This window comes from Sciurus carolinensis, chromosome 17 (genome assembly GCF_902686445.1).
Source record: "Sciurus carolinensis chromosome 17, mSciCar1.2, whole genome shotgun sequence".
Classification (NCBI taxonomy): domain Eukaryota; kingdom Metazoa; phylum Chordata; class Mammalia; order Rodentia; family Sciuridae; genus Sciurus; species Sciurus carolinensis.
Window position 1 is genome coordinate 14,511,266 of NC_062229.1, and position 140,049 is coordinate 14,651,314.

At 50.1% G+C, this 140,049-nt stretch overlaps 5 protein-coding genes across 11 annotated transcripts; 2 read left to right on the forward strand and 3 right to left on the reverse strand.

The window, feature by feature from the left end:
* Window positions 1-17,042: 17,042 nt before the first annotated feature.
* LOC124968710 (zinc finger protein 709-like) lies at window positions 17,043-26,919 on the reverse strand. Its single transcript, XM_047531429.1, has 4 exons — window positions 26,771-26,919; window positions 21,714-21,840; window positions 21,226-21,286; window positions 17,043-20,562 (listed from the first exon to the last, which is right to left on the reverse strand). Exons 1-4 carry the CDS (start codon window positions 26,771-26,773, stop codon window positions 19,323-19,325), a joined length of 1,431 nt encoding a protein of 476 aa, XP_047387385.1. The 5' UTR covers window positions 26,774-26,919; the 3' UTR covers window positions 17,043-19,322.
* An 18,525-nt stretch (window positions 26,920-45,444) lies between these two features.
* LOC124968082 (zinc finger protein 791-like) lies at window positions 45,445-57,297 on the forward strand. The gene is made up of 5 exons (XM_047530447.1): window positions 45,445-45,610; window positions 46,528-46,649; window positions 54,721-54,847; window positions 55,048-55,108; window positions 56,496-57,297. The coding sequence occupies exons 1-5, from the start codon at window positions 45,445-45,447 to the stop codon at window positions 57,295-57,297; spliced, it is 1,278 nt and encodes a 425-aa protein (XP_047386403.1).
* A 3,608-nt stretch (window positions 57,298-60,905) lies between these two features.
* Window positions 60,906-77,960, reverse strand: Man2b1 (mannosidase alpha class 2B member 1). 2 transcript variants are annotated; one of them, XM_047531988.1, is made up of 24 exons: window positions 77,755-77,960; window positions 76,950-77,052; window positions 76,646-76,819; window positions 75,395-75,588; window positions 74,433-74,565; window positions 74,052-74,197; window positions 73,341-73,457; window positions 69,324-69,406; window positions 69,110-69,230; window positions 68,958-69,036; window positions 68,696-68,805; window positions 68,424-68,531; window positions 67,959-68,075; window positions 67,181-67,366; window positions 65,597-65,694; window positions 65,402-65,519; window positions 63,827-63,945; window positions 63,636-63,737; window positions 63,397-63,484; window positions 63,199-63,279; window positions 62,639-62,866; window positions 61,972-62,127; window positions 61,764-61,830; window positions 60,906-61,324 (listed from the first exon to the last, which is right to left on the reverse strand). In XM_047531988.1, exons 1-24 carry the CDS (start codon window positions 77,914-77,916, stop codon window positions 61,188-61,190), a joined length of 3,027 nt encoding a protein of 1,008 aa, XP_047387944.1. In that variant the 5' UTR covers window positions 77,917-77,960; the 3' UTR covers window positions 60,906-61,187. The 2 variants fall into 2 exon arrangements, with proteins under 2 accessions (XP_047387944.1, XP_047387943.1); XM_047531987.1 differs by having other exon boundaries at window positions 61,764-61,866.
* A 768-nt stretch (window positions 77,961-78,728) lies between these two features.
* Wdr83os (WD repeat domain 83 opposite strand) lies at window positions 78,729-80,145 on the reverse strand. 2 transcript variants are annotated; one of them, XM_047532042.1, is made up of 4 exons: window positions 79,988-80,145; window positions 79,762-79,867; window positions 79,212-79,303; window positions 78,729-79,118 (listed from the first exon to the last, which is right to left on the reverse strand). In XM_047532042.1, exons 1-4 carry the CDS (start codon window positions 80,035-80,037, stop codon window positions 79,052-79,054), a joined length of 315 nt encoding a protein of 104 aa, XP_047387998.1. In that variant the 5' UTR covers window positions 80,038-80,145; the 3' UTR covers window positions 78,729-79,051. The 2 variants fall into 2 exon arrangements, with proteins under 2 accessions (XP_047387998.1, XP_047387997.1); XM_047532041.1 differs by having other exon boundaries at window positions 79,212-79,309; window positions 79,988-80,143.
* Window positions 80,146-80,172: 27 nt separating this feature from the next.
* Wdr83 (WD repeat domain 83) lies at window positions 80,173-89,836 on the forward strand. 5 transcript variants are annotated; one of them, XR_007105927.1, is made up of 10 exons: window positions 80,223-80,511; window positions 80,589-80,709; window positions 80,790-80,895; window positions 81,167-81,215; window positions 81,294-81,420; window positions 83,974-84,041; window positions 84,125-84,233; window positions 84,303-84,417; window positions 86,058-86,470; window positions 86,797-89,836. XR_007105927.1 is itself a non-coding variant. In XM_047532015.1 (9 exons), exons 1-9 carry the CDS (start codon window positions 80,409-80,411, stop codon window positions 86,205-86,207), a joined length of 948 nt encoding a protein of 315 aa, XP_047387971.1. In that variant the 5' UTR covers window positions 80,223-80,408; the 3' UTR covers window positions 86,208-86,773. The 5 variants fall into 5 exon arrangements, 4 of the variants coding, with proteins under 4 accessions (XP_047387970.1, XP_047387971.1, XP_047387973.1 ...); XM_047532015.1 differs by lacking the exon at window positions 86,797-89,836 and having other exon boundaries at window positions 86,058-86,773; XM_047532014.1 differs by lacking the exons at window positions 86,058-86,470; window positions 86,797-89,836 and having other exon boundaries at window positions 80,173-80,511; window positions 84,303-85,103.
* The last annotated feature ends 50,213 nt before the right edge of the window (window positions 89,837-140,049 follow it).

Below are 140,049 nucleotides of genomic sequence, written 5' to 3' on the forward strand. Positions count from 1 at the left end.
ACCTGGATTTTCTCTCCTCTGTACATTGACTGACCTGAAATCCTACATGCGTATGCAATTATGTCATCCAGAAGCAGTGGCAATTTTACAACCTGGGTGCCCTTTCTTTCTGTTGCCTGACTGCACTGGATAACGTCAGTACTGCGCTGGGTAAAGGTGGCGAGAAGGGAACGTCCTCATCTTGAGGCAGATGTCAGAGAGAAAGCTTCGCCTTCTGTGTCCGTGTGTTAGCCACTGGCTTATTACGCATGGCCTTTATTGTTGAGGTATGCTCTTGTACCTAATTTATTCAGTTTTTAGTAAATGTTGGAGTTGTCAAGTGCCTTTCCAGCATCTGTTGTGATCACAGCTCGTTCATCCAGCTGCTGCATCATGGTTTTTGGTTTGCATGTGCAGAACTCCACTTGCAACCCTGGAATGAACCCTGGTGAAGACTCTTTTAATTAAAAAAAGTTTTTTTTTATACTGGGGATTGAACTCAGGGGCTCAACCACTGAGCCACATCCCCAGCCTTTTTTACATTTTATTTAGTGATAGGGTGTCACTGAGTTGCTTAGTGCCTCGCTAAGTTGCTAAGATTGGCTTTGAACTTGACACCCTCCTGCCTTAGTCTCTGGGATTACAGTCGTGCACCACCATGCCCAGCTGACTAATCTTTTGACTGTGTTATGGCTTTGTCTGCTAGTATTATGTGGAGCATTTTTGCATCTTTAACTGACAAGCATAATGTCTGTACTTCTTTTCTTTTTGTTGTGTCCCTGTCTGATGTAGGTGTCAGAGTAATGCTGGCCTTATAGAATGGATTGGAAAAATTTCCTGCGGGGGCGTCCGGAATTCCATCCAGTGCTTGACAAAGATCCTCTGGAGGATGATTGCAAAGGCTCATCCTAAAAGGAATTGCCAGATGTTTTGCTCCGAAGCATGGTGTTTTCTCTGATAATATATTACTCATTTCAGTCTGAATGGATTGCTTAAGGGGATGAAGGGAATACAACAAAAATTCCAGAAAATATTACCTACAATCTGAAAAACAATGGGTCTTTACCACTAACAAAATTAAAAATAATTTTGCAACCGTACAATGAGTCCCTGAAAGCCTCTGGAGAAAATAGTTGTAGATCTGCCTTTGTCTCCAACAGGCTGGTTAAATTTTAATAATGGTTTTGTTTATGTGTGGTGGTGAGGTAAGAGAATAAGGTTCCACAACATTCCTTCCTTCCTACAAAGAATATGTCACCCCTATAATAAATGTTGGCACACAATAACATTGGGACTGCTGCCCTCCTGTAACCCTTAACTCAGCAATTTAGATATTAACCAGAGGGACCTAATAGAAATGATCACATGAGATTACTTGTCTCTCGCTTTAACCGCAAGAATAATAAGAATAGTCTTAGGTCACATCGAGTTTAGATATTAAAGAAATAAACATTGTATTAGCTCATCGATGTAGTTAGATATTCTTAAAACAATTGTGATTAGGTAAGGATAACCTGTAAGGTTACTGTTTTCTCATAATTTTCTGTTCCTTGTTAAAAACAATTTCTGCCTATGCTTTGGAAACTTCTTTAATATTAACCACAAGACTGCCATTATAGCCTGAAGAAAAATGTATATAAACCCAGCCCTCCCCAGAATAAAGTGGGATTGATTGCACCAGAACTAGAGTCTGTGTCTTTCATTCTCCATCCATCGCCGACGCTGTCTCCCTGTGCCCCGTTTACCGGTGTGGAACCCATGGACTCCTGCTAGGGCTGGACCCCGGCAATTTCCTCTTCCATTTTTTGAAATAACTTAAGAATTGGCATTGGTTCTATCATTATTATTATTTTGGTGATGAGGATGTAATCCAGGGCTCAGGAATGCAAGGGGAGCCCTCTACCATTGAGCTATACCCAGCACTGAAGAGAGAGGGAAGGAAGAGGGAGAGAGGTGGTAAGGGAGGAGGACATCTGTGTCAATACCATCTACGGTCATTACATGCGCACACTGGGTGATCACGTTTCAGAAGGCTTAATACTGTTAAGACCAATACCACCCCAAATTATGTACTAGTCCAATGCATCCCCGACAAGATGCTACTGATGAGTTTTGAGAAATAACTCATTTGAATCTCAATAGAGTCCAAAAAGGCAAAATAATCTTGCAAAACAAGAGCCAAGTTGGATGTCAAAAATTTCCCAAAGGTATTATAAACAAAACACTACTGGGAAAAAACATGCAGGGTCCTGGAACAGAGAACCCATAAGTAACCTCACTAGCATCCTGTATAGAGGAACTTCGCGACTGGTCCAGTGGGGATTCCCAAACAGTGCCCAGCAAGAAGGTGAAGGGGCGTGTACAAGACATGGCCACGAGTCTGGCTCTGCAAACGTGTTGACGCTCAGCAGTTCCAGTGCCAACGTGGCTCTTCTGTCTCAGGGTACATTGACTGCTGAGTCCTTTGAGTTCCAGTATGAATCTGAGGAGGGGTATTTCTTTTTTTTGAGCAGGGGATACCGGGGATTGAACTCAGGGACACTAGACCACTGAGCCACATCCCCAGCCCTATTTTGTATTTTATTTAGAGACAGGGCCTCATTGAGTTGCTAAGTGCCTCACCATTGCTAAGGCTGGCTTTGAACTTGTGATCCTCCTGCCTCAGCCTCCCAAGCCCCTGGGATTACAGGCATGCACTACCGCACCCAGCCAGATGGGTATTTCTCTCTCTACAAAAAGCACTGTGATTTCTATGAGCGGCACTAAATCTGTGCTTTCTTTGGGTAGTACTGACACCTTACCCAAAGCATCTCCCCTGGGGAGAACCATGGACAGTGCCTCAGGATTAGCAAGCTCTGACCCGAGACGCCTAGCACACACTCAGAATCAAGGCTTCAGGATTGCTGCACGTCCAGCCAGCTGTTCATGAGATGAAGGCAGATGTGGCCATAAAAGAAGTTTCCTGCCAGGTGTAGTGGTGCACACCTGTGATCCAAGCATTCCAAAGCTAAGACAGGAGGGTCGCAAGTTCAAGATTGGCCTCAGCAACTCGGCAAGGCCCTAACAACTTAATGAGACCCTGTCTGAAAATAAAACACAAAAGGGGCCGGGACGTGGCTCAGTGGTAAAGCACTGCTGGGTTCAATCCCCAGAACTCAAAACCTAAAAGTAAGTATCACCTGGCAGCAGAAAACAGACGACAGGGAGGCCAACACTACGTCATTGCATGGATACACACCGTCATGACTGCGGCGGGTTGGTGAGGCCCTGTGCTCCATGGAGTAACTAGGGGACGGCAGGGAAGGAGGATCAGATGACACATTCATCACCATTATACAGGATATTCAGTACAGTGCAAAGAAAATGCTAGAATGAAAAATGGACAAAGACAAACTTCCTTTCCTTTTAAAGAAAACACAAAGCTGTTACATTTCCCCCCCCCTTTCATGAAGGGGGGTACCTGTCTTGGAATCCTAAGCACAGGGCAGTGGTACCTGCACACAGTAAAATGGAGATGGGAGAGTGGGGGCGTCTCTGCGACCTAAAGGTTAAGAAACTTTTGCAGAATTTCCTAGCTTTACAGCAGAGTGCAGTGGCACATGGCTATAATCCCACGTGGGAGACTGTGGCAAGAGGACTGTGATGCCAAGGTCAGCCTAGGCAACTTAGTGAGACCCCGTCTCAAAACAATTTTTATAAAAGAACTGGGTACTGGCCAGGCACATGCTTATAATCTCAGCAGCTCAGGAGGCTGAGGCAGGAGGATCCCAAGTTGGAGGACAGCCTCAGCAACTTAGGCCCTCAGCAACTCAGTGAGACCCTGTCTCTAAATAAAATACCAAAAGGGCTGGGATGTGGCTCAGTGGTAAGTGACCCTGGGTTCAATCCCCAGTACCAAACCAAACAAAACAAAAAAATCCTACACTTTGTAGGCAATAAAGACTTGATATGAAAAGTGAGCTTCTTCCCTGACCCTTGTTGGTTTGTATTCTGATAATTTAGTTAAATATATTTGCCTTATGCAACCCCCATGGAAGATTTTTTTTAATGCCTTTTTTATTTTTATGTGGTGTTGAGGATGGAACCCAGTGCCTCACATGTGCTAGGCAAGTGCTCCACTACTGAGCCACGCAGCCCCACAATGGAAGATTCCTTTTAAAACTATTATATAGTTTTTAATGGAGTAACTGAGTCTACATATTTTAATGAACAGAATTCATGGAAAACAACGTACAATATAATAGTAAAAAGGATGAAAATAACAAGTTTCATGAGACTATATGATACACATTACATAGAAGAGGAAGAAAACAATTTATTAGCAAGGAAAATAAATCTTTTTCTCTTTCTTAACTACAGTTTTTCCCAGGAAAAATGTGATATCCAGGTCCTGTCATACAGACCAGTAAGAAAATCACAGCAATGGGGGCTGGGGAGATAGCTCAGTTGGTAGAGTGCTTGCCTTGCAAACACAAGCTCTTGGGTTCAATCCCCAGCACAAAGAAAATCACATCAATGGGGAAAAAATCCTTTTTCAATAACCTATTAATGACATGCCAATTAAACAGTGTAAAATTGAATATTACAATTCACCTACCCATGTATCAAAATAGAAAGATAACGTTATTAACTTAAGAAAAACATCCTATTAAGTCAATGTAAATTGCTGAACAGAAACGTTTCATTTTACATGTTGTTTTGGTACCAGGGATTGAACCCAGGGTTGCTTAACCACTGAGCCACAATCCCAGCCCTTTTTTATATTTTATTTAGAGACAGGGTCTCACTGAATTACTTAGGGCCTCACTAAATTGCTGAGGTTGGCTTTGAACTCATGATCCACCTGCCTCAGCCTCTGGAGCCACTGTGATTACAAGTGTGTACCACCACACCCAGCTGAAACATTCCATTTAATGCTTCCTATTACTGTACATCCCAGTTAAAAGCGAGACAGTGAAGAACACACTATACTCACTTGTACACTGAAAGCTTTCCCACATGGCTCACACTTATATTTTCTCTTCAGTGTAAGTCCTTTCACAGACTCAAAACAAACTACATCTGAAGGCTTTCTCACATTCCTCACATACACAGGGTTTCTCTCCAGTGTGAATCCTTTTATGCAAATGAAAAGAATAAAAGCGATTTTTTTTGTTTGGTTTGGTTTGGTTTGGTACTGGGGATTGAACCCAGGGTCACTTACCACTGAGTCACATCCCAGCCCTTTTGGTATTTTATTTAGAGACAGGGTCTCACTGAGTTGCTGAGGGCCTAAGTTGCTGAGGCTGTCCTCCAACTTGGGATCCTCCTGCCTCAGAATAAAAGAATAAAAGTAGTTTTCTGTGCTGCTTATACACAAGGGGTGGCTCTCCAGTGTGGCTCCTTTTATGTAGCTGAAAAGAACCAAGACAGGCGCAAGTTTTCCCACATTGCTTACATTCATAGGGTTTCTCTCAGTGTGAGGCCTTTTGTGAACTCAAAAAGACCAAGAATCCTCGAAGGCTTTCCCACATTCATTACAGTCACAGGGTTTCTCTCCAGTGTGTCTTTTCATGAACACGGAAAGACCAAGAATCACTGTAAGCTTTCCCGCACTGCTTACATTCCTAGGGTTTCTCTCCACTGTGAGTCCTCTCATGCAATCGTAAAGAACTAAAATTACAAAAGGTTTTCCCATATTGCTTACATTCCTAGGGTTTCTCTCCAGTGTGAGTCCTTCCATGGATCCGAAAAGAACTAGCACTTCTGAAGGCCTTCCCACATTCCTCATACTGGTAAGGTTTCTCTCCAGTGTGCATCCTTTCATGCAATCATAAAGAACTAAAATTACGAAAGGCTTTCCCACATTGCTTATATTTGGAGGGTTTTTCATCGGTGTGAGTCCTTTCACGGATTCGAAAGGAACTAGACCTTCTGAAGGCTTTCCCACATTCCTTACACTGATAAGGTTTCTCTCCAGTGTGAATCCTTTCATGCACTTGAACATACCTCACATCTCTGAAGGCTTTCCCACACTGTTTACATTTGTATGGTTTCTCTCCAGTGTGAGTCCTTTCATGGACTTGAAAAGAACTACAACTTCTGAAGGATTTTCCACATTCCTTACACTGATAAATTTTCTCTCTCATATGAATCCTTTCATGACTCAGAACTGATCTGGAAAATTTAAAAGCTTCCCCATAATATTTACATTTATAAGGTCTATCAGCAGTATGCTCTGACCTGAATCTCCCAACCTTTGCATGGGAAGTGAAGGCTTTCCTACAGTCTTTACATTCATAGGTCTTCTCTCCAGTGTTAGTCTTTTCATGACTCAGAACTGACCTACGATAGTAAAAGGCTTTCCCACAAAATTCCCATTTGTTAGGTCCATCTCCAATGTGCAATATCATGTATCTTCTTTGACTTTTATAAGAAGCAAATGATTTCCCATATTCCTTACAATCACACAGCTTCTCTGCAGTTTGAGTTTTTTCATGTCTTTGAAAGGAGTAGTGGTCAGTAAGAGTTTTCTCATAGAGCTTGTAATTATACTGTTTCCCCCCATATTCCTGAATCTCATGCAGTTTGTATCTGGTGTCATGAACAATGTGTCTATTAAGGGATGAAAGACATGAAGACTTCCAGGCATACTATGGTCATAAGGCTTTACTCCATTAAAGCTTTTGTTCAGATCAGGATTTAGGACATGGCTAAAGACTTCTCCACAGTGAAGATGCTCTTTACTTTCACAGACTCTCTCTTCATTATTGTTGCTATAAAAGAGGAGAACTACATTATTGTTGGTTTGTATATTAACGATACTACTTCACTACTATAGATTGGATATTTTTACTATTACTAGAGGAAGTGCAGGTTTTCTGCACTGTCCAAATTCTGTGAGAGTGAAAGGACTGCCTGCTCTTTAAGAGACTTTGGCCAAATTATTCAACAACAGCGTGTTTCTCAAGTAGGGAATTCCTATTACTGTTTCTGATGTGCAAATACACTGACGCCACATTTAAATACACATTTTGATAAAATTTCTTTATTGGTAAGTTCAAAGCTGAACTTTTTGTTTAGTTTTTAAATTTATTGACATACTATGCTTCTCTCATGGGACATCTCCTGCGACCACAATGCTATGAAACTAGAAATCAGTTACAGGAGGAATCCTAGAAATTTTACAAATACACAGTAAATAAATAACACACTCTTGAACACTTCATGGATCAAGGAAAAATTAAAAGGGAAATGAAAAGATCTTGAGACAAAAATGGAAACATAATATACTGAAAACCATGGAATGAAGCCCAAGTGGATCTACAATGGATGTGGAACAATAAATGCCTACTTGAAAAACTAAGAAAAAGCCCATGATAGTCAAATATCACACATCAAAGAACTAGAAAGAGAAGAGCAAGGTAAATGCAAAAAGAGCAGAAGGCAGGACACAATAAAGACCTGGATAATAAATCAAAATCAAACAAAGAGCAGAAAAGACAGAGAAAGAATCAGTAATGTAAGAGTTGACTTTATTAAAAAAAAAAAAAAAAAAAAGACCCTGAGCTACTCTGAGAAAATGAGAAGATTCACGTAAATAAAATAATAAAGTGAAACCCATCCAATAGACATCTCAGAAATTTTTTTTTAAAGTTTATGTGGAACTCTTAGGAATAATTACATGCCAACCAACTGGACATCCCAGAGGAAATGAATAAATCCCAAGAAATGTACAACCTGCCAAGAATGAGTCAGGAAAAACTAGAAAGCCTGACAGACCAAATAAAACTACAGATACTGAAGAAGTAACCAAAAATCTACTAAAAGAAAAAAAGAAAAGCCCGAAACTAGGTGGTTTCCAGGCTGAATTTAAACAATCACTCCAAGAATTGACATCAAAACTCTTCTCAAAAGTAGCACTAGAAGTAGTATTTCCAAAACCATGTTAGGAGGTCAGCATCCAATGATAGCAATGTCAAAGATATGACGCGATAAGAAAACCGCAGGACAAGGTGAGGAACGCAAGTACAAAGAAAGTACATGAGCAGGGGTGGACACCTATAATCCCAGTCACTGGGGAGGCTGAGCAGAAGGTTGGCAATTTCCAGCCAGCTGCAGCAGCTCAGCAAGACCCTGTCTCAAAATAAAAAAATAAAATAAAAACTGTGAATCTAGCTCAATGGTAAAGGTCCCTGGGATTAAAACTCTGAGGAAAAAAAATTACACATAAATAAAAACCTAACCTGTATTCATGGATCAGGAAAATGAATATTAAAATGTCACACCATCCGAAACAATACAGATTCAATTCAATCCTGATAAAAATCACAAATTCTACAGAGAAATGGGAAATACAATCTAAAAAGTATTCAGGATCACAGAACACCCCAAACAACACGAACAATTCTGAGATGAATAAATAAAGTAGAAAATACCACATTCCTGACAAAAGCATTTTACCAAGCTATAATAATCAAAATGGTATTATACTGGTTTAAATAGAGGGGATGGGAATATACCTCAGTTGGTAGAGTGCTTGCCTCACATGCACAAGGCCCTGGGTTCAATCCACAGCACCAAAAATAAAAAATAAAATAAAATAAAAAACACACAGTTCATTGGGACACAATAGAGGGTCCAGGAACAGATCAGAACAGAACTGGCAACCAATGATCAGAAGACACAGCACCAGCTAATGTTTGACCACACCACCAAGACACAAAGATAGCCTCCTAAATGAAGGGTACAGGAAAACTGCCTTCTCACAAGCCAAAGAATGAAACTGAACCCCTGTCCTACACAGTACACAAAATGAATTGAAAATGGACAAAGTGGAAACTATAAAGCACCCAGAAGAGAGGACACAGGAGAGGTCCCTAGACATTGACTTGCATTGATTTTGTAGACACATCAAAAGCTCGGGTCAAAAGAGCAAACAAATAAAAGGAATCATGTTAAACTGAATACCTTCTGCCTCTGTCAAGCAACTACATGAAAACAGCAGCCACCAGGTCATGAAGAACCATTTGAAGCCACGTGTCCAGGAACGAGTTATGTCTCGGTCTATTTTCTCTTACTGCCACAAAGTACAGAAGCCGGTGGTTTAGAAAAAGAGGTTTATCTTAGCTCGGGGTTTTGGAGGCTCGGAAGTCCAAACACCACTGTGCCACTGATCTGATGAGGGTCGCTGACTCGGTCATCACATATCAAAGGTTGTCACGCGGCGGGAGAGCAAGAGGTGAAAAGTGTGGGCGAGAGGCATGAAAGAAGCCAGGGGCCTCCGCAACAGGGCACGCCTGTGATCCCTGAGGCTCCAGAGGCTGAGGCGGGAGGATCAAGTCCAAGGCCAGTTATGAAAAGGTGCTCCACGTCACAAATCATCACGGAAATGGAAAGCAAACCCACTGTGAGATAACAGCTCACACCGTGAGAACGGCTGTTGTTACAAGCTGCAGATAACAAGGTTGGGGACGTTGACCGAAGGAAACCTCGTTGCCGCTCTCAGACATGCGCGCAGGTGCAGCCCCATGGAACGCAGCAGGAAGTTTGTACAGAAAACAAACTGTCATCTAACTCGGCAACGCCTTTCTAAGGCTTAAGACCAAAGGAAACAGACTCACTGCACGTCCCCAGGCACGGCGGCAGCGTCACCGTGGCCAGGCTACCGATGCAAGTCCGCGGGCCTCCCTGCAGAGAGCCTTCCGTTTGCCACTACAGGGATGAAATGACAGCAGTGTGCTCAGTGAAATGACAGATACGACGGACGCGGCCTGATCTCACTTTCTTTTTCTTCTGTGTCCTTTTAGACTAGCTGCCCTGCAACCTGGATCTTCTGCTAAAGGAGCAAATCCTCAGAACTGAGATGATGAGCAACAAACCACTACTGAGGATACTGCCACAAAGTTCAAGAGAAACTCAGGTCACTGGTAGGGGCAGGAAATTAACCCAGAGAAGGAATTAACTTTATTATTGCGCCAGTATCTTCCAGGAAACTGAGAGAACCACGGAGTGTTCATCATATTACTTACATAAAAAAGGAAGGGACAGGTGGGTATAAAAAGTATGTACAACTAAGGACCAATGACCATCTGTCAGACACAGGGACACTTGGATTCTGAACTTGATTCCTATTTCTGAAAAGTCATATACATAAGGTTTTAATTTGCAAATATACAAGTGGCAAAACAGAGACACTCCTATACTCAGGACTCTACCGCTAACTCCAACACAGGAGCCATACTATGCAAAATGTATGCATTCAACTCACAAAAACATTCCATGACATTTGTGTTTCCCAGTTGTTTTTATTAAGCATTAAAATAGTAAATATAAGTTGAAACCATTTTAAGGACCAAAATCAAGATTTTATAGGTATCCAACATAATTTCAAATTCCATTTTTTCAACTGTAAGGGGGAAAGCTACACAACCAAATATCATTCATTTCAGTGTGAAAATTTCAATGAGAAGCTTCACCAGAAGACTGAAGAGGAGGGAGGAGGTGACCTTGGCACTGTGAAAATGCCACGTAATAGTTTTCCAAAGGAGATGGAACTTGGGATGATTCTCTGAAGAAAAGCAGAAAACAACTCAGTATGAAAGGCATGTATTTATCTGGTAAATCCATTCTTTCTCCTCCTTGCCCTGTGCACCAAATACCAGTCCTGTTAGACCTTGTCTCAAAATAAAAAATAAAAAGGGCTGGGGGCGTGGCTCGGTGGTTAAGTGCCCCTGGGTTCAATCCCTGGTGCCAAAATTAAAAATAAAAAAAGAAAAGGAATTTCCCTGCAGCCCTGCCTGCCGTAGGTCAACAGGATATGTTACATTCTTCAGCAAACAACCTGTTATCTGCAGGAGAAACGCAGACCGGAAATATCAATCCGAACACAAATCACCTGGACCTTTACACAGATCAGATCACAGAACTCAGGAGAATAAGGATAATCCCCCTAACCACAAAATCCGTAAGAACAAGTCCCAATTAGAACAGGTCAACATGGGCCAAAGTGACCTAGAGTTTTCATTCCACTGGGGACTTGAAAGCCTGACGTCATTTTGCTCTCAAGTCAGGAGGTGGACCTGGGCAGTGCTCTGGAAACTTCCCTGGGACCCCCAATAAAACTGGAGAGCCTAAGGGGAGCGCCCTCCTCTCGGAGAGGACCCACTCTCTCCCTCACGAGGGTCCCTTTGCTCATCCTTCTAATAAACTCATGCTTGCTTCTGAGGGCGACAGGTCTGAAATCCTTCTGCTCTGATGCAAGAACCGGTGGAGAAAGGCCTGCCGTGCTGCCTCAGCTTGCGGCAGGCCCCGGCCCTGTACCAGGACTGGAGCCCCACACGGAACCTCTCCTCCCAGGCGCGAACCCCACAAGCGAGTTGGGTCTCCCCACAACCCTCCCGCCACCAGTCTGAGGAGACGCCGGGCTGCCGAGCTGAACAGCCCACAGAGGAGGATCCCGGAGTTCCAACCGGCCACCGCTCCCTGGTCCCAAAGGCCCGCCAGCACTCACCGCCTCCTGCTCCCCGGTGTCCGGGTCTCCCCAGGCTCTCACCACCATGGCGGTCATCACTCCACCCGCAGAACCAGCCCGGGTACCACGGCGAACCGTGATGCGCTAACAAAGGACCTGTGAAGAGAAGGTCCGGTCTCCCCGGCCGACGAGCCCCGCCCACTTCCGGCGGCTCCTGATTGGACAGGCCGATGCCCCTCCCCCTCCGGGCCTCGAGGCAGATAGCGGAAGTCACGTGTCCGCCTTCAGCCGGGTCCGCCCCCACCAGGCGCACCTGTATGTAAGCGCAACCAAGGCCCCAGCTGGAGGGCAGCAGGGGAGTCCGAGTCCCGCAAGAGTCAGGCTACGAGTGGGCTGTTAGCTTTCGAAGTGGCGCCACGTATGTGATACAGATCCAGCCTCCGGTTTGTTAGTTGACTCAACCATCACAAGGCCTCTACCCATGACTTTCTCAACATTGGGATTCACCTATAGTCTAACTAGCATGAAATTTGGAAGCAGAAATGAAGGCGTTGATCAGGTTTTGTAGCGTATACGCAGGAAGAAGCTAGATTCATAGAGGGTTCATGACACTTGCTTCCAGCCCACTTGTGGTTCAGATCTTGAATGTCCCCTCGAAAGCTCAAGTTTTGAAAACATGACCCCCAATTCAGTAAGGTTCAGAGGTGGGGGCTGCAAGCAACGCTTTGGGCTCTGGTTTCATCAGTGGATTACTCCGGAAAATGAATTAATCCATGGATAGCTGAATGCACTATGGGATGGTAACTGTAGGCCGATGGGGCACGGCTGGAGGAAGTATCTCTGGGGGCTATACCCTGTCCGGGTCCTCCCCCCACCCCTCTCTCTCTCCTTCCTAGCGGTCTTGTGTTGAGAAGCTTTCCTGCACCACACTCTTCCACCATGATATCCTGCCTCCTCAGACCCAGGGCAACGGAGATGGCTGTTTTAGTCAGTTTTTCACTGCTAAGACCACAAGACCTGACAAGGACAGTTTTAGGAGGAAAAGTTTGTTGGGGGCTGGCAGTTTCATTGGTTATTAGTCCAAAAGTGGCTCAGGACATGATCAGCAAGCAGAGGGAAAGAGCCCTGCTAAACAAGGAGAAAATATAAGCCCCCAAAGACACGCCCCTCCAGCCACACCCTCCCTGCTTACGGTCAGGACTCAGTTAATTCTTATACTGGGATTAATGCACTGATTGGGTCAAGGAACTCATCACCCAATCATTTCACCTCTAAACCTTGCATTGTCTCACACATGAGCTTTGGGGGGACACCTAATATCTAAACCATAACGTTGGTCACCCATGCACTGAATCTGTGAAACCATGAATCTGAATAAACGTTTCCTCCTGCAAGTTGTTCTTGTCAAGTATTTTGGTCACAGCAATCAAAAGCTAACTAACCCACCATGAAAGTCAAGAGTGTCCTCAAAATACAATGAACTGCTTGGTTACATTTTCTCAGGGGTATGGGTTTCCACAGATTTCTGCAGCACTTGCACATTGAAGATCTATTTCAATTTGCATTTTGTTGCAGCCCACATGCACCCCTGGCAACTAAGCAGGAGAGTCTGTAAGAACTCACGATCTCCATCCATGCCCTTAGACTTTTTTGTGTGTGTGTGTGTGTGTGTGTGTGTGTGTGTGTGTGTATGTGTGTGTGGCAGGGAGATAACAGGGGATTGCACTCAGGGGCTCAACCACTGAGCCACATCCCCAGCCCCATTTTGTATTTTATTTAGAGACAGGTTCCACTGAGTTGCATAGCACCTCTGGTTGTTGAGGCTGGTTTGAATTCATAATCCTTCTGTCTAAGCCTCCCAAACTGCTGGGATTACAGGCGTGTGCCACCACACCCGACGCCCTTAAACTTTTAACCATGGCAAAAACAAACATTACACCTTATCTTTATGGGGAGTCATTACTGTTAATTCCAGAAACATAATGTATTGCTGCCCATTGTGACTACAACTGACCAGGTTCTGAAAAGTGTTTAATGCTCTGAGTCCTCTATTCTATGGTTTGTATTCATAAAATTCAAATTTTACAGTTAACACTCTGTTCTGAAATGCTTCCAGTGATTGTGTTCCCACGTCCACCACGACTGATAAAATGATGCCACTGAAAAGAACCACAGGTGACTTCTCTCCTTCGTGTGAGGGAATCCCTTACCCAGACATCCTATGTGAAAATAAGCTCCTTCGTTCCCGTTGGGGGGTTTCCAGTTACTCATAGGTGAACATGATCCTTTAGGATGTTCTCAGTTGTGATTAAAAAAAATGTTATTAAAAAAAGAGCTTTTGGGGGCTGGGGAGATAGCTCAGTCGGTAGAGTGCTTCCCTTGTAAGCACAAGGCCCTGGTTCGATCCCCAGCACCCAAAAAAAAAAAAAAAAAAGCTTTTGTAGTTGTTTCTTAGAAATAACAACTTTTCAAATAATGTATATATTAAATATGATTTTCATTTCTAAAAGGAATTACTAAAATTTTGTATTGCAGGGTTGGGGTTCTAGCTCTGCAGTAGAGCAGTTACCAAGCAGACATGAGACACTGGGATTGACCCCCAGTACTGCAAAAACAGAAATTGCAATTATGGATTTTCCGATCAATTTAGTAATTTTTCCAGGAATCTGTCAAACATTCTATGTCAATATTATCATGTGAATATAAGTTCAAATTTTTCTTCAAATTTTATTTATTATTTTTATATGGTAAGTTTTTCTTATGAAACTAATTTCGTACTCATGAACTAAAAACATGGCTTTGTCAGCCAATGCTGTCTTGCCACAGTCCACCAGGACAACAGCTGACATCAAAGTTGGAAGTCTAATGAATTATAGTAATAAAGGAGGCCTACTGTGTGGTTAATGGTAAAGATGTTTCTCAAAAGGCTTCTTATAGGATTTGGGCTCATGATATGTGATTTCATTTTAAAAGGTAACATGTTGCCCTGTTTCATGCTGTGAGGAGGTGAGCCTAATCCCATTGTGGTAAGTTATTTAGAAGGCAAGAAGAATGGGGTTCAGAACATGAAGGAGTAGACAAGTTGGAGTGTATGTTTATCTTCTTGAGGGAGCACACAGGCTCCAGGGACAGAGCATATCATCATTGGTGATACTTATTTCCACCCTTTTGGGGCACCAGTGGGGAACCAAACCCCACACTTGCTCATGCTAGGGAAGCACTCTATTTCAGATCTACATCCCAGTTCTTTTTCTCCCTTCTCAAATGCATCTGAATGTGTCTTAAAATATGTTAAACACTTTTCAGGACCTGGTTAGGTGTGGTCATAAACAATGGGCAGCAATTATAATGTTCAATGTTTCTGGAATTAACAGTAATGATTCCCCATAAAGATAAGGTGTACACAAGGTTCATCTTTGCTTCTGCCATGGTTAAAAGTTTACGGGCATGTAGAATGTGATCATGAGTTTGTACATGAAGATATGGGACAGGAGATTTTTCATTGATTTAGGCCCTGGGTTACTTACTGTGGTGTTAATGTTTTTGTTGAATGTCATTTGAAAGGATTTAAATCTTGTATTTGAGCTGGCTGTGTTAGCATGCCTGTAGTCCCAGTTAACCAGGAGGCAGAGGAAGGAAAATCTCTTGAGTCAGGAGATTACCCAACCTGGGCAAGAAAGGGAGAACCCCAAGTTGGAAAAAAAAAAAATACTTTGAAAGATGAACTTTCAAAGAGTTTGGAATTTTTTTGGGGGGGGGGTACTGGGGATTGAACTCAAGGGCACTCAACCGCTGAGCCACCTCCCCAGCCCTTTTTTGTGTTTTATTTAGACACAGGGTCTCATTGAGTTGCTTAGCACCTCACCAAGTTGCTTAAGCTGGCTTTGACCTCGAGAGCCCCCTGCCTCAGCCTCCCAAGCCACTGGGATTAAAGGTGTGTGTGACTGCACCTGGCTGGAAAAAGAAATTTTAAAATTCGAATTAACTTGGAAAAGAAATTTTTAATTTGGCATCATCCATGTGTTATATACAGGAAGTGATGTGATATGGATCTTATTAAACCATGGACTTCCTCTTTGTTGGTTCAATTCCTAGGCTCATTTCTGAAGTGCTAGCACATCTTAGGTTGTTCCTGTGGGTAAAGTAGTATCTATGCATGTCCACTGGGATTTCCCACAGGAAATACCAAGCAGGGTTAAGGATTTTACAGGGTAATAAGTCAAGGAGTACTGAAATGAGCACAGACAGAAGATACCATTTTGACAAATATCATAATTTAGAACAAATGGAGGTATATTTGATATCCTCAAGCTGAAAAATCCTTAATACTTTTTCATAAGAGGACCATGGTACAGTACCAAAAATTCTACTGTTAATCTTTCTTGCACCCTTCCCCAAAGGGCTGGGACATAGCTCTACCATAGAGCACTTGTGTAACCTATACCAAGACCTGGGTTCAACCACAGGAATTTTTTTAAAAATCAAGTCTCTAGGAGTACGTAAGTTAGATAACATGTTTGAAGTAGAAAGAAATGTAGAAACACACAGCCAAGACTCAATCATGAAGAAACAGAAAATCTGAACAAACCTTTGACTAATAAGATTGATAGTTAAATTTCTCAACAAATAAAGCCAGGGACCAAGAGTCTTAAGGAATGAACAGCAATACTCCTCACACTTCAAAATTTTTAAAAAATCAAACAGGGAGAAACACATGATGCAGATTTATACTGTCCCTCAAAAGCTTATGTTAAAGTATGGTCCCAGCCAGGGGTGGTGGCGTATACCTGCAATCCCAGTGTCTTGGGAGGCTTAGGCAGGAGGACAGCAAATACCAAGCCAGTCTCAGAAACTTAATGAGACTCTGTCTCAAAAAATAAAAAGGACTGGGGATATAGTGGTAAAGCATCCCTGGGTTCAATTCCCAGTACCAAAAAGATAAAAATATGGTCTCCAGTGTAGCAAGGTTCAGAGGTCAAGCATGAGGGTTCTGACCTTATAAATGGATTAATCCACTGATAGCTGAATGTACTTCTGGGAGGCAGGACCTGCTTGGAGGAAGCAGGTCACCTGGGTGTGCCCTGGAAGGGTTTATCTTCTCCTGGCCCATTTCCTCTTCCCTCTCACTCTCCTTCCCAGCTGCCATGAGCTGAGCAGCGCTCCTGCTCCATGCCCTTCCGCCATGATGTTTCTGCCTTGGGGCCAGCTAACCTTAGATTAAATCCTCTGAAACCATTATTCAAAATAAATCTTTTTTTTCTCCTCTAAACTGTTCTTGAAAGGAATTTTGGTCACAGCAATGAAAAGTTGATTAACATAACATGCAACTTCATTCTATGTGAGCTGGATATGGTGGCACATGCCAATAAAGCCAGCAACTTGGGAGGCTGAGGCAGGAGGATCACAAGTCTGAAGCCTATCTAGGCAACTTAGCAAGACCCCATGTCAAAATAGGAAGGGAGAGGGGGCTGGAGTTATAACTCAGTGGTGGAGCACTTCCCTGGGTTCAATCCCACCTATTGTAAAAGAAAAAAAATTAATCTATGTGGCCTGGGTAACCCTGACACAGAAGGTAGAAAAAGAAACTCCAAGGACAACTGGAGACGAATATCTCTTTTGAATATTATTCAAAAATTCTTACATAAGCATGAGTACAGCATATCAAGAAGCATATTTAAAAGATTACACAACATAACAGCGAGACTTATCCCTGGAACGTAAGGATGATTCAAGATTTCTGGAGCGTTCCAACTGGATTTGGTCCAGCCTTGTGTGAAAACCTCTTGGGAACAAGATTGATGGAGCCGTTGCTTTATGTGCATCTCTGAACCTGAAAGGACACTTGTGCCAGAAAGTGAGCTTGTTATCGGTGGCAAGCCCACGTCTATGCTTGGCGTCAGCTTTGATGTGATCAGCACAACAGCTCCATCCCCCAGGGAGGCAGAGATGCCATCCAGTTTTGTCATGTGGTATTAACACACCAGCACCAAGAGACATCACGTGACCATAACTGCCCCGGGCTGGGCGTCGTCAGTCAGTTCCAGCTCACAGAAACAGCACGAAGGGAAACCGAAGCTCTCTGACCGCAGACCTTAGAGCTTTCTTGGCAGGAATCAGAGGAAGGGTCGGAAGTGCGTCAGCGGTTGGACTGACAAGCGTCTCAGGAGTTTTGACAGCCCGGGCATGGTAATGCACACCTCCAGTTGCAACAACTTAAGAAGCTGAGACAGGAGAAGGCCAAGTTTGAGGCCAGCCTGTGCAACTTAGCAAGACCGTCTCTAAATTAAAAGGGCTGGGAATGTAGCTCAGTGATAGAATGCCCAGGTTCTATTCCCAGTATTGAAAACAATTTTCAGTAGGACAAAAAAAACAAGATCACCCACTTCTAAGTAATCAGATTCCTGTTCTCCAGATCCTCAGTTCATTTTCTATCCTAGAAGACTTACTTCCAGGCTCAACGGTAGAATGTGTGAGTCCTATTACAGAAGGCATTTCACGTGGTAGGATCTGATCCAGTCCCGGCCTCCACTCCAGCCAGTCAGCGCTCTTGGACAGCAGCACAGAGTACAGCGATTACCAGGATGTGCCCAAATATAAAAACTCCCAGGCCATTCCGTAGGCACCACTGGAGGATTGATTTCTGCAAGTACCCTTCCTAAGGCTACGTTAACATGGGGCAGGGAGGCTGCATCTCTTTCATGCAAACTGGACACTTGAAAAACCAGGCGAGAGTACAGGAAAGCAGAGCACCCAGCCTGAGGTTTGTCTAAGATATTCATGACCCACTTAAAGAACTGCATGTCTCCAGTGCCAGTTAAGCTAAGGATGTGACTAGGAAATCGAAGACAACACTACCAAATCATGCTTACAAAGCCGTGATAACATTACCTTCTCTTTTTTGGCAGATTTTAATAATTAATCATGGTAAAAAGAATGAGCCACAAATAAAGACAGTGTATTGAAACATTTATGAGACTAACCGTGCTGTGAACTTTCTGAAGCATTATATATGAAATGAGTTGCATTGGGCTTTCCATAATTCATTTACTGCACTTTTGTCCAGTTGGACTTATTGAATGACTGGAAATAATTGTTAAAGTTGAAAACTTTCAGTCAGGTGTGATGGTGCACACCTGTAGCTCCAGCAACTCAGGAGGCTGAGGCAAGTCAATCAGAAGTTCAAGATCACCTGGGCAATATAGTGACACCACCCCCAAAATTTAAAATTTTAAAAAGGCTGGAGATAGTGACAGAGCACCCTGGGGGACAATTCCCAGTACCAGAAAGAAAAAGAAAAAAGAAAACCATGATGATTGAAGAAGTTTCAACATTTTCTTTAAGGGTTCCTCTCTAACATGCATGCTCATGTGTCTTCCAAAGGTTGTGTGGATTTTCCAGATTCCTCATATTTCAGAGTTTCTTTCCATGATAAATTTGTTTGTGCAACTGAACAAACCTGAAGTACTTAGATATTCCATGTTGTTTATATGCATAAGGTTTTCCTTTATTCTTTTATGTTGGGGGTGGGGAATACTGGGGATTAACCCCTGGGTGTTACACATGCTCTATAACCACTCTACCTGTCTGCACTATATTTCCAGTCCATTTTTTATTTCATGATAGGGTCTCCCTAAATCGCCCAGGCCAGCCTTGAACTTGGAATTCTCCTGCCTCAATCTCCCATGTAGCTGAGATTACAGGCATGTGCCATAACCACCAGCTTACATGCACTAGTTTCTGTCCTGTGATTTCGTGTTCTCCAATGTCACTAGAATAAATGAAGGCCTTCCTACGTTGTTAACATCCACAGGGTTTTTCCTCTGCTGTGACTTCTCTCATGTACTCAAATATAACTGCAACATCTGCAGTGGCCATACCACACGGTTCACATTCAGAGGGCTTCTATACAGCCTGAGTTTTTATGCAGTTTAAGACAGTTGGAATACGTGAAGACTTTCCCACACTGCTTACATTCATAAGGTTTCTCTCCAGTATGAGTTCTTTCATGCACTCGAAGAGTGTACGGGTTGGTGAAAGCCTTGCCACACTGCTTACACTCGTAGGGCTTCTCTCTAGTGTGGGTTTTCTCATGTGCCCGAATTCCATTTGAACTGCTGCAGGTTTTACCACACAGTTGACACTGATAGGGCTTCTCCCCACTGTGGATCCTTTCATGTACCCTAAAGGAGCTGGAGTACCTGAAGGCTTTCCCACACTGTTGGCACTTATAGGGTTTCTCTCCGGTATGAATTCTTTCATGCACGCGACACTGACTTTTCGTCAGGAAGCCCTTTCCACATTCCTTACATTCATATGGTCGCTCTCCAGTGTGTGTTCTCCTGTGTACTTGAAGGGCTGCGAGACTAACAAAGGACTTCTCACATTCCTGGCATTTGTGAAGATTCTTTCCAGTATGAGTTTTCTTATGCAATCGAAAGCTCTGTGGATATTTGTACTCTTTACCACACTCTGAACATTTGTAGGGTTTTTCTGTAGTATGACTCTTTTCATGGCACCTGAAGTCTATGGAAATACTGAAGGACTTACCACACTGCTTACACTGATACGGTTTCTCTCCAGTGTGACTCCTTTCATGTCTCTTAAATTTTGCGTAATATGAGAAGTGTTTCCCACAGTGCTTACACTGGTGGCGCTTCCCTCCAGTGTGGATGTTCCTGTGTCCCCGATAGGCTCCAATGCTACCGAAGCCTTTCCCACATTCCTTACATTTAAAAGATTTCCTTCCAGTGTGAACGTACATGTGTCCCTGAAAAGTTTCGTAATACAGGAAGGCTTTCCCACATTCATTACATTTATAGGGTTTCTCTCCAGTATGAGTTCTTTCATGCGTTCGAAAGAAAGCCAGTAATCTGAAAGTTTTGCCACACTGTTTACACTCATATGGTTTCTCTCCAGTATGAATACTTTCATGGTTCTGAAGACAATGGCGATAACTGTAGGCTTTGCCACACTGTTTACACTCAAAGGCTTTCTTTGCAGTATGAGTCCTTGCATGGCCCCGAAAGAACTTGCGACAACTGAAACCTTTACCACACTCTTTACATTTATATGGCTTCTCTCCATGTTCCTGATATTCATAGGGTCTGTGCCCAGCCTGAGATCGGACGTGCCTATGAAGGAATGACAGATGCGTGAACTTTTCCACACAGACTACATTTACATGGATTTACATTTACATGCACAAGTCACAGCTTCTTTGGTGAGACTGAGTTGAAATCTAGCTGAAATTTTTTCTACTTCATTACCCTCTTTCCTTTTCATGGAGTCTACCACATAACTTTCATAAAAAAATGAGTATTACATTTTTCAAAAGCCATTTTATTAATAATTATGCATATATTTTAACAGGTGTTAAATTCTTATTTGAATCACTTTCAGAGAAAAATATCCATTTCCTGCGCTGTCTAGACTGAGAGTGAAGGGACAAGGACAGAGTGTGGCTCAGTGGCACAGTGGCACAGCACTTACCTACCATCTCCAAATCCCTATGTTCAGTCTCTAGTACTGAAAAAAAATTACTTTAATGTAATTTTTAAATGCATTAAAAAGTACTCCATCACCTCTACATCAAAACAGGAATCTTTGCACATGGGGTTTCCTAACACTGTTTGGAAGTGAACTACATTTCACACCCTGAACATCTGACATTTTTACAAAGACATTGTAGGTAAAATCTTCTGACGATAAAGTAGAACCTGGGCTTTTGTTTCTGCCTGCTTGTTTCTGAAGTGCTGTAGCACTAGAAGACTGTCTTCTTTGTGAATACAACTCACCTTGGATTTCTTCCCTGTCTTTTGTCATCATCTTCAATGTTTAGGTCTTTCCATTTCTTCCCTAAAATTCACACCCAGAAAAATCATCATAAATTGCTGAAAAATCATGAGGCTCTAGGTGCATGATTAGCTGTGACCCAGTCTGATATTTTTACCAAAGTAATCCCTTTTCCACCCTTCACATCTTGGAAATCTTTCTTGCTCAGCTGATGATCAAGAAACTCTTAGCCAGGAGCAGTGGCACATGCCCATGATCCCAGCAACTCAGGAGGCTAAGGCAGGAGGATTACAAGTTTGAGGTCAGCCTCAGCAACTTAGTGAGGCTGTAAGCAACTCAGCAAGACCTTGCCTCAAAATAACAAAATGAAAAGGGCTGGGGGCAGCGTAGCTGAGAGATAGGGCGCCCCTGGGTTCAATCCCTAGTACCAACAAACAAACCACCCTCTTGCTCTCTTCTTGACTTAATCAAGGAATGATATGATTCATACCTACAAAGACCAGATTCCTGAAGGTTTCCCACATCACATCTCGGTAGAGTCTCTTCTGTGAGGAATCCAGCAAAGCCCACTCCTTCTGGGTGAACTTGACAGCCACATCCTCAAAGGCCACGGAGTCCTAAAACATCCCACATGTGTGCAAAAGGATGGGTGAGAACAGCAGCACCGAGGACCCACCCTCAGTCCCTATGACATTCGCACATGGCTCTGTGGTCTGCAAACATTTACTGATTTTAACCAGTTGTCAGAACACCAACTGTCAATTCCTCATAAAATTTAGCAGAATGGGGGCTGGGGCTGTAGCTCAGTGGTAGAGCGCTTGCCTAGCACAAGGGAGGTATTGGGTTTGATCCTCAGCACCCCATAAAAATAAATAAATAAAAATAAAGGTACTGTGGTCCATCTACAAACTAAAAATATAAAAATAAAATAAAAGCCAATTTGGAAAAAAAAAAAAAAAAAAACTATTCTTGCCAAGAAATATGAGAGAGCAGAAGACCTGTGAGAATCCAAGCTGTAGTAAGCCGGGTCGTTTGAGGTACTCCATGCCACTGTGAGACTCCCAGCAATTTATACGACACCTGGGGCGCTGGGTGTCAGTCAGTGGCAGAGCACTTGCCTAGTTTCAGGAGGCCCTGGGTTTGAACCTCTGAGCACGTTTTCACATCTTGCTACTATGTCATTAGGCTCTCCCTTTAATGACTGTGGAATACAATGAAAAAATATTGTACCATTTCTGTCTGCATCTTTCAGGTTTTAGAACATCTTTATCAAAATTTAGAAATGGTAGGAGAGAGAAAAGCAAAGCAAAAACAGGAACCTGTGTACTCTGACACTGCCGCCAACAGCACCACAGGCCAGGCACGGTGGTACAGGCCTGTAATCCCAGCCACTCAGCAAAGTGAGGACCACAAATTCAAGACCAGTCTGGGCAACGTATACTCTTGTCTCAAAATAAAAAATAAAAAGGCCTGGGGATGTAGCTCAGTGGGCGAGGACCTGTGGGTTCCACAGAAAGAAGAAAAAAATAACACAGCTAAACCCAGAAGGATAAACCTAAAACCTCATATTGAAGGTGTGAAATTCTTCCGTTCCTTTTCTCAAGTACAGGAGATCCAGTATTCAACAAAAAGACTTTCAAAACCCAGTTTGAAGAGCTAAGACAAGCACCAGAACCAAGTTCAGATATAGAAGAGATCTGGGGACTATTAGACCAGAAATTTAAAATAAGCTTAACAGAATTAATATGGTGAGGTGTGTGTGCAGGGGATGGGGGCAGTTACTGGGGATTGACCCCAAGGCATCACACATGCTAGGCAACTATCCCCCACCGTTTTTTTCTCCCCATGTAGTGACCATTGAACCCAGGGTGCCTCACTGAGCTACATCCCCAGACCACTTTATTTTATTTAAAGGCAGGGTCTCAATAAGTTGAGGAGGCTGCCTGACCACCTCCTATTTTTGAAGGCACTGTGCGTACTGGGGATTGAACCCAGGGGCATTAAGCCACATCACCAGCACTTTTTGTATTTTATTTTGAGACAGGGTCTCACTAAGTTGCTGAGGCAGGCCTTGAACTTGCAATCCTCCTGTCTCAGCCTCCAGAGTCCCTGGGATCACAGGCATGTACCACTATGTCCAGCTGCCCAACCCATTTAAAATTTTGGGGCAGGGTCTCACCAAGATGCCCAGGCTGGCCTCTAACTTGGGATCCACTTGCCTCAGCTTTCCACTTAGCTAGGAAGCATGCCCACTGCACAGGTGTGCACCACTTATCCTGGAAATACATTGAGGTTTCCAACAGAAACACTCATCAATTTTGCAAGAATACCTGGATAATTTCAGTAGACACATGAAAATTCTAAGAATCAAAAGGTTAATAGCCAGGCACATTGGCACATGCCTGTCATCCCAGCAACTCAGGAGGGTGAGGCAGGAGGATCGCAGGTTCAAAGCCAGCCTCAGCAACTTTGTGAGGCCCTGAGCAACTTGGCAAGACCCTATCTCAAAATAAAAAATTAAAAAAGGCTGGGATGTGCTCAGTGGTTAAGTGTCTCTGGGTTCAATCCCTGGTACCAAAAATAAAATAAAATAAAATAATAAAAGCAATAAAAGGCACTCCAATAGAAACGAAAAATACCCTTTTAGGGGCTCATGAAAACTATGCAAATGTGTAAAGAAACAATCAATGATCTCAAGGAAATGCCAATATGACCTTCCAAAAGTCATATGAAAAAAAAAAAAAAGGCAGACAGGATATCCAAAAACACTGGGAAATAAAAATAGTAATTAACATAATTCCTAAAATGCCACAAAAGCAGTGCCCAGAGTGAAATTATGCTGTTGAACACATACAGTGAAGAAACCTATTACAACAACATCTGTGTCTACCTTAGAAAACTAAAAACAGGAGCAAATTAAACCCAGAGTAAAGCACAAGAACATAGTAAGTTAGAGAAGAAATGAACAAATTTGGAGAAAAATTTCATTTAGATGGTGAACAAAACCAAAACTAATTTTATGAAAACACCAATAAAAAACAAATATCTTACTCAAACTAATTTAAAGCGGGGGGGGGGGGGGGGGGGGGGGGGGGGGGGGGTGGGGGGGGGGGGGCGGTCAGGGCAGGCTCGGAGGGAGCCTATAGTCTAAGTTACTCTGGAGACTAGGGAAGGAGAATCACCTGCATCCAGGAGTTTATTTTTTGAGTTAAGAGTCTCACTATGTTGCTAACATTGGCCTAGAACTTTCTATCCTCCTGTCTCAGCCATGCCAGTAGATAGGGCTCACAAGAGTGCACCGTAGCCCCTGGCTTGTCTGTATTGTTTATGTAAAATAAATAATTTATATAAGCCACATCCTGCTTTCATACTATTTTGATTAACTTACTTTTCCTTTTTCTTTTGGTGGTATTCAGCCTGAACCCCCAGTGTTCCTCATTTTAGACAAGCTCTCTGCTACTGAGCTACACCCTCAGCCCTTTTATTTTATTTATTTATTTATTTATTTATTTATTTTTTTTTGGGTGCTGGGGATCGAACCCAGGGCCTTGTGCTTACAAGGCAAGCACTCTACCAACTGAGCTATCTCCCCAGCCCCAGCCCTTTTTATTTTTGAGACGAGGGCCACACTTATTTACACAGACGGACCTCAAACTTGTAATCCTCCTGCCTCAGTCTCAGGAGTAACTGGGATTATAGGCATGCAGCACCATGTCTGGATCCTGTGACTTTTGAAAATTCAACTTTTTTGCACAGGAAACAATTCTAAGATTTAATCTTCAAAACAGTTATAGGCTGGGTGCAGTGGCACACACATGTGATCCCAGCCACTCAGGAGGCTGAGGCAGGAGGACTGCAAGTTCCAGCCCAGTCTCAGCAATTTAGGGAGACCCTAAGCAACTTAGTGAAACACTGCCTCAAAAATAAAAAATAAAAAGGGCTGGGAATGTGGCTCAGTGGGTTCAATCTCCAATACCAAATATTTTTTAAAAGTATGGAACTGCAAACTTTTCAAGTTTTTCCCAAATACACTGGCACACACCTGCAATCCCAGCCACTCAGGGGGCTGAGGCAGGAGGATGGTATCAGGAAGAGGTAACAAACTATACATTAGAGCTTGGAAATCAACCCTTTAGATATACTAGAATTCTCAAAGGTACACACTGATTTTAGTAGCTTTCATCATATCATTTAAATAGCAGTTCAGAGCTGGGGACACAACTCAGTAGTACAGTAGTTGCCTAGCATGGGCACACACACATCTGCAGCACATAGAAAAAAATTAATTACTTAAAACAGGAATGCAGTATGTCTGAGATCCTGTATTCCATCTCCAACACTGCAAAAAAGTAAATAAATAAATAAAGAGATTCAGTAGCCTTATGAATAGCACACTTTTAAAAATAAAAATCTGAACATGTTCTAGGGCTGGGGTTGTGACTCAGGGGTAGAGCACTTGACTAGCATGTGTGAGGCACTGAGTTTGATTTCCAGCACCACATATAAATAATAAAATTAAAAAAGTCCATCAACAAAAGAATGAATTATACCCCTTAAAAAATAAAGGGCTGGGAATATAGCTCAGTTGGTAGAGTGCTTGCCTTACAAGCACAAGGCCCTGGGTTCAATCCCCAGCACCGCAACAAAAATTAAAATTAAAAAAAAAAAATTTTGACATGCACACGCAAAAAGTGATTTAATTTTTTTTTAAGTGCCATGTTCCATCTGCAGCACGGGAAAGAGGAAGAATAAAATAAAATAAAACGTTGAGAGAGAACTTAAATGCCCTGATCTCACATGCAGGCCTGAGCATCACTAGGCAAGCCACCCACCACTCAGCTTGATTCCCAACCTTGATCTCACATCTTGAGATTCTTTTTCTAAAATGAACAAAGTTTCGGCTTCAGAATTTTCTTGCTTTCTGGCACATTATCTGTCAATCAGCTCGAATCTTCCCACACAAAACTAAAAATTGCACACAAACACACAACTGAATAAAACTTCCAAGTGCAAAGGACAACTAGAAAAGGGTGATGGTAGTTAGTTAATCAAGGAACCCAAAGAAAGAAATGAAAAAGTTCTGAGTTGCGACAGGGTCCTGCTTCTCCACAATTCCAATGCGGAGCAAAAGGCATCCACACGCTTGACAGATGGAAGCCAGACGGGGGCCTCCCTGGGGATGGAGACCGCGGGCCGGGGGCAACGACTGTGGGAACGCCACAGTTTCCTCCCGGGGCAGCAAAGAACGCCCCCTCCCCAGGCATAAGTCCCCGGGGAGGAAACGCCGCCTGGGTGCACTGTAGCGTCCCACCCAGATGAATTCTCAAAGGCCGGACCCCGGATCCGTCCCCGCACGTCCTGGAGACGCGGGCGGCGGGCGGAGTTCCAGCGAGGGCTCCGGCCGGCGGTCACCGCGGCTCGAGCAGTCACCGCGGCGGACTCGGCCACGCTCCCGAGCGGACGCGAGGAGGCTGCGGCGCGCCAAGGCCGGTTCCTGGCGTTCCAACCGCCGTCCTCCCTCGTCCCGGCCCCCAACCCTGCACTCACCATTTCTATTTTCCCGCCTTTCGGATCTCCCAAGTCTTCCCTTCGGGTCCCTCAACAGCTGTGGGTCACAGCGCGACAAAAGAGCACAGCTCAGAAACCAAGTGAAAATTCCGTGCGTGGCCAGAACCAGGAGCTAAGTGCCCCGGCGCATGCGCACCCGCCCCCGCACAGCTTTCTAGCCACAGTACTGAGTGGCGGTCTCCGGGGCCCCGCCCCTTAGACTTTGACTGAAAGCTGGGAATGAGGTCACGTGGTTGACTTGCATTGGTTGCTATGAGAGCTTGCTGTTGCTGTGCCAGCTTACCGTGTGTGTGTGTGTGTGTGTGTGTGTGTGTGTGTGTGTGTGGTGTGTGGTATGTGTGTGTGTGTGTGTGGGTGTGTGTGTGTGTTGTGTGTGTGTTCCTGAACTCTTCACCTTCCAAAACTGAAACTCCATACTTAATTTACATAACTCCCCACTCCTGGGCTGGGGTTTTGGCTCAGTGATAGAGCACTTGCTTAGCATGCCAGGGGCCTTGAGTTCAATCCCTGGGTCACTCTACCAGCAAAAGAAAAAGTTTGGCACTCTGATCACCTCTTGAAACCACAGTGTTTTTTCCTGACTCTGAATTAGACCCTGGGTACTTCATACAAAGGGAATACAGTATTTGTCCTTATCTGATTGGCACATTTTGTTTAATATCCTCAAGCTTCGCCATGATGTACTAGGTGTCAGAACATACTTTTTTTTCCCCATTATTTAGAGACTACCTTATTAGTGTCTGTAAATCAAACCCACGTAGATAAGACCTTACACATTTAATAGTTACCCCTGTACAAATGGAAAAAAATTAAGTTTAACGTTTCTAGATCGATATGGCTATTAATTTCTGTACAATGCCAACTCACACCATAAACTGGGTTACTTTTCCAAAGTTGACAGCACAGCTAAAGTTTCCAAAAATTCAAATTGTGTATATTTATACTTACATAAAAAGACCAATAATACCGTATGTTTTGCATCAATAGCAGCACAGCTTTTCCAGGTTCTGCAGTCATCTGAACAAAATTATAGAGACATTCAGCACATGCCATTAAAAAGGGGGAGAGGGGTTAAAAAAAACAAAGACATACTTCTTTTTAAAGATGAATAATATACCATTCTATATATACCATATTTGTGGATCCATTATCCCTTGTTGGATGTTTAGATGAGTTTTCACCTTTTGGCTAGTGTGACTAATGCTACTATAAATGACAAGTGAAGAGTTATTGAAAATAATATTCCTGCAAAACAGACCCCAGGAAAAAGAAAAAGAAAGAGTGTGGTTCGGGAGGAGGGAGGGAAATTAGCCAACATTAAACCTCTCCCAGTTAATCCTTCCCAGGAAAAATGGGCCCTGAAGGAAGGAAGCAAATACTGAGTGCTGGGCTCTGACTTTGACCTTGCCCCATTGCATATTAGTCCTGAAGGAGGCACAGTAAGTAGCGAGCCTCTGGGAAACAGTGAATCCCAGAGGGAAGAATAAAAAGCAATGGATTTGAGTTTTCATCTTTCAGGGTCTGAGTTTCTATCTCTCCCGGTAACAATGAGTGTCAACTTTTTACAACTGCCTTCCTGAGCCAAAATTTTAACCTGCAGGACTAGTTCCCTGACTGTCCAATTGGCACGTCGCAGTTTCCAATGATTATTTCACCCTCATTGTAAACTACAAAACTCAAGACTCTTCTATAACCGTGGGCCATCTTTGTACCCAGAAAATGAGCCCTTCCCATGCCTGATCGATCGACTCCACTGCGGAATAAAGGAAAGCTTGCAGATCCGTTTGAGGTCTGCTTCTGTCCCGGCTATTTGTGTTTTCATAATGGTGCCGAAATCATTTTGGTTACTTGGTTACAGTAAGGGACAGACAAGCGAGAATGGTGGGAACACGAGTTTTAAGGTGTGTCTCGAGCAGAAAGAGAGGAATCGAGTTTGGTTCCAACAAGTGGATTTTATTCATGCGTGCACACTCAACATTCCCAATAATAGAAAGTCACAAATACATTAAAGATTCACCCTCCTATTCACCTAGAGTCAGTCCCCATGGACTTACTCAATGCAACATCTCTTACCCAGAGGTCAGTCAATAAGACAGAGGGGATTCTTTTCAGCCAAAGCCTCTCTCAGCTCCTCGGATATCCTTGATGTCCTCGGATGTCCCATGAGTTGGAGGCTGGATGTTTGGGATGGCAGTCATCATCACTGGAGCGGTGGTTAGGTCATCCAGGCTCAGTGACAACGGTTGATTGCGATGGTGTGGACAGCGGCTGGGGCAGTCAAGTGACAGAGCGACGTGGGGTCCTCTGGTTGCGGTGCTGCTGACCATTTGCTCCAAAAGTCCAGTGGTTTAAGTAGTGATTTAGTTCAGTCATGTTCTGGTCTCATAGATAAGGTTCATATCCACATTGGTCAGGAGTATCAGCCTGCCACACACCCGCCATACTTGACAACTTATTATCACGACAGAACACACAACTATAGCAATTCCTATTATTTTTCTTGCCTTGTTACCAGGGGATAATTCTATAAGATGGGCTCACTGGGCTGACCCCCTCATCCTTTCCAAGAAACAATTTACCTGCAACCCTCCCTGGCTTAAGTGGACAGGATAGGGTCACCATTTCTCAGCAAACTACATATTATTTGCAGGGGAAATGCAGGCCTGAAATCAAAAGTTGATAAGAAGAACCCAGTTGTCTTGAAGGGGGAGACTTTGTGACCCTTTTCACAGCCCAGATCCCCAAATCCAGGGAGATAAGAATAATTCTTCCTGGTCATAAATCTGTAAGAAAGTATGGTTAAGAATCCAATTAGATTGGTCAGCGTGATCAAGGTGACCTAGAGTTGTCCTGACGGTGGGAACTTGAAAGTCTGATGATGAATAAGAACAGTCAAATCAGAAGTGATGGGCCCCCACTGAGGTCTTGTGCAATGCCACACCTGGAGCCTGGCCCCGTAGAAATATTCATGAGCACCATCAAGGCCCTTTCAAAGATAAGAAGCTTTGAGGCTAGAGCGCCTACACCCTAGTCCTTTGTCCAGAGGTGGGAAAATGAAAGGTGAAGTTATTGGAAGGTGATAGCCTTGGTGCTGTTTTCAAGGACTGCTTTTCGTAGATTGTGCTCCATGCTCTGCCCAGAACCACACAGAAGCTCCTAAGCTAGAACACCAAAATAGGTTTCCTGCTGTCCCACGTGGTGGGAGTCCTCTCTCCATCACTTAATAAATCCTGCTCCCTTTATTCTTCCCTTTCGTTATTGTCTATGGATTTCAACCTTTGAATTTTTCGAGGCAAGAACCAGAAGAATGGGTTGGTGAGATAGCTCAGTTGGTAGAGTGCTTGCCTCATAAGCAGAAGGCCATGGGTTCAATCCCCAGCACCTGCAAAAAGAAGAAGAAGAAGAAATGGCAAGGGGGCAGGGGGTGGATCTAGGTTTTCATCTCAAAGCTCCAGTTTCAATGTCATCCTGCTGTCAGTCAAAAGTCAAGAGGTGGACCTGGGTGGACTCTGGAAACTTCTCTGAGATCCGCAATAAAACAAGAGTGCAGGAGAGCACACTATCCTCCTCTCTGAGAGACCCACTCTCTCCCTTGAGAGTGCCCCCCTTTCCCTTTTCCTGTCCCTTCAGTAACTCATGCCTGTGCTCTGAGGGACACGTCTGAAATCTTTCTGGATTAATCACAAGAATGGGGGTTGGGGGGCTGGGGAGATAGCTCAGTCGGTAAAGGTGCTTGCCTTGTAAGCACAAGGCCCTGGGTTCAATCCCCAGCACCCCAAAAAAAAAAAAAAAAAAAAAAAAGAATGGGGTTGGGGGTGTGTTCTTTGGGCTGCTTCAGTCTCCCGAAGGCCCCAGCCCTGTAACCTTTGGTGTTTCCACCTGGTTATCTTTGGAATTGGCTGTAATTGGCTGTTGGTTATCTTACCCCAAGTTGTTTTCTAGTCGCTTTCCTCCATTCATCCTTCTCTGAAGCTCTATTCTGCACCTCTGATTCTTGGTGACTATAGAAGAAAAATCTTGAGATAATTAATGGTTTTTCAACTAGTACACAGTCTTATAAGATCAAAAGTTCTCTTAATTGGAATTGGATGATGCAGCCCTTAGGGACCAAGGGAACATTGTGGGACCTCACTCAAGGCTCCTAATCCATGTCTAAGGTAAAGGATAATCTCCATCTCTTTGGGTCAGGATTCCCTACTTAGTGCTCTTTGCCTCTCATACTGAAAAAAGGCAACTTTCCTTATTCTTTAGCTTTCTGCTGGATATCTATCTCTCCAAGACTTGCATCTGGAATGTAAGTTGCATGAACAATTGTCCAAACTGGTTTAAGACCAGAGGAGAAGTGTCACTTTTAAATCCAGGCTGCTATGGACATAAATGGCTATTTTATCTGTTCTTGTACTCTGGGATTCTGCTCTCAGTAAGTTCCTCCCTAAATGCTGAAGAACAGGAGAGACAGATGAGAGATCTGGAAAGGCCAGCTGCACCAGGTCCTGAACCTTTGAGGATCTTAGAGGTCTACATTCTGTTGGGGAATAATGCAACAGATATTACCCCAAAGCATGGAGACTCAGCTTCAGGAAGCTGACAGATAGGCCAGGGAATGTCAGGGACACCCCACTTTCCCTTGATTTCCCTTCTCTCCAGATGAGCACAGGGAAGGAAAATGGAAAGATTTCAAATGTACAAGTCTTCTTTACCTTGAGAATTTTTTTCCTGAGGCACTCATGTGCTCCCGCATTCTTAAATATCTGTGTTAGGTAGGAATTCAGGGACACCACAATGGTGGAGTAAGGTATAAGGAGGATGCCTCTGGAGGACAAGAACAAGGCAGGAAGACAAGTTGGGTCCCATTACCCTGGCAACTTGGGCCAAGTAGGACTCATCACCATGACAAATCCCATCACAGGCTTGGAATTTTAAAACGCCAGTGGGGTTAAGTGGGCAGTATTCTAATTAGGTTTTCTAATGTAACCAATGGGAGAAATTGGACAATATTCTATTCAGATATTATAAGATAACCAAGAGGAGCAAATGGGGCAAGGTCTTCAATCAGGTCCGTATAGGGAAAAGACGTCTCACAGCTCAGCATATTAAACACCAATTTCCAGACATTCAGGCCTTGGGGCTCTCTGTTGCTCGACCCGCTCTACCTAACAGAGTGTTCCTTCCACCTCACCTTCAATAAATCTGTTTTGCCTGTTACCTGTGTGTTTTGCTCAGTTCTTTGTTCGGGACACCAAGGACCTGGACCCCACCTGGACACCCTGATGAAAACATCTGCAAGGACTCTAATCTGATCCCAAAGTGCACTCCGATCTGATGTTCCACGTTCTCCTTTACTGGTATAATTATGGCTGCATCATTTTTTTTTTTTTTTTAAAGAACTTCTGTCTTTTTTGAGTTCTTAGTCTTTGGGGTGAATTTGCTTTTGGTCCTGTGTGACTAAATTAATATATTTTGTTCAGATTATTCTTCTTTTGTCTCATGTGAGTTTTGGCCCTCTCTCTGTTCTTTGTTTTAAGGTGTCAATGGACCTTTATTTTATTCATTTATTTGTGGTGCTGAGAATCAAACCCGATGCCCCACAAATACTAGATAAGTGCTCTACCACTGAGCCACAGCCCCAACCCTCTCTGTTCTTTCTGCTGTCTTTATTCAGAGGTCAATTATACAAGGAAAAGCTCTAAAATCTTTGTTTCCTGTCAGTTTCTATGCATATTCATGCACACCTGTGTATTACATGTTGGGTCTACATAGTTTGTTTTTAAAAAGGAAATGGATTCAGATACCTTAGTTCATGTGACTTACACCTTTAAGAAAAAAAGCTCAATTTAAATTAGTAAAACATATAAGAGTAAAGAAGTCTTTAAAATGACTAACCCACATGTTTTTCTAGGTGGGCAGGCAATCAACCAAGTGTTGGTTTCTTTTTTTTCTTTTTGGGGGGTAGTGCTGGGGAGAACCCAGGGCCTTGTGCATGCTAGGCAAGCACTCTACCAACTGAGCTATATCCCCAGCCCCTGAGAGTGTTGGTTTCCATAAAATAAAGTTTAAAGTGTAATTTCCATTGCTTCTAGGATTTTTATTCAGCAGGGAAAAGATGGTTTATACTGTTAAACGTGCTTGTCTGGTATCTTGGTTTTCTTTTTCTTTCCTTTTTTTTGGGGGAGGTGGAGGATACTGGGGATTGAACCCAGGGTTGCTTAGCCACTGAGCTACATTCTCAGACCTGTTTTGTATTTATTTAGAGAAAGAGTCTCACTGAGTTGCTTAGCATCTCACTTTTGCTGAGGCTGGCTTTGAACTTGCCATCCTCCTGCCTCAGCCTCCTAATCCACTGGGACTACCAGCGTGCACCACATGCCCAGCTGATATCTTGATTTCACATGTAACCTAAAGTTAACAGTCCAATTGCTTCTTGGAAGAAGAAAACATTTGGGGTCCACACAGTGGACCCATTTTATAGAATTATTCCCTTAACCTCATGTTCCCACCACTTACATCTGTCTGTCCCTTGTCACTCTTTTCCATAGTGGCTGCAGTGTATTCCATTCCCACCAATACAGCATAAGGATCCCAAAGGTGTTTTCATTTGCTTGATTATTTTCTTTGAAACACAAAAATTATTAATTTTGATGATATCCAAAATGTCTATTTTCTTTTCTTTTTCAGGGGTCTGTGGTTCCACAGTCAATTTAATCACAGTTCAATCCTGTGGGTTCCTGATGAGTGACAACATCACTGAGTCCCCAAGCCCCAAAAGAAAAGTTGGCTGGTGGTTAGTGTGTGTCATGGCTAGATGTTTTCTGGGAGCTTCCAAATGAGCTAAGCCCAATCCAATTCAAGAAACTAAATAAAAAGAAGAAGCCAACAAAATGGGAGATTTTAAAACAATGACCTCCCTTTCGATGGCAGGGCTCACGGCCTTCGGGGTGCGGAACTTCCAGAGCTCTGCAGGGTGATTGGGGAAGCTGAGGGAGACAGGGCAGCATCTAGGGGGCAGCCTTCCCTTCCCCACCACCTGGGGGAGCGGTCACAGCTGCTTTTTTCCCTAAATAGAGGACAGGCAGCCTATTCACAGTTTTACGAAACCAGAATCTCTTCTCTAATAGGAGAGAATATTTCTTTTCCTCCTCCTCTCCCTTGACTTGCTGTTGTGCTAAACAAAATTAGCAAGCCCCCACCCAGCAGGTTATTAACATAGTGACACCCAGAGGATGCGGGGTCTTTCAGCATCCCAAGAGAAAAGTACATCCCAGGATGTACATCCTGTCACGAGGAATCGGACACATACTCAGAAGAAGCTCAGTGAGGCAAAATTTCCTTCTGCAGAAGGGTGTGCTACCAAGGAAACCTGGCAAGCAAGCAGCCCTGGGGGGCAGTCGGCCTGCATTGATCCCCAGGGCAGCACTGCCCCTGGCTCTAATAGGAGGTGCCTTTCAGGCCCCTCAGGGACTGGGGCCCATTCTCCCCTCCTGTGTTCTGTGAACAGGATGTTCTGTGGTCTGTAAGACAATTCCTCTGTGTCTGTGAAACAATCATCTGTGTTCACACAGTTGTTTTTTCATTTGTTACCAACCTATATCTGCCAGATAGGCTGGAAACTGCTTAGACGAGGCTTGACCTTTGAGATGTATGGCTAGCCTAACTGCAAGCACATGTAAGACGGTGTCACGCGCAGTAAAGACGGAAGCAGCTTCCCTTGTAACAAGTGCTCCATCTCCCCCCAAATAAAGCGCTTCTCCTCAGACTCGGTTGAGCAGACTGAGTCCTTTTCTCCACTGTTGCCAGTGTCAGCCATGGGTCCCCTCCTTTGTCGCAGCCCCGTGAAGCATTGGGTTGCCTGCATCCCAATGCCTGTAAGAAGACTGTACCTAGGTTGCTATTTTTGTTTGTTTATTCATTCTGGAGATTTAACCCAGAGGGGCTTTTCTACTGAGTGGCATTCCCAGTCCTTTTTGGGTTTTATATTTATTTATTTATTAATTTTCAGCCATGGGTTGAACCCAGGGGCACTGAACTACTGAGCCACATCCCCAGCCCTTTTTTAAAAATATTTTATTGAGAAATAAGGTCTTCCAAAATTGCTTAGGGCTTTGCTAAATTGCTAAGGTTTGCCTTTGAACTTATGATCCTCCTGCCTCAGCCTCCTGAGCTGCTGGGATTATAAGCCTGTGCCACCACGTCTGGCTAAATTACTGCTTCTTAGCAGAGAGACTGCTCTCGCTGATGGTCAGGCCAACCCTTTCCCACCTCCTGGTTTCTCAAGGGTCTGTTCAGGTGCTTGGACTTTGGATCTATAGCCCATGGTGCTATCATGTAACTTTCCACCTAATGTGATTTTTTTGTTGTTGTTCCTTTTAGTTATACAGGACAACAGAGTGATTTTGACAAGTCATACATAGATGGCATACGACTCTCAATTCTTGTGGTTGTACACGTAGTGGAATTGCACCTGTCGCGTATTCATATGTGAAATATGGGAGAGTTATGTCCAATTCATTCTACTGTCCTCCTGTTCCCATCCCCACTTCCTTTCATTCCCCTTTGTCTAATCCACTGAAACCTCTAGTCTTCTTACCTGCGCCCTTACTGTGAGTTAGCATCCAAATATCAGAGAGACCTTTCAGATTTCGGTTTTTGGGGATTGACATTTCATTAGCATGTTAGTCTTTAGTTCCATCCATTACCAACAATGTCATAATTCATTTCTCCGTATGCCTGAGTAATATTCCATTGTGCATATGTACCACATTTCTTTATCTGTTCATCTGTTGAAGGTACCTAGGTTGGTCCCATAGCTTAGCTATTGTGAATTAAGCTGCTGTAAACATTGATGTGGTTGCATCACTGTAGTAAACTGATTTTAAGCCTTTTGGTATATGCGGAGGAGTGGGATAGCTGGGTCAAATGGTGGTTCCTTTCCAAGTTTTCTGAGGAAACTCCATAGTGCTTTCCAGAGTGGTTGCACCAATTTGCAGTCCACCAGCAATGTATGAGTGTACCACTTCCCCCCACATCCTCATCAGCATTTTTGTCACTTGTATTCTTGATAGGCCATTTTGACTGGAGTGAAATGGAATCTCAGTGTAGTTTTAGTTTGTATTTCTGTAATTGCTAGAGATGTTGAACATTTTTTATAGATTTGTTCACTGATGGGCTGGGGAGATAGCTCAGCTGGTAGAGTGCTTGCCTTGCAAGAACAAGGCCCTGAGTTCGATCCCCAGTACCAAAAAAAAAAAAAAAAAATTTGTCACTGATGGTATTTCCTCTTCTGTGAAGTGGCTGTTCAGTTCCTTAGCCCATTATTGTTTGGGTTATTTGTTTTTTTGGTGTTGTTGTTTGAGTTCTTTATATATCCTGGAGATTTTTTTTTCTTATTTTTTTGCAGTGCTGGGGATCGAACCCAGGGCTTTGTGCTTGCAAGGCAGCACTCTACCAACTGAGCTATCTCCCAGCCTTATCCTGGAGATTAATGCTCTGTCTGAAGTGCCAGCCCTATCCTGGAGATTAATGCTCTGTCTGAAGTGCCAGCCCTATCCTGGAGATTAATGCTCTGTCTGAAGTGCCAGTGGCAAAGATTTTCTCCCATTCTGTGGGCTCTCTCTTCACATTCTTTTTCTTTTTTTTTTTTTTTTTTCTTTCTTTTTTTTTTTTTTCTTTTTTTTTCTTTTTTTTTTTTTTTTTTTTTTTTTTTTATTTGGTACCAGGGATTGAACTCAGGGGCACTGAACCACTGAGTCACATCCCCATCCCTTTTTGTATTTTTTTTAGAGATAGAGTCTCACTGAGTACTTAGGGTCTCACAAAGTTGCTGAGGCTGGCTTTGAACTTGTGACCCCTCCTGCCTCAGCCTCCAGAGTCGCTGGAATTACAGGCGTGCACCACCATTCCGACTCTCTTCATTCTTGATTGTTTCCTTTGCTTAGAAGAAACTTTTTAGTTTGATATCATCCCACTAAATACTATATTCTGGAAATGGACCACAGGACTTTTTATTTCTCATACCTTCTTGCCAATTTTATTTTTCCTTGTCACAATCACTGCTACGCACCCCAGTTACTCACCTCCTGTTGACTTGGGGATCAAAAAAGTTGGAGTACAGTGGTTTTGCTCACCACAACAGCAGAGGCCCTTCCTACCCACCCTCCTTTTGGGGGAGCAGGGGGACAGAGAAGGTTGGCTTTTCAGAGGCTTCTGACACCCTCAGTTACAAAAGGGGACAGTGAAGACCCTGTCCCTCCTCCCCTCCTTCCTCTCTGCTTCTCTCCTCCTCAAGTCCTGAGATCCAAAGAGGGGGACAAAGTCAGTGTAGTCGCTTCTGTGGGCAGCAAGTGCCAGGGTCACCATTCACATTTAGTGAAACGCTAATAAGGACTGATTATAATTCCACCTAGAACCATCAGGGCCCTGCGGTATCATTCACATGAATCCTCCCATCAGCTGTTTTTCAAGCGTGGAGAAGAAGGAAGGCAGGAACGAGCTTCCTCCCCCGGCTCAGGCCTAGGAAAACAGAATGGCAAGACCCTTGGGTTTCAAGAGTTCCACCTAGAAGATGGAACTGGTGCGGGGGCCAGGAGCGAGCCAGCTGTGGGGGCCTTTGCTGGAAATCCATCCCCTACCGAGGGCTCCGCTGGCAGAGATGAGTCGGGGTGAGTGGGTGCCCAGCAGCTCCTCCAGACCCAGTACCAGTAGAGTCCCCGCTGTCTCAGCGTGTCCCAATTTCCTTAGAACCCTTTGCACAGCGTTTGAAAAGGGAGGTTTGAAGACTCAAACCTCTTTCCTTCTGAACAGGCGCAGCAGATTTCTGCCAGTCTAGAACCTTCTGCAGGCTCTTCTGTAACAGTGAAGCAAGACCAATGCCCCACGCCCCTGAGGTGAGCTGGGATGGCGGTGAGGAGCACATTGCTGACTTAGTGTGTGCTGCGTCACCTGCACAGCTCAGCACATCTGCACCCACGGCCAGGTGCCACCCAGCAGCTGAGGAAGAAGTCATCTCCATTGTTGATGTCACAAGTGTGCTCTGGGTCCCTTAGAGTTGATTGACTGGAGCTCCAGGCATTGTCAGATCCAGTCCCTCCTAGGTTCAATTCCCAGTCAAAAACAACAACAACAACAACAACAACAACAATAAAACCCTAATAGGCACAAGAAATTATCTTGATAGATAAGAATGGATCAATGTTTTAGACTTTGCTTCATACTAGTGCATTAAAATTTTTTAACTACAGTGATACAGGCCACAGCAGTGTTCATAGCTGCTCAATTCACAATAACTAGATTGTAGAACCAATCGAGATGCCCTTCATTTGATGAATGGATAAAGAAACTGTGGTATTTATATGCAATGGAATATTACTCAGCCATAAAGAGGAATAAAATTATGGCACTTGCTGGTAAATGGATGAAGTTGGGGAATATCATGCTAAGTGAAATAGGCCAAGTCCAAAAAAACCAAAGGTCAAATATTTTCTCTGATAAGTGGATGATGATGCATAATGAGGGGAGTTGGGGGCAGGGGGAAGAGAAGAATGAAGCAACTTTAGATGGTGTAGAGGAAAATGGGGCAGGAGGGGGTGGAGGAAGGAAAGATGGTAGAATGAGACAGTATTACCCTATGTATATGTATAATTACATGAATGGTGTGAAACTACATTGTGAGCAACCATAGAAATGAAAAGCTGTGCTCCATTTGTGTACAATGAATCCAAATGCAGTGTGTAAAAATAAAAATTTAAATAAAAAAAGAAATTTTAAAAATGTTTTGTTTCAGTTGTAGGTGGATAGAATACCTTTATTTTATTTATGTGGTGCTGAGGATCAAATGCATTGCCTCACATGTGCTAAGCGGGTGCATTACCACTGAGCCACAACTCCAGTCCCTGTTCTTTGATTTTTTTTTTTTGGTACCTGGGATTAAAGTACTCAGGGGCACTCCCACCACTGAGCCACAGACTGAGTCCTATTTTGTGTTTTATTTACACACAGGGTCTCACTGAGTTGCTTAGACCCTCACTTTTGCTGAAGCTGGCTTTGAACTTGTGATCCTCCTGCCTCAGCTTCCTGCGCCACTGGGATTCCAGGCGTGTGCCACCGTGCCCGACTCTGTCTTTAATCTTTGAGCTGTAGTGTTAGGTAGTTTATTTGTTGATTTTTTCTTCTTTTATTGATGTGCTCCATGAAATGAATTTTCCCCTAAGTACTGCTTTCATAGTGTCCCAGAGATTTTTGATATGAAGTAACTTTGTTCTCATTTACCTCTAAGAATTTTTAAATTTCCCCCTCATGTCTTCTGTTATCTATTCATCATTCAATAGCATATTATTTAATCTCCAGGTGTTGGAGTAGTTTCTGTTTTTTATTCTGTCATTTATTTCTAATTTCAATCCATTATGATCTGATAGAATACAAAGTAGTATCTCTATCTTTTTGTATTTGCTAACAGTAGCTTTGTGGCATAATATATGGTCCATTTAGAGAAGGATCCATGTGCTGCTGAGAAGAAAGTGTATTTGCTCTTTGTTGGATGGAATATTCTATATATGTCTGTTAAGTCTAAGTTATCAATTGTGTTATTGAGATCTATGGTTTCTTTGTTCAATTTTTGTTTGATCTGTCCAGTGGTGAGAGAGGTGTGTTAAAGTCACCTAGTATTATTGGTGTTGTGGTCTATGTGGTTCCTGGAATTGAGAGGATTTGTTTGGGGCATAAATATTTATGATTGTTATGTCTTGCTGATTTCTGCTCCCCTTAAGCGTATGAAATGTCCTTCTTTATCCCTTGTGACTAACTTTGTCTTGAAGTCCACTTTATCTGATATGAGAATGGATACTCTGCTTTTTGGCTGAGTTCATGTGCATGATATGTTTTTTCCCATCCTTTCACCTTTAGTCTCTGGGTATCTCGTTCTATGAATGAGTCTCTTGCTGGCAGCAAATTGTCAGATCTTTCTTTTAATCCAATCTGTCAGTCTGTGTCTTTTGTCATGAGTTGAGGTCATTAACATTCAAGGGTTATTATTGAGATACAATTTGTATTCCCGGTCATTTGGCTTATTTTTATTTTTTAACAAGACTTTGTTTCTCCTTTATTTGGCTATTCCTTTAGGCTAGTTCCTCCCTTTGCTGATTTACATCATTGTTTTTTCTTTCTTCTCATGGAATATTTTGCTGAGAATGTTCTGTAGTGCTGGCTTTCTATTTTTAAATTCTTTTAGCTTTTGTTTATCATGGAAGGATTTTATTTCATTGTCAAATCTGAAGGTAAGTTTTGCCGGGTATAAGATTTTTGGTTGGCATCCATTTTCTTTCAGAGTTTGAAAAATGCTATTCCACACCCTTTTAGCTTTTAGGGTCTGGGTTGAAAAATCTGCTGATATTCGTATTGGTTTCTTCCTGAATATAATTTGATTTTTTTCCCTCACAGCCTTTAAAATTCCATCTTTATTTTGTATGTTAGGAATTTTCATTATAATGTGCCTTGGTGTGGGTCTGTTGTGATTTTGTACATTTAGTCTCCTATATGCCTCTAGTACTTGATTTTCCATTTCATTCTTCGGATTTGGGAAATTTTCAGATATTATTTCATTGAATAGGTTGTTCATCCTTTGGTTTGTTTCTCTGTGCCTTCATCAATCCCAGTAATTCTTAAATTTGGCCTTTTCATGATATCCCATTGTTCTTGGAGATTCTGTTCATGATTTCTTATCATCTTCTCTGTTTGGTCAACTTTGTTTTCAAGATTAAATATTTTGTCTTCAATGTCTGAGGTTCTGTCTCCCAGGTGTTCTATCCTATTGGTTATGCTTTCTATATAGTTTTTAATTTGGTTTATTGTTTCCTTCATTTCAAGAATTTCTGTTTGTTCTTTTTCAGAATCTCTATCTCTTTACTGAAATGATCTTTGCTTCCTATATTTTCTCTTTTAACTGCTGATTGGTGCAATCATTCAATGCCTGCATTTATTCTTTCATCTCATCGTTTGCTTCTCTGATCACTTTAATTATGTACATTCTGAACTCCCTTTCTGACATTTCTTCTGCCATGCTGTCATTGGATTTTATTGATGTAGCATCTAGGTTGTTTTGGGACATTTTCTTCCCTTGTTTTCTCATATTGCTCAGGTATCTTCCCCTCTAGTAGTGAAAAGCTGAGATATTGCAGTTTCCCCTATAGACTTATAGTGTCCCTGTAGGTTTTCAATAACTCACCTCCTAGCCTTCAACAGCTTGAAGTCTTGGAGGAACTTGATAATGCAGTGATCCACAAGGAAGCTGCCCCTCTAGGCGTGGTGGCCTCCAGGTGTGGCGTCTAACCTGCTAGTGGGTAGAGGTGCCTCCACGTGTTGACCTACAGTCAGTCGAAGGGGCACTAGACTGTGGGCTGGGACTGGGTCTCTGGTTCTACCTCTCTGGCGGGGAAGCCTTGCCAGGCAACTCAGCTCCGTGAAGTTCCCTGCCATCCAAATCTGCTGCCCCAGTGGGCTAGCCTTGCCTGGAAGTCTCACCAGACAGCCCTGCCCCATGAAGTTCCCCATTGCCTCGGTGGGGAAGTCTCGTCCGGCGGCTCTGAGCTGGTCCCAAGTCTCTCAATACCTCCTCTTCTTGAATCTTGAGTCCTGGAGCAACATGGAATGCAGTCACCCTCTAGTCTACCATCTTGGATCCCTCTGTCTTTAATCTTAATACTGGTGGCCACGGACCCAGTAACGTAGAAATGACTTCAGTCTGTGAATGTCTGGGTTCTTCATTTAATGCCTTCAGTGCCTCAGACACAGGAGCATTCCACCCTGCAGAGAGTTATTTTCGGACTTTGAGGCCATTCACTGTTTCATCAAGCCAGGTCCTGTGTGGATTATATGGCAGATGGGAAATCCACATTATGTCCTGGTCTCAAGCCCTCTGTTGTCTGCCATGACCTGTGAACTGAGTTCCTGGGTCCCTCTTGATCCACCTGTGGCTTACCATGCAGCCCTTTGACTGGCTCTTTTGTGGGCAGGGCTGGCATCAAGCCTATACTTGTGTCCACCCAGCTCAAAGCAGATTTGGCCCCTTCTGATAACAGGAATGGGCCGATGTGGTCTCTCTGCTAGCATTGAAGAGGGACGTCACCTCATTTGACATGCCCTTTGATGGCATCCAGTCGTCAGGGGTTCATGCTGAGATTGGGCTGGATGGTTCTGGCATGCAGCTGCAACATTGGGCCTCTCTGGGGGCAGTCCCCAGCACGTCACAGCTGCCCACAGCCTTCTCACCTGCAGGCGTTAATCCACGAGGTCACCAAGTGGCGGCTTTTCTCTGCTGGGGGTTCCTTGTCATTTACCTGGAAGTCAGAGAGTCGATGGGCAGTCACATGGCACACTGAGAACTTTGGCTTGGACACAATGCCAAAGGTCTTCCAGAGCTGCCTTTCCCACCACTCATCCACTGTGGCTGCCCCCCGAGGCGGCCACCAAGCAAGTCCTCTGCGTGTGGCCTAGTGTCAGTGCAGAGATTCCTGGGTCCGTCTTCATGAACACCACCACTCACACCTCTCACACTTCTGCCCACCGGTTGTTGCGTCCTTGTCCTTCATTAATCCACAGAGTCTCTGTCGCTGGATGATAGTGTTATGGGGCGCAACTTAAGAACAGACCAATCGCCACTGAGAAGTCCAAATTTGAGAGTCTTTAATAAACCAGCCAGCAGACTGTCTCACACAATGCCCCAAAAATGGCTATTGGGAGAACAGCCCCGATCACAGGGTTGTAGGGGTTCTTATACCAAAAATCACATCAATCATAAGTGTCTGTTGCTATGATTCAAAATTGCAAACTAACATCATGAGATCATCAACAGAGGGGGAAGTGGGTCAAAATGACCCTTACCTAGGTACAAACTACAGAATGGTTACTAACATCCACACAATCACCGTTTACATGGTACATTGTTTAGGAGCAATAGGATCAAAAGAGAGCAATTTTCATTACATAAGAATTGTCATTTTGTATTGTTAAACATGTCACGCTAAGTAACTGATGATGGGTTCAGAGGTGGGGTGTTCCCATGGGAGAAGCTTATTTCCGACATAACATGGAGTCTCAGAGCAAAATGTTTCTTTCTTTTTTGTGTGTGTGTGTGGTGCTGGGGATGGAACTCAGGGCCTTGTGCATGGGAGGCAAGCACTCTACCAACTGAGCTATAACCCCAGGCCTCAGGCAAAATGGAGTCTGTCTGGCCTATAATATCAATGGAGCCAGATCTATCAGCCCATCACAATAGTCCCACGGCGCTCCACTCTCGGGGGACTTCCTTTTGCTGATTTGTCCGCGTACCTGGCCCTCTGCTGCTGGAGGTTGACCTTCTACAGGGGAGGGAAGCGAAGCCATGACTTCTGGCAGTTTGTCTTTTCCGCTATAGACGAAAGGGTCCCAGGAACTGTTGGAGCCCTAAGCTGGAGAGGCCACGTGCCGTCTCCGCCCTGTCGGAGGCACCGACCCACCTCTGCAGTGCTTGCCATCTGAGCCTCCCAACGACACGCCCTGGCCGTGGGTGGGCAGCCATCGACTGATAGGGTGTCTAGCTGGCGTGACCTGGACTGGTGCTCCCTGGTGATGCAGTCCATCATGTGACCAAAATCCAATTTGGGGGTCATATTTGATTTGCTGCCATGAGCCCAAATTATCCAAAGCCATCCCGAGTGGCGTGGATGATAAGCTCAGCAGGTCTCAGTGTGTCCAGGGTCCCAGGGGCTCGGGCCTGTTGAGCACACATTTGGACTGGTTTAAGTGCCTGAGTGTGCCCGTCCGTGCAGCCCCACACTGTACCCTCCACCAACTACATAGGGGCCATAATAACTGAGCCAGAGGAGGGTTGAGAGCCCTCCAATAACCCCGTAGGCCCCCAGAACTCTTGGCACTTGTTCACCGTGTCAGGGAGTGGAAATGCCTGAGCTCCATCTATTACACCTGACGAACAACCCTTTGTCTTACTTGATCAGAACCGATCGCACAACGCCCAGCGATTCCACCAAGAAGCCAGGACCCTGCACTTTGTTGGGGCCTTAAAGGTTCATATTCTTCCTTAAAAATGAGTCAGAAGCATGAGTGCTGCCTCGGTGAGGGCTGGAAAAGATTCCTAAGTCAGAAGTACATCATCAACACAGGGGGGTAGTTTTAAGGGCAGAGGTTGGGGCCGGGTTCTCGATCTTGCACTACCGTACCATGACACATGGGGGCGCTCTGGAGACACCCTTGAGCCAACACTAACACCATTGCCGGCCTTCCCGCCTGAAGGCAAGGGGTCTTGACTCTCAAGGGCTCTGTCTATGCTGAAGAAGGCATATCAGGTCTAGTGCACAATATGCTCCCAAGTGGGAGCTGAGGCTTCTTAAGTGGTGACCCTTCAGGGAATGGCCGCATCAGGAGGAGGGGTCACCTTAGCTAATTCCTGTAATCACACCCCCCATGCCAATTCACACGAAGTCTCCCTTTTGTCTTGATGGACACTAGGGAGCCAATATTGTTTGAAGGCAAAACAGCAGGGGCTTTTAGGATGCCCCCCAGTATCGGTATGGACTGCGAACAGCAGTTGGGGGAGGGCGGCAGATGTCCAGGCCACAGCCTGAGCGGTGCCACGCAAACTCCCCGCTTTCCCCCAGATCTGTCAAGAGCAGCCAACCTGCCTGAGAATCGGTCAGGATCACCACATATCAAGGCCCATTCAGTTCCCGTGTCCACCAGCACCGGACTCGGAACATTTTTTGAAACTAATGTATTATCTGTTCTACATGCAGGCTTCAGTCTGGGGACACGGACCCCTGAACCTCGACCTTCGCCAGTCCTCCCACAACCAAGGACCTAAGGTCTCAGAGGGAGCGGGGTTCTGCTTTCATCACATCTAATGGGAGAGCTTTGTCCTACCTCTCCTTGGATCAGGAGTCCAGTCTACCTTTTTTTTTTTTGGTAGTACTAGTGCAGGCAGTGGGGATTGAACCCAGGGGCACTTAACCACTGAGACACATCCCCAGACCTGTTTTGTGTTTTATTTAGAGACAGGGCCTCGCTAAGTTGCTTAGGGCCTTGCTGAGTTGCTGAGGCTGGCTTTGACCTTGCAGTCCTCCTGCCTCAGCCTCCCGAGCCCCTGATTGCAGGCGTGTGCCCCTGCACCCAGCCTACACTTTCATCAGCAGGGCTAAAATAAGGTGTTGGTTTAAAGCAGGTGAGCAGTTACTGAAGTCCACGCCATTCCATGCCCTTGGTCACCATCCCATCAACTCTGGTGTCCACAGCCGCACAGCCGTGCTGGTACACCTGAGCTCAGACGCCAGCTCCACCGGCTCCCAATGGCTGTAAGGTCTCATCTCAGCCACGTTCAGCATGGGCAAGGGAACAGGTACCCTTCAAAGGGATGGGCTGGTGCGAAATCAAACCGTGAAATTTGTACATCAGAAAAAAAAGACAAAAGGCAAGATTGTTAAAGCAGGGTCGTGGACCAGTCATCCAGAAGGCTCACTCTAACGAAGAGCAGCCCTGCAGGCTTGATTTAAAGTGCAGATCAAAGGGGTTCGGAGGTACAAGGGTTCAGTGTGGGAGGAGGCTCGCTTCGGTGCTTGCTTCCTGGTGTGGCGGGGGCCTTGCTGTAAGCAGGTTGCACCGGCTCTTGTAGGAAATCGATGACGTGTCTTAATCACTACAACATTGGCGGGTTTGAATTCTTGGCCTACACGACCAAACACCACGCACAGGGACTTCACCCTAAGCACTTCACGGGTGTGGAGAAGGCAGTAACACCTGCCAGTGATCGGAAGTGGCCTTCCCCACAGACAGCAGTGACTCAAGGTGACTTGAGTTTACCTCCCTGAGAGCTATTGTTCTAAGAACTGAGGGGGCTGGGGTTTGCAGCTCAGTGGGACAGCAGCAGGGTGAGGCGCTGGGTATGATCCTGGGCACCCCCTAAAAACAAATAAATAAGATTAAATTCCTAAAAAAGAACTAAGCCTAGGAGGTTAGACAGCAGTTAACTGGCATAGTAACCTATCATTTATACTAGCGGTCAAGTGCACCTGCATTCCTACCGAGTTCAGGGAGTTCCAAAGCACAGAGAAACAACTCTTCACAGGCACCTGTTGACTCTCTGGCCTTGAAAGCCTGTCACAGGGACATTTACAGCTATATAATCCAACAGGTAGGGACCCATGGTTAATCAGGTTCCAAAAGAAAGGCTGACAGAGGGTGACAGAGAGGAGGGGGAAAATCAACCCTTTCCCCAGGCATTGGTTCTTCATCATCATGTCCTTATAATTTCACTTCCTGGTCAGGTCTGGTTCCTCCACCACGGGAGCACATGACTTTACCTCACAACCAAGACGGTCCTGCTGTGGTCCCCACCTGAAGATTGGAGGAAAGGAAGTGGCTGGTCAGTTTCCCCTGTTGAACGATCCCCCACCCGGCATTCTTGAAAAGTCTTCTTAGTTCAGAAACATCAAGCCTTTTAGGCACTGGCTTGTGTCTACCCCTACATCTGGGGATGCGGTTCACCCCAACATCTGGGATGCGGTTCACCCCTACATCTGGGGATGCGGTTCAACCCCAACATCTGGGGATGGCGGGTTCACCCCTACATCTGGGGATGCGGTTCAGCTGTACAACTCATGCTTTTCATGTGCAAAAGCCTTGGGTTCAGGTCCGGGGCACTTCGAAGGAAAAAATAGTGTCCGTAGACGTTGAGTGTCTCAGTTCGTGTGCTACTCTACCAGTTAATCGAGCCTACAGAGGCGGGCCTGGGAACCCCAGTTCACAGCCAATCGGCCAGTCAGAAGTTCTGGAGGCCCAGGCTGTGACTGGCGTCTACAGTAAGAGAACAGAGCTGGCTGCTGGTGTACGCCTTTCATTACAGCTACTTGGGATCTGAGTTCAAGGCCAGCCTGGGCAACTGAACAAGACACTGTCTCAAAATAAAAGGACTGGGGATGTGGCTGAGTGGCAGAGTGCTTGCCTAGTATGTGCTAAACCCTATGTTCAATCTCCAGTAGTGGGAAAAAAAAAAAAAAAAAAACAACTATTTTTCTAGAAGGTCTCCGATCGCCCAGCATTATTTTGGCTTTTCACCTGCAACATTCCAGCCCTGCACAATCATGATATTTACTCAACCAAGGTCAAAAGTCTGTAGAATTGAAACCAAAATTATTAATGGGGTGGATTGGAGGACTGAAGGCCACTGAGTCTGGGAAGCTGGAGACCACCCCTGGGAGGCTGAACATCAGTGTTTCCAGGGCCCTTTTGATCACCCCTCCCAAAAGCTGCAGATAGGGAATCATTAATTAATGCCCCGGGGCCCCTACCTGCCTGAATGGCTCCATTTGACCCTCCCCTGCCCATCTGCTTCTCACCTTTTGCCACCTCACTGGCATCTCCTGGGCCTAATCCTGTAGGCAGGAAGGAGAGAGATAAGGGGGGAGAGAGCAGGAGAATAAAGGAGCCTCTAATCTATAAAAGGCGCAGGGTGCCTTCACTTCTGGAGATACCAGAACATCAGCCACAACCCCCTTTCCCCTCCCGGGAGAAGTCTGTGTTACTACCTTTAAATAAAACCTGCTCAATATGCTTTCTTTGGCGTGTTTCTCTGGTGTTATACTTCAACATCTGAGGAAGCAGAGCTGGTCACCCAGAAACGGTGGTATCAGAATCTTTAAGAGTTTCAAGCCCAGCGCGAGGTGCACACCTGTAATCCCAGAGGCTCCAGAGGCTGAGGTGGGATTGGGAGCTCAAAGCCAGCCTGAGCAACTCACTGAGATCCTCTCTCTAAATACAACACAAGAAGGGCTAGGGATGTGGCTCAGTGGCTAAGCACCCCTGGGTTCAATCCCGAGTTAAAAAAAAAAAAAAAAGCTCTGTTTTTTAATTTTGTCATTGATTTCTACTCTCATTCCATTATGATCTGATAGAACACAAGGTAGTATCTCTATTTTTTTTGCATTTACTAAGGGCTGCTTTGTGGCATAACATATGGTCTACATTACAGAAGGATCCATGTGCTGCTGAGAAGAAAGTGTAGTCACTTGTTGATGAATGGAATATTCTATATATGTCTGTTAAGTCTAAGTGATTGATTGTGGTATTGAGTTCTATGCTTTCTTTGTTTAGTTTTTGTTTGGAAGGTCTATCCAGTGGTGACAGTGGTGTGTTAAAGTCACCCAGAATTATTGTGTTGTGGTCTATTTGGTTCCTGGAATTGAGAAGGATTTGTTTGTACCTGGATGCGCTGTTGTTTGGGGTATAAATATTTATGATCATTATGTCTTCATGATTTATGGTTCCCTAAGCATTATGAAATGTCCTTCTTTATCCCTTCTAATTTCAGCTTGAAGCCCACTTTATCTGATATAATGATGGAAACCCCTGCTTGTTTACTGAGTCTGTGTGCGTGGTAGATTTTTTCCCCACCCTTTCACTTTTAGTCTGTGGATGTCCTTATCTATGAGATGAGTCTCTTGAAGGCAGCATGTGGTTGCGTCTTTCTTTTTAATCCAATCTGCCAGTCTATGTCTTTTGATTGATGAGTTTAGGCCATTGATGTTCAGGGTTATCATTGAGATATGATTTGTATTCCCAGTCATTTGGGCTTATTTTGGTTTTTAACTTGACTTGGTTTCTTCTTTGATTGGTTTTTCCTTTAAGATAGTTCTTCCCTTTGCTGACCGACATTGTTTTTCATTTCCTTCCTCATGGAATATTTTGCTGAGAATGTTCTGTAGCTCAGATTTTCTATTTGTAAATTCTTTTAACTTTTGTTAATCATGGAAGGATTTTATTTCATCTTCAAATTTGAAGGTTAGTTTTGCTGGGTATAGGATTCTTGGTTGGCAACCATGTTCTTTCAGAGCTTGAAATGTGTTGTTTCAGGCCCTTCTAGTTTTTAGGGTCTGGGCTGAGAAATCTGTTGATATCTGTATTGGTTTCCCCCTATATGTAATCTGATGCTTTTCTCTTGCAGCCTTCAAAATCCTATCTTTATTTTGTATGTTAGGCATTTTCATTATAGTGTGACTTGGTGTGGATCTGTTGTGATTTTATGCATTTGGTGTTCTGTAAGCCTCTTGTATTTGATTTTCCATTTCATTCTTCAGGTTTGGGAAGTTTTCTGATATTATTTCATTGAATAGGTTGTTTGTTCCTTTCGTTTGTTTCTCTGTGCCTTCCTTAATCCCGATAATTCTTAATTTGGTCTTTTCATGATGTTCTATAGTTCTTGGAGGTTCTGTTCATGATTTCTTATCATCTTCTCTGGGCAACTTTAGTTTCAAGATTAATATTTTGTCTTCCAAGTGATCTAGTCTGTTGGTGATGCTTTCCATTGAGTTTTTTATTTGGTTTATTGTTTCTTTCATTTCAAGGATTCTGTTTGATTTTTTTTTTGAGAATCTCTATTTCTTTGTTGAATGATCTTTTGCTTCCTGCAGTTGCTCTTTCAACTGCTTATTGGAGTGATCATTCATTGCCTGCATTTGCACTCTTATCTCATCCTTTGCTTCATGAATCATTTTAATGATGTATATACTGAATTCCTTTTCTGACATTCTTCTACCATGCTGTCACTAAATTCTATTAATATAGAATGTAGGTTTGTTGGATCATTTTCTTCCCTTGTTTTTTCATGTTGCTCATGTATGTTCCCCTCTAGCAGTACAGATCTGGAGTATTGCAGTTTCTCCCATATAGCTTATAGTGACCCTATAGGTTTCCAAAACCTCTTCTTTAAGGGGGAGATCAATATTAGCAGTGCCCAGTAGAGAAAATATGCAACCCTAAACCAAATAGCCCCTATGAAGATGTTAGGAATACTGTTATAATAAACAGAATGAGTTTAATTATTATCTACAGTATAACAAATAGATTTGCAATAAGGTCTGCAGTTTCTAATGGATGGGGAGAGTGTAGGATGTAACTTAGTGGGATAAAAAAAGAGTATATAGAAGTTCTAGATGATAGAAAGAGTGAAGTGTAATCAAAAGAAGTTTTATATCAAGAGAAAAGGGAGAAAGAGACTCTAAGGAACTAGTTAAACAAAAGGAAAATAGAGCAAGAAAAATAAAAAAATAAAAACCTAAAAATTTTCAAAAAGGAGAAAAAAAAATCTATACTATAATAGTCATATAATATTCAGATCTCCCAGTCTTCAGTAGCCCGATGCAAGAGAGGTACCTGACAATGAGCTTCCAGTCTCCAGCAGGCATCTCAGAATCTCTATCTCTTTGTTGAAATGATCTTTTGCTTCCTGCAGGTGCTCTTTCAGTTTATTGGTATTATCATTCATTGCCTGCATTTGCTCTCTTATCTCATCCTTTGCTTTGCGAATCATCTTAAGCATGTATAATCTGAAGTCTTTTTCTGACATTTCTTCTACCATAGTGTCATTGGATTCTATTAATATAGAATCTAGATTTGTTTGGATCATTTCTTCCCTTGTTTTTTCATGTTGTTCATGTATCTTCCCCTCTAGCAGTGCAGATCTGGGGTATTGCAGATTTCCCCCTATAGGCTTATAGTGGCCCTATAGGTTTCCAAAACCCTTTCTTTAAGGGGAGATCAATATTAGCAGTGCCCAAATCAGACACTATGCAATCCTAGACCAAATAACCCCTATGGGGACAATAACAAAATTGTCATAATAAACAGAATGAGTTCAAATATTATCTTTGGTAAAACAAACAGGTTTGCAATAAGGTCTACAGTTTCTAATGTAGGACAAAGAGGATGCAGAGGGATGTAGAATGTGGCTGTTAATGGGATAAGAAAAGAATATACAGAAGTTCTAGAAAATAGAAAGGGTGAGAGTGTAATCAAAAGAAATCGGATGTTAGCAGGCAAAAAAGGGAGAAAGAGACTCTGAGGGAACAGGTAAACAAAAAGAAAAGAGAGCAAGAAAAGTAAAGAAATAAAAACTTAAATTTTTTAAAAAGGAGAAAAAAGAAAATCTACAGTATAACAGTATATACTAATGAAACCTCCCAGTGTTCAGTAGCCTAATGCATGAGAGGTACCTGACAAAGAGCTTCAAGCCTCCCGCAGGTGTCTCAGGATGGGATTTGCCCTACCCAAAGATCGAAGCTAAGGCTTCCAGGATTATCCAAGATGGCCGCTCTGGCTTCGAAATGTGTTGGCAAATGGGGAGCTGCAGCTCAGGGTTGGACGTGGTCAGGGAGGTCCTGGAGGCAGGATGCAGTTGGTCTGGCAGGGGTCCTGGAGGTCCGGTGTGTTGGTGTGGTTGTGGGATCCTGGAGGCCTGGTGCAATCATTCGGTCTGGGGTCCCAGTGATAGGGCGCAGTCAGTTGGTCTGGAGGTCCTGGCGGCAGGGAGCAGTCAGTCGATGTGAGGGCCCCAGAGGCAGGGAGTGATCGGTCGGGCTGAGGGATCCTGGAGACAGGACTCAGTCAGTCCGGCCAGGGGCCTGGCTGTTGTCTCAAAATGGCGGCAGCCACGTGTAATCAAACCTGCAGGTACTGTAACAGTGAACTTTCCAGGCGACAGCAGGCAGCTGGTGCTCCATTGGTGGTCGGCGATCAGTTTGCTGACTGTTGTCGGAAGATCGGAAGGTGAACCTCATGCATTGGGTGATGGGTAGGTGTAAGGCAGGCGATGGACAGGCGAGAGGCAGGCAAATGGCGGATGATAGATGCCTGACAGTGAGCAATCTGCACTCAAAAAAGGCGTCGATATGCTGGCAGACTGCAGTTCATCACAGCAGACTAATGGGGTAAACACCAGGGGATCGATAAGCAGCAAAAACTGCCTTACCAAGAAACAGATATCCTCTGCTTGAAACTGGTGTTACGGAGCGACAAGGAACACAGCCTCCCTCTAGTCCGCCATCTTGGATCTGCCAGCAGGCATCTCAGGATGGGATTTGCCCCACACAAAGATGGGCGCTAACACTTCCAGGATAATCCAAGATGGCTGCTCTGACTTCCAAATGTGTTGGCAAATGGGGAGCTGCAGCTCAGGGTGTGGGTGTGGTCAGCCTGGAGGTGGGGTGCAGTTGGTCTGGTTGAAGGGTCCTGGAGGCTAGGTGTGGTCAGTTGGGCAGGGGTCCTGAAGGTCCTGGCTGTTGTCTCAAAATGGCAGCAGCCACGTGTAACCAAACCTGCAGGTACTGTGACATTGGACTTCCAGGCAACAGCAGGCAGCTGGCAATCCGTTGGCGGTCTGGGGTCGATCTGCAGGCTACCAGTGAATGATCAGCAGGTGGACCTTGAGCAGTGGGTGATGGGTAGGTGAAAGGCAGGCGATGGGCAGGCAAGAGGCAAATGGTAGGCGTTAGTCAGTGAGCAATCTGCAGTTGATGTGCTGGCAGACTGTGGGTGATCAAGGTGGACAAAAGGGGTGAACAGCAGGGGATCAATAAGCAGCAAGGACTGCCTCACAGAGAAACAGATTTCCTCTGCTTGAAACCCGAGTTACTGAGTGACAAGGAATGCAACCTCAGTCCGCCATCTTGGATCTCCATTTTAAATTTTTAGTTGCATTTTCCTTTGTTGTGTCTTTTGTTTTGTTTTTTGCTGTGCTAGGACTTATTGCTTCCAAGGCAAATGCTCTATACCCCCAGGCTCCCAAAACCAAATCTTTCGCACTTATAAATTGGCTTGAAAAAATGGGGCTACTCCTGCCTTATGCCTGGTTAAATTAGTTATCATGGCCCCATGTACGTTAAACAGGACCTTGAAAGATTAAAAACTATTATTAAAAAATATTTCATGAAGCCAGGCATGGTGGCCCATGCTTGTAATCCCAGCAGTTCTGGAGGCTGAGGCAGGAGGATCGAGAGTTCGAAGCCAACCTCAGCAAAAATCGAGGCACTAGGCAACTCAGTGAGACACTGTCTCTAAATAAAACACAAAATAGGGCTGAGGATGTGGCTCAGTAGTTGAGTGTCCCTGAGTTTAATCCCTGGTACATCCCCACAATTTTTTTTTAATGAAAATGTGATTATTCCTACTATTCCACTGTTTGTTTTGTTTTTATACTGGGATTTGAACCCCTGGGTGCTCTACCACTGAGCTACATCCGCATTTTTATTTAGAGACAGGGTCTCACTAAGTTGCTTAGGGGGCCTCGCTAAATTGCCTAGGATGACCTTGAACTTGCAGTCCTCCTGCCTCAGTCTCACAGACATTACAGGTGTGTTTCACCGTGCCCAGCATCTTTTTTTCAATTTTATTTTATTGGTTCTTCTCAGTTAATACATGACTAATCCATTTTGATAAAATTATGCAAGCACAGGATATATCTTATTCTAATTAGGACCCCATTCTTGTGACAGGTTCTGTGGTGGGGTTCACTTAGGTAATTTCATAGGTGTGTATAGGAAAATCATGTTAGATTTCTTCCGCCATTTTTCCTGTTCCTATCCCCCTCCCTTCCCTTCATTCTCCTTTGTCTGATCCACTGAACTTCTCTCCTCCCCCGCATCCTGCTTTAATGTGTTTAGCTTCCACATATCACAGAAAACATGTAGCCTTTGGGTTTGGGGACTGACTTATTTCCCTTAGCATGATATTCTCCAGATCCATCTGTGCCCAGCATCTGGATTAAACTCCTGGAACGTATCTGGTAAGGAAGGGTTGCTACTTCCAGGACTCCTGTCAAACACTAGTTGGGCCTCTGCTCCCACCTGCTTCCGAGCAGCAGCGGTATGTGCTCATTTTGCCTAAGGCCATTTATGCTGCTGCTTACAAGTGGGCTCTTCAGGAATGAGCAGCCCACCGCAAAAGGCCGTCAGCTGCGGGCGTGGCCTCCACGCAGACGCGAAGGTGTCTTCAGACTCCTTCCCTTTAGGAGCCCAGCACCCTCCTACACCTCCCGAAGCCACACTTGATGGCCATAAGTTGTCCACAGGCTTTGCAGGCAAGAAGCTGCCATGTTCAGGATGGATACCAGGGCCTTGTGAATGCCAGGCAAGCGCTCTACCCCTGAGCTGCCTCCACCCCTGCAGTTATGCTTAAGGGGTTTTTCGGTAGGTTTTCTTCTTTGGTATGTTTTGCGCATGCTAATACCCGAGTCCGTAGGCCGCTCATCTGCTCATCTGCTCATGCACTCATCCATGCCAATGGTGATGCTGTGGGGGTTTGTTTATTTTGTGCTTTGTGAAAAGTGCTGCTCTTATTTTAGTCTCCCTGTGCAAATGCACAGCAGATTCTCTGGAAATTCTATTTGAAACCGCTAGATTATGGTCAAGTTGAAATGCGTAGCAAAGGGCAGTGGAAGGTTTCAGTTGACTCTTCCTTCATTTCTGCATAAGAGTTCTGACAGTCATCAACGCAGTGACTTGGGAGGCTGAGGCAGGAGGATCCCAAGTTCAAAGCCAGCCTCAGCAACTGAGTGAGACCCTGTTTCAAAATGAAAAATAAAAAGGGCTGGATATGTGGTTCAGTGGTTAAGTGCCCCTGAGTTCAATTCCCAGTACCAAAAATAAGAAAAGGAAGAAGAATTGAGATGAAAAAATTTCTCACAAAAAAAAAAAAAAATTGATGAGAAGGGTTTCTTTCATTTTTCTAAGTTTTCCCTCACTCGTTGGTGCCAGGAATTGAACCCAGAGGCGCTTAACCACTGAGCCACATGCTCAGCCCTTTTTGTCTTTTGAGACAGGGCCTTGTTAAACTGCTGAGGCTGGCCTTGAACTTGGAATCCTCCTGCCTCAGCCTCCTGAGTCACTGGGATTACAGGCATGTGCCACCATGCCCAGCTTCTTCCAATAGGACCAATAGAACTTGCAGTGACCATAGTAAAACATAACTGCAAGTCCACTTGTCCCAGAAGTGAGTGTGGACAGAGATAAACTGATGACCAAGGCAAAAAATAGATGTTTGGAATTGTGTGTGAATTTAGGAATTTGAGTAGAGGCCTCCAGCCCTATGAATCTCACTCACCCTGTGCACATATGTGGGTGCTGTAGGACTCCGTGGTCTTTGAGGATGTGGCTGTGAACTTCACCCAGGAGGAGTGGGCTCTGCTGGATCCTTCCCAGAAGAAGCTCTACAGAGATGTGATGCAGGAAACCTTCCGGAACCTGGCCTCTGTGGGTAAGGGCGATGTCATCCCTTCACTTGGTTAATTATAGGGTGGGTGTATCTTGTTCATTCTTATTTTAAGATGAAGAAGATGAAAAGTAAATACACTGGTAAATAAACCAGTCACAATCAGTTCATTATGGACCTAAGATCTGGTAATGTTGCTGTAATTCCTAAAAACTTAAAATGATTTTTCTGGATCTGTATTTTAGGAGATATATGTGAAGACCAGAAGATCAAAGATGAGTACAAAATCCAGAGGAGAAATCTAAGGTGAGTTGTATGTACCAGAGAAAGGAATGTCCCTCAAAAGAGTCCCAGCATGGTGGGGTTGTGGCTCAGTGGTAGAGCGCTTGCCTGGCACGTGTGAGGCACTGGGTTCTATCCTCAGCACCACATAAAAATAAATAGGTAAAATAAGGTATTGTGTCCATCTACAACTCAAAAAAAAAAAAAAAGAAAGAAAGAAAGAAAAAAAAGTCCCAGTATATATGATATTTTAGAGTTTTTTTGGTTTATTTTGTTTGTTTGGTACCAGGGATTGAACTCAGAGGTGCTTAACCACTGAGCCACATCCCCAGCCCTATTTTCTGTTTTATGTAGAGACAGGGTCTCACTGAGTTGCTTAGGGCCTTGCTTTTGCTGAGGCTGGCTTTGAACTCTTAATCCCCATGCCTCAGCCTCCCAAAGCACTGGGATTATAGGTGTGCACCACTGTGCCCAGCTAGTATGACTTTTTTTAAAGCAAGCAAACAAATTCAGCCTCAAATTGATTTTTTTCTTAGAAATTTTCACAAAAAAAATTTTTTTTTTCTTTTGCAGTACTGGGCATTTAGCCAGGGACTCTACCACAAAGCTGCGCACGTGGCCCTTTTGTTGCTGTTGTTTTGGTTTTTGGTGGTACCGAGGATTGAACTTATTCCCCTACCACTGAGCTATCTTCCTCACCACCTAGCTCTTTTTCTTTCTTTCTCTTTTTAGTTGTAGATGAACGCAATATATTTACTATTTATTTATTTATTTTTATGAGGCTGACCTTGAACTTGCCAAGTCCAGACGTAAACATGTGGTTCTTCTGCCTCAGCCTCTGGAGTAGCTGGGATTACAGGCACACATGCCCCTGTGCCCGTCTCCAACCCTTTTTTATGTTTAGACAGGGCCTCACTAAGTTGCCCAGGCTGTCCTTGAATTTAAGATCCTCCTACCTCAGTTTCCCATGTGGTTGGGATTACAGGTGTGCACCACTGTGCACACTAGCCCAAAAACGTTTTCTTAAATGACATAGATGGTCCATGTTTGAAAAATATCTTACTTGGCAATAGCATATGATATGATGTTATAGAGAAGCCCATTGCAGAGTATTGAATATATTCACTTGTGTGTGGGGGGTTCTGGACTCAAACTCAGGACTTTACATATTCCAGTAACACTGTACCACTGAGCCTTATCCCCAGCTGTCGTATATTCACTTTCCAACAGTTCCGACAGGGCTGGGGTGTAGCTCAGTGAGAGAGTGCTTGCCTAAAATGCATGAGGCCCAGGGTTCAGCCCATCACTTAAGAAAAATTCAGACAGGGCAGAAAACCTGAAGTTTTTCTGGAAATAATAAAACTGGGATCTAATGTAAATATAACATTATTAATGTGCTAATGTTTTACAGAAGTCATATGGTACAGAGACTCTGTGATAGTAAAGGTGGTCAGTCTGGAGAAACCCTCAACCAGATTCCAAGTGTCAGTGTGACCAAGAAAACTTCTGGAGCAAAACCATATGAATGTAGTGTGTGTGGAAAAGTCTTCATGCTTCATTCATCCCTTACGAGGCACATCCGCTCTCACCCTGGACAGGAATTCTATGGCTGTAAGTATGGAGATAAGCCTTACAAATGTAAGGAGTGTGGGAACATCTTCAGTTATCTCAAATCCTTTCAAAGACACGAACAAAATCACACTGGAGAGAAACTCTACGAATGTAAGGAATGTGCAAAAGCTTTCATTTCTCTGGAAAACTTTCGAAGACACAAGATAACGCACACTGGAGACGGACCTTACAAGTGCAGGGACTGTGGGAAGGCATTTATTTTTCTCAGTGCATTTCAAACGCATGAGAGAACCCACACTGGAGAGAAACCTTATGAGTGCAAGCAGTGTGGGAAAGCCTTCAGTTGTTCCAGTTATGTTCAGATACATGAGCACACACACACAGGAAAGAGACCCTACGAGTGCAAGCAGTGTGGGAAAGCCTTCATTTACCCCACAAGCTTTCAGGGACACATGCGGATGCACACCGGCGAGAAACCCTACAAGTGTGAGGAATGTGGGAAAGCCTTTAGTCTTCGCAGTTCCTTTCAAAGACATGAAAGAACTCACAGTGGAGAGAAGCTTTTTGCATGTAAGCGTTGTGGGAAAGCCTTCACTCTGTCCACGTCCTTAAACAAACATGTGAGGGTGCACAGGAGATAGAAGCCCAGTGGATGTGACAGTGGATCTGCAGTTCCAGCAGATAACTTTCAGCCATGAAAATTCCCACTGGGAACAGTCCTGTGAATGAAAGTGATCTAGGAAGCTAGATCAAGGTCATTCGTGGTGACGGGTTGGAAGATTCAAAATGTGAACAAAACAATGAGTCAAAATATTTTTTAGGGCTGGGATTGTGGCTCGGTGGTAGAGCCCTTGCCTAGCACATGTGAAGCCTTGGGTTTGATCCTCAGCACCACATTAAAAAAAAAATAAGTAAATAAATAATATAAAGGTATTGTGTCCATCTACAGCAAAAAAAAAAAAAAAAAAAAATTTATAACCAGGTGTGGTGGCACACACCTGTAATCTTGGTCTGCCTGAGTCAGCATAATAAAGAAGTCCTCTCTGCTTTAACCTTTACAAATGAGTCCTCTGATGCTAACTGATTACTTGTTTGTTTTCCTACTGTCGTTTCCTTGTTTTCACCTTACAAAATTCACTGGGCTGGGCTGGGTTTGTAGCTCAATGGTAGAGCGCTTGCCTAGCACAGATGAAGCACTGGGTTTGATCCTCAGCACCTCATAAAAATCAATAAATAAAATAAAGGTATGCTGTCCATCTACAACTAAAAATATTTATATTTTTAAATTAATGGTCTGCCACTGCTGCCTGGCAATAAAAGGCAATTCCATTTACAATGTGTTGTAACTCGTGCGTGCGTGTGGTGCTGCAGATCCAGCCCAGGGCCTCGGGCATGCTGGGCGAGGGCCGTACTCCTGAGCTGCAACTGCTCTTGGCTTTGCCTTTGACAACAGGAAGTAGCTACTCGGTCTTTGTCTCAGGTTCCTGGCACAGAGTTCCCAGGGGTATTGGAAGCACCTTTGTTATTCATGACAAGTTCAAGGTTGAGGCTGGGGACATAATTCAGTGGTCAAGCTGCCCCTGGGTTCAGTCCTCAGTACCAAGGAAGTAAAGGGAGCAGACACAGGGACACAGACTGACACACAAAGAGCACCCCATGAAGATGAAGGCAGAGGCCGCTTCACGCTGCTGCAAGCCAAGGAAAACCACAGATTGCCAGAAAACCACCTATGCGAGGTGAAAGGTCTGGAAGGGATTCTCCCGACAGGTCCTGAGAGGGAACCAACCCTCCCACATCCCGAGCTTGGACTTCTAGACTCCAGAGAGGTTAGGACAATAAATTCCTACTGTTCAAAAGCTACACAGAGCTGGGCACAGTGGGGGTGTACACCTGTAATCCCAGCAATCAAGAAGCTAGGGCAGGAAGGACTGCAAGTTTGAAGCCAGCCTCAGGAACTTGGCGAGGCTGGAAGCAATGTGGTGAGACCCTGTCTTTAAAAGAAAGAAAAAGTCTGGGATGTGGTTCAGTGGTAAGTGCCTCTGGGTTCAATCCCCAGCACCAGAGAAACAGACAAAGCCCAAAGATCCCAAGAGCCTGGAGCAGTGGCCCAGTGCCTGGGGAGGCTGAGGCAGGAGAATCACAAGACGGAGGCCAAGCACGACCCTTTCTCTCGGTGAGAAGGAAGCCAGGGGTAGCAGAGAACACCTCGTATACGCAGCAGCTCAGGAGCAAAGCCAGGAGGATCCCGGGCATGAGGCCTGTCTCAAAATAAAAATGTGCGAGCCACGTTCCACCCTCAGTGTTGTCAAAAAGAGAAAAACATTTCAGGGATGTCCTCAATTAAGTTACGAGCCAGAAAATGGAGGGAGAAGGAGACAATTTTAACTCACAGCTTCAAGCTAAAGAAAATGGGGATGTGGGGATGTGCTCAGTGGTTAAGTGACTCTGGGTTTAATACCTGGTACCAAAAAAAAAAAAAAAAAAAGGAAAAGGGGAGGCATACCCCACGGAGTATGAGAGCTGGACGAGGGATCCTCTGTGGCCATCTTTGGAGGGATGACTGTCTCTTTAGAAGGTGACTGTCTCAATCCGTTCCAGCTGCTGTAACAGAACACTGCACAGTGGGCAGTTCTTAAGTGATAGGAAGCCATTTCTCACACTTCGAGAGGCTGGGAGTCCACAGGTGCCAGCAGATTCAGCGTCTGGCGAAGTCTCCTTTCTGCTTCACAGTCGGTGGGTCCTTGTTTCAGAAGAAAGCAGCGTGCCAGAAATGGCCCTCCCAGGTGCAAGGTGCTGAGGATGAAGGAGACGCAGGCGGCTGGGCTCGGCAGCCCACGCCTGCAGTCCCAGCTGCTCAGGCAGGAAGTGAGTCCAGGGCAGCAGGGGCGCTGAGTGAGACCCTGTCCCAAAATGAAATGTGGGCTGGGGTGGGGCTCGCCCAGCACTTGAGAGGCACTGAGTTCTATCCTCAGCACCACATTAAAAAATAAAGTCGTGTCCATCTACAACTAAATAATATCCTAAAAAAGCAAAATGTAAAAGGGGTTGGAGGTGCACTGCTCAGTAGTAAGGTGCTTTGCCTAGTATGCGTGAGGCCATGGATTCAATCCCCAGTATCACAAAATAAATAAATAAATGAAAAACATTATTTGGGGGCTTACCTTCAGTACCAGGCCTGATGGTCGACAAGCACACGGGTCCTCCTTGGACAGCACTAGCTGACCTGGCCTGGTCTCTCCTGAAGGGATACTTAGAAAAAAGAGGTACTGGGTGACCCAGGCCCATGTGCGGCCGTGGCAGAAGCCACCCACCTGGCATTCTGAGCTGACTTCTGCCAAACAGGCCCAGTGCGGGGATATTGGGAACACTACAAAGCCAAAATGATCCTGGCCTCTGCGTCCACCCTGAGCCAGTCCCTGTCAGCACAGGACTAAGGAACATTGACCGCTGGTGCTTGCAAAGACTTGCCCCTATGCAGGACCACAGCCCAGGGGTCCTTGGAGAGGGAGACTTCGGAAAGTTTTCCAGATCACTCCCAGCAACACACAGGCGTCCCCTCTTCCTCCCTCATCTCTCTGGGCCCCAGGACTCCCAGTTCCAAGGGTGACTACAAGCAGCTGAGAGGCACATCCAAACCCTGGTCTTCACATGGCCTGCAGGTGCGGTGTCCTCCTGGGCTCCTTGAGCTGCCAGTGGATTGGCACAAGGGTGGGGCCACTGGGAGCAAGTAACTTTGTTTCAACTGAACCAGGGGCTTAATCCCAACATCTTCCTAGGTAACAGAACCAGAACTCACTAGAAGCCCAGGGTGCACCAGGGTATTTGCCTGTCTGCATCCAGCTACCTGTTGAGCCTTAACCAAGAACTGGCCTCTAGTCCCATCGCCTGCTCTAGGACCTCCCAGATTCCTTGCTCTGAAGATCCAGCTCCCCCAAGGCCAGTCTGGGGCGGTCCCATGGTGTACCAGCTTCTCTGAGCCCATGTCCAGCACAGCTGCCCTCAGTGGCTTCTTGAGACAACTGCGCCAGGACCCGAGTGTGGGAGGAGGACCAGGGAGTGAGAGGAGGGAGAGCAAAGTAGAGTCTGATGAGGGATTCAGACAGTCATATGGCCTCCGTCTCAGTTCCGGGCAGAGCTAGATTTGCTGATCTTACTGGGTCATGCATTCTACGCCCCTGCCCACAAATAAAGCAACATACTCAACCATACCAGGACCCTTTTAAATCTTAGTACTGGCATTTCACTTTTGTTTAGGTGTGTATTTTTTGTATCACGGATTGAATGCGGGCACTTAATCACTGAGTTATATCCCGGGCCCAGTTTTTAAAACTTATTTTTATTTTGAAACAGGGTCTAAGTTGCTTAGGACCTTGCTAAGTTGCTAAGGATGGCTTTGAACTTGCAATCCTCCTGCCTTAGACTCCGGAGCTGCTGGGATTACTGGTGCCGGGCAGCAGTGGCATCTTAAGGGCAGCTGGAGGAGGCAGGAGCAGCATGAGAAGGGAGTCTGCCCTTCCCCCAGAGCTGGGGCTCAGCTACTGAAGCGGGCCTTGGAACGGGTCTTGCTGTCCTTCCATTGCACTGAGGCCACGAAGGTGCGGATTTCCATGGGCTGCAGCGTGATGGAGGATGGGTCCAGCGTGGAGGGGGCAGGGTGGGGAGTGGGACCTGTGGAGGGGCAGGGGAGGAGGAGTAAGGGGTGCAGATGTCCTTTGTCTCTCTGTGTTCCCTCCCCTGGCCTAGACACCCCTGAGTCTGTCCCCAGGACCTTACTTCCTGACCCTTGAACCACTTTCCCCTGCTGGAACAGAGCCTGAGATCCCCAAATCCTCTGCGTGTCTGGCCAACTGCCCTCGAGTCCTCAAGTTGACGCCCTTCCGGAACTAGACACTGATGGAGACTCTCAGATCTTGTTCTCAGGACTGAAAACCCCCAAAGTTAAGCAACATTGCTAGTTTCCCAGACCCACTTCTGGCCCTAAAGCCCCCAGCCTGCCTCTGATGCTGTACCGAACCTCAAACTCCACAGTGGGTCCTGGCAACATTCCCACATCTCACACACCACCCCCAGCAGCTGACTCCAGGCAGGACCCAAGGCAGGTCCTCACCGGTGTTGGGTGTCCACTGGAGCCTGGAGGCACTGGCACGGGGCTGGTTGGCCGCCAGCGTGGTCTCCTGCAGGTGGGTGATGGCGAAAGTGGAGAACAGATTCTGCGGGGAGTGGGCGGAACCGCCTGAGTTGCGGCGCAAAGCCGAGTTCGGCCTCTGCCCTTCTCTCTTGCCTCTCCTGTCCCTTCCCACCTCTGCCCTCCTCACCCGCAAGTCCACGGTCACAGGGGCGCTCAGGTTGCGGCTCGAGTCCTCCCACGCTGTGAACTGGTGCTCCAAGCGCAGCAGCAGCATGTCGGGGCCCCAGCGGGCCAGCGTGAGCAGGTGCACCGAGGGCGGCAGCTCGCGGCGCAGTCCCGAGAACTGCGGCAGTGGGGCGGGGCCGAGTCGCGGAGGGAAGGGTCTCGGACCGAGAGGGGCGGGGCGGGCTGCAGGGGCGGGGCTTCTCCGGGAGGGGAGGGGCTCAACCAAAAGGGACCGGCAGGTTCCTGACGGTGACAGCTGAGCCCAGGAGGAAATGGATGGGCCCAGGTTGCGGATGAGAGGGGCCCGCCATACCGGCCCCAGCCCGGAAAAGGCAGAACTGACCAAGGCAGAGACTGGGCATTGCTAGAGAGCTTGGTGGCCGGGCTGCCGGGGAGGAACTGGGGAGGGGGAGGCAAGCAGGCGGGAGGGCGGGGCCGGGGTGTGGTGGAGGAGGGGCGGGCGGGTCCTGCTGCCCCAGCGGGGGTTAGCGAGCTGGCACTGTCGGGGGCGGGGCGGGGGCTGAGCCTCCCCAGGGCTCAGGGGACCAGGCTTTGCCCAGGAAAACCTGCACGCAGCCTCTCCCCACAGGCTGCATTCCGTCCTTTCTGCCCTCTCCGCCGCCCCTCACCTGCTTGATTGGGGTGGCCCGGGGGCGGTAGCGGGCGCCGTCAGCTGGGGCCAGTACCACCTGCGGGGCTAGGACCTCTCTCTCCGCCAGCAGCCGGTGCTCGGCGGCTGCCGAATCCACCCTGTCCAGCAGCACGAGGTGGCGCCCTCGCACCACCTCTCCGGACCCCTTCTCCAGCAGGGGCTCCCCTACCCCACGGTCGTCATCTTTCAGCAGCTTTCGATGCACCTGCGGGGAGAGTGGCCAGGAGGGGGTGCGGTCTAGCAAAGCGTGTCTGGGCAGAAACCGCGTAAGGCGTTAGAGGAATGTCAAGACCAAAAAAATGGGGAAATGGGTAACGATGATGAGGGTCAGGCCAGGGTCTGGCCTGGGGCCTCGTTAAGGATCGGAGGGAAAACCGCACACAGCGGTAAGAGCTCTCCGCTTAGCGGGGCGCACAAGCAGAGACCTGGGACAGAAACAGCCTTCGTGGCCACGGGGCCATGGGAGAGTGCCGCGCAGGCGTCGGGTGGGGACTGGTGGCTGCAGCCTGGCTTGGATCGGGCTGGGACCTGGCTCACCATGAGCTCCAGTGAGCCGTCTGTCAGGCTGCTGCCCCCCTGGGAGCGGTCGGTCAGCACTGTCAGCTGCATGCGCCCATCCTGGAGGGGGGAGGGCGAGAACAAGGGGTGCTGTGAACCAGTCCCCCAAACGGACACTGGAAAAGAGGGTCATTCCACTGCCGCGGTGGGGAGGAGCAGCGTGGGGGAGGAATTTACCTTGATGTAAATTCGAGTGTTGACAGGGTAGTAGTTTCCCGCCACAGGCTCAGTCTGCTTCAGGGCCCAGGTGGGTCGATAATTCCGCCTGGGGTGGGGTGCGACTTGGTCACCTTCAATCCTGTTCCCTGCTCCTCCCTCCACCTTCACCCCTCCCTCCCACATGCATTTAATTGGCAAATACCCCTATTGCCCCGCCCCCCCCACACCTCGGCCAACCCGAGCCTCAGCCTCCTCACCTTCTCCTCAGGATCTCCCGGCCATTGCTGTCTGTATAGAAGTACTCGTTTGTCTTCATTGGTGTGTCAAAGCGACTGATGACCTCCTTCCCCCAGGCATCACTGTACCCAAAGGGACGGTGAGGTAGGAGGCCAGGCCTAAATTCCACTTTGCCCTTGTTCCCCCACCAGTCCCAGCCTGTGCCACTTACCCCACAGGTATCGGCCCCACTGTCCACTCCAGCTCCAGGTGACGCTGTCCCTGGTACAGGCGAACCACCTGGGAACACCAGGCTGAAAAACTCTGGTGTACCTCCTGCACCAAAGCTGTCTGTAGGCACATGGGTGTGGAGGACAGATGTCAGCTCACCTGAGCAGAGGTGCGCCCTCAGGTGCCTGCCTGCCTGGGGCGGGGATTCCTGCACAGTCTCTCTCCTGCCCAGGTGTGATACCCACACTGCCCCTCAGTCACGCCACCTCATTCTGCAGTGTGGTGCCCATGCTCGCTGCCTACCTTACCCTGTCTTTCCTCCTCAGAACAAGATTCTAATTTGGCAGGTGGCTGTCTGAAAAAAAAACTATACTGTTGAGTCTTCTGCGAGGCTGCCTGTAGCTCCATGATCATGGTCTGCCCCATGGACAGTGATCAGAGCAGTGTGAACAGTGTTCCTTGCCCCTTTCCCTTTCCTACCGGCTCAAATGCACATGCAATGGCTGGATCTCCAGCAGCCATCTTAGATCTGAGGTGGAAGCTGAATACTGAGGATGTTAGAGCAACAAGATAGGAGGGATCTGGGTGATTCCGGAACCATCCCACCTTCCCTAGATGGCCCGGCCAGACTTTCTGTTAGAAGGAAAGAACCTTCTATCTTGTAGATCAATTAATCTGAGTAACTCTGTTACAACAGTCCAGCCTGTATCCTAATACATGACCCAGGAATGCAAATGTTAACCTCAAGGGGAGTTCGCATGAGTCTTGCCATTATCTGTCCCTAAGAGAAAAAACATCAGTGAAATGTCATAGGAAACCACTGTTCCCAACCAGACACAGCCTCAGATGTCCACCCTGAGTGAGAGTCTTGCAAGCACTACATAAGTATATAAGTGTGAATTCTCTTTTTTACTTTGAGACAGGGTCTTTCTAAATTGCTTAGGGCCTTGCTAAGTTACTGAGGCTGGCTTTGAACTTTCAATCTTCCTGCCTCAGCCTTCCAAGTCCTCGGGATTACAGATGTGTGCCACCATGCCCAGCACAAGTGTGAATTCTCAAATATCCACTCCAGATATAAACTTTAAAAAAAAACTTTTTTAGTTGCAGATGGACATGATACCTTTATTTTACTTTTCTATTTTTCTGTGGTGCTGTGGATCGAACCCAGGCAAGCGCTCTACCACTGAGCTACAGCCCCAGCCTATGAACGTTTTCCTTTTGTGGTGCTGGGGAATGAACCTCAGGCCTTGTGCATGCTAAGCAAGCATTCTACCACTGAGCTACAGCCCCAGCCCCAAGATATAAAAGTGTCCCACAGACCTTAGTGACTCTTGCACCTGCTCCTGACTCTCCCCGTTCACCTCCAATTTCTAAAGCTAAGTATAACCCTGACTGCCACAGTAGATTGGAATGCGCTGGGAGAGACTCATAGAAGCAGCCTAAGTATCAGTCCTACGGGGGACCCTCAGGTCTCAGCCCCTATCTAAAGGAGATGTAAATGCTCCCTCCACCCTCCCCAGTTCCACACCCCCCACCTTCATCCCCAGCTCCCCACTCCTTATTCATGGTCCCAGACCTTCACCAGGCGGATCTGAGCCCAGCGGCTCACAGGAAATGGTTTCTGTTCTTCAGGTCTGAAGATGTAGGCCCCAGAGGACTGCCGGCTTTTATCATCACCTGCACTGGCAATGTACCTGGGACCAGAGCAAGTGAGAGTCACATGAGAGGCCTCTGCTCCATGCTGCCCCCAGCCCTAATGATCCTCTCTCACCAGAAGAAGGCTTGGCTCACGGGTAACAGGAGCTTCTTGTCCTTGTTACTGATCTCTTTCAAGAGCCCGGTGTCAGGGTCGAATGTGGCCCTAATGTACTAGGCAGTGAAGGGTGGAAAGAGATTAATGACCATCACCTCAGCCAATGGCAGCTCCATTCTTCCCAGAGCTGAGGACAAAACCCTGGAGTCACTTTTTCTTCCTCCTGCTTCTCACATGACCCTCCTGGCAAACCCTGCCAGCTCCTCCCGTCAATCTTCCTCTCAGCTGAGCCACCCCAGCAGCCTCACAGGACGATGCAGCTGGCTCCTTAGAGGTCCCCTTTCTTCTACACTCACCCCCACAATCTGCTCATGCCTGCATAGCTAGAGGGTACCTGTGACACCCTAAGCCTAATAATAGCCCTCATCTGCTCCAGTTAAGGCCCACGTGGACATCTAACGCAGCCACCATGCCGGGTCCCATGAGACACTCCGGGGCCCACAGAAATGTTCTTATTTCTTTGAGGAGAAGAAAACTTTGGCAGAAAAATAATCAACATATCATAATGAGACTTGCCTGGATTGTATTTATCTTTTATAGCAACATCATCATAAAATAGTGTTTTTTAAGCACTGAGGATTACACCCAGGCCCTTGCACATGCCAGGCAACCACTCTACTACTGAGACACATCCCAACTCACTTTTTATTTATTTAATTTTATTTTTCTGGTATCAGGGATTGAACCCAGGGTGCTTAACCACTGAGCCACATCCCCAGCCCTTCTGTGCATTTTATCTAGAGATAGGGTCACACTGAACTGTTTATTGCCTTGCTCAATTGCGGAGGCTGGCTTTGAACTCACAATCCTCCCGTCTCACCTCCTGAGTCGCTGGGATTAGACTTGTGCCTCCGCACCCAACCCAGGTCATTTTGGTTTTTGCGTTGAGATAGGTTCTTGCTAAATTGCCCAGCCTGGACCTGAACTTTTGAACCTCCTGCCTCAGCCTATTGAGCATCTAGGATTATAGGCATCTGCTGCATCTGCTTCCACTTCTGGCCACTCATGCCAGTCTTAAGGCAGCCTCATTGGGCCCATGGCCCCTTCAGAAGAGACAAAGTCTTCCTCTCCATCCCTGGTCCTCACGGTCTGAGGGCTTCTGTGTCTGCTACCTTCCGCCTGCCGGAACTCCTCTTTCCCCATATGCCACATGACTCCCTTCTCTGGGAATTTACTAATTTCAGTGCTGCGGACGGAAGCCAGAGTATGGTGCATGCTAGGCAAGAACTCCACCACCAAACTACAACTCCAGTCTAGGTCTCAATTTAAATGTCACATTCTTTGACACCTCTCCTCAAAAACTGCAAGCACCCAATGTCCATCAGTTGTGAAATACCTAACAAGAATCACCCACAATCCCACTGGATCCTCACAATAGCTCCACAATAGGACACTGAGGCTCAGATGAATGTTATTCACTCACTCAAGGACACAATCAGAGGAGTGAATGGTGATGCTAAACCAAGGTCACTGACCCAGCAGCTGACCATGACATTTCAACTTGTCACAGGGGCAGTGAAAGAAATTCAAATAGGGTCTCACCTCATTTTCAATTGCTAAGGAACGGTACTGGGACTTGTGGGGAGCAGAATTTGGAGGAGGGGCCTGGGGCATCATTTGATTCATCCTGGTTACTGAGTAGATGCTGAAGCCCAAGGCAGGCACTGAGGCTGAGAACAGCAGCTCCGGAGAGTGCTCCTGGGGGTCAGAGCTGGGAACTACCACCACCTGGGTAGGGAAGCAGGAACTTGAGTGAAGAGGTTGTAAATACACCTGGAGACCAATCATAGGGGAGGCATCGAACTCGAGGAAAGGAAAGAGTTTTGGGATGGGGAAATTAAATTTAGGTGTTGGAGGACGGGGGTGTTGGATTCCAACAAAAATGTTGCAGAGGTTGGGGTTTGGACCAGTGTTAGAGCCAGTGCTTAGCATGCATGCGATCCTGGGGTCCATCCCCAGCCTAGAGGTAGGGAGTGTTGCAGAGAAGATTCCCGAGGAGGAATAAAGAATCCAATGGGAGGGTGAAGAGATTGTGCGGGTCTTGGAGAAATGAGGGAGGAAGTAGGGGAAGAGATCCTGAAGCTGGGGAGCAAATTCTAGGGGAGAAATAGGCTCAAGGGAGAGGGCGTCCGGGATGAAAGGGCTATCTGTGAACAGGGAGAAAATTTCCAGGGGGGCATTAGAAAGGGGGAGCACTTATGGGAGGGAGGTATTTCCAAGCGGGGAGACGGCAACGTTAAGGGAAAGAGAGGCTCATGGGGGAAGTATCCATGAGAAGCGAGGAAGTATCAAGGGGGTAATACTCGTTAAATGGACTCACATCACTGAGCACAGTCTTGCCATTGGGATCCTTCACGAGGAAAACACCCTTGCTGACTGGCAGTCGCACCATTTGATCCACCTTCCGCCCCAGGGGGTTGTAAACGACGACGTGGAACTGGGGGAAAGGGTCAGGGAGGAAAAGGATCACTGCGGGCTTCCTACAAAACCACCTGTCGGGTGGGGCTGAGTCCCAGGGAGGCCAGGCACGATCTCTCAGAACGAGCCATCCCCTTGTGGTGCAATAGTCCCTGTCCTGACCTAGCTTCACTGTACCCCACGCAATCTCACCCAGGGATGGTCCTCCAACAGGGGGAAAAAAAATAAAACTAAAAAAACCCCACACGCAACCAAACCTTAAGGAGCGCCTCGGCCCAAGACCCGCCTTTCCTCGCCCCTCTGTTGGATTTCGCTTGCTAGGGTCCCACCCACCGGACCGCTTCCCGGCCTCGGCGCCCAGGCTCACACTCGCCGACTTCTGGCTGGGCGGGCAGATGCTCATGTTGAGTTCGCGGCAGAACGAGAAGGCCAGCTTGGAGCCGCTGAGCCATGCCAACGCGTTGCTCAGGAGAACCTAGGGAGGAGCTCAAAGGAACCGCTCGGCTCTGGACCCGCCTCACCTGGACCTCCACCGGCCCCGCCTGTCTCCGCCCCTCGCGCCGAGGCCCCGCCTCCCCGGAATCCGCCCAATGAACGCTGCTCGGCCCCACCCATTCCCCAAAGCCCCGCCCCACGCACCTCGCAGGGACCCCAGCCTTCCGCCAGCTGACGCGCATAGTCGTTCACCACGTGCTGCTTGGCTGTGCCGCTGACCGCGTCGTGGTGCTGGAGTACCGCCATTGCCTCATCTGCGTACAGGCGGTGAATTGGTGGGGTCTCCGCGGAATCCGGCGCCCACCGCAAGGGGACGCGAAAGGTCGGGTGAGGGCAGGCTCAGGAGGCGGCCCAAGGTGGTGTCTAACTCCAGCCGCGCCCCTCCCCTTGTTTGCTCGGCACCTACTAAGGAGCGCACTGTCTCCCCGGCCGTAGGGTCCTAGGGTGGCCTCACGGCCCGCCAGCGCCTCCAGCTGGTTGCACACCTGGGGAGAAAGGGGTGTGTTGGGGCCCTGGGCCTCCTTGAGTTTTGCCCCATCGAGCCCAGCACCCACTCACCTGCAGGAAGTTGTAACTGAGGCGCTCGTAGCGTTTGAGGGCCGGCCTGCTGGTGAAAAAGCCGGTCCAGAACATGTGCGGGCCGTCGGCGTACGGGAAGAAGTCGTCCTTTTTCACCGACCTGCGGCGGAAGAGCGGCTGGTCAGCGTCACAAGCCACGGAACCTGCCAGCAACCCCGCCTCGCCCCGCAGGCTCTCCAGTCCCTCCGAATACCAGGTGAGGTTGGCCTTGTGCAGCTCCCACAGGTAACAAGCAGGGCTGGAGTAGAGGACATGGACCCGGCTCCCGTTTGCCTGCTGCTGGGGGAGGCGTGCGTGAGCCCTCGGGAGTCCGCACCTCCCCGGGGCCCACAGGTGTGCACCTCCATGCCGCCAGTGGATTCGGGCTCTGAATAGACGCGTGAAGTACACACCAGTGCTCATGTAGGAAAGGCCAAACGTTAACCTTTCTTGAACTTCAGGGATAATTGCCAAGAATAAACCTGAAATCATACTACTTTTTTTGGGGGGGGGGGGACGGAGCTCTTGAATTCGTGAGCTCAAAAGATTCTCTCCAAGTCACTTTACCCAATTGATTTACTAAAATTTTTTAATGATTTCAATTTTATTATGTAAATCATTAGAGAAGCTGCGAGTTTTAGCTCATGCCTGTGATCCCAGCTACTGGGGAGGCTGAGGCAGGAGGATCCCAAATTGAAGGCCAGCCTGGGCAACTTGCAAGATCCTGTATTAAAATAAAAAGGGAATGTAGCTCAGTGGTAGAGCACAATGGATTTCATTCCCCTGTATCAAAAATAAGTAAATAATGGGGCTGGGGATGTAGTTCAGTGGTAGAGTGTCCCTGGCTTCCATTCCCAGTAGGGGAGGGGGTCATTAGGGGGGAAACTGCATGACATTTTAGGACAGGAATAATAACCGTTTTCCAGCACTGTCAGATTGTTACCAAAAAATGCTTTTAACTTTTTTTTTTTTTTTTTCTGTTTTGATGGTAACTGAGTATGGAACTCAGGGCCTCCAGCATGTTAACTACACACTGTACCACTGAGCTATACCAGTGACATAGTCTTTATAATGAATGGAGGCTCATTTTCTACTGACCTTCATGAGGAAAAGGATGTTTGCTCACTCTGTTCCCGGTATGCACAGTAGGTGCTCAGTAACATTTGAGTGAATGAAGGGATTTACATGGAACTACATTTGTTTAATTGTGTACACACACGATATTTTTCCTCCAGGAACTGGTTCCAGGACCCTCCCCCAGGATACCAGTTCCTTGGATGCTCAAGTCCCTTATATAAAATGATGTTTGTATGTAAACAATGTACATCTTCACCTATATGCTAAATCCCCTCTAGATGACTTATAATACATGATACAATGTAAATGCTATGTGTATAGTTGTTATATTGTATTTGAGGGAATTGACAAAGAAAATGTTTATACATGTTTGGTACAGATACAAGTGTTTCCCCAAATATTTTCTGTCCAGGGTAGTTGAACCTGTGGACATGGAGCCCATGAACTGTATTTGCTTACATGTGGAATGTGCAAACACCTATGCATACTGTTTTTTGTTTCTTTTTTTTTCCCCCTTGGTACTAGGGATTAAACCCAGGAGTGTTGAATGACTGAGTCCCATTCCCAGCCCTTTTTATTTTTTATTTTGAGATAGGTTCTTGCTCAGTTGTTTAGGGCCTCACTAAATCGCAAAGGCTGGCTTTGAACTTGCCATCCTCCTGCCTCAGCCTCCCGAGCTGCTGGAATTCAGGTGTGCGCCACTGCACCCGGCAGCAAACCACCACTCAGTTCTTCAGTATGCTCGGGGACTGCAGGCACAGCCTAAATTAAGAGAGGCTAGACTTCACCGTCGTGGAATTCACAGACAGGTAAAGGAGATGTTGATGGAGATGGCCTCTTGGCTACAATCCACCTGGATGTGGCACCACAGGTGTTCGTGGGCGCTGATTTAAGCACAAGAGGAAAGGCTCTAACTGAAGTGTGGCTAAGGCTTTCTGGAGGAGATATTGCAGCTGTGTCTTAGAGGAACAGGTTTTCAGTTAGAAAAATAACAAACAGCTAGGGGTGGGGCATAGCTCAATCGTGCAGCTTGCCTAGCATGCTTGACACCCTGGGTCCCATCCCGGGCACTCCGAATCATCATCATCCACGAGATGCTTTGTGGGCCAGCCACCGAGGTACTGATGAGTGTAAATGAACTCTCAAGCTCTTGCTAGCAGCCTGATGAATTGGGGACCACTATTATGTCCATTTCAGAGGACATAAGGAGAAAACCAAGGTACTGATTATTTAAGTACATTTCTCAAAATCACACAGGAGTAAAATGGCAAAGCCAGGATTTAAACTTAGGGACTTCATTTCCAGAGTTTGTAATGTGGAGTCATCAAAGGAGCAGTCAGTGGTAAAAGAGCATGACATGGCAGCCCAGGGACATGGTATTTGCAGGAGGAAGTGGTCAAGGTACTGTAGGCTCTCTGGGAACCAGGAGCGGCGGGGGGAGTCTGATAAATGTCTTCTGGAAGACCCTCAGTGGTTCCTGAGAGCTATTCTGGTGAAACGGCAGTGCCGGGGTGACTGGATGATAACAGTGTAGGGAGGACACAGGTGGTGAGGACAGGACTGATGGGACAGGGCTTCTCAGAAGAAAGGTGACAAGTTCCTCTGCTGATGGGAAAGAATAACTGCTTGTGCACATAGTCTGGGCCACTTACAGGGACACATCAACGGATCTGTGTTGGTGCAAATGATGATGACCCGAAGATGTCTGAGTCCCGATCCCAGAACCTGCGACTACCATGGGTAATCTACAAAGGGGAATGAGGGTTACGATGGAATTAAGTGTGTTAATTCGAGGGCCTTAACAGATCATCCTGGATTACCTGCGAAGCCCAACATAATCACAAGGACCTTTAAAACTGGAAGAGGAAGGGACTGGGGTGTAGCTCAGTAGTAGAGTGCTTGCCTAGCAGTGTGAGGCACTGGGTTTGATCCTCAGCACCATATAAAAACAAATAAGGGCATTCTGTCCATCTACAACTAAATAAAAAGATTTAAATATATAAAAATAAATATAAAATATATATTTGTAAATTATATATAAATAAATATACTTTAAAAGGGAAGGAGGAAGCCAGGCATGGTGGTGCACACCCGTAATCCCAGCGGTTCAGGAGGCTGAGGCAGGATCGCAAGTTCAAAGCCAGCCTCAGCAGCTGAGCGAGGCCCTAAGCAACTCAACGAGACTGTGTCTCTAAATAAAATATAAAAAAGAGGGGATGCGGCTCAGTGGTTAACAGCCCCTGGGTTCAATCTCTGGTACCAAAAATGAAAGGAACACACCTGGAAGAGGGATGCAGAAGAGGCGACAATGAAAGCGAAGTGACTGCGGAAGCAGAGTTAGAGGCTATGTGACTGGCACTGGAGATGGAGGAAGCCTCTAGAAAAACGCAAACACCTTTCTCCTACACTGCCAAGACCTCACTTCTTGCTCAGTGAGACTGATGCTAGACTTCCGACCTGATAACTCTATGACCATGTATGTTTTTGTAGCTGAGCTTGTGTGTGTTTGTTATAGTAGCAACTGAAAAATAAGACAACACTCTAAACATGACCTGAGCCAAAGGGATACGAGCATGCCTGTTGCTATAGTTTGCATCGGCAGTGTCCCCAGAGCCCATGGTTGGGAGATGGTGAAAACTTTAAAAGGTGGATCGCATGAGGAGGTCTTGAGGTCACTGGGGGTGTGTCCTCAAAGGGATGAGTGGGACCCCAGCTCCTTCCTCTCTCTCTCTCTCTCTCTCTCTCTCTCTCTGGCCATGAGGTGAGTAGCTGCACCCTGTCACCTGCTCCTGCATGATGTGCTGCCTTACCGCAGACCCAAAGCAAGGGGCCAACCAATCAGGGATTGAAACCTCCAAAACTGGCCAAGTGACCCTTCTCCCTGCCTCATGGGACTGAGCCCAGGGCATCACACATGCTAGGCAAACAATATCCCCTGCCCTTTTTATTTCATGTTGAGACAGGGTCTCACCAAGTTGCCAGATTGGCTTTGAACTTGTGATCCTTCTGCCTCAGCCTCCAGAGTAACTTGGATTTCAGGCATGTGCCGCCATGCCTGGCTAATCCTTTTATCTTATTTGAGGTACGTGTTATAGTGACAGAAAGTGGATTAACACATGCCTGCCCACAACTACCACAGGGTGGGCACACTGACCTGAGCATTGACCAGTCGGATGAGCTTGTCAAGATTCTTGAACCACAGGTTGGCGTTCTCATACTGGAAGTCTGAGCCCATGGTCATCACAGTGTGGTTGGTGCGGTAGTGCTGGCCCTGCAGGAAGGAGGGAGTCCTCAAGCCAGGATGTCCTAGACACCCCTGTGTCTAGCTGTGTCTTGGTATATATATGGTCAAGAATGTATGTGCTACAGCTGGACAGGGGGGTGCACTCCTACAATCCCGGTGTTTCCGGAGGCTGAGGCAGGAGGACTGAGAGTTCAAAACCAGCCTCAGCAACTTAGCAAGGCCCTAAGCAACTCAACGAGACCCTGTCTTTAAATAAAATATAAAAAAGGGCTGTGGATGTGGCTTAGCATCCTTGGACACCCTAACACCAAAAAAAAAAAAAAAAAAAAAAAAAAAAAATGGTGCATGGGAGCATAGGGACACATATAAAGAGCCATTGACTGTCCTGTTCTCTTGGGCCTACTATGCAGATGAGGGCCGGAGGCACTGTGAGGCCTGACGCTACCTCGTGCATGCGTCTAATGAAGGGTGCACGGTAACCTGAGAGGAAGGACATGGTAGGGTGAATGGAATAGTAGCATTCAGTACATCTTCTCCTATCACCTTGGGTATCCCCCGAGCTGGGGAAAGGGCTCGGTGCATGGTATACGCTGGTCCTGCAGGGTCTGGACTCCGGATTACCTGGTTAGTGGCCACCTTCAGGAAGTATGTGACCAGTGTCTTGACATTGTACTCAGGGCTGCGGGGATCCTCCACCACAGGGTTGTCTCCACACAGCATATCCCAGCACAGGTTTTGCGGTGGGTTGTACATGTTGGGGAGTATACCTGTAGGCCACACCAGGCTCAGGGGGTGCCCAGTACTCCAGAGCTTCCCTGGGGTCCAAGCCTGCCCTGTGCCACCCAGAATGGGCTTCAGGATTTGTGAGACCCATTGCGAAAGGAAAATGCAGACACCTTGTTCCTAAATGATTAGGGATTTTAGGACCACAGATCACTGAATCGGGCCAGGGCCCTTGAGCAGGGCCCCTGGGTGACGGCCCTGTGCCCACTCCCTCCTCACCAGTGAAGAGATCAGCAGCGGGAGGCTCCAGGCTGGTGCTGCCCCTCCACACCTGCTCCATCTCCAGACTGTCCTCCCGCAACTGTTTATCTTGATAATCAATGCGCCCTAGGAAGAAGCCATCGAAGCCCATCTGGAGCGGGGAAAAGAGGGGACAGTGTGGATGAGCAGCCAGAGCCCTCACCCACAAGCTCTGCTCAGCTGGGGAAGGACTGGCCAGAGCACAAATACAAAGGAGGTGGGACAAAAACTAAGCAGGCCTCTGGTTTATCTCCCAGCCTGGGAAGGGCTGCACCACAGGCGGGCAACACACCACGGGAACCAGTCACCCAGACTTTGGGGATGGCACGAGAAGATCTCAGAAATGACTGTCTCCCAAATTAACCAGTGAATTGCAACTCCAACAGGAAACACGTGGAATACAGCCTTTGAACCACCTTTGAAAAGCCCCTGTTCCTGCTGATGGGCGGAATCACAGCCTCTGGGACGGAAGTCCCCTGTGTTTCTCCTTTGCTAACAAAGCAATAAAATTTCTTCCCCCCTCAACAAACAAACAAACAAACAAAAAACATCACAGGGCAGGAGGGAAGTGACAGGTCTAAACCAGACTCACTTCCCCTCCCCAGCTCGGTCAATGGCTCCTTCTGCAGCCTGAAGCTGGATGGATCCGCACACAGGAAATGAAACTGATTTTAAAGCAAGGCCAGAACCCAAAAGGAACAGAAGATTCCAGTTCACCCAAAATGGGATGAGGGACATAACTCGGTGGTAGAGCACTTGTCTAGCATGAGTGAGGTCCTGGGTTCAGCACCAAAAAACATATCAAGTTCACCCAAGGGGCGGCAGTAAGGGCTGTCCCAGCAGGCAGGGTCTGGGTCACTTGAGATCACAAGTGGGGCTGTAGTCGCTTCAGGAGGACACGATGCCAGGGAAGAGGGGTCCAGGAGAGGTCTGTACAGCACCTGGGCGAACAAGGAGGCCTGTTCTCGAGAGTGGCCAAAGGGGTCGATGTGCCAGGCCACACGGGGACGCCCATCCGTGCCAAAAGTGTCTTCCAGAAAGCGCAGCCCAAGTGTCATCTGGTCCACGATGGCCCCGTAGTGAGTGGTGGCCTCATCGTTCATCACCCAGCCACCATTGACAAACTCCAGGCGGCCTGTGCAAGGAGGGGCAAGGACGGGTGACTGGGAATCCGAAGACCTGCCTGCATGCTCAAGCCTAAAAGGAAAAGAAGGGGCACCCCCTGGCCAGGGTAGCAGGCTGGTAGAGAAGGCACTCGCGCCGCAGGCTTCCCTCCTCCACCCAGCCCTAGCCCTCCTTTTTAAAAAAATTTGGGGGTATTGGAGATTGCACCTAGAGACACTTTACCACTGAGCCACATCCTCAGCCCTTTTTAATTTTAAGACGGCCTCATTAAGTTGCTGAGGCTGGCTTCCAACTTACCATCCTCCTGCCTCAGTCTCCCAAGTGGCTGGGATTGTAACGGGTGCACTTGATGCTTTGACTGTATCCCTTGTCGCTTTGAAACTTACAAGGTTTTTCTTTTTTCCAGCCTTTCCCTGATCTTCTTTTCCCTAACTTCCTCCTCCCTGATCTCCTTCCTGATCTCTCCTCTCTAATATTCTCTCTGAATCACCTCTATAAATAAGCAGCCACCTGTTCCTGCTGATAGGCAGCATCGCAGCCTTTGGGACAGGAGTCCCCTGAGTTTCTCCTTTGCTAGCAAAGCAATCCCTCTCTCTCTCCTTTTTGTCAAAACCTCGTTATTGGATTGGTATCAGGGACAAGGACCGAGCTTTCGGCGACAAGATTGCAGGTGTGTATTACCCGCACCTGACGTGGCAGGCTTTTCAGAGCCACTGGAGGTGCGGCCTTGCAGGATGCTCTTCTCCAGTTAGCCTCGCACGGTCACAGTCTGTGACCCCAGCTACTCCAGAGGGTGGAAAGTTGGACGCCTGCCTGGGCAACTCAAGGAGACCCTATCTCAAAATTTAAAAAAAGGGCTGGGGATGTAGCTCAGTAGTACATGCCCCTGGGTTTAATTTCCAATACCACCAAAAGAAAAAAAAAAGTTTTCCAAGTAAAGGGATTCCCGGTCTGTGAGACCACATGCGTGCACAGCTTGCACGTGGCATGATAAAATCTCAGAAACCAGGTTTGCAAAAGCACATTGGGTTGGGCTTCCTCTTTTCACTTCCTTGGGGCAGGCTTACCCTGGCGCACCAGTTTCCTCACAATTTCCTGCGTAGCATTTGTCTGCTGGTTCCACCAACGGGAGAAGAAAGCAATTTCCACATAGATGAAGCGTCGGGTGGGCTCAGCCAGTAGAGCAGAGATAACTGAGTCTAGAATGTACTGCACACCCGCGTGCTGGATGCTATTCTTGACTGGATACAGGAAGGCAAGCAGGGCCAGCAGAGTCAGAGGGAACATTCCTTGACATAGGAGTCAAAGGCATCAGTTGTCCCACCATAAAGTCCAAGTACCAGAAGGCCAAATCCCAACCTCTATACTTACCGCCATAGAAATACTGGTCCACCGTCTTGAGCCAGCCCACGTCATCATGTGTGTGGGCCACTAGGTGTACGTTGAGCATGTTTGGCTGCACTCTGGGGCATGTCTACACAGGGACCCCAAACACACAGACATACACGGCCTGTCAATAACTTCGGGGTTAAGAGGCAAGGCTGAAAGGTAGGGAAGGGGGTGCGGGAGGCGCAAGATAAATCTTGATCTCAGAGTGGCTCAGGGAAGTAGAGAGGCTGTAACTGACCCTGACTATGTGCAGAGGAGGCCCTGCCCGCCGGGCAGGACACACACATAGTTGCTCACAGATACAACTCCCACTTTGCACAACCCCACAATGCAGCTCGCTCACACCCTGAGGAAATATTCACAGTAATGGCTATGTTTGTTAAACATTGGCAGGCAGACAGCGTGGGAAGTGGAGCTATATCATACCTTCTTTTCAGATGAGGGCACTGAAGCACAGAGAGGGAAAGGGACTCGCGCAAGGAGGCAGCCAGGAAGTGGAGTCCAGGCTGGAACTCCAGACCGCCAACTCCAGAGTCTCACTGTCCGCTAGCTGCTCTCCACCCGCGCCTGCCCCTCCATAGTTAAGTGCATGGGAAATCCAAGCAAAAGACCCGGAGACCGGGAGGGAGCACGATCAGAGGCAGCCCCGTTCTCGCACGCGTGCAGACAGACTCTGAATAACACAAAGTACTCGGGCCACAGTGTCTTATCAACAGGTATCCACACCGCGGGACAGTACTCGGGGCTTCTCTGGCTACTGTACATTTCCGCCGAGAGTCCCGCTCACCTCGTATCCCGCAGCCCGAGCTCCCGGAGCTGCCAGCAACAGCAAAAAGAGAAAGGGGACAGGTGGGAGCGGCGCACACAGGGCGCGGGAGTTCATCCACGGCTCGGCTGCGCCCGTCCAGCGGCCAGCGCCGACCCACGAAGCCTGTGAGCGGCGGCCCATAGCTCTGCTACCGCCGCGATCTCCTGCGGGCTTCCCGGACGCTGCCAATACAAGAAGAACGCTCCGCCCCTAGAACCGGCCTGGCCAATCGGCGGGAACACGCCTAGGGCGGGGCCTCATGTCACAGGATTGAGGTTGCAGCCCTAGAAATTTAGGGAATTGCGAAGATCAAGGTAAAGCGCAGTTGTGTCCCATCCTCTGGGCGCTGTTTGGGCGGAGGCGCCTTGAGCATCTCGAGTGCCTGTGTCCCTGTGGAAGCAGTTGATTTTCCCACGGACGCCAGGTTTTCCTAGGAACCTAAGGGATCCTAAGGGCTGCTTTCAGGACTGGGATCCTGGAGGGACCTCGCTTGGCTAGAAGGGTTGATGAAGGTCTTGTTCTGTCCTGTGGTTTAGGGACATTGGGTAAACAATCTGTCCTTGGAATGTTGGGAATGACAGGCACCCAGTCTCTTTGGAATGGATCACCAGACCCTCCAGGGAGGTAGGAGGGCCTTATAGGTGGCAGAGGACCCCGAGTCTTTTATGCCCTTTCCAGTTGCGACCTCAGTCCATTCAGTTTGCAGACATTACTCTCTAGTCGTCTTCTAAGAAAACCAAAGCGCAGACTGCACAGGTCAGCAGGGGCATCAGCTGAGTTGCCAGAGGGCAGGGGTCACCTGGCACCTGACTTAAGTCGTGAGGTTTGTGAAAGGACTTGAACCACCTAAAGGCTCCAGACTGGGGTCCCACACGGGCCTGAGTGGGGGACCTGAAGCCCTTTTCCCACCAGGCACAGCAAGCTCCATGAACAGAAGAGAGGTTACAGAGACAGCCAGAGTGAAAAACTTTATTAACGATCTCAACAAGAAACTGAGTGAATATACCTAGAAACACGAACAGCATCTCTCCGGTAGCAGGCAGGGAAGGGGAGACAGGAAGGGTAGGCCTAAGTTTTTCCCCTCTATGCCCCTGCAGAAGTGGGACTCCAGGGAAAGGGCCAAGTTTCTTCTATCCAGCTGGGGGCCCTGAGAGCACCTCACTCAGGGAAGTCCAAGTCAGCAGCTGAGTGTGGGATGTTGAGCAGCCAAAGGCCAGGCGAGGCCAGGGAGGAGGTGAATAGAGGGGGTCCAGAATGTGACCCCCCTATGCTGACATCACCAGGGGGGCGTCATGGGCTGAGGATTCTGCAGATATGACATTACTACGGCAGAGATGGACAGCCTGAGACAGGCAAGAGAAGTCAGTCCCAGAGGATAGGTATGGGTCCTCCCACCCCTTACGCAGGAGTCCCTCCCCCTCCACGCCAAGCCTCACATGAAGCTACTCATCATCTGCTTGGTGTCCTCAGAGCTCCGGGAGTTGGCAAAGCTGATAAAGGAGCAGTAGACGGCGACCCAAGCACACCACTTCAACTGGGGAAAGGTAGGTGGGTGGGTGGTTAGGTGGATGAGAAACATGCCAAGAACCCGCTACAAGCCACATCTTCAAGCACCAGTGATTTTTCCCTGTGCAGCTTGGACCATGTCCCTCAGGAGTCCCTTAGTCCCACCCGTCCAGGTACCAGGTTTCTGGTGCTACTACCTGGCGTGCATCTCTGAGCTCACCACATCCTCTTAGGTTCAAGAAGGCCTTAGACATTCCCCACCTGTCCTTTTCCCACCAGTCCATCCTCAGACCTATGACCACCTATTCTGCCCCAGGCCGGAGCGTTCCCCAACCTGGGCTACGACACCCCAGGCCCGGCCACGGCAAACCTCAGGCCCCGCCCCCACGACACCAGTCTGACGCCCCGCTTCGTTCCGAACCCGTTCCCAGACCTCATTCTCTCGCCGAGCTCTGCCCATGGAAACACGGCCCCGCCCACCTTAAGCATCAGGCCGCACATGCTGAAGATCATGCCCAGCAGATTCATGTAGTCCGGCGTCGGGTCGTCCAAGGCCGGATTACACTCGCTTGGCGGGGGCTTGTACCTGCAAGAGGCTCAAGAGTCAGGGGCGCTCAAGTCACGTCCCTGTGATGAACAAGCATCTTCCTTGGTCCCGACCCAACCCACAATCTAAGCCCCATTGCCGTGACGCTGGGGTCCCCACCTCAGCACTTTGTTAGGCCTTCGTGGGTCCGACATATTGTTCGTGGACATAGCGAGTCCAAGATGCGAGTCGCGCCTCTTCCGCTGCCGGAGAGCAGCTTCCGGCGTGGGGATGGAGGGTGGCTTTTAGAGTAACGCGCGCAGCCCTCGCGCTTCGGTTCCTAAGGGTGGAGGCCAGGACTACCCGCAGTGAGAGGACCGAGAATGAGAGGACGAGAAAACAAGCAAACAAAGACCCTTGAAAATGAGGAAAGGAAAAAACTGAAAACGAATTTTAACATTCCCAACACTGTCACTAAAATACTGAAATGTTGAACCGGAAGTGAGGGGAGTGGGGAACTATAATAAGGTTACACACAAAGGCTCGACATCCTCGTGGCAAATTGATTACTATAAGGCGGCGAGAAAGAGGGTCGGGAGCTATGGCTTTCCCGGAGCCAAAGCCTCGGGGCGCCGAGCTTCCGCGAAAACTGCTGAAGACGCTGGACTGCGGGCAGGGGGCAGTACGAGCCGTGAGGTTTAACGGTGAGCGCCCTCATCTTCATTCGGGTCCTCCCGCCTCCTGAGGCCAGCGGCCCAGAACCCCCTCTCTTGTTCCCCAGTGGATGGCAATTACTGCCTGACGTGCGGCAGCGACAAGACCCTGAAGCTGTGGAACCCGCTGCGGGGGACGCTGCTCCGTACCTACAGCGGCCACGGCTACGAGGTGCTGGACGCGGCCGGGTGAGCCGGAGACCAGGGCGGGATGGGAGCGCTGAGGCCGGGATTGGAAGTGGACGTTGACCTACTCTTCTGCACCCCAGCTCCTTTGACAATAGCAATCTCTGCTCCGGCGGCGGGGACAAAGCCGTGGTGCTATGGGATGTGGCATCCGGGCTGGTCGTGCGCAAATTCCGGGGCCACGCGGGGGTAAGTGCAAGCCTCATCAGAGTGTGCATGGTGGAGGCAGCCGTTAGCTGGGTGATGCCAAGAACATCTCCCCTTCTAGGCTCCCCTAGAGCCTTCGTCAGCTGTCCCCCCATGGCCACTTAGTCACCAAGCTCCGTTCTTGCCTTTTCCCAAAACTTTTCACCTCCCCACTCCTACCATGTGCCCCTGCTTTAACCTACACTGAGAACCCCGTCGTTATCCCAACCCTCCAAAGCCTAGCCGCCTCTGAGTGGCAATTCCTGTTTCTTAGAAGGTGAACACAGTGCAGTTTAACGAAGAGGCTACACTCATACTGTCCGGTGAGTCTGGGACCTAGGTGGGAAGTGGACAGTGCTTTGAGCTCCAAATCTAACCTCACCTTTATTCTGGACTCACAGGCTCTATCGATTCCAGCATCCGCTGCTGGGACTGCCGTTCTCGGAGGCCTGAGCCAGTGCAGACACTGGATGAGGCCAGGGATGGCATATCTAGTGTGAAGGTGTCAGATCATGAGGTCCTTGCAGGGTGAGTAGACCCAGGACCTCACCCCTCTCCCAGTGTCACTGAGATCCTAGCTGCCTCTGCACTTAGATTAAAATCTAGTCTCAGAACTGGGGGTGTTGTTCAGTGATAGAACACGTGCCTAGCATGCAGGAGGCCCTGGGCCCATTCCCATCACTGCAAAAACAACAAAAAACTGCTCTCCTTACCAGTCTGCACAAGGCCCTGCCCAATGTGTCCACTGCTGATCCCTCAACTTTTATTCATCCTTCGGCCTCATTTCTGCTAAAAATGCCAGTCATGGGCTGGGGTTGTAGCTTAGTGGTAGAGCACTTGCCTAGCATGTGTGAGGCACTGGATTTGATTCTCAGCATCACATAAAGATAAATAAAATAAAGGTCCATCAACAACTTAGAGAATCAGTGATAATTTTTTTAAATGCCAGTCACGCTCCAACCTCAAGACATTTGCTGAGGCCAGGTTCCCAGGCCTCCCAGCCATTCTTGGAGCTGGTTGCTGGGGACACAGCCATGAACCAGCCAGACCTGGCCACACCCCATGGGAGCTCCTCCTAGCAGGACAAATGGACAACCAACAGAGAAATAAATATACCTAGTGTAACTAAAGAGTGGTGAGGGTCAAAAGAAAGGATGGGGCAGCAAGAGGAGCTAACTGGGGGCCTTTAGATCTTGGGTGGGAGGTGTGGAGAAGGCCCTGTAAAGGTGGAGACTTGAAAGCTGAGGAGGAAGCCAGCTCTCACTGTGGTGCACACCCTGTGTTCAGGAAGGCTGAGGCAGGAGAATGGCAAAGTTCAAAGCCAGTGTCAGCAACTCAGTGAGGCCCTAAGCAACCTAGGGAGACCCTGTCTCAAAATAAAAAAATAAAAAGGGTTAGGGATGTGAGTCAGTGGTTAAGCACCCCTTGGCTTTAACCCTAGTACCAAAAAAAACAAAAAACACAAAATGTACACTGAGAAGCACCTGACCAGACTGAGGGCAGCTTGAAGGCCAAGATCATGCAGGAATGAGGACAGGCCAGCCGCAGAGGGGCCAAGGAAGAATTTGAACATTTACTTTTCTGAGAGCAAGGGAAGGCCACGTTTCTTCAGGGAAGGGTTTGGCACCCAGCAACTCACTTTCCAAAGAATGTCTTCATAGGCAGTCGAGGGCTGGTACAGGGAGACCACGCAACCCAGGGCGTGATGCTGGAGGTGGGGCAAGGGGTCAGGTTCTGAGAGAGTCCTCCCTCGGTGTTTGCAGGACACTGATTTCAGAACCCCCAGTGGATATCAGAATCCAGGGGTGCCTGCTGGGTGTGGTAGCACACGCCTATACTCCCAGCAGCTCGAAGGCTAGCCCCCTCAAGGCCAGCCTCAGCAACTTAGGCCCTAAGCAACTTAGCAAGAGCCTGCCTTAAATAAAAAGGGCTGGGGATGTGGCTCAGTGGTAAAGTGCCTCTGGGTTCAGTCCCCAGTACAAAAAAAATCCAAGGATGCACAAGTCCCTTCTATAGGAGAGCGTAGTGTTTGCGTAGAACCTGCGCACATCCTCCTGTGTGCTTAAAATCACTTCTAAGTGACTCGTAATAACTGAGGTGAACACTATGCAAATAGTTGTTACACTGTGTTGTTTAGGGAATAGTGATGGGAAAAAAAACTGCACAATCCCTTTTGCTTTTCTCACAGTGCTGAGTGCACATGCTCACAGGCATTCTGACACTGAGCTGCACCCCAACCCCAAGTCAAACTATTTTTTTGAATTTTTTTTTTAATTCATTTTTATTATAAACAAATGGGATACATCTTGTTTCTCTGTTTGTACATGAAGTAGAGGCATATGGTTTTTATAATCATACATTTATCTAGGGTAATAGTTTTTGATTCACTGTTTTTTTTTCTTCCCCCCCACCCTTCTCACCCCTCCTATTCCTCTATACAGTCCCTCCTTCCTCCATTCTTGCCCCCCTAAGTCAAATTTTTTTTTTTTTTTTTTTTTTTTTTTGGGTGCTGGGGATCGAACCCAGGGCCTTGTGCTTGCAAGGCAAGCACTCTACCGACTGAGGGGTCTCCCCAGCCCCAAGTCAAAATATTTTCGATCTGCAGTTGAATCCATGGGTTTGGGCCCCGTGGATATGGAGGGTTGGTGGAGGATCATCTGGAGAACACGGGAAAAAGGTGGTCCCCAGGGGCTCCACGGCTCGGGGCCAAAGAGAGAGACTCGACCAGACTGGTCCTGGGCCTGTGCCCACTGCCTCAGCTGGGCACAGTGGTGCACACTTGTAGTGCCAAATACATTCCAGAGGGCAAGGCGGGAGGCTCCCACGTTCAAGGCCAACCAGGCAACTTAGCAAGACCCTGTCTCGAAAAACCAAAGACTGGTGGGGGCTAGGGATGTATCTCAGCGGTAAAGTAGCCCTGGGTTCAATATCCTGTTATCACCAAAAAAACAAAAAAGGAAAGTCAGCGTCTCTGAATCTCACTTGTGCCCAGGAAAAGCAAAGCTAGCCCTCCCGCCAGGGCCTAGCCAGCTAGGGCCACCAAGGTCGCCTGTGCTTCAGCTGCACCCACCCCCTCTGCAGATCTGTGGATGGCCGCGTGAGGCGCTATGACCTGAGGAAGGGGCAGCTCTTCTCTGACTACGTGGGCAGTAAGTGTCGCAGCCCTGGGGACGGACAGGAAACACAGCGGCCGCCAGCAGCACCCCTCAGCAGCCGCCCTGCCTCTCCCCAGGCCCCATCACCTGCACCTGCTTCAGCCGGGATGGGCAGTGCACACTGGTGTCCAGCCTGGACTCCACCCTGCGGCTTCTGGACAAGGACACCGGGGAGCTGCTGGGAGAGTGAGTCGCCCGCGCGGGGCTCCCCACCCCCTGCCGCGGAGCGAGCCCTCTCACCCCTCCTGCCCCCAGGTACTCGGGCCACCAGAACAAGCAGTACAAGCTGGACTGCTGCCTGAGTGAGCGGGACACTCATGTGGTCAGCTGCTCCGAGGACGGGAAGGTGTTCTTCTGGGACCTGGTGGAGGTAAGCCTCCCTGCCCTCCTCCGTGCCACCGTGCTCTGCCCCAGCCCTGTGCGTCCCCAGCCGCTCCCCTGCCTGAGGAGAGTGACCCTGGGCCTCGACCTGGGAGCTCGGAGGAGGGCGAGGATGAGGCAGGAGGGCATTGCAGACAAAGGGGCGGCACGCAGCGGGTCAGGAAGGCAGGCTCTGGAGCGTCGGCAGCAGAATCCAGTCAGACGGGGTGAGCGCCAAGCAGGGCTGCTGGCCTGGCCCTGGGCGAGGGGAGCCAGCAGCAGTGTCCGGCCCGAACGCAACGAGTTCAGGAGCCCGGAGCTGCCTCCAGCTGTGGTTCCAACTCCAGGCCTGTCCTGGATGTGTCCCAGCCTGCGGGAGGCTCAGGTGGGGACTGACCACCCTGGCTTAGTGGGGTCGGAGCCGCAGAGCCTCAGGGAAGGGACGTCAGCACTGTGCGTTAAGCCCCCTGAGCAGCGTTAAGCTCCTAAAAGAATGGAGGAAAGGGGGACCCCGGAGACTTGACTAGTCCTGCCCTGGAGGAAAGGGGGACCCCGGAGACTTGACTAGTCCTGCCCTGGAGGAAAGGGGGTCCCCGGAGACTTGACTAGTCCTGCCCTGGAGGAAAGGGGGCCCCGGAGACTTGACTAGTCCTGCCCTGGAGGAAAGGGGGGCCCCGGAGACTTGACTAGTCCTGCCCTGGAGGAAAGGGGGACCCGGGGACTTGACTAGTCCTTTCCTGGAGGAAAGGGGGTCCCCGGAGACTTGACTAGTCCTTTCCTGGAGGAAAGGGGGTCCCCGGAGACTTGACTAGTCCTTTCCTGGAGGAAAGGGGGGCCCCGGAGACTTGACTAGTCCTGCCCTGGAGGAAAGGGGGACCCGGGGACTTGACTAGTCCTTTCCTGGAGGAAAGGGGGGCCCTGGAGACTTGACTAGTCCTGCCCTGGAGGAAAGGGGGACCCGGGGACTTGACTAGTCCTGCCCTGGAGGAAAGGGGGGCCCTGGAGACTTGACTAGTCCTGCCCTGGAGGAAAGGGGGCCCCGGAGACGTGACTAGTCCTGCCCTGGAGGAAAGGGGGGCCCCGGAGACGTGACTAGTCCTGCCCTGGAGGAAAGGGGGGCCCCGGAGACTTGACTAGTCCTTTCCTGGAGGAAAGGGGGACCCCGGAGACTTGACTAGTCCTGCCCTGGGAACCAAGACAACGAGAATGTTGGGCCTGCTTCTTTGGGCCCTGTATGCCAGAAGGACGTTTTCAAGGTGCCAGAGGAATTGTGGCTTGTTTGAGGAACCACACACTGTGCTGTGGCTGTGGGTGACAAGGGAGTGTGACCGGTGGGGCTCCTGGGGGCCTGGCAGAGCCCAGTCAGGAGCCGGGAGCAGGGGAGCCAGGCTGCCGCGCAGCCACAATCAGTGACCACGATGCGGTCTGGAGACAGAACCCAGACCTGCTGGTAAAGGGACGCGAGGTGAGAGGGAGGCCCAGGAGGTCCAGCCTGAGTGCCTGGGAAGGCAGATGGCCTTTACAGCATCCAGGACCGTTATAGGCCAGGGGCCAGATGTCCATGGACTGGTGACCTAGGGGTTCCACCTGGACCTTGGGAGGGGGCCGGCCAGGCTCTTGATACCTCGCTTCCCACCCCTCACCCCACAGGGTTCCCTGGCGCTGGCCCTGCCCGTGGGTGCGGGCGTTGTGCAGTCGCTGGCCTTCCACCCCACGGAGCCCTGCCTGCTGACCGCCACGGGGGGCAGGATCCAGTGCTGGCGAGAAGAGGCCTACGAGGCAGAGGGCGGAGCAGGCTGAAGCCGGGGCGCCCGCCACCAGGTCCAGGGACCCAGACGAACTGCAAAGATGCCAGAGACCGTTTATTCCAGAGCTGCTGCAGGCCAAGGAGGGAGAGGGCAGCACCTGCAAACTAATAAACAGGAAGGGTGGGCTTCCCGGGCGGCGTCCTCAGTCCTCGCTCTTCTCGCTCGTGAAAGCATCTGCCTTCTGGGCAAAGGTCTCAGCCATGAGCAGGGGGAAGACCAGGGAGGCGTCAGCATAGACCTGCAGAGGGGACCCAGGTGAGCCTCAAACCCAGGCCACAGCCCAGGAGACCCTGTGCCCCGCCCAGCCAGCCTCTACCTTGACTGGCTGCGCATCCATCCGGATCTTGCCCCAAGAGACGGCCTCATCTGGCCGGGCCATCACTCACGTGCTGCTGCGTCCTTTGCCAGCTGCCTCCCTGCCCCCAGCCTTGTGGTGATTCTGGGGATGAAGCCCACGGTGGCTTCAGGCATGTGAGGCAAGCGCTGTGCTTCCCTGTCCTTCCCCACCTGGTTCCCTGTTCCCTGCTGACGCCTCCTGGGGCTGCTTCCTGCAGGGTCGCTTACCCAGGTCTCTGTCTCAGGCTGGCTCCAGGGAGAGTTCCAGTGAAGACACTCCAGAGCAGATGGGAACCTGGGCCCTCTCCAGCTTGAGCGTGTGTGTGAAGAACAATCTGGAAAGGGGAACCTCAGAGTCAGATTCGCCCTGACACGACTCTTAGCCTCTTGTAGCACCTGCAGCAGAGCAGATCTGGGTGCCCCCAGTGGCCGAGTTGTGGTTCGAAGTAGGGAAGAAACCCACAGAGCAGCTGCCATGCGCTCTGGACTGCAAAGGCTCTTTGGGTATCTTGAAGTGGGTCACGGAGGGTCTCCCTTCATCCTGGCAGGAGGATTTCCATTTTCTGTCCCCGTTCTGGAAACTCCAAGGCTGCAAACCTGTGAAGTCCCAGATTTTCAGATCTGCGAATGTTTCAATGAAGTCTACACAGGCACATTAACATGGGTTGGGAACCATAATCTAGAGCTTCCATACGTATGACATGAATTAACGTCATTGTACTGAATCATAAATCTAAGTGTTTGTAGGCGTTCCACATCAGGGGCAATGGGATAAAAATAGGCTAAAATTTGGGGAAGACTGAACAGTCCCTTTGGCAAACGCAGCTTGAACTAGAAGATAACGGTCAGGCTTTCAGCTTTGGTGATGCTCAGCAGTGCTCCCTCCTCCACCCCGGTGGGCCGACCTAGGGACAGTGGGGGGCCACCTGCTCTGTGCATCACCACCTCTCCATGGATACACGCCATTGTTGGGGACTGCCAGCTCCCTAGGACACTCACTGCAGCCTGTCACCTAGGTCTCGAGTCACTGCCTGTTCCAGGGTCCAGAAATGGAAGCAGAAGACAGATTCTCTCCTGCTGCACAGGCTTGGCTGCTTTCAAAGCGAGGGCTTCGGAGTTAGTCTGACTGGGCTTTGCCGGTGGTAGTACCGCTGATGATTTTTCGCTGGCTTTCAGATCAGCTACGCAGGAACATGGAGAGGACTTGGTGGCGATCTGGGAGCACCCGAATGAGGGAAATCAAGGCTCTGCAGTTGTCATTATGGGTTTTGTAAAGAAGTGGGGAATTCTTTTAGTGGAATTGTCAGCTGTGAGAGATTAGAGACTAAGCCTAGGGTTTTTTTTTTTTACTTAAAAGACTTTGGCAGACTGGTGTGGGGTGACAAATCTGCAAATCTCTGAGTAAACTTGGTTCCCCTGTTAACAACAGAAATTTAGAAGCTGTTTCCCTCTGATATAGCATCAGGAGAGTGGGCAGCACCAGCAGATGAGCCCAGACCTTGTCCCACCTTGGCAGGCTGGCTGCAGCTTCCTCATACTGACCGCTCCCTCCTCACCCCCGTGACCTTCAGCGGGTGGCTCGCTGGCACTGGAGCTGCCTTGCCCGTGTGGTGGACCAGGAGTGCCAGGGAGTTCACCCCGCCGTCCCTTCCTGGGTGGAGGGGTCCGTTGGTGGGGCCCCTCCCCATTCATATGTTAAGACCCTAGTTCCCCCTCGAAGCTGTATTTGAAGACGGGACCTTTGGGAGGTACATTTAAATGAAGCGTGAGGGTGGGGACTGATCTGTCAGGGTTAGAAGAGACACCGGGACGGGGCAGTGTGCTGGCCTGCAGTCCTGGGTCCTCAGGAGGCTGAGGCAGGAGAGTCGCTGGGGCCAGGGGTCCGAGGTCAACATAGCAAGGCCTTGTCTCCAGGAGAAAAAAAAGTTACCCAGAACTCGTGTTCCCCTCTCCATGTGAATGCCCCGAGGGAAGGGCCGGGGGACACCGTGAAGGCAGGTCTCTGACCCCAGGGAACAGCCCTTACCACAACCAGCCTCCAGGCGTGTAAGGAAACGTTCTGTTATCTAAACCACCCAGCCTGTTATTCTGGTATGGCAGCCTGAGCAACGTCAGGCCCCAAAGCCAGTACGTCGCCTGTGGCGTGGGAATCGTTTATGCCTCGGGCCCCAGATGGACCTGTGTGTTTGGGACTTCACTGGCCATTGCATCCTGGCCCACGCCTTCCCTTCCACTGCCCTGCTGCCTTCACCGCTTGACTCTTGCTCAGGACTGCTTCTTAACAGACCACTTGCCTCCAAATCCTTGCCTCAGGGACTGATTCTGGGAGAATCTGACTTAAGAAGATCAAGGATGCAGAACTTGGCCAACGATGAGCTTGGTACTGGGACACAGAAAGTGCCAGAACTCTGGTGGTTTCTGTTAACAGTCGTTCTGAATCTGCTTGGGTGTTAGTTAGATCAGGTCAGGTCAGCTGCTGCAACAGGCAAGACCTGGAGTCTCTGGCGGAGGTGGGAAGTTGGAGATGGGCTGTGAAACCCCATTTCACTGTTGGAGCACATGGTTTCCAGGCTTTGGGGGCAGGTGGAAAAGAACAGGGGGAAGCCCGCCTCTTTCCTCCCTCAGCTCAGAGTGGTGTGCACCATTTCTGCTCACAGGCCATCTGCTAAAACTAATCCCACAACTCGAATCACATTGCAAGGGATGCGGGGAATGTAGAGCCCATGGGACATCTGAGAGCGGTGGTCTGTGCCTTCGGTAGGGTTGCACCTCCTACCAGAGGAAAATGCATGTGGCCCAAGCTGATCTGGAAACTCTTAAGAAGGCGTCGTTAACACGGCTGCCATCTGTATCTGTGGGCTCTGCATCTGTGGCTTCAAGTGACTGCAGAGGGAAAATACTCAGAAAAGATTCCGTCCCTACTGAACATGCACAGATTTTTTTCTTTGCATCAGTATCTCCTAAAGAAGGCAGTGTAGCAACATTTATATCGCATTTACACTTGCATTATGTTCTATAAGTAATCCAGAGAGGATCTGAATATATGGGCGGCCACAGGCCTTGCACGAAGACGGTGCCACTTCATGCAAGAGACTTGAGCTGGATCTGGGTGTCCGCAGGAGCGCCTGGAACCAGTCCTGCCTGGGGGCTGGGGACGATGTGTCCTCGCTGAGTTTTAGGTTGTCTTTCATTACAGAGAAATAATTAGTAACAGAAAACGTCTTCTTACTCTTTCAAGAAAAATTTATAAACACTTCCAAATTTTTGAAAATTCGCTAATAAAAAACTGAATGCACTTTTATAGATTTCAATGAAAAGGTGGCTCATGTGGCTTGAGTAAGAAACTGAATCAGATCCCCAAATCACTAACCATGAAATAAAATGCAGATAAATGACACTTTGTTAACATTAAGATTGCTTCCTGCCCCCCCCCCAAAAGAGAAAAGTCAAGTTGCAGACTGGGAGGTACTTGGATTACAAAAAACATACAAAGACTGTGTACCAAGAATAGATAAGGAGCTCGCCAAAGCAACCAAGGGACAAGCGAATAAGAAAATGGACATGGGACTCGAGTGCGCTGCAGTAAACAAAGATGGGCAGCGGCCAGGGGTGTACAGTGAGGTGGCCCTGCTGCTACCATAAGAGAAAGCCAGATGCGCAACTTTGCCTTCGGAATGGGAAAGGTGAAAAGGAATGACATCCCCGAGTGCTGGTGAGCCTGTGGGGTAACCCTGCTTCTGCAGGAGGCAAATTGGTCCAACCACGCTGGGAACTTGGCAGTGGCTACTGAAGCTAAATTTACTTGTATCCTATAATGTAGCAATTTTATTTCTGTTATATCAACAGAAGTCAGAAGATGTCCACCAAAATACACGTGGAAGAATGTCCACAGTAAGTTTATGTATAACAGCCCAAACTTGAAACTCAAATATCCACCAATAGTAGGAGAAGAAATTTTGAAGCCTTCACACAGTGGACTATCATACATCCATAAGAAAATGAATTTATCGTATGGATAAAATTTTGAATGAAGGAGTCCAGACACAGAAGAGTACATACTGTGTGATGTCTATATAAAGTTCAAGGACAGGACAAACCAATCTATGATGATAAAAGTTAGAATAGAGAGTCCTCTTCAATGGGGGGCATCCACTGAAGGGAAACTTGCAGGGTACTACAGATTTCTATAATCACATCCAGGAGGTAGTGTAGGTGTGTATATGTGAAAATGGGCCGGTGCAGTGGCGCATGCCTGTGATTCCAGTGGCTGGGGAGGCCGAGGCAGGAGGATCAAAGCCAGCCTCAGCAACTGAGCCAGGTCCAAAGCAACTCAGACTGTCTCTCAATAAAATACAAAAAGTGGCTGGGGATGTGGCTCAGGGGTTAAATGCCCCTGGGTTCAATCACTGGTACCAAAGGGGGAAAAAGAAAAGAGAGGCATTGGGGGTGAGCTCGGTGTCAAGTCCTTGCCTGGCATGTGCAAGGCCACTGGTTTAAACCCCATGATGGAGAAAAAACAAACAACAAAGAGAAAACAGTCCCCATTGTGCAGAGTAGGATTGTGCAGTCTGTCCATCCCTACTCGTTCTGGAGAGCGCCGAGACTGAGCGCCGACTGAGACGGGCTGAGGAAGGGCCCCCAAAGCTGCCGGGTCCACACGCTGTGGCAAGCCCCTGCCCTGCTGTGACCTCCATCCTCGGGCAGCCTGGCGGGTACTGGCCGTCACCTCCACTTTATGGATGACGGGAGGTCAGTGCTGAGATGAAGTCAGCCTTTTGTGTTTGGGCAGCTCCATTCGGAGATAATTTCCAAGTGTCCGAGGGGCCTGTTCATCAGCTTCTGCCTGTGAAATTCCAAGACAGGCGTGCGGCCTCCTCTGGGCTCTTCCTTCACCACGAAGGAAACTGGCTTCCCCGGCCTGGGGTCCCGGCGCTCAGGAGGCCAAGGTGGTTGGAGGGCTCCGTGCCAGGAGTTCAGGGCCAGCCTGGTAAACGCTGATTTCCGATGCGATAAACAGCATCCGGGTTGGGGGGTGCACCCTGGAGGATCCCCAGCCCTCGGGTTTCAAGGGTGCCTGTCTCCAAACGAGCGCAGGCCGTCAGGGGTCAGGACCTCTGCCACAGCCGGGACGGGGACCCGACACACCTGCAGGGAGTCTGCGTGGCGCCGGGAAGGCGTCCACCTCTCTCTGGTGCATTTTCGTAAGGGATTTTATTTCTCCTGTTGGCGCAGGTTCTGGATGCGAGAGTGGACTGTGACCCATCGCCATGTGGCTTCCCGGCGGCGGCAGTGCTTCCTACTGGCTCAGCTGTGCGGGTGGGTGTGCCGGGAACAAAGCACCCAGAACTCCCGGGTTGCTCACATGGAAGGATCTGGAAAACAGGCCCCAGGACACGTTCCCTAGCTTCAGCTGTTCCCCAGCCGCCTTGTCCAGGCAAATTGGAGCTTTGTTATTTCAGGGCCCAAGCCTCAGCCAGAGGGCAGGCAGGAAGGAAAACAGGGACACCAAGGCTCGGCCCGATGGTCTGGATCCCCTCCCCTAATGGGTCAGCTGATGCCAGCACCTAACCCCAGGAACTTCCCTACCCACCCTTTCCCACCGTAGTGCACCGGCTCATCTTGATCCACCCAGGAATGACCTTTCTCCCCCACCCTAAACGAGGCCTACAAAACTCAGACCCTTGGCTTGGCCGAGGTCAGTTTTCTGCTGGGAAGATGGGCCTCTCTGGTGTTTGACTCCTCCGCTCTACAGAGGAGAGCCGCTGGCCCAGGCCGGCTCTCTGCCTCCGTGCCTGGGTTTACATGTTTGGTTCCCTGACCAGGAACCCACTGGAAGCCCCTTTCTGCCTAAACACTAAGCCTCGGTTCTGAGGGAAACATAGAAACTGCATATTTACAGAGTACCTCGTGATGTCTCATACACGTATATGCTGTGTGATGTTTAAATACCATCAAACAGATCTAACTCCTCAAACACTGCTTTGGGGTAAAAACATCAAAAATCCTTTCATTAAAAATCCCTCTTTTGGGGGGTACCTGTGATTGAACTCAGGGGCGTTTAACCCCTGAGCCACATCCCCAGCCCTATTTTGTGTTTTATTTAGAGACAGGGTCTCCTGAGTTCCTTAGGGCCTCCCTTTTGCTGAGGCTGGCTTTGAACTCGCCATCCTCATGCCTCAGCCTCCCGAGTTGCTGGGATTATAGGTATGTGCTGCCATGCCTGGATCAACCAGTGTGGTGGAGAAATGTGCTCCCTCCGTGGTGGGAGGGCACCATTCAGTCACGTGCAGAAAGTGTCCCAGGGCTGCACAGAGACCGCTCTCAGTAGAACAGCTCTCAGGGCGAGGTCGTGGAGAGAAAGGGGAGTGGAGGGGGGTGGGGCGGAGCAGGTCTGACAGACGGAGAGTTAGGTCCTGATCACGTCTTTGGCAGCTTGCATCCAGCCATGCTTGAGGCCAGGGTTAGCCTTGGTCATCCCAGAGCTATCAAGTGACGAGCCCCTCTGCCCCTCCCCCTTTTGGTGACTGTTCTGAATTGGGATCCTGTCACCTGGAGCAACCTGAGCCTGAACACGCATTCTCCCACGCTGTGAGTGGGAGCGCTTATTTCTCGGCGGCAGCAGCCCTGAGTATTAATACTCGTTTTCAACCTTGTCCATTTCCAGGTGAAGAGCGGCGGGCGCCCTGTTTACTCTTCTCGCGTTCACCAGCCGCATGGAACGCTCTTCACCTGCTCCTCCGCCAGTCCCAGTTCCCCTCTGCGAATGGAGTTTGCCTCCCTTCTAGAATGGGATGCTCTTCCCAGGCTGCAGGGTTTTGCAACAGGGGAACGTTTCCTGAGTGTTTCGGGCGCTGAGATGGTTTTGCTATTGATCATAACATCCCTCCAGGCGCAGGGTGTCCCTACCTGAGCGCAGTCGCCTCTCCTGTCGAGATGAGCACAGGGTGGTGGCGTCGCTTCCCCAAGCCGCCTCCATCAGTGTTATTTTGGGTGAGAGACCAAGAGTAAGAAGAGACAGCGGGCGAGACAGCTGTCACAGGCGCTCCAGAAAGAGACGCCCTGCTTCAATTTCATGGTGGCTGCTCTTTGGAAGCATGCCGCCTTCCTAGGACAAATCCCATCGAAGGAGAACCTGTCAACTGAAACACCCCAAACAGGCGGCTCTAACTAAGCTGCAAGCGAAGGGGACAGTAGAGAAAGGACAGAGTTTCAGGAGGCTGTTCCTTGTCACGGAGAGATCTGAGACTGGAACTCGGCTGGCTGGCACTTAGTTTCTAAGTCTTAGTGGAGGCAAAAAATAGCCCAGGTCCTCGCTCCTCAAACTGTGATCTGTGGGTCCAGCAGCCTCAGCCGCAGCAGGATCCAGCTCGCCCAGGAACTTCCGGATCAGAGCCTTCTGCGTGCGCTTTGGAGCTTGAGAAATCTGGCTCCCGACTCTACCATTAGTTGCTTTTGGGCAAATGATTATTAGTAGCGTTAGAAAGCCTGCAGCACCTGGTATCCCAAGCAGCCCACCACCCAAGTGCGAGCCAGGCTGCCCTGCCGTTTCCAGGCCGGCACATCCAAGGCGGCCTGGCTGCGGACTCGGGCCAATCAGTGAACCTTCTCTGAGCCTCCGTTGCCTTATGCATGAAACACGAATGATGATAATGACAATAATAGTAACTAATAATGACTGCGACCAACTCGCGGGGCTGTTGTGAAGACTGAACGAAATAGCCTATGGTGTTAGGTAAGGCTAGGATGCTGTGACAAGGAGCCCCACCCCCGCCAACGCGGCGGCTCCCGGAGGGCTGTTCTAGTCACTAGTCACTCCTGCCCCGTCCCATCGTGCCACTCTGTCATTCCTTGGGACTTTGACCCCATTCAATAGATGGAGAGCAGGCAACAAGCACGTCTGCATTCCAGTTCTTGGGCCGGCAACCTGTTGGGCAAGACCCGACTCCTCTGGCCGCGCCCAGCCCAGAAGCTGGGAGGGGCCTCCAGCCGGGCTCCTGTGTCCACTCCGGTGTCTCCACTGCCCGTCTGTAGGAGCTTCCCGCAGGCCCAGTGGGCCTCCGTCTCTCCCTATGGCCCAGGCTGGCCTCCTCCTGGGCTCATGTGATCCTCCTGCCTCAGCCTCCCCAGTCGCTGGGACGGCAGGCGTGTGACATGCCACCCCACAGCATCTACTGTGCTATTTCTCAGCCCAGAGCCACCTTCAGACCCTGATCCTGGCCACGCAGCTGGCAGATGATGTGAGGGGCCACTGCCTCTGCTCCTTGGCCGTAGGGATGATGTAATCACACGACCAGGGACCAGACAGCCCTGCGGTGAGGACGGCGAGGAGGGGACCGCACGGCGGCACGCGTTTAGGTGCTCCTGGAGGGGGGAGTTCCAGCGGCACGAGCTTCACAGGGGCTGCGAGTCTTTAATGACCCCGATTCCCAGAGTAGCTGGAATTCTTGGATGCTCCCCGTCAGGGTTCCCGGGGACGCGTTCGCCCCGCATCTCTAGGTTCGGATGGAGGTTTCGAGCCGGGTTGGTCATAGAGCCAGATCTGAAAGGAGGCTTCCACCTGGGATGGCGGTCGCTCCCACCTCGTCCTCGGGAGGAGTGGATCGCAGTGGGCGCTGCATGCTGAGCCCACGGCGCAGACTCCAGCTGTTCCACTCACCAGCTCTTGTCCCGTAACTGAGCCTCCTGTGTCCTCACTTCCTCATTAGTAAAATGGGATTACCATGGTAACCCCTTGACAGAACGGAGGGGTGGATAGTTAATGTAAATGCTGAGCATAGTGCCTGGCGCGTCTTTTTTTATTTTGTACCAGGGATGGAACTCAGGGGCACTTAACCACTGAGCCACATCCCCAGCCCTTTTAAAATATTTTAAAGAGACAGGGTCTCACTGAGTTGCTTAGGGCCTCCCTTTGACTGAGGCTGGTTTTGAACTTGCGATCCTCCCGCCTCAGCCTCCCGAGCCACTGGGGTTACAGGCATTCGCCACCATGCCCAGCCTGGCACATCTTTTAAAACTAGTTATTATTGACACTATTATTAAAACACTGATGTGAGTTAACCCCAGCCTGCTCTTTCTCATCCCATCCCCTGTCCCAGGAATCCCTCTCTCCATCACACTTTTGGCAATTGCTGTGGTTTAGATGTGTTGGCAGCTTGATCCCCAGTGTGGAGGTGGCTCTCTTCAGAGGTGGAGTTTATAACCCTGCACGTCCTGGGCTCCATGTTGGCAGGTTCAACCAGTGGAGGACGGAAGTTACTGAGAAAGAGTGCATCCTTCCCAAGCAGGTGCAGGCTTTTTGGTCATTATTCCTTCAAGGATACAGTGTAACAGCTGCTTCCTCCTCCCCCTCCCCCTCCTCCCTCCCCCACTTTGTCTTTCTCTTTCAGTTCTGGGAGACACACTCTACCATGCTAATTCCCATCCCTTTTCATTCTTCATTTTGAGGCGGGGTCTTGCTAAGTTACTGAGGTTGGCCTCCAATTTACAGTCCTCCTGCCTCAGCCTCCTAAATCGTTGGGATTATGGGAATGTGCCACCATACCCAGCCCTGCACATAACATTTCTGAAGGCACACTGGACCTATAAAATGTGACAACATTTTATTAACAAAGTCCCATTGATAAAATTTATAAGGGACAGAGGACAGTAGGCTTCATGAGAAGCACAGACTGACTCAACTCGGTTAGGTGGCCTTGCCTCTGTTTTCTTGTCCCTGTGATGTGAGGACAGTTCCCACTCTGCTGCGTTGTGTGAGGATTCATTATCAGGTGGAACAGGCCCAGCACCTGCCTGCCACACAGGAAGCCTCAGCGAACGCCATCTGAAAGAGCGACCTGGAAATGCGCTGGAGGGAGGCGGCGGGCCGCAGAGGCTGCGGGCGCAGGGAGAGGTCAGAGTCCTCCGGCCCTAAAACGAAGCCCCACTGTCCCGCATCCCCCGTCAGCTGCAGACAGACTCACACGCAGCTCTTGAGTCATCCGGACCTCGAGGTTATAAACGTGAAGGCCCCATTTTCTGGGGAAGCTAGAGTCTCCCGCACAATGTGCTGGTCCAGGTTGGCCAGGCGGCTGCTGGTGGTCCCTCGGCTCCCAGGCTCCTCTTCTCCCTCAACCTTCCCTAAGGCACAGTGTTAGGGGCCTCGCCCTCGGAGGTGCGGCTTCGGGGTGCAGCCTGGGAGACTCCGGCGAGCAGCTGTTTATAGCCTCTAGTCCTGCAGTGCTGTCTGCCTGGCAGCGCCACGTCACCCCGTCACCCTGTCACCCCGTCGCTATTCCAGCCACCGGGAGGCGGGGAGAGGGCGCTCAGGAAGTGTTTGTGATGTCACAGGCGTTGGAGCAGGAGGCCCTCCGAGCCACTTCCTGTCACCCCACTGAGGGAACTCAGCCACGGGACCCCACCTGGCGGCGAGGGAGGCTGGGAAGGGGCACCCGAGGCCAGCTTCCTGGTCACTCCTGCTTGGGAGGGACGTGGGGTGCCGCTCCGAGGCCAGTGTGCTGACTTGTGAGGCCGCCATTGAGAAGCCCCACAGGCCAGAGGCGGAAGGCTGTCCCCTGGCCCTGGTGCCCCGGCTCCCACATCAAGGCCTCTCGGGACCACGTTCCCTCAACCTCCGCCGGAGCCACCAGCCTCACCTCGGGGCGGGGCACCATCCCGCCCAGACCCACTGGGAAGCAGCCCAAATGGAGGTGGCGTCCCCGCCCTGAAGAACCAAGTCCCCAAACTGCGGTCAACCCAGCCGGGGAGGGCCGAGGCCGCGGTCCGCCCCGCTCCGGCCACGTCCTCAGAGGCTCCGGGGAGGAGCCCCAACTCCGAGACCAGGCTGGCAACTCCGGCTCGGCAGGCGGCTGCCTGATTTTGGAAGTTTTTTTTGGTTTTAGTTTTTGGCACCAGGGGCTGCACCCAGCGGCTCTCAAACACGGAAGCACATCTCCGGCTCCTTTTAAATTTCATGTTTTGAGTCGGGGTCTTGCCAAGTTGCTTAGGATCTGGCTGCGTGACCGAGGCTGGTCTTGAACCTGGGATCCTCCTGCTTGCACCTCCCGAGCCTGCAGAGTCACGCTGGCTGGGCCATCGAGTTTCTGTGGAGCACAGCCACACCTGTTCGCACCTGTGTCATAGAGCTGGTGTGACAGACTGTGGAGCTTGCAGAGCCAACATTATCTACTCACTGAAGTTTTACAAAGTTTGCCAATCCCTGTCCTAAACCAAACTTCCAAGAGCCCCCACCATTCTAGACCAGTTTTCCCAGTACATATAGCAGTGCCCCTTAGGGGGATACATTCCAATGTCCGCCTCATGGATGCCTGAGACCACAGGACGATTGCTTCTGGAATTTTCCATTTAGTACCTTTGCACCTTGGTGGACCTCAAGGAGTACGCAGTGGAGAGCTACATGGTGAAGGGGGCCACTGAGACCAGCGACTCCACCCCACCAACTCCCTTCTCTCTGCACAGCCCCCTCAGCCACCCAGCTCCACAGCTTATTTCTGTCCCCAACCCAATTAGGAGAAAAGCCAAGACCCCACCTGTTCCCACTTCTCCGTGGGAAAAAACAACCAGGTGACAGAAATGGAACGTCATCTTATAAGCATCTAAGAAGCCTGGGGGTTGGGGTGCATCTGCTTTAGCGATAAGAACACAGGTGACGCCTCGTGTCACTCGGCACGACTCAAAGTCTGTTTATTGAACAATTATACACCCCAAGTACTGCGGATGCCACTGGGTGCTATTAAACGCTGTAGGATTTGCCAAACAATCCACAACAAATTAAATTGATAATCACAAGCTAAGCCCACAGTAATGTGTCATTAGCTAAGCAAAAAGAACAGCGGTGGAATCGGCGGCCAACTCGAGATGATGGAGCAGAATGTTGCTCCAGGACGCGGCGGAAACGCCTGCCCTCAGTGGGCAGCAGTGGGCAGCGGCGGGCACCGCTCCAGACCGAGCTAGACTGCCAGGCCAGAGCTCAATCAGCGCAGTAGCTGTCGATTGTTACCGCTAAGCTCTGCGCTTGGCTCGCCTCACCTCCTCCGCAGCGGATGGGGAAGCCCAGTCCCCGCGCTGGTGCTGGGGGAGGGGCCTAGCGGGAGGCCCCGCCCCGCGAGCCTTCCTGCCAATTCTGAACGGCCTCGCTGCAGGTGGACCTCTCCCTCCCTCTCTGGGGCGGGTCTTGACCTTCACCTTCTGCCCTGGGAGGCCTGGTCAGAGGCTGGCGCTTTGCTGGTGGGCTTCCCAGCTCCCCACACCCTGAGAAAGTCTAAACTGCTGTGGTTTGGTGATGGTTTGAGTGTGGTCCCTAAGGGTTCATGGGTGGGGCGTTTGGTCCCCAGTGTGGTGACTGGTTAGGACTGGGGACTTGGAAGAGGCAGGTCCTGTGAGGTCACTAGGTCATGTGGGGGCGTTGCCCTGGGAGAGAATCCGGTCCTTATCTTGGGATCCCTGGTTAGTTCTTTTTGAGAGGGTTGTTATAAGAGCAAGCCTGGCCCCGCCTCTCGCTCGGGCTTCCTGTCCCTTCACATGATCTCTCCCTGTCAGGATGCTCTCTGCCACCAGGTGATATTTCTGGGGTTGGGGGTGGGGGTGCACCATCTTGTTTGGAGTGTTAGCCTTAAAAACTGTAAGTTAAGTAAATGTCTTTTCTTTATAAGTTATCCAGCCTCAGGTCATTTGTTCTAGTAATTGAAAACAGATCAATACATAAATTTGCCTGTCTCAGGCATTCCCACAGTACAAGACAGACTAAGGCAGATTTGCTTAGCATAGGTGTAGCAGACATCTGCTGGTTTGTTCTGCCTGGTGTCCGTTCTTTCTTCTGCTTTTCTTTGAGGAATGTTTTCCCCACACTTAGCTAGCTTGAGAAGGGCCAGCTTTAGAATTCAGCATATGAATGGGACTGGCCAATCAGTGTGTTCCATCCCTCTGCCTGTAGTTTATCCATGAGTACATATCGCAAGACAAGCTAGTGAGATGTGATCCCAGGACTTTTGTCCGAGTTGTTAAGCTGAATGGCACTGCCTTCCATAGGAAGAGTTTAATAGCTGGCAAAGCCAACACAAAGGACAGCGGGGTCAAGAATGGACGGAGAGATTCTTGACACTTTTTGAGCACCTGAATCCATCCAAACCTGAAGCCAGCTTGTGACAGTCTCCTTTGAGAACCAAAGAAGGGATTTGCACTTTTGCAGTCCCCCAAGACCATACCCTGGAAATTCTTAACCTGAACATGACAATAAAGGTCACATTTTATAGCTGAGGCTCTATGTTCCATCTCCTCCTCCTCCTCCTCCTCCTCCTCCTCCTCCTCCTCTTCCTCTTCTTTCTTCTTTTTCAGTACTTGGAGTTGAACTGAGCACCATACTCAACTACTGAGTTACATCCCCATCCCTTTATATTTTATTTTAAAATTTTGCTACGTTGCCCAGACTGGCCTTGAATTTGAGATCCTCCTGCCTCAGCCTCCTGAGTAGCTGGGATTACAGGAGTGTGCCACCATGCCTAGCTTTGATTTCTTAACCAGCATCCTCACCAACACTTGCTAACTTTTGGTGATGTTTTGATAACAGCCGTGCTCACAGGTGCGAGGTGAGAGCTCACTGTGGTTTTGATTTTCATTCCCCTGATGAACAGTGATACTGAATATCTTTTCCCTGACCTGTTGGCATTTGTGTATCTTCTCTGGAGAAACACCTATTTCAAGTCATTTACTCATTTTTTTTTTTAAAAGCAGGCTTTCTTGTCCTCTCTTTCTCTCTCTTTCATGGTGCTAGGTATGGGATCTGGGGTCTCAGCACTCGAGGCAAGCACTGCACCACCGAGCTGGACGCCCGGCCCCAGGTTATCTGCCGTTTGGGGTTGAGTTGTAGAAGTCCCGTCTGTGTTCTGGATATGACGCAGTTTGCAGACGCTTCCCCTGTTCAGCTGGCTGACTTTTGGTGAAGTTTCCTTTGCTGTGCGGAAGCTTTTTAGTTGAATGTAGTGCCTCCTGTCTGATTTTGATCTTGTGCTCACATCCATGAAATCTCAGCAAACATGGAGGTGAGGACGATTTCCCGTCTGTTTTCTTCAGGAGTCTTGCAGTTTCGGTCTCGCTTCAGCGTTTTACTCCCTTTGACTTGTTTTCGTCCCTGCTGTCACGAGTGCAGGGCTTTCCCAGCACCAGGTGCTCAAGGGATGTCCTTCCCTTCCCACTCTTGGCACCTGTTGAAGGTCACTGCTGACAGGCAGGGTTCGTTTCTGACAGGGTCTCTCTGTCCGGTTCCTTCGCCCACCTGTCTTGGTGCCAGCACCACAGGGCTGGGCCCGCTCTGGTTCCGCGGAGTATTTTGAAACCGTCCAGTGTGATGCCTCCAGCGTTCTTTCTCCAGATTGCTTTAGCTACCTGGGGTCTTTGGGGGTCACGCATGAATCTCAGGATGGCTTTTTCCATTTCTGGGATTCCATTGGGATTCGGATGCTGATCGCACTGACTCGGTAGGTGACTTTGGGTAGTGTGGACACGTGAACAATGCCGAGTCCTCCGATCCATGAACATGGGATAACTTCCCAGCTTCCGGCGCTGAACCTTTGAGAGCCTAGTAGGAAGTCACTGGGGTCGCTGCCCTGGAAGGGAGTGGGTGGTTCCGGAGGCTAGACCTCAAAGGAGGGAGGTTATGAAAGAACAAGCCTGGCCCCTCCCCAGCGGCTCTGGCTTCCTGTCTGGTGACATGATCTCTCCTCCTCACCCAAGCGTGCTCTCACCATTGTGATGTCATCAGCCATGAGGTCCCCATCAGAGCTGAACCATTGCCAGCACCACACCCTTGAACCTCCAAAACTGGGAGCTAAACCTTTTTTCTTTATAAGTTACCCAGGCTGAGGTATTTTATTATAGTAACTGAAAATAACACACAACAGACAACCATAACAGGGTGAGGAAAAGAAAAGCCAGAATTTTTCTAAAGAAACTTGGCCTCATGAGGATATGGAGAGAAAGGAAGGAAGGATGGAAGGAAGGAAGGAAGAAGGGAAGAAAGAAAGAACAATATTGCGACCCATATAGGAAAGGAGAACTTGTAACCCCAAGGTTTCTTATCCTCAGGTTTTGCCAAAATTTGGATCAAGACTAGGTGACTCCCTGCTTTCTACTTCTGGGGCCTCTCCCGAGGGACACACAAGTGACAGGTAACTGTAAACAAGTGGCGATGGTTCCTCTGAGGCAGGGGCCCAGGGCACAGTGAGGCAGCAGAACAGGCTGGTTTAGAATGGGGGCAGCAATACCTCTCCCCCGAGAAGCGTGCCCATCCCAGGCCTACCTTTCTTGGCCTGCCGATCCCAGGAAAGCCCCGTGATTTCCTGCTGGTCGATCAGATGTCTGGAATTGCCCACGTCCAGGTGCCTCATTGCTGAGGGAATCCGCACGTCAACCTCTCCATCCCCTGTGAGCAAGAGGTGGTTTCCATGGCGGCCAAGTTGAAGTTTGCGCCAAGTTCCTTTCTTCCATTGACTGTTCAGTTCCAGGACGCAGAAAGACCAGCTGACCATGAGGCACTGTACGACTCAGGTGGATGTGAATAAAGTCCCCTGGAGAAGGTCTTTCCTGTCTTTTGTTTTCCTCTCCTCCTTTCTCCCCTTCTTTCTTGTCCTGGGATAGAACCCAAGGTCTCCCGCATGCCAGCTGAACGCTCTGCCACTGAGCCATGTGACAGCTCTGGGGGATAATATTTCTATTTATTTCTACTTTTGCTTTCTGAAACGCCAGGATGCAGCTTTGAAAATCAATCCTGACTGAGGCCTAAAATGAAGCCCTCATAGGAAGCGCTGCCTCCTCTGGCCTCACTCAAATGCTCGCCTTTATAAAGTTACCCAGGCTGAGGCATTTTATTATAGTAACTGCAACATGGGAACGGCCCCCACCCCGGTAATGCTCTTTGTCAAATGGACTCATTTAACCCATGTGGCAGGTTTCGGGTCCTGCCAGCCATGAGTTATTCAAACTCGCCTCTATCCTCGTGGGAACCAGGGGCACCTGCTGTCACTGCAGAGCTCCCTCCCCCGCCTCCAGCCTCCCCAGCCTCTGCTTGCTCCCGCTTTCCCTAGGCGACCTGCGTGGCCCTGTGTGGTTCACAGTGTCCCTTTCCCCAGGCGGGATTATGTGGGACTGTTAAGCTGCTGCCAGTCTCGTCTGTCCTGTGGGGTGTTGAGACATCCAGTAACCGAGGGCGCGAATCTCTCTCACCCTGGTGGTGGAGGGGGAGCCGTGAAAGAGAGGTGGTCTCTGCCCGCTCCTGCCGCCCTCCTCCCAGCGTGTCTAGCAGAGATGACACGCCCTCCTCAGAGGCACCGTCATCTATGAGCTGGTGGCAGTGGCAGAGATAAATGCAGCCCGCAGGGTGGGCACGGGATTGGAAAGCTCCCAGGGAAGGCTGCACAGTAGAAGAATTAACCCTCGAGGCTCGAAAGACTCGGTGGACCTCAACGTAGACCTTGGCCGGGGCAGGGGCGCAGCCCGCGACCCCAGTGCGCCGAGGCCGAGGCAGGAGGATCACGAGTTCAAAGCCAGCCTCGGCAGCTGAGTCAGGCCCTGTCTCTGGTTCAGTGCTCCCGGGTTCAGCCTCCAGAACAACGACGAAAGCCAACCTCACAAGGCTACGGGGCTGTGGCCTCATTTATACGATGGTCTGTTTTTAAAAATATGTTTGTAGTTGTAGATGGACACAATACCTTTATTTGATTTATTTACTTTTATGTGGTGCTGAGGATGAAACCCAGTGCCCCCCACGTGCTAGGCCAGCGCTCCACCACTGAGCCACGAACCCAGCCCTGTATGACAGTCTTGAAGTGACAAAATGACAGAGCTGGAGACCGGATGAGCCCTCGCCAGGAGACGGGGAAGAAGCGAGGGGTTGCTAGGGCTGGCCCATGGTGTTCTGTGGAGATGGAACCCTGCTTGGCTGTGGTTTGTTGTAACTTTGTTTCACAGATCTATATACAGGAGAAAGTGGCAGAAACCACACACGCTCGCGAATCCAGGGCCTCACGTATGCCAGGCAAGCACTCTGCCACTAACCTACATCCACAGCCCTGTTGATTTTTTATTTTAAGACAGGGTCTGAGCTGCCCAGGCTGGCCCTGGACTTGAGATCCTCCTGCCTCAGCCTCCCAAGTAGCTGGGATTATAGTCGTGAGCCGCCATGCCCAGGGGCCTTACAGTTTTCCAAGGAGAAAAAAAGGCCCGTGTAATTAACTGGTCATCAACAAATATGTATTAAGTGACGGGTGCTGTGGGTCATCTCCTCAGATCTCATTGGCTTCGAACTTTCTGTACCTATCAATGGTTTCTTCATGTGAGCAGTTTTAACTCTGTCTGAGGCCTTTCTCTGACTGCAGGAAACTGCCCTGATGCCATATGGGATCACCTATGTGTGTCGGGGAGGAAACAACCATAAAGGCAACCTAGCCAGTGATGGGTGGGAACCACAGGAAAAATCCCCCAGCTCACTCACCCCCTTGGTGCAATGATTCTGAAGATCATTGCATTCTGTTACTGTAACAGATACCTAGATGATCAAGTTATAAAGACAAAAGGTTTTCTTTGGGCTCATGGTTTTGCAGGCTTCTGCCTATGATTTGTTGACTCTGTTGCTTTTGGACCTGTGGCCAGAGGCATCATGTCATGGTGGCAGTGATTGGCAAAACCATTCATCTCCCTATTGCCTATTGATCATCTATATATCTGTATGTACCTATCAGTTTCATAGATTTTAATCTTAAATTCTAAAAACAACGCATCCTGGTGGATTCTACTTTCTTTATTTTTCACAACTGAAGCTGAAAAGCAGTGAGTGACCAGCCCGAGGTCACTCCACCAACAGAAGCCAGGGTTGGGGGTGGAACCTGATTCAGCGGGTCCCAGAGCTGGAGAATCCTGCGCTGCTCTGTGCTGCTGCCTGGCCTATCTCCTCCGGTCATCCCTGCATGAGCCGAGATAAAATCACAGTGCATGGCCTTGTCCCACCTCCACTGGGACATGGCTGAGGACAGCCTGACTTCTTCAGTGCCCTGGGGATGTTTGCAAATGACCACGAACGTGCCCAAAGCACTAATTGCAGGCTACAGATGATTTCTAGTGAATAGACAAGTTTGCAAAAATGGTATCTTGTGGATATTAAGGGTCTGCAGCATGCTCTATTATGTTTTTTTTATAGGTGAAGAAGCAGAGGCACAGAGAGTTTGAGTAACTTTTCCAAGGTCACGCAGCGGGTAAGTCGTGGTGGACTGGGTTTGAACGCAGGCAGCCTGACCCCAGAGGCCAAGCCCGCAACCACTGCCCTCCCTGCCTCGAAAAATCCACGTGAACCTTTAACGACTGGGTCCTGGTGGGGTATGTGTCACTGGGAGAGGTCCCATGGACCCAAAGGGAGGGGGAATTCCCACTGTGGCCGACTGGCTTTCTAAATGGAGGCCAGATGTTTGGCGAGGGGCCCTGCGGAGGAAGCACGTGCCCGGTGCTGGTCACTGCCTTCTGAGACAGACCCGCTGCCCTTTCGTTTCTTCCTGTGCTGAAATTCCACGTGGGGGAGATGGCAACCCTGTGGTTCCGAAGGGTGGTGCTTGGCGGCCACGGTAGGAACCCTCCAGGCGCTGGGCTGGGGAGGCTGTGTGGGTGGAGTCAGGAGAGCGCAGGGGGCATCTGGAAGCAGTGGAACCCTGGGCCAACCCCAGGCTGCCTTGCCCAGAGGCGCTGAGACCACAGTGCGGTTAGGAGAGGGTTTGCAGTCGTGAAGCGCAGGTGGCCTTTCCGGCCAGGCTTTTCCGGCCTGGTGTGTCCCGCAGAAGAGGTTCATGTGTTGGAAGCTCAGGCCCTTGTGCGCTGGGAGAAGCGGTGGGTCCTGTAAGACGGGGAGCCTCGTGCCCTTGGTTGGGCCACTGGGGTGCTGCCCTTGGAAGGAATTGAGAGGTTCTCATGGGACCCAAAGTCCTTCCCATAAGAGCAGGTTGTTATGAAAGAGCCCCACCCTGCCTTCTGGCTTCCAGTCCCCCGAGTGACCTCTCCCTTTCACGCGATCTGCTACCAGGTGACATGGCAAGGGGGTTCCTCCCCAGAGCTGGTGCCATGCTCTTGAGTCTCCAGAGCTGTGAAGTGAGCAAACCCTTTTTCTTTATAAAGTTACCCAGCTTCAGGTATTTGGTTATGGCAACAAAATCTAACACAGAATCTTCACCGTTTTAAGGTCGTGCTGCAGTGCGATTAAATACTTTCTGGTGGAGTGCACCCGTTACCATGTCCATCTCCAGAACTCTTCTTGCAAAATTGGAACTACCCATGGAACAGTGTTACCCCCCCCACCTGCCTCCTGCGGCCATGATTCTGTTTTCCGTCTCTGTGAATTGGATTACTGTAGGTGCCTCATGGAATTACGATCAATCCTAAGCCTTTTTTGCGAAAGACTTCTTTCGGTTCGCATCGTTTTAGGGGTACTTCTAACGTCAGATTTCTGTTTCTGGTTTCTTCATGAGGACCAGCCAGCTGCCCTGTGGTTCTCTCTGTCTTTCTACACAAGTCTTAATGGTGATTCTATTTCTTTTCTTGAACATACTGAAGGAAGCAGGCACGTTTTTAACCTGTTCACCATTTTTGTAGAATACTACCAGGACCCCAGGAGAAATTCTTTATTAACTTCCAAGTTTACTCATCAGATTATCATCAGTTAAAAAGTTGGAGACTGTCACCTGCAGGTGAGGTTGTAGGGAAGGCGAATCTTCTACATTACGAATGGGGACTCGGTTGGTATAGGACCCGGGGGTGGATAACGGGAGGGGGCGGTTCCAGGGTTCCATGGCACCCTGGTGACTGCAGCTTATAACTTACTATGTATTTTTAAAATTTTGCATTTTATAAGGAACTAGGAGAGCGAGGGGTTTGCAGGTTCCAAATGCAAAGCAATAATCAATGTTCAAGGAGACGGAAATGCTCTCCATGCCGATTTCCTCATGATGCAATGGACATGTGATCAGACTATCCCTCTCCACCCCAGTTCACGTGTCCTCATTGTGTGTCAATCAAAAGGAAATTTAAAAGCACGTCCTTGTGTTGGTTAAGTCCCTGAAGAGAAGAAGGAAAGCCTTATTATTATTATTTAATTTTTTTTTTTGAGACAGGCTCTTGCTGCATCGCCCAGGCGTGCCTGGGACGTGCGGTTCCGGGCTCCCGAGTAGCCGGGACCACAGGCTGCGTGGGCACTCTGGGCTCAAGCCAGGTGTTCAAACTGAAAAGTCGCATCATCATTTAGAGCAACGGTTCTCAAACTCTTTATCCTCAGGACCCCTTTAACCTCTTCAGTTGACTACAGACCCTGAAAGAGCTTTGTTATGAGGGTTTTATCTATTAGTACTTACTCTGTTGAAAATTAAAATGAAAAGCTGGTGCACGCCCATAAGCCCAGAGGCTTGGCTCGGGAGGCTGAGGCAGGAGGATCCTCGAGTTCAAAGCCAGCCTCAGCAACTTCGCAAGGCTCACAGCAACTCACTGAGACTCTGTCTCTAAACAAAATACTAAACAGGGCTGGGGATGTGGCTCAGTGGTTAAGTTCAATCCCTGGTATAAAAAAACATTGGGAAAATATTCAATACAGATCTTAATGTTTAAAATAACCATGAAACCCATGGCATTTTAAAAACTGCGCATGTTGGGCTGGGGAGATAGCTCAGTCGGTAAAGTGCTTGCCTTGCAAGCACAAGGTGGTGGGTTTAATTCCCAGTGCCAAAAAAAAAAAAAAAAAAAAAACCATAATGAATTTCATTATGTTTTCTCAAGCAAGCAAAAGATCTCAGTGGGAGAGCGCCAGCTCTGTGTGCAGTGCCTCGGAGCGCCCCCCGGGAGGCTGTGCCCCGGGCCCCAGCTCCAGGCGCTGTTTTGTTTGACGTCTGTGAAGAAAGTCTGCAGAGCGGCTCAGGGATACTGCGATTGCATCTCTGGGCCATGCAGGAGTTCTTCGCTGCGACACCCAAACTCAAGACAATGGCGGTTTCTCGCAGGTTGGTGGCACTGAGAAGTCTGAAGCCACTCTCGCGAGACGTCCCATTGGGCCCACGGGCTCCCCGCCCTCGGGGTCTTCCCGCCCTGCGCGCGCTGAGGCTGCGCCAGGCTCTGCTGCAAAGCCCTGGACCTTGGAGCTGGAGACCCCGCAGCTGTGACCCCGCCATCCCACCTCCTGAAACACCCTTCGTTAACAGCGTCACCGGCCTCATCAGGAAAGTCTTCAGGTGTCGGGAGCCCTCACCAAATTCCAGTCTTCTTCTGGAAGCTCAGATTCGGTTGTCCTCACCAAATCCTGCTGGTGGGGTCGCAGGCGTGCCTCACTCGCTTTTGAGAAGATTTCTGCCAAACGCTCAGATCTGAGTGGCCGTCGCCAGTCCATGGGTTGTTCTTCCAAATGAATGTGGTGTCCGTGAAGAAGCCACGTCAGCTCTCAACTCGGAGAGCCATCCCTCGTTGTCCTGTGTTTCATACAGTATTAGGATGGGGTGCACTTCAGGGTGGAGATTAAAGGACACCAATAAACACTAATAACTCTACTCCTTAATCAAGGACTTTTTTTCTTTTTTGTGGCCCTGGGGATTGAACCCAGGGGTGCTTTACCACTGAGCCCCAGCCCCAGCCCTTTTATTTTAAGACAGGATCTCACTAAGTTGCTGAAGTTCTCACTAAGTTGCCAAGACTGGCCTCAAACTGGTGATCCTCCTGCCTCGGCCTCCCAAGTTGCTGGGTTTACAGGCATGTGCCGCCACGCTGGGCTTGAGGACATTCTCAAGTCGTGTCTTCTTTCTCTTTCCACCATCTCCTTATCTCCCTCTCTCCTTTCACCCCCTCTTTTCTTTGCTGTAAGTCCACATCCATCTCAGTTCAGTACGGCGAGGCCGCGATTTCCCCCACCGTTCCTTTCATAGCAGTAGACGAGGCAGAGAAAAGGAAAACCAGGTCTCCGTGTCGTCAGGAACAGTGGTGTGCGGCTGAGCGTCTAACAACCGTCTGTCCCAAAAGGAGAGGGACAGGAAACTCTCTGTCGGTCAAAGTAACAACTGGCTCTCGCCAGTGCGGACGTCCGAAGGACCAGCTTCTTCCAGCTGGTAGGAGCTGGCTGCAGCAGATCCGTGGTTCCACTTAGTCCACCGTGACAGGGAGAGGTGGGCTCCCGAGGGCAGATCAGAATGGTGGCTGGCAGTGAAGTGGGAGCTGCAATCCACTCAGCCCCTTTCTCTGGGAGGACAAGTGAGATCTGGAGGGAGCTGGAGGGCAGCCACGGATCGGATCGGCAGCAATGTGCACGAGGCCTCTGTGCCTGGCACCCTGCAGGGAGGTGAGAATGGGTTGCTGCTTTCCATCCCCCTCCCCCTCCTGATGACTCTTGTGGCCACCTGTAGCTCAGAATCACACAGGGAAGAGAGTTTGTGGAAATCTAGCTCCAGCTTAGCTAAACTGACATCGTCCAAAGCCATTAGTCCCATCTGGAAACAAGGGAGCTGCTCATCACCTCCAGGTGCCTGCATTAGTCAGCTGTGCGTTACTATAACAAAAATGCCTGGGGTGATGAACTTATAAAGAAAAAAGGGTTACTTAACTAGCAGTTTGGAGCTTCAGATTCAAGGCCGGTGGTCCCACTGGTTTGGTCCTGCAGAGGAGCATGAAGGAGCCTGCAGTCCCACCTCAAACAGGAGGCAGGGAGAGAGGGGAGAGGCAGGGTGCAGTCCCACCAGGCGCCCCCTCTTAAAGGCTCACAGCACCTCCCATCGCCACCACCCTAAGGACCAAGCCCTTACACATGGACATTTGGGGGACACTACCCATATTTAAAGGCAGCACTGCCCCCAGGGAGGATGTAAGTCCCCAGAGGCTGCCCAGCTTCCATCCTGGCCAGCAGTTCCCGGTGCCCAGAGGCACTCTCGGATGGTGGCGCATCGGCAGCAAAGTACAGGGACCTGCAAGAAGGATCCAGGGGTCTGGGTGGAGCTAACAGCCACTGCATGGACCCTGTGGTGGGTGGCCAGAGTCCCGCACGCCCTGCCCCGGCCCTGCGTTGGTCACGGATCTCGCCTGACCCAGCGGACTCTTTTGGCAAATGTGAAGTTGAAGGAGAATATTGACGAAAATGCACAGAAGCAAGAGGGCAGGGGTCAGAGGTGGGTGCAGCGGGGCGGGCGGGGAAATGGGGACACAGTGCCGGTTCCCCTCAGAGACAGACAGACGGACAGCAGCCGGAGCCTGCTCGCTGGAGTGTGCACGCCTGATTGGCAAGTCCGAAAATAACCCTGAAGACGCGTGGAGAGACTATAAATACGGCAGCACGGCTGTGAGCGACAGCCCACCCAGGGGCAGGCGGATCTGGAAGGTCGCGAGGCCCCTCGAGGGGCTATGGAAACATTTGGTGTTTACAGATGAGGAGAGAGGGACGAAGGGAGAGTCCCGGCAGAGTCTGTCGCAGGCGCTGTGGAGGCTCAGCCCCCACCTCCACCAGCACCCCCGCCACCGTCCCAGGGCCGCCCGGGCCTTCCTCTGCCCCGGGGCCTCTGGTCGTGGGGGGCGCAGTGACCTAGCCAGCGGGAGCAGAGGTCCTGGGCACGAGTGCCCAGCTCCCTCCCCTGGTCCTGAGGGGTGTCCTGCTGCCCCAGGGCCCCCGGTGGGCCTCTGTCCGACCTGAGCCTCGCTTCCCCGGGAACCCACTTGGGAACACAGGTTTCAGGATCACGTCTGGAGATTGGCTCCCCAGAGACATGTCCTCTGCCTGGACGGCGTATCCACCCCAGGAAAGCGAGTCTCTACGACTTCATTTTTAAGGTCTTTCACCTACAATGGCCTCTTACTACTCCGCCATAGAAAGAATGAAATGCTGAGAGAAGCAACCACGGGGCCTGCGGCGGGATCTCAAGTGCGTCTCCCTCAGCGAAGGAACCCGGCCAGCTGAACCGTGGAGGGCTGGTTCCAGGACCCCATGAATCCAAAAGTCACACAGGACGTGGGGCAGGCGTAGACTCCATGCACACCCTTAAACCACCCTAGGTGCCCCCACACCTTCTGCCCCGGTGGCGGGGGGCAGGGTGATCCTGCTCCGAGCTCAGGGACTAGTGACGAGCGTCTGCTCAGAACAGACTCAGTTTCAAGCCTTTCTGACGTGTGGCTGGTGGAACCCGCGGGTGCCTGAGCAGCGGGCTCCGTGCCACTCTGACAAAACAGCTGGGGGACTGACTCGGGAAGCAGGAGGCTCAGCTGGCTCACAGCTTTGGAGGCTGCATCCATAATCAGTTGGCCCAGTGCTTGGGGCCTGTGTCAGCACCCCCATGGCACTGCCCTGGGGACCGGGCTCAACACACGGCCTTTGGGGACATGTGAGACCCCAACCGTAGCCAGGCGAGCCCACGTGTCGGGGGCTGGCTGTCTGCCAGCTCTGTGGCTTTCTTGGGAAGGCAAGACTCTGGGAATAGATAATGCCTCAGTCAGCAGCAAGGGCTGAGGATGTGGGAAGGACCCCATCACAGAAGGGTCACAAGAGAACTGTTGGGCGTGTTGGGACTGTCCCACGCCTGGATTCTGGTGATGGTCAGATGACCGTATGCCTTTATGAACACTTCTAGAACTATACACTAATAAAGAGAGAATTTTACCATAGGTGATTTATACCTCAATAAAAATTCCTTTTAAAAAAAGCACATTCACCATGATTATCTGGTTGTCATGACAACCCTGCAGCAATCAGGCATCATTCTTCTGCTTTTTTCAGCCAGCTGTTTGGAAAGGACTTTGAATCCGTTTTCTGTGACTATAACACAGTACCTGGCACTGGGAAATTTATAAAACAAGGAAGTTTACTTAGCTTGTAGCTCTGGAGGCTGGAAATCTGGATCGGGTGGCTGCACTGGCAAGGACATCGTGCAATATCATCACACAGCAGAAAAGTGGAGGCACGGGGGCTGGGGTCACTTTCCTACAACCCACTCCTGGGAGAACTGACCCACTCCCACGAGAATGCTGCCAATCCACACGGGCAGAGCTCCTAAGACCCCAACGCCTTGCAGACTGCCACTGGGGGACCAAACGGCACCCTGGTTTTGGGGGGCACAGGCTTCCAGACTCCTGCAGGCGGTACCTGCGACCCGCGCCCCCCTCCGCCGGCTCCAGCCTGAGTCTTCCCCTCCTCAGTGCCAAGGGTCCCTGGAGACCGGGCGTCTGCTGGAGCGGTGGCTGCTTTCCAGCTCGGCTCCCTTGGCCTCCTGCACCCCTGGGCCCGAGACGCTCCTGCTCTTGGACTTCCTCCGCCTGGGCTGGTGGACTCCGCTGCCCATCTGTCTTGGCTCTCCTTGGCCGCTCCTCCAGTCCCACCCCGCCCCCTCCGCCTGGGTAGCCCTCTCCCCTTATTCTCTCAACACTTCTTAGGGGGTTTCCTCCACCCTGGGAGTACCAGCCATCACCTAGGCACTGCTATTGGGTATGGTCTACGGGTGACCCCGGAGGCTCTCATGTGGGACTTTGGGACCCAATATGGCAGCATGGGAGGTGGTGGAAACTTCCAGAAGTAGTGCCTGTTACAAAGCAATTAGGTCGCCAGGGGTGCTGCGCTCGGAAGGGGTTAAGAGAGATCTCACAGGATCCTGGGTAGTTCCCTTGAGAGCACGTTGTTATAAAAAGAGGGAGCTTGGCCCCAATCCCTCCCGCTTCCTGTCTCACTGTGTGATTTCACATGCTTCCACCATAATCCCATCCACCATGTAATGATAGAGCCAGAAGGTCCTCACCAGCTCTGAGCAAGTGTTGCTTCCATGCTCTGGAACCTACAGAATTGCAAGCTAAATAAACCTCTCTTCTTCATAAGTTATGCAGCCTTAGGTACTTTGTTATAGCAACACAAAACACACTAAGACATGTATTCATGACGTCCAAGTCCATTTTCTGTTTTATCCCATCACTACCTAGCTGTGTGGATTTCTAGTTTAATACCCAACAGTTGGCTTTTCCAACCTCCCCAACTGCCATTAAATCAGGTATGCTCTTTCTAAAAATTCCTGAACAAAACCTACAGCTCAGGGATACTGTTACTAGATCTAGTAGAAGAATGAAGATAAATTTCATCTCACAATATCATTTTGAGAGCACCTCACTGAACTCTTGTGGAGCCATGATGTAGCATGAGGTCTTTGCCAGAAGTCAAGCAGATGCTGACCTTATGCTCTTAGGCTGCCCAGTGTCCAGAACCAGGAACCCAAATTAACCTCTTTTTAAAAAATAAATTTCCATTTTGGGTATATTGTTATAGCCATAGAAAGTGGGCTAAGACAGTTATTGAGCATCCCTGGTTAATTTACATGTAGACTTTCACCGGATTTCCATCCCATTAATGAAATAGCTAATGAACTTATAAAGAGAGAAGGTTTATTTCAGCTCCAGTTTTGGAGGTTCCTGCATGTGACTGAAAGCACCCATCATCTTGGGCCTGTGGTAAGACAGCTTGTCATGGAGGGAGTATGTGGTGGAGAAAAACTCACCAGGAAGCAGAGAGAGGAGGCTGGAGCTCCAGGATCCCCTTCAGAGGCACGACCCCAATGACCCAAAGGCTCCCGCTAGGCCCCGCCTCCTAGCATTCCCACCATCTCCCACAGAGCCACCTGGGGTCAAGCCTTTCACATGCAGGTCTTTGGGGGACCTACAAGACCCCAACCACAGCTGACCTTGGACTTCACCCAGAAGTCTTCAGAACACCTTTTGCTAAACTGCGTTTTTTTTGTGGGTCTGCTCTGTGCCAGGCACTGTTTACAGGGCGCCCCTACTTCATAGTCATTTCATCAAGATGATTTAATTCCATTCAAGATTCTTAGCCTCTTTTACAGGGAAGAAACTGAGACTCAGATTAAGTAACTGTTACAGGCTGAATTGTGTTCCCCAAGTTCACACGTTAAAGTCCTAACTCCCAGGACTTCAGAATGTAATTTTATTTGGAAATGGGGTTATCATAGATGTCGGTGTATATGAGGTTATTAGCGGGGGCCCTTAGGCCATTCAGGCTGCTGTAACAAAATACCAGCAACTGGGTAATTTATAAATAATAGAACTTATTTCTCACTGTTTGGGAAGTCGAGGTGCCTGCAGATTCAGTGTCTGGTGAGGGCCCCTTCTCTGTTTCCAAGATGGCGCCTTGTTGCTGTGCCTTTCCAAGATGGCGCCTCATTGCTGTGTCTCTATTCTCCAAGGGCACTAACGCCATTCATAAAGTCAGGGCCTCAGGACTTCATCACCTCCTCAAGGCCTCACCTCTTATTACTGTCACTTTGGCTCTTCGTTTCCAGTGAGTTTGGGAGGACACATACCTTCCAGCCATAGCAGGCTCTAATGCAATATGATTGGTGGGTCACTCAAAGGGAAAACTTGGACGCAGCACACACACAGAAGAACATGTGAACAGGAAGTCACCCTCCTCAAGCCCAGGAGAGAGGCCTGGGTCATATCCTTCTCAGGTAACCTGCAGAACGAGACACCCACACCTTGATCTTGGACCTCCATCCTCCAGAACGGTGAGAAAATCAGTTTTCATTGTAAGCCACCCTGTTCAGGTGCCTCATTATGGAAGCCCTGGCAAACCAAAGGAGCAACTTAGAAACCATGGACCCAGGCAGCAGGCAAGGTGGCATCTAAATACAGACGGGTTTGACTCTAGAGCCTGAGACACACATATTCTCTTCCAGTTTAAATGACTGGGTCACGCAGGTGAGGAGGGTAGACCTTTCATCTCACCTTGTTCCTTTCCTTGCAGGGCTGGGGATGGAACCCAGGGCCTTGTAGGCGGGAGGCAAGTGCTCTGCCTCTGAGCCTCGGCCCAGCGCTCATCTCCCGTCCAGGTTTCCTGCTTCCCTCTGTCCTCATTGCCCTTTCCTATGGTTGCCATGCATTTGGACTTTGCCCAGAAGGTACAAGCAGTGAATTTCTTGCCTGTGCAAGTGGCAGAGGTGCTCACTGTGCCAATGGTTGCTGGGTGTCCTATTTCCCAGCAGTGTTCCCTGCAGGTGGCTTTAGCTATCACACTCAGAGAAGGAACGCTGCCACCGCGGAGGGCATTATAAACCTGGCCAGCTGCTTGCTCTTTTAGCTGAGAGGAATCTGATCTAGAGAACATAAACAGTATAGTGCCATCTCTTCTCTGTTGGGTGGTTGGCTCCAAAACAGATGTCTGTAGACATACGTGTGTAGGTGGAATCGTCCTTGAGAATTATTGGGGGCGGGGTTCCCTGGAGAATCTATTTTCCCTTTTTTATCTGTTTCCTTTGGTAGCAAGAGAAGAAGAAAAACAAGATCAGCCGCAACCAGGGTACCGAGAACAATGACCTGATTTGCAGGGATTCAGAAAATACTGACAGTGCTGTAGTGGAGAATGGGTTCCTGTCCACCTCTGCCCTCTGTTCATGTCCCCCACCCTGCTCTGTGCCCTGGAGGCAGACCCTAAAGGACAGCATCGCCAGGCCCTATTGCTCCCTGGCTCTCAGTCTGCTCAGTCAGTGGGAGGTGCTCACCTGTGAAACGTGAGAGAAGAAGGTGGGCAAACTTAGGTTGTTTCCTTGGCTTCCTCTACTGCAGGTGGCTATGAGTTTACGCAACCTTCTGCTGAGGACTGTACCTCCTGCAGGCTGCCCTCTCTGTATAGCTCTCCCTCTGTTTGCAGGTTCTGGAAACGTCTCTGCATTAACCATTCAGACTGGGTGGTAAGGAGCTCCATGGTGTTGCTATTCTAACATCCCAAAGAGCCTGCCTTTGCTGTAAAAATGTCTTATAAATGAATGATGGAAAGGAACAGCGACGAGGCGCCATCTTGGAAAAGTCTATCAATGAGGCGCCATCTTGGAAAGGTCTATCGACGAGGCGCCATCTTGGAAAGGTCTATCGACGAGGCGCCATCTTGGAAGCAGATCAGGAGCCCTCACCAGACCCTGAATCTGCTGGCACCTTGACTTCCTGAGAAAAACAACTTAAAGCAGGAAGGACTAATTTTGGCTCATGGTGAGGCAGAACATCATGGTGGGCTTTGGCAGAAGAGGCTGCTCACCTCTCAATAGCCAGGAAGCGGGGGGGGGGGGGGGGGGGGGGGGGGGATGATATGCCCTTCAAGGACAAGATATGCCCTTCAAGGACTCGTGCCCTTCGACCTTCCTCTTCCCTCTAGGCCCGCTTCCTACAGCTCCCACTACTTCCCAATAGTCCATTCAGTCATGAACTCATTAGTGGATGAGGTCAGAGCCCTCATGATCCAAACTCTCCCCAAACCCCACCCCTGAACATCGCTGTATTGCAGACAAGGCCTTCACCATAGGAGATTTTGGGGGACATTCCAGATCCACACTATAACAGACGCTGCTGGATACTATTATTACTGGTATCAGCATTGACTAAGATGTTCATGTATTATGTGTCAGACATGGGGCTTCACGCATGTTACCTTCTTAGAAACGTGTTGTAAATGAACATTACTGTGCATCCTGCAGATGAGAAAGTTGAAGCACAGAGAGGTTAAGTGGATTCCTAAATGTCCCAGAGTTAGCTGAAGTTGGAAGCAGATTCCAATGTGGGCTGTCTGGCTCCAGAGTTTTAACTATTTCCTGTTGCTCTGGATTTTCCTGAAGGGATGATGATGTTGATGATGATGGCAGAAGCCAACACACCAGGCATGCTACCTGCATCCTGGTACCGTGTTTGGACATGAATCTTGAATGTTGTCTGGATAAATAAGCTCAGAAATTTGCAGGTTGAGTGAAGTGTCATGGTGTCTTGAATTACCCAAGCAGGGCTTTGGGGTGCAACATCCCAACTGAGACATGGATCTCACCCCCACAGATGCCCCCAAGAAGTCATGTCTCTCCAGCTCTCTGGGCATCTCTTAGCCCAGCGAGTTGACACTTGACACAGCTGTATTATGAACTGCCCCAAACCCAGTGACTTTAACCAAGTCATTGATCCCTAAGTGCACGGATTAGCTGGGGTTGGCTGATCAGCGTGGGGCTCCGCTGGTGACTCTCCTCCTCCTCCTGGGACAGCTGTTCTCCCAGCCAGAGCAGAGGTGCGAGAAGGCAGGCGGAAATCCATGTGGTTTCTGAGGTCCATGCTGGGAATTGGCTGGCTGCCATTTCTGCCCACGTGCCATTGACTGAGGCGAGTGCTGTGGCCAAGTCCAAAGCCAAGGGGTGGGAGTACATGCCCCCCGAAGTGAGAACAGGACAGATACACAAACAGGAGGTTCTGAATAATCGGGGCCGATTGTTCGATCTATTCCTGACCAACATTTGCAAAAACCACAAGAGTTTAAAAGACGGTTGACTCAGGATGGTCTCATTCGCATAAAGGAAAAAGCAGAACTTTTTGACATTTTCAAAGGACTTTTAAGGAAGCCAGGATGGCTATTTATGTTCATCAAGAAGTGACTCATACAAGTCATGTGATTTAAAAATAGGAAAATTCAACACTAATTGCACAGACTTATGGCTCCCTGCATAACAATAATAACATATTGCACTTTAGTAAGCATGTGGCCTTTTATACTCAAAATGCTCTTTCTCAAGCCTTATTATCTTACTTTTGAACAGGAATTGATGGAGCCTTAAGAGACTTACCCAAGGTCACACAACCAGAAGAGGGACAGCCTGGAGTTAGTAAAGCCCTTTGCCTGTAGCAGGTGATAAATGTTCACATAAACACCAGATGTCAGCAAGCCACAACCTGGGGCCAGATCCAGTCTGGAACTGCTTTTAATTTTTATTTGTTTTCTTTTTTACATTTTCACTTTATTTTTATTTTTAGTGCAAGACAGTCATACATAATAGCAGGGTTCATTTTGACACATTCATTAATGCATATAACATTGCTTCCTTGCAAGAGGTTATAAATAAAGTTTTATTGGCACACCACTGTGCCCATTCATTTACACATTGTCATGGCAGCTTCTACCAGGATAGAAAAGGGAGGGGAAAGATAAGCAAGCCCTCTTTGCCTTTGGCACGTCCCATCTTGGAAGCCGTCATCTGATTGCGACTGTGGAGTTGGGGATTGGCTTTGGCCACAGTGACAGCCCCCGCTCCCTCTCCTGGTCCAAGCCCATCATCCCTGCCGGGTCCTTCCTTGTCCAAAATACAAACTTTCCAGCCTCCCCAACAGAGGGAGGGATTCAATGAACCCTGTGTCTGTGTTGCCCAGCTCCCTTGGTGAGCAGCCTTCGATTATTCATGTTTTTCTTTTCCCTCTCTTTGCTGTGGGAATTTTTTTAAAAATGGAGGTGAAATTCACATTGCATACAACAAGCCATGGTGAAGGGTGTGACTCCATGTCATTTAGCATATTCACCATGTCATGTGACCATCACTGCTCACTGTTCCAAAACATTTCATCACCCCTAAAGGAAATCTCAAAACCATTAGCAATCACCCCCACCCCAGCTTCACCTCTCTGTAGCTCCTTGGAGCCACTAATCTGCTTTGTCTCTATTTCTCTGCCTGTTCTGGATAGTTCATATGGAATCTCATGCTATGTGGCCTGTGTGTCTGGCTTCTTCCACTCAGCATGACATTTTTGAGGTTCATCCACATCATAGCCTGTATCAATTAGCCATTCCTTTCTCTGCCTGTATAATATTCCACTTCATAGCTATTCTGTGTGTTATTTATCTGTGTTTCAGTTGCTGGATATTTGAGTTTTATGAAACCAAATCCAGACATCGCATCATCTCATCCATAAATACCTTAGTATGTATCCCTAGCCAATAAGAACTTAAAAACAATGATCAAAATTCCATGAACAGATCTTACAAAATGAACTCAAATTCCTCAAAATTCCCTGATACCCAGCCAGGTTCAAATCTCTCTGTCACAAGTAATGCTGTTTTTTCCAATCTTAGAGTCTTCCTTGGGGAAACAAAACAAAACAAACCAACCAAACAAACAAAAACACCCCAAAACCACAAAACAAAACAAAACAAAATCCAGGGATTATCTGGTTTTAGATGTTTCTTATAGGGAAAACACAAACTCCCACCTTTAAAAAGAGACAGAGTGGGATTGGGCTGGACATGGTAGAGCAATTGTCTAGCCTTGGTGAGGCCCTGGGTTCATCCGCAGCACCTGGCGGGGAGGAGGGAGAGAGGAGAGACTTTTCTAATTTGTGAGCGAACACACACATTTGCAATCAATTGCTTTTTCTATTGAAGGACTCAAATTTTCTCCTTCCGGCATCTTTCTGTGCTAGTAAGTCACCCACCCCGTGAGAAATGGAGGACCCAGTAAGGGGAAGCTGTTTCCAGAATGAACTGAACAGTCTCAGGGAGCGGGTGAGCAGCTGTCCCGTAATTATCATTTTTCTGAGAGCATGAATAATTGAGGCTGCGATCTGGCAGAGGGGAGATGGCTAAATTATAAGCACAACTCCATCCCCCTCTGCCTGCTCCCTTTCCGCCCCTCCTCCCCAGATCCCCGACAGGCCCAGGAGGAGAGCTGGGCGTCCCTGCCCTGCTTTCCTGGGCTCCCCTAGGACGCAGGCAGATCTTCCTCCTGAGATCAGGGTTGTACCCCCTGCGAGCCCAGAGGCCCCCAGGCAGTGCTAAGAGGGGCCGGGAGAGGCTCTGGACCCCTCCCGAGGAGCGCTGGGGGCGCACTCCCGGCTCCTGGCGGGGGCCGTGTGAAACCCTTGGCTGGAAATGACCAGGAGCTGATGAGCGCTCAGCGCCCCTCCCGGCGTCGGGGAACCTCCTCCTCCTTTTCTCTTCCGCTGACAGCTGGCACAGAAGCCCCGGCTCAGCGCCTGCCTGGGTGGGAGCCCTGGGCTCTCCTCCGAGAGCGTCCTCTGTTCTCTCCTCTCTCGGCCCCTCTCTCCTTTCCCCGGGGCGGACATGGACCTGTGGGCTCCGGATGGCGTGGGTCCCGGGGTGCCGCTGAGGCGGGGCGCTGGGGACCCCTGGAGAGCCCGCCGCGCTGCGCACTAACCGCGTCCGCCAGCGCCGCGCGACTGGAGGCAGGTGAGCGGGGCGCGGGGCGGGCGCCGGGCGTCTGCGGGGACTTTGGCTTCTCTTGCGGCAGCATCACCTCCGCCTGCCGAGGAGGAAACGACGAAGGGCTTCCTCCTCTCTAGGAGTGATTTTTCTCCGCGGTGCGTGTCCCGATGCCACTGGTTTCCGTCTTAAAAACCGCTTTCCCTCTGAAGTTTTTTTGAAGGGGGAGGCGGCCGACACCCGGGTCCCAGCTTATACTTGTTTCTTTCTTAAAAATCCATTTTCTTTCAACTGCGCTCACCAACCTGCCTCCGCCCCCCAGCGGCCGACGGCTTCGCCACCTGCCCTGGACATGTGACATGTCCCCTGATCGTGACAGCGGCCGGCCTAAGCCCCCATCCCCGGTCAAGTCCGCAGGAAGCCGCTTTCTACTCTGAGACCCGGGTTGGCTGAGAAGGGACAGGCTTGGGACAGGCGACCCCCAGCCCTCATGGCTGGTGGCCTTGAGGTATCCCGAACAAAAGTTGGCGACGCGTGCGTAGTGCGACCTTGTTCCCCGCTGGGCGCAGCGTGAACGTGTCGGTTGGTCTCGGGGATGGCAGATGGGGTGCGGCAGCGGAGAACGACTTCCTCCGCTCGGTGTTCAACACCCTCACCCCCTTTGCTTCTCTGGAGTGAAAAGCCCCGACAGCGGGAGGGGCACCCCGCTGCGCGCCCCCTTTCGTTTTGTATGGCTTTCCGGTGGCGTTTGTACAAGAAGTGAGAAAGCCTGGCAGCCGGGCCCTCTCCCCTCTCCCTGGCGCTGTGGATGTCGACAGCTGGGTGGGGCAGGGGGCTGGAGGCGGTGGGCACATCCGGGATGCTTTGCCAGGGGCTCCTGGCTCTGGGGGTTCCTAAGCCACTCACCCCCAAGAAGGAGTCAAGGTAGAATATATACCGGAGAACAGAGCTCCTGGGGGCGGGGCTCCCAGCTGCACCCCCTGGCGGCTCCCACCCCGCTGGTGGACAGCTTGGGGCGGTACTGTCCTGTGCCCAGTCTTAGGTACTTACAGCTGCTACCTCCCTCCTGTGTGAATTCGTGCCCCCCCCAACACCCCACCCAGGCAGCAGGAACGCCCCAACTCCAGCAGCCTGAGATACGGGTGACACTGTTTCATTGCAGACCCAGGCTCTGCAGAGGTGTGTGAAGCCCTGGCTCCGTGCAAATGCCACCTTCCCTCCTCCCAAGCTGAAGGTAGCTCCGTGTTACCTCCCCACCCTGGACACAGAACAGCAGCCCTAGGGTCAGGAGCGAGAGGGTGGATTTGACATTGAATGAAATGACTGAGCAAGTGACCTACAAAGTGAGCCACGTGATGTCGAAAGCTCAGGCCCGGGCTCTTATGTCCTTCTTTATATTATTATTTAATTAAATGGAAGCGCACAGGACCAGAGGCCTCCCCGACACCCGGCAAGCCAGGGATGCCCTATCCCCGGCTCCTCCAGCTGGCGTCTTCAGAGGCAGACCAGGCTGGGGCAGTGGGTCTGACCCACTCAGGGCCGGCCGGGCTGGTCAGATGGAGGGAAGACTGGGTCAGCCCTGGGGGCAGCCGCGCCTTTGAATCCCCAGACTCTGCCGCCCAAGTTCAGACCTTGCCCTGCTGCCCCTCAGGGGCAGAGTCCCAGGCTCCCCCAGTCCTGCTGGGCTGGCATCTGCATGGGGACCGATTCTGGCCGAGTCAAATGCAGGTCAGGGTCTGAGAAGGCCCGAGGCCTGGCCTTATTGACGTGTGACAGGCTGCTCCACGCCCGTGTTCCCTGCTGACCAGAGGCAGGCGGGGTTGCTGAGCTCTCTCCACACTGGCTACTTTTAAGTTACTCTAGATTTTAGCCAAATATATGGAACAGGACAGGAAGTTCACTGTTGTAACCATTTTAAAGCCAACCCTCCTGGCATTTAGCATGTTTGCAGTGCTACGTGACTGTCCCATGGTGCAGCTCCAGAATTTTTTCCATCACTCCAAAAGGAACCCCTGGACCCACTAGCAGGCACCCCCCATTCCCTCCTCCCCTGCGTTGGCAGCCACCAAGCTCTCTGTCCTGATGGAGGTGGGTCCTGCGCACTTCCTGTGAGCGGCATTGCACATGGAGGGCACCGCCGACTTGGTGCCTGGCTTCTCTCCTGATTTCTGTTTCTCTCAGTGTCTTAGCTGGAGGCTAATGTGCAGCCGGGGTCCACATTCCTGGGACGTGTCTATCATTCCTCCTCTTCCACGTGACTCACACGACCCTCCCCTGGATAGTCCGGGTCAGGTAGGGGTAAGGACCCAGGAGTGGATGCCACCAATCAGCCACTGATGACCAAGGGTCACTACAGATTAACGCACGGATCAGAGGTGTCATCTTCCAGCATTTTAAAGGGCTTGTTGCAAAGGCTACTCGCTTTTTTTTCCTTAATGTGACTAATAATTGATATCTGGTTATTTTTCTTCAGCAACACGACCATGGTTCTTTCTTACAGCCCCCCAGGGGAGGCAATTCCTAGATGGTTTCTTCGGAGTTTTAAGATCCCGAGGTGAACTGTAATTGAGTCCCAGTGGCATTCAGTTGATGCTCAATAAATATTGTTGAACAAATAAAGGACGTCAGTGCTCCTAATGACCATTCTAATGATGAACGCTTTAACGTATGAATACGTCAGTGACTCCCAGCAGCGTGCCCAGGGAGAAAATGACACCTCCCAGGACAAAGTACCAAGGAGTCAAGAATATGTGTTTAGGAAAAGAAAATTCAGGATTAATATAAGCAAAATACCCACCCACCCTTCCCAGCGGTGACTTGGCAGGTGGACGGTCAGGTTCGTGGGTGAGATCCAGAGGAGCTGTCGCCCCTGGGACAAGGTCTTTACTTTATTTCCTGGTTGACCTTTTTCCTTGTGCCCTGAGTGCTGATGGAGTCAAGCAAGTCTGAGAGACAGAGAGAGAGAGAGAGAGAGAGAGAGAGACAGAGAGACAGAGAGAGAGAGAGAGAGACACACACACACACACAGTGGGGGCATCAGGGAGTGACCGGTGGTGCTGACCATCCAGAATGTTGGTCCAGCTGCAGAACTGACCCTACGTCACTGGTCCACCCAACCTGGACTGGTTGATCCACTTCTTTTTTTTTTGGCACTGGGGACTGAATGCAGGGGCTCTTGACCACTGAGCCGCATCCCCAGCCCTTTTTTGTATTTTTGTTGGAGACAGGATCTCGCTGAGTTGCTTAGGGCCTCACCAATGCTGAGGCTGGCTTTGAACTCGCGATCCTCCTGCCTCAGCCTCTGGAGCCTCTGGGATTACAGGCATGTACCCCAGCGCCTGGTTTGATCCACCTTTCAACAAATGTCTGTTGAGTCTTTCCTGTTGACAGGCCCTGGGCTGGGCTTTGAGGATTCGGTCAAAGGTGAAGTCCCACTGTAAGTGCAGTAATACTAACAGAGGACACTTCAAAAGGGCCCAAGTCTCCCGCATGGGACGCCATTCTGAGCATGTTGCATAGAATTAAGAGACAGCTCACCCTTAGCACCTAGGGGGGATGGGTCCCAGACCGCTTGCACGTACCGAAATCTGCGGGTGCACAGGTCCTTCTGTAAAACGGCGTCGTCTGCGCAGAAACTCCCATCTTCCTGCACACTTTAACTCATCTCCAGATGACTGACAGCTCCTAACAAAGTCAGCACTGTTTAGATGGTTGCTATGACTGTGTTGCTTAGGAAATCACAACGTGAAAAAACAGCATGGGTTCAGTAGACACAATCTTTTGTGGATACTTTTTTTTTAAATATATTTTTTAGTTGTCAATGGATCTTTTAAAAATTTTTATTTATTTACATGCAGTGCTGAGGATCGAACCCAGGGCCTCACACATGCCAGGCAAGTGCTCCACCACCGAGCCACAAGCCCAGCCTTGAAAATACTTTTTATTCGAGGTTGACTGACACTTTGGATGTGGAACCCAAAGATAGAGAGGGACAACTGTGTTCCATCTTCACAAAAATACCGCAAATGCTCTGTATCACCCCATTTTATAGATGAGGAAACCGAGACCCAGACAGGACAAGTGATTCACCCGAGGTCACATAGCAGGAGGTGGATCTGGGCAAGGGGCCCAAGCAGGCTGGTTGCGGAGGTGGGACGTTCCTCCCCAACTCCCGTCAGTCCTGGGCCGGGTTCTGGGTGTGCTCACTCTGTGTCACCTCGGGCCTGTGTCCTGCAGAGGGACCTCGACCCTCTCGCCAGAGAAGACCCAGGCAGGGAGTGGCAGGGGCAGGAGGCGCGGAGCCGTGGGTGTGCTGGGCAGGTGGGGTGGGAGGTGTGTGTACCAGAAGAATTTTCTAGAAGCTTCTGAAGCAGAAGCATCTTTTGAATGGGGCCTTGGGGTCTTCGAGGTGGGAAGAGTGGGGCAGTGAAACCGGAACTCCAGGGGCAGGGTGGAGGGAAGGCTGGGCCTTGGGACTGCAGGTAGGGGCGGGCGGCAGGGCGCACTCAGCGGCAGGGGGCGTCCTTTGGGGATCGGCGAGGGATGACCCGGTGGCCCGCGGAGGATGGAGACTGGCGGAGGACGAGCCTGGAGTGGGCGATTCCAGCCCATCTGGGCGGGGCCCATGGGGACACGCCCGGGCACGTGGGAGAGGAAGGACCCGGAGTCCCTAGCCTGAGGATTCGGCTGTGGGGTGAAGCGGGAGGGAGTCTCGCAACTGCCGCAGCGAATTGCCTTTGGGTTCCTTGCAAATCTGACGGCCACAGGGCACCTGTGAACCCCCGGGGCAGATCAATCTCCCTCGGCTCCATGGCTCCCGCCTCACTCAGAGCAAATGCCAAGGCTCTCCCGGCGGCCACCAGGTCCAGTGCCATCTGCCGGTCACCCCCATGCTCTCGACTCACGCCATTTTTCCTCCTCACGAGCTTCGCTCCAGTCATACTGGCTTCCTCGCTGTTCCTTGGATGCCCCGGGCATGCCCAGCCACAGGGCCTTTGCACAGGCTGTTCCCGCTGCCTTGGAACGTTCTTTTCCCAGATGCCCCCGTGGCTCCTTCCTTACTTCCTTTCACTCTCAGGCCCGCCTGGTCACCTCATGTGAGGGACAGTCTGCTTCCCGTCCCTTCTTCCTCCCATTTCCTTCTTTCCATCTGACATTCTACGTGTTGTTTCTTCTCCCTGTTTCTGAGCTGTCTCCTCACTGAAAGGTCAGCTCCAGGACAGACGGGACTTCCATCTCTTGTTCACTGTTGGATCCCCAGTGTCGAGGACAGTGCTTGGCATACAGTAGGTGCTCCAAGTATAACCCCGGAAGTATGAGTGAGCGCTCGGAGCTCAGAAATGGAGCTGAGGGTGGAATTCAGCTGCAGGTTCAGCAGCTCATAACCCTGCCCGACAGCCGCACCCTGGGGCTCCCTCCTCTCCCCTGCCCCAATGTCCTGGGGCCGCCCAAGCATCCCAGCCCAGGCGATCTGTTCCTCCCAGGGGGGAGCGTGTCTGCCTCGCCCCGTGATCACATTGGCTGGCCGGGGTGAAAGCAGGTGGGGATGACACCGTCTGTGACATGGCCTATTCTCCAGTGGGGGTGGGGGTGGTTCCCAGCCACACACGGGACTTTGGCTCCCTGGGCTCGGCCTCGGGGGCGACCTTTGCCATCTGGCCTGGCACTTCATTTAGCTCTGTCCTCGCATATGTGGGAGCCAGGTTCTTGGTGGCCCTGGCTGTGTCTTTCTTTGTCCTTCACCTTGGTCATTGGTCCCGTAAGCAAAGATGGGGCCCCAGGCGGAGCAGCCTCGGGTGCTCAGGGGCTTCGCAAACCCCGGCGAGTAGGATGGCTGGCCATGTTTGCGCCTCGTGCTGAGAATTATTATTTTTAATGCAGTAAACATTTCTGGAGGGGTGGTGACACTCTTCACCGTGCTTAAGTGTGTGTTCAGTGGCATGAGGTACATTCACGTTGTCCCGCAGCCCTGGCCGCCGTCCCTTCCTCAAGGTCCATCCTCATTGCAGCAGCATCCAAATTCCCTTCCTTTTTAAGGCTGTGTAATATTCCATGGTGTGCATACACCATGGTTTGCTAATCTTTCCACTCCCTGATGGGATGGAGTTTGTATTTCTAGGGAGATGCCTAACCCTCCCCGGTACCTGGGCAGCCACAACGCAGTGTTGGTTCAGGGGTGGAATTGGCCCTTAACGATCTGTCCGATCATCCATCATCTGGAAAGTGGGGAACATGTTGGAAGGTTTTGAACTGGCGCCTGGATTCTCTTCATCTTGCTGCTCTTTGGAGCGCTGGGGCCCATAGTCTGCTGACGGTTCTCGCTCTTCCCTGGAGCACAGGAGCAAAGTCCATCCCCCTGAGTCTCAGCCACCCCTCTTTGGTTGGGGGCTGGATTAAGGTGCTTGACGGACTGAGCTCTAAGCACCCAAGAAAGACGGGATCGAACTAGTTAAGGGGGAGAGTCGCGGCCTGCAGAGGGAAGGAGAGTGGGGAGGTGCGGGACCGTGGTGTCGCGTGTGTGGTGCTGGGAGCCCCCGGGGGCTGGCACGTGCGGGGCAGCTCTGTCCACCAGGCCACGCCCAGGTGGTGGCTCTTTGGATCAAGCACCTTCGGGGGCCTGTCGGGACACCACGCCTGTGGATCTTCCATAACTGTCACAGCACAAGAAAACATTAAAAACCAAAGCCAGCGCTGCAGCCACCGAGTACTGCTGTCACCGGGCGTCTGTGGGGCTGGCTTTCGGGTCCCCCTGCTGACACCAAACTCCAGGGATGACCCTGTCCCCTCTGTGTAGTGGCGTGGGATCTGCACAGCACCCTCACATCCTCCCGTGGACGTTACCATCCCTCGGTGCCTGAGAGCACCCAGTGCCAGGGCCTGCTGTGGACATCACCGTACCGTATTGCTTGGGGAATAAAGTCAAAGTTAAACTCTACCTACCCGGCACAGGCGCGCTCTTCCCAAATATTTTCAGTGGGTGGTTGGTTGAGTCTGGCGTTGAACCCGTGGACACGGAGGCTGGCCGTGGTGTTGTAGCTAGGGGCTCTGTGGCTGACCGTCCCTTCTCAACTCCTTGTTGAAGTGCTCACCCCATGGGTGGCGTTTGGAGAGGGGGCTTGGGGAGGTGACTGGATCCATGTGAGGTCATGGTGGGGGCACCCTCATGGTGGGATTAGTGCCCTCTACAAAGAGACACCGGGAAGAACTTTTGTTCTCTCTCTGCCACAGAAGGACACCGGACGAGTCTTCCCTGGGGTCCTGGTGAGCACCGAGTTCACCCTTCCATTTCTAGAACTGTGAGAAAACAAATGTGCGCTGTTGAAGCCACCCGGTCTGTGACCTTTGTTGTGGCAGCCAAGCAGGCGGGGACAGGAGCGCCAGTGTAAGGAACGGCGCGTGTGGGAGGGTAAGCACAGCCTGGTTTGCTTCTGCACCACCTCGCGGCCCTGATGACCAGCAGGGGGCGCCCCTCCTCCACGCAGCGCCGCGGCTGACCAGCAGGTGGCGCCCCTCCTCCACGCAGCCACGCGGGGGTCCAGGCCCTGTCTCCCTGCTCCCTTACAGAGGCCTCCTCCCCTCTTTAAACTGGTGCATTCTGATTAACACACTCCATCTTAGTGTCTTCCGTGTCCAGATGGCAGAGGGAGAGAGAGCAGGCCGGGGCGCTGCTTCTCCTCAAGCCTTTGCCCTGGGAGTGACACTTTGCTTTTCACTCTTGTTCCAGGGACAATGACACGGCCCTGATCATCGAGAGGAGCAGGTGTTTCCTCTGGCTGGTGGTCACCGGTCTACTCACCAGGGTTTTGTGATCTTGGAGGACGCTGTCAAAGTTGAGAGCGTGTGCACTCTTTGAATCGTAATTCCTAGTTCCACGTCTAGGAAGTTACTCGGCAGAGACGCTTTTATCGCGGCTCACAGAGAGCCACACGCAGGCGTCGGCGGCAACATTTGGGGGAATAGTAAGAAATCAATGAATCCCGGGGCCCATGAGCACGTTGAGCCTTTAAGGTACAGTCCAGCGCCCTGCCTGGCCCTCTCCTGGGACGGAGTATGGAGTGCCTTTGCGCGCCCCCATCCAGGCGCGTGGTGGATCCCCTCACCCGTGGGACGAGCCGGGCTGCTTGGGAGGACTCTCCCTGCTTTGTGCTGAAGTGCTCCATCTTTCACTCGTTCTCCTCAGTTAGTACCTCGTTTCACCCCCAGGGTGGCGGAGTCCAATGCCCAACTGGGCAAACGTCCCGTCCACACGGGAACCGGGAGGTCACGAGGATCCCCGTGGCCACTCCCGCCTGCCTCTTCCCCCTCAGCAGCTGGACCAGGCTCTGGGAATCCGAGCATCTCTGGCTCGTCTGGTTGTCATGGCAATGCGGGCAGCCGGGCTTCACAGTGGGAACCAGTGCTGATCTTGGGTGTGGCTTTCCTGTGGCCGAGGACGAGTGATGGGGACAGCTAGGCGAGGTCTGTTACCGTCACCTTGACACCGTGTGTTCTCTTGTTTGCCCCTCCCCTGTCCTCTCCGGGCGCCGCGCCGTCTCTAGGGGCGGCAGGCCCAGCGCTTGGCCACTTCCTCCACACGGTGCTTGGGCAAACAGGGCGGGATGGGCACACCTGGTCAGGAGGCCTCGCAGGTGCTGGGACGGACGCCCTGCTGGGAGTGTCCTCGGGCTGGGGATGTGTTTGTTCTCATGTGTACACAGGACAGCTGGGGACCTGATGGAACTGCCACGTGGGCTCTCGGCACCCTTGGTGATGTTGCCTGAGCCGCTGTCCCCACGTCCCGTGGACGCCCCTCTGCCAGCCTGCTGTGAGCCAACACAAATGCTGGCCTACCACATCCTCCCCACGGCCTGCACTTGGCCAGGACTTGGCCTTCTCAGGTGGGAGCCCCTGACCCTGGCTAGGGCTCCCTGGAGGACAGCCGGCCATCTGCCCAGTTTCCCCACCTGTGAATTCAGGCCAAAGCAGATCAAAACTATTTTTTAAATCACATCATGTTGAGCACTTGCCTTCTGCCCGGCGGTTCATTCCCTAAACCATCCAGTTGCAACAGGTGATCGCGCAGCGTGGACACTGTGTCAGGTGGCCCAGGTTGTCTGGAGAGGGTTCCGAGTCTTCATCTGGTAGAAGGCACTTGAGCATCCCTGGAGTCTGGTAGATGCCGGGAGGCCTGGAGCCCCTTCCCTAACGATCCCGAGGACCCCTGTGCTTCTCACCCCCGCGGTGCGGGAGGGGCAGCAGAGCCTCTGAGGCCTCGGTAATTTGCAGGGGACCCTGACGCTTGTAGCTGCATGCGGGGGTCTCACTGGTGGCAGCCCCGGGACAAAGTCTCTCTTCCAGCACACCGGCCGCCTTCTCCACTGGAAAAGCCCTGGATCCCAGCCAGTGGTTGGGGACACGCTTGGTGACTTCCTAGATAGACATGTTCCTAAGAGTATCCGCCCACCCGCCCACCCATCTGTCCATCCGTCCATTCAGGCGAGGAATAGTGAAGGCGTCTGGGACCCAAAAATGACAGTCCAAGGTCCTTGTCCTGTGGAGCTGTGGAGGAGGTGGAGGTGGTCCAAGGCATCGCGCAAGCTCTGGTCCCAGAGAGCGAGACTCACCTGGGGGGACCTCACGGGAAGGAGCGGCGGCAGCCCCTGCTGGCAGCCGGGCTTCCGGCAGGACGGTCCCTGAGCGGGTGTCCGACCACAGCTTGCGTGACGGAAGGGAGCTGGGCGGAGCCTGGGGGGCGGACATCCTGGGAGGGGGCGTGGGCCTGGCAAAGCCCGGGGGGCCAGAGGGCCCCGGGGGCAGCGGAGAGGCCGCCACCGGGACTTGGCTTTTCTTCCAGAGCCGTGAGAGCCGGCCGAGGGCTCGGAAAGGCCCCGGGCACCGTGGGGAGCTGGCGGCTGTGCGGGTGGCGGGAAGCAGGTGGGTCCAGGATATGTCCTGGGGGCCGGCGGGTGCGGCCGCAGATGGAGTCAGCACCCCGGGGACCGAGTGGAGGGCTCGGAGGGGTGAGCCGGGGACCCAAGGTGAGGGAGGCTGGAGCTGGGCCTGCACGGGGGAGGGGAGGGCAGGACCAGGACCCGGGTCGAGCAGGCGGGTCTCGGAAGACGTCGCCCCAGCCAGCAACGCGGGTCTTGGTTTCCCTGTTTGGGAAGGCCTTCCGCCATGTCTCCTTTGGAGAGGTTTTTTTCTTTTCTTGGTTTTGGTGCTGCTGGGCCTGGAGCCCGGGGCCTGGAGCCACCCCAGCCCGGGGGGTCGAGGTGTGGGGGCAGATCACAGGGCAGGTCCAGTCTGCAAGTCAGGCCCTTCCTCCCGGGACGCAGTAGGGGGAGGGACGACGCTGGCTGGCAGACAGGGACGCGCTCAGCAAGGCCTCGGGAGCCTGGGAAGTCACCTGCCGACCTCACGCGCGGGAGTGAGCCTTCCACCTGCGGGTGATTCCTGAGGGAACCCGCGGCTTCGTTTTTTGAGTGGTGGGCAAGTATTTGTTAGAGCAAAGGATTTTAGAAGCGAACGATCAATTGTGAGTGATTCAGAGGGAGGTGCCCTCTTTTGGGGCACGGGGACTGAACCCAGGGGCAGGTTCCCCTTCCAGCGACACCCCAGCCTTTTACCTTTGTAACCTCGAGACAGGATCTGGCTAAATCGCCCAGGCAGACTCGGAACTTGGCGTCCTCCTGCCTCAGCCTCCCGAGTGGCTGAGGTCAGGTGAGTCTCTCGGGAGTGAGTCCAGGCCCAGGGCCCGGGAAGGAGGACTGGGCGAAGCTCTTCAGATATGGGACTTGCTGCAGAGAGGATGCAAAGTTCTATTTCTTGGATAATTTAAGGCAGAGTGAGAGGAAGCAGGGAGGGGCGAGGCTGCCGGCTTGCTGTGCGTCCTCTGTGATCCGGGAGCAGCCTCGTTCTGATGTGTCCACCTGCAGCCACCGAGGCCGCTGAGGAAATAATTGTGCACGTGGTTTCATCTTCTAACTATTGTTATTTTTTCGCGGTGCTGAGGGCTGGGCCGAACCCAGGGCCTGACGCGTGCCAGGCAGGCGCTCGCCTGCTGAGCACTATCCCCAGCCGTGGCCCCTGTTCTGGAAGTCTCTGTCCCTGGTGCCAGTGCTTCAATAGATTATCTTTTCCTGGACATACTGAAAGGCTCAGGTGGGAAATTCAGCTTGGGATTGAAACTATGCCATTGAGTGAGGGGTGGATTCTAACAGCCGTGCCAAGTACCCTGCTGTTACAGAAAGAACCAAGAGCCGCCGTCTCAGTGGTGCCCAAGGCTCTGTGGGATCTGCCCCACCACCTCCCCACCCTCGTCTCCTCTACGCTCCTCCTCCATCATGGCCTCTTGTTACTTGGGCAAGCCATCCATGGTCCTGCCTCAGGACCTTTGCATGTGCCACTCCAGCTGTCTGGAAAGTTCTTCCCTCAGACGCCCACATGGTTCCTGCCTTCCTCCTTCCGGCCTCTGCTCAGAGTCCCCTACACTGTGAGGCCATCCCTGGCCCCCTATTTAATATGTAACTAGCTCACTCGACCCTTCTTACCATTCTTGTGCACAAAACTGTCCTCACAAACTTCATATGGAAGTGTAACCTATATACTGAATATACTGAAAGTGTCCTTTGAAAGAGGCAATTAAGGTAAAAAGAGGTTCTGTGGGTGGGCCTCATCCAGAGTCACTGGGGTCCTTGTGAAAAGGGATCAGACCCGGAAGGAGTGCTAAGCGTGTGAGATGACACATCTGCTGACCACGTCACCTTAGCCTTCCGCCAGCACCCTCGGGTTTCAGGACATTGTGCTACCACGACAAAAATGCACGGTTTTTGTCAATCACAGTTAGAATATACTCATTAAAAATAAAGGGCAGAAACAAGACAAAGATGCGCCCCTCTGCTTCAAGAGAGCACTGGGGCTCAGCCCAGCGGGTGGCCAGGGGCCGAGGTGCAGTGGGCCCCTTCCTGCAGCTGCAGGCGCTGACCAGCGAGGGCCCTTTACTGCTTATCTTAATAGTGTGTGATTCCAGGAAAGGCGCAGGTGTGGCAGCTCCTCCACCCGCCAGCTGTGTCCCCTAGTGTTATTTGTCTTGACTCTTTGGGGGGGAGGGGGGAGGGGGGAGAGAGGTCACCTTACATGACTTTCCTGACCGTGTTGTTCCGATCTCTCATTGTACTCGTCTCATTGCTCTCGATCTCTCACCTGCCTGCTTTATGAATGAGTTGGTCGCAGTAGCGCCGCGCATAGGAAAAAACACAGCACCTATAAGGTTTGGTACTATTTGCCATGGAGGAGGTTGCCTTATGTGAAGCAGGGGACACGGGGAGGACAGCCACCTACAAGCCAGGACAGAGGCCCCAGCAGGCAGCTGAGGCTGACCTCGGACTCCAGCCTCTGTTCCCGGGAACGGGGCGCTCCCGCGGTTGAACCCCATCTGTGGTGCCACCCCTGTGGCCTCTGCGCCACAATCAGCTGCAGATCAAAAATATTTTAAAAACCTGCATTGTACAGAGGGTGCAGACCTTTCTTGTCATTATCTCTAGACAACAGGGTACAATGAGGGTTTCTGTGTCCTTTACCGTAGGTGCGATAAGTCACTAGAGATGGTCAGAACTCTGGGAGGACAGTGTGACACTCTTGTGACACTGTGTCATTTTGGATAAAGAGCCTGAGCATGGTGGATTTTGGTGTCTGTGGAGTATCCTGGAACCAAACCTGAGGACATCAGGGGATGGCTCAAGTCCCTTGTCCTGGGGGTCTGAGCAGGCTCCTCAGTTCCTCTCCACCGTGCTGTCTGTTCCTAATCGCTACACGACGTCCTCACCTGTATCGCTCCTTGTCTGTCTCCCTCACCAGAATGTCCTCTCTGCTGGGATGGGGACATGGGGCGCCTCATTCACAGCGGTGTCCCCAAAGCCTGCACGCACCCAGTGCTCATGGGCCTCTGCGGAGTGGACGGTGCATGGAGACAGCTGGGCTCCAGCCCCTCTGTCACTGAGGGTCTGCCATGCCCTTGGCGGGCAGGGGCCCTGTCCTTTAAAACAGCCAGCCAAACCGTCTTCAGTACTAACACTGTGCATTTCAAAACGGCCTTCACGAGGCTTTGACCATGTCACCACAAAGGAAAGATACATGTGAGAGGGGACAGATGCTCTAACGACACCAATTCACTCATGACACACTGTGTATGGTCCTGAAACATCACATTATGACCTAACTGACACAATTATGTGTCAATTAAAATGAAACTGCCCCACTAAAACCAGTCACGCCCGAACGACGCAGGATGCAGGGCCAGCTGCCGCTGCCTGGTGCATCTGCCTTGAACTTGCCCTGCGGTGGTTCCAAGGGACACTCAGGGCGCTGGCAGGACCACGGGCTGGAGGATGAATGAGCAGACCCCTGGTGGCCCTTTGCAGTGGGAACACCTAGAGGCTCAGAAACCCGCATCCCACCCTGGGCGGCCAGCAGGGGGCAGGCGACCCGCCCTCGAGATCTTTCTCGCCCTGGAGCTGCCTGGGTTGCCAAAGCAGCTCCTGAGAAGTGGCTTTGTGGGTCCCAAGTGCCAAGGAAGTGCTCCGTTTCTCCGACCAGCAGGGCCAGGTTAGGGCTTCCGGGGAGGAGGGCGGGCGCCCCTGTCCCCTGGTCCCTTTTTCTCGCTTCCTCCTCTGGCTCTGCCTGTCCCTCACCCTGGCTCTCCTGTCTTCTCCCTCTTCTCTTCTTCTAGTTTCTCTCCGCTGTGCTGGAGGCAGAAGACCCTGGATTTCTGAGCAAGGCCCCCATGGACACTGACGACCTCCGGGTCCCTGACCCCATGCGCTCCCCCCGTCAGTGCTATGACGCCCCACACGGCAGCAACTCAGGACCCCCAGGTCCAGACAGCACCCTGCAGCACATGTGGGCCCAGCAGATGAGCAGCAGCCTCGAGTGGCCCCCTCTGAAGCGGCGGGGGTGGCGTGGTGGACCATCGGGATGTCATCTTGGCCCACCAGGCACACAAAATCCACAGCACCCCCCAGGCCAGGAGGGAAAGAATGGGAGTGAGTATGCCAGGGCCGCGTGGGGTCCCTGTGGTCAGCAAGGTCGTTTCTGGCAGGTTTTGGGGTGCGGGTTCGTGGGGTGCAGGACACACTGATACCGGCCGCTGGCTGCTGAAGCGGGACTCCTCCCCTGTGGGTTGGTCAGCAGCCACCCCCCCAGCCCCTGCCGGCGGCGACCCAAGGCTGCTGGCGCTTGGGGCAGCAATAAGGGGTTAACCCCTGAGCACAGCAGGAGCCCGAGCAAGCGTCCCAGGAGGGGCTCGAACCAGGCCCAACAGGGTGGCGCACGGAACCCCACTTCTACCTCCAGTCCTGAGTACAAGCTCACAGGCCGGGGGCGAGGTAGGGCTGGGAGGACGGTGGCTTTGCTGGAGCTTGCTCCTGAGGCCCCCTTTCCCGTTGCCCGTGACCCCAAGTGGGTCTTCCTGGGGGAGGCGTCGGGGAGGAGCCTGCGCTGCCGCCCAGGTGCGGCGGGGCCCCCGGGTGGGCGGCTGCGCTGAGCCGCTGGGGGTGAAGCTCGCGCTTGAAGGTGATGTGTCCGAGGGGGGCCTCCTCCTCCAGAGTGTGGGGCCGGGCGGCTCCTGCTGCTGCTGCTGCTCCCCTCCCCCTCCCCCCAGAGTTGTTGGCCAAGGCGCGGGGCCGGGCTGGGTCTCTGGGCGGGCCATCAGGCGGCTGTGGCGAGAACACGGCTGCAGGACGGTTTGCAGCAAGGCTGCCCTGGGCGCGATCCATTCGGGAGACCCGACGCCCCGTCTCCCCTCGAGCTCCGGGCCGGCCCCGCGGGAGGTTCCCGCTCATCATCCGAGCGCAGCCTCCTCCAGGCTTCCTTGGCTTTTCTATTCGCTGGAGCGGGGAGCGGGGTTACAGATGCCAGCCGCGTTGTGAGTGCCACTGCGGTGTGTAAATTCAGGGTGCGACGGAACCGGCACGATCAATGTGCTCATCTTCAAGCGAAAGAGCTTCCGCTGAGTAAAAGTTGGCGCCCTCTGAGAGGGTTTCCGGGGTGAGGCTGGACACCTGGTGGCGTATGGGAACAGCACTTGGGAAGGTAGTAGGTGACTTCTTTTCCACGTTGTGCTCCTCTTACTTTCTGTCCAACCACCCACCTGTCGTCCAGCCCCTCATTCATCTATCTGTGCACCATCCAATCTTCCCAGTATCTGTCCTTCTTTCCTTCTATCTCTATTCATCCCATCCATAATTCTGTGCATCCATTCATCCATCCATCATTCTGTTCCTTCCATCCTTCTGTCCATCATCCATCCATCCTTCATTCTGTCTGTTCATCCACCCATCATACCATCTGTCCATCCATCATTCTGTCCTTCCCTCCATCTATCCATACATTCATCCACCATTTTGTTCATCTCTCCATCTACCCATCCATCCATTCATAATTCCATCCTATTCCATCTATCCATCCATCATCCCATCCATCCACCCATCATTCCATCCATCCACCCATCATTCCACCATCCATCCATCATTCTGTCCATCCTCCATCTATTCATCCATCCAAGCATTTTATCCATCCCCATCCCTCTGTCTCTCCCTCTACCTGTCCACCCATCATCCTATAAAGCACCTGGATGCACCTGTTGCACTTGGCGCCAGTGCCACAATGCTCCTGGTCGTCCCTTCCTCGGCGCCCCCTCCCTGTCCTCTGGACCCCTCCCCTCCCCTCTTCAGTCTCTGTTCACTTCCATTCCCCCCCTGCTTCCTTTTATTGTCTTTTTGAAAAGAAATCTGACTAGCTCTCTCAGAAGATGCCAGGTTTCTTTAAGGGGTTACAATGAGTCATTTCCGCAGACTCGCTGAAAGAGGTTTTTTTTAAGATTTTTATTTAAAGGAAGGGAAAAGTGAATTGAAAAATTAAACACATGCTGTTGCCCAAGGAAATGACCAGTATATTTATATTATACGGCAGTGAACGCTTTTGGGTGCCATTGCCTGCCAGATGTGATGCCAAGCACTTTAGCACCTCATTGCAGTAGCTCACCCTGCGGGCATGACTCCGCAGTATCTCCACATGTGGGTGAAGAGAGGTTGGGGAGAGCGGCCACATCGGGATTTGAATCCGGCCCCTGTAAACTCCACGACCCCCAACTCTTTTTTTTTTTTAATATTTTTAGTTGCAGTTGGACACAATACCTTTATTTATTTATTTTTTCTTGGTGCAGGGATTGAACTCAGGGTGCTCGCCCACTGAGCCACACCCCCAGCCCCTATTTTGTACTTTATTTGGAGACAGGGTCGTCACTAACTCAGGGCCTCGCTGTTGCTGAGGCTGGCTTTAAACTCGAGATCCTCCTGCCTCAGCCTCCTGAGCTGCTGGGATGACAGGCGTGCGCCACACCCGGCACCCATGACCCCAACTCCTAATCAATCATTTACCAAAGAGTTTCTGTAACAGACAGTGGCAGGGACTGGCTTTCAAATAACTCAGAAAATAGGAAAATAAATCATAGTAGAGACAAAAAAAGAAGCTCTGGAGGGTGTTGCAATCAGGATGGCTTGTCAGCGTGTGTGGGTACCCCCCATGCTGGAGATGGACCCCAGCTCTGCCCCCGAGCTGCGCCCCAGCCTGGGAGCCATTTCTGCCCAACCTCCTTGGACAGCTAACCACTGCCTGAGTTTCCAATTCCCTTGCTTTCTGGGACCCTAAAAAGCTCAGAGTGTCTTCAGGGCCATGATCTCTAAACTTCTGAGTTTCCACCCAGCAGCAAAACCAGCGAATTTTTAGCGACCCATAACATAAGCATTTGTATTTATTTGTGACTTAGGTAAGTATTCTGCTGAATTTGTGAAATGCACTACAAAAATATTATATATATGTAATTAAAATGTTGACAGACATTGATGAGGCACTGGATACTTTTGGATGGTTTTCATTTACAAAAATTTTTTTTAGTTGTCAGTGGATCTTTTATTTTATTTTTTTATATGTGGCACTGAGTTTAGAGCCCAGCGCCTCGCACATGCCAGGCAGGTGCTCTCCCACTGAACACAACTCCAGCCCCTGAACGGCTTTCATTTTTAAATTCATTGATCCCAAGCCCTTTTGCCCCTCCTGTTTTAGAAATTCCCTTTACGTCTTCCGTCCTGTGCTCGGTAAGACCTTTTCTTATCCTGAAATCCTAAAAATGCACTGAAAGTAAAGGGAATGGCGAAGCTCGTAGCTGGCACCCAGATGTAATAGTTATCAGGATTTGGCCAGGTGTGCATTATAAATCCATTTTCCTCTCTCTTATTTTCTGAGATATTTTAAAGCAAATCCCAGACCTTATGTGATTTTTATGAACTTCAGACTACATCTCTAAAGCCCAGGTTTCTTCCTGATATCACACTGACAACATTAAAAATGACTTTTATATCATCTCATTCCCAGTCTGCCTCGAATTTCTTCACTTAACGTTTTACAGTTGATCTCCTTGAAAGAGGAAAGCCTATGTTGCCTTTGGCCATCTATCTTTCTGGCGTGTGTGTGCGCGCGCGCGTGCACGTAGCAAAATACATATAATGTAAAGTCTACCTCTCTGGTCATTTCTAAGTCCACACTTCCCGTGGCCTTAAGCAGTCACATGGCTGTGCTGCCATTGCCACCACCCATCTCAGAACTTTCTCACCTCATATACTGAACCCTGCCCCCATGAAACACTCACTCCCCTCCCCCAGACCCACCATTCTGATCTCTGCCACTCTAGGGACCGCGTATGAATCATACAGCATTTGTGTCTTAGTGAATGGCTTACTTGTGAGCATAAGGCCCTTGAAGTCTATCCACAGCGATCAGCCGCGCAGGCCCGGGTGTCCGGCTCCTTCCTTGGCCCCACCCCCTGGGCTGTCCCCAGCAGGGATGGCTGTCTGTCTTGTTTGGGGTCCTGTGCCCCAGAGCCCCAGGCCGAGGCCAGCACCAGCGAGTACTTAGTAAACAGGCCCAAAGCCTCTCAGTGAGGGCAGCTGCCAATCAATCCGGGGACTCCGGTCAGCCATCCTTAGGGTTAATAGACCTCCCCACTTCATCCGTGTTAGATGAAATGATAGAAATGGGAATTTAAGTGCCTTTGACGGCCGAGCTGAGGGTTCTGCGTTCATGAGTTCGACCACCATGGATAAAAAATATCTTTAAAAAGTTACCCTGGGGGCATGAAAGACATTGCCACAAAAATCCCACTGTTACCTATAAATGTAAATCACAAAAATGGAAAAATAAAAGAATGTTGTGAACTCTAATAACTACCCAAGAGGAAGCTGCCTGCTGGGGTGGGAATGGTCGTTAGCACAGCGCTGGCCTGGCCTTGGGGTCCCTGGCCCCCACCAACTTGGCATTGCTGCTCCTGGGCAGGTAGGCCTGCGGGGTCGCAGCATCCCAGGCCAGGCTTCCGCACTGGACCCGGTGCAAAATGACCAGGTCAGGGAAGTGGGCATGTGTGTCGCTGCACATCATTGTCGTGGGATGAGAGTATTTAAATCCTCTGGGTCGTTTTGAAATATGATACTGTAGTAACTACACTTATTAACCACCACCCTCCACGGCGACAGGGCACCCAGACCCACTCGAAGGACGCAGGGCCCTCTCCACCTTCCCCAGACCCACGTTTTAAGCTTCCGCTCAGGGATTCCTTCCCAGTCCTCCCTCCTCTTTCCCTCTCCCCCTCCCCTCTATCTCTGATCTCTCTTCAGTGCTGCGGGGAGGGGGGAGGACTCTGGGCCCTTGAACCCCATTTCTTGATAGACGTGAAAATTCTGTGACATTCACAATGCAGTGTTTTTAAAGATTTGATGGGACAAAGTCTTGTTTACTCGTGGGAATGCTGTCGGGGGTTCGCAGACCCTTGGGCCACATCAGTGCCTACCTGGCATGTGGTCAAGGCTGACTAAGGAGCCAGGTCCCCGCCCAGATCCCCCACCGCTCACCCACGGTCACCCGCGACTGCCATGACTGGCCACCAGGTGGCGCCATAGCTCGCGAGTCGCGCCTTGGAAGCGGGAACTGGTCGCTAGGCCCTGCCTGGCAGCCACCTGGCGGCCTCACCCGCTTGGCCTTTGAGGACAGCGTTCCCAGAATGGAAGGAAGCTGCCCGTCAAGAATCCAGGTCTCCTCAGGCAGTGCCAGTTGTCACACGTAGGGCGATTGCTCTTCTCGTGCACAGAGGGCTTGGTAAGACCCCTGGGCGGAGCTGGGCTTGGCAGGGCGCTCGGGGCTGCCCGGCTCGCCCTGGTCAAGCCCGGGGCTGGCTGTGGTCTGGGATGAGCCTAAGCGTCCCCACCGGTTGGGACAGACAGGCGGGGCTCAGATCTCAGCTCTGCCACGTGCTGATTCTGGGGCGAGGAGCCCTGTGGCTCCCGTGCCTGGTTTCCTCATCTGTGTGCGGGGCCCTGACAAGCAGGCGCTCAGGGCGGAATCTTTAGCCGCGGTTCCAGCCGCGCAGGCAGCCGCTTAGTGCCCGGAGCAGCCTTCCACCGTGGGAGGGGACAGAGGGCACGCTGCCACCTCCTGGGCCTCAGTTTACTCACTCAAGGGTACGGGCTGTTGAGACCTGACCGTGACACTGGAACCTGACCTTTAAAAAGGATCCTCCTGGGAACCAGAGCGCTTTCTTCCTCTTAGTTTCTGTCCCTTTTTTTAAGGGAGGCAATTTGGAGGAGTCTAGCCTAGTTCATATTAAAAAATATATAGGTCTTGTCCCAGGGGGCTCCTTACTCCGTGCGGCTGGCTGGTTTTCGGCACAGAAAGACCCTCCTTCTGTCCTTTGAGTCAGCAGCCTGGCTCCAGCCACGTGGGAGGCCCAGGGCGGGCCCCAGAGAGGCAGGGCGGCCCGCAGGGTCTCTGGCAACTGAGCTGCGTGCAAGACAGCTTGGTCTCCAGCCACCCCTCGAGCCCCTGGGATGTTTTGATCTGTGGCTTCGTGGTTCCAGGGCTCCCCGCCTTGGGGATCACCTTGCCCTATCTCCTCTTGTAGGGGCTGCATGCTCCTGCGCAGGGGGGCGGACCCCTGTCTTCTACTCTGCCGCCCTCACCCAGAATTCCACCCTCCCGCCCCCCCAGGTGGCTGTTTTGTGGTGCTGGGGGCTGGACGTGCTGGGCCGGCCCCACCGCCAAGCTGCACTGGCCCTTGCGGCTCTCGCCCGGGAGACCCCTTGGTCCCGCACCGTCTGCGCCTCCACCCTCACGACTCCGGCTTGGCCAAGGCCCTGGACCGGGCCTCTGTTTCCTGCTGTTATTTATTCATTTATTTATTTGAGTCGCCCTCTGACTGTGTTGCCCAGGCTGGCCCAAACTCTTGGGCTTAACTGACCCTCCGCCTCCGCCGCCCACTAGCCGGTGCTCCGGGCAGGAGGCACCACCCCGGCTCCTGCATTCTAAAGTACACGCGCCCCGGGCGGCCTTGGTCTTTGCTGTTCCCTGTGCCTGGAACGCCCTTCCCGGAGCTGGCTCCTTCTCGCATTCCATTCTCAGCACGGAGAACCCCTGCCCGCCCCTGGGACCACTGGCACCCTGTTTG

Excerpts from the sequence above, each read along its gene's own strand:
- LOC124968710 (XM_047531429.1), bottom strand. Across the intron at positions 21,287-21,713 it reads CAGGAATCTGGTCTTTGTAG|GGAAGAAATGGAAAGACCTA; the intron begins GTATGAATCATA and ends TGTGAATTTTAG. Across the intron at positions 20,563-21,225 it reads AGACAGGGAAGAAATCCAAG|GCACGTCCGATCTCAGGCTG; the intron begins GTGAGTTGTATT and ends ATTCCTTCATAG.
- LOC124968082 (XM_047530447.1), top strand. The coding sequence starts at position 45,445 with ATGACGTGTCTTAATCACTACAACATTGGCGGGTTTGAATTCTTGGCC. Across the intron at positions 45,611-46,527 it reads ACAGACAGCAGTGACTCAAG|TTAATCGAGCCTACAGAGGC; the intron begins GTGACTTGAGTT and ends CTACTCTACCAG. Across the intron at positions 54,848-55,047 it reads CCGGAACCTGGCCTCTGTGG|GAGATATATGTGAAGACCAG; the intron begins GTAAGGGCGATG and ends TCTGTATTTTAG.
- Man2b1 (XM_047531987.1), bottom strand. The coding sequence starts at position 77,916 with ATGGGCCGCCGCTCACAGGCTTCGTGGGTCGGCGCTGGCCGCTGGACG. Across the intron at positions 77,053-77,754 it reads CTCGGGCTGCGGGATACGAG|ACATGCCCCAGAGTGCAGCC; the intron begins GTGAGCGGGACT and ends GTCCCTGTGTAG. Across the intron at positions 75,589-76,645 it reads GAGGAAACTGGTGCGCCAGG|GCCGCCTGGAGTTTGTCAAT; the intron begins GTAAGCCTGCCC and ends CTCCTTGCACAG.
- Wdr83os (XM_047532041.1), bottom strand. The coding sequence starts at position 80,037 with ATGTCCACGAACAATATGTCGGACCCACGAAGGCCTAACAAAGTGCTG. Across the intron at positions 79,868-79,987 it reads AGGCCTAACAAAGTGCTGAG|GTACAAGCCCCCGCCAAGCG; the intron begins GTGGGGACCCCA and ends AGCCTCTTGCAG. Across the intron at positions 79,310-79,761 it reads TGTGCGGCCTGATGCTTAAG|TTGAAGTGGTGTGCTTGGGT; the intron begins GTGGGCGGGGCC and ends ACCTTTCCCCAG.
- Wdr83 (XM_047532014.1), top strand. The coding sequence starts at position 80,409 with ATGGCTTTCCCGGAGCCAAAGCCTCGGGGCGCCGAGCTTCCGCGAAAA. Across the intron at positions 81,216-81,293 it reads GGCTACACTCATACTGTCCG|GCTCTATCGATTCCAGCATC; the intron begins GTGAGTCTGGGA and ends CTGGACTCACAG. Across the intron at positions 81,421-83,973 it reads GATCATGAGGTCCTTGCAGG|ATCTGTGGATGGCCGCGTGA; the intron begins GTGAGTAGACCC and ends CCCCCTCTGCAG.